We start from the raw sequence: 144,179 nt of genomic DNA, 5'->3' as shown, positions 1-144,179 counted from the left end.
ATTCAATATAAAGGAAATCATATAATTTTCACAAATAGCTTAGTTTGACACTACAGCACATACTAGTGCCTAAACAAGTAGACAAGTCAGTAATAAAGATGTCAGCACAATTCATATGGATAATTCAGCTTCTCAGGCTGAAAAGTTCACTCAAGTAGCCAGAAAGTTAAACCTGTCAAGCTAAACCTATATGTGACTGGAAATATGGAAAAGTGATTAGATCCTGCACAAATATTTGGGTTCCTGAGCACAAAAATTGACACGAAACCCCAAATGACGTGAAAGAAAAATAACGTAAACGTGGTTTGACCCAAATGCGGGAAAACTAGCTAGTCCTGAACCCAAATTTAAGTAGCCTGGTGGTTTAACATGTCTCGCTACTATTCTTATGTTCAGCCAGAACTCTCAGTCTCAAACTCCATTCAAACCCAAAAAGTCAATGAGTATTAGTTTCAGAAGTGCACCCTTAAGTGCAGCCAGGTCAGTATCTGTGGCGGGGCAACCGGGGAAACCTCCCTAGGCCCTAAAGAAAAAGGCCCAGTTATGATAAAGTTTAAGTAATATTTCCGAGCAAGTATTAAGTGATGATATGCAGTGGCTTAGTGGTTACTGATGAATCCCTTCTTGAAGAGCGAGGAATGAATCCCACTAAAAGCTAATGTTTTATTTATTTTTAATTTACCCTTTCCCCCTTTTATTTTCACGGAAATTGGAATTTTCAATTTCCTTTATTCAATGCTAACATTTAGCTCTTGAAAATTCATGTTTTGTTTCCCGTTTTCTTTCCTTTTTTTTAAAAAAACTTTGCTTCCCATTTTCTTATTTAATGCAAAACAAATCCCAGCCAAACATATTTGTACATAAATATACATAATATTAACATATTTATATACTAACAAACTTGGAGATAATATGGAATAAATTGTTTACGGAGTGTAGAAATTAGCCAAATACTTTGTAAGTTTGTATGATTCCTTGAAATTATAAAAAAAAATACAAAAAAAATAAAGCTTTAATTCCATGTTATTATCATACGAATAATACACAGTATAATTTTTTTTTTAAAATCTTACTCTCCGTTTTTCTTACCTAGCTGAGTACAAATCAATATTGGCAGAAACATTAATCTAAAATCTTAAAAGGTCGAAATCCTAACCTTTTTCCCTTAATCAACATCAATAATGTAATAAATCGCTTACAAAGAACAAAAGTTTGTCAAGTACAATTAATTGACAGGAAATTAAATGTTTTTTATTAAATCACATTTTTAGCTTTATAATAATAAGTATTATGCATTAACAAACATTTTATTTTGCCACAACGTAAAATCTTAGGGTCCCTGTTTATTTTTCTCTCTTAGGACTCCAAACTCTCAAAAACGGGCCTGAGTGCAGCAAGTGAAGCATCTATCTTTGTCAGAATCCTACTACTCATACCAAAAGTATGTTGCTGTTTAAAATTTTACCTAAATCAATTAGTACTTAACACCTCCACTGGCTCGAAGATAAAAAGAGAATAAATACATGTTCTCGCTTTTTTGGAAATCATTTTGTTAGGTAAACACATGAATGCATGCATTATTGTGAAACTAGGAAACTGCAGCTACTTCTGCAATGAAATGTCGGTACCACTTCTATCACCAAACATAGGAATATTTTTCTCTTGCTAATTGCAAAAAAAAAAAAAATCTGAAGTCCTATTACTCTATTAGTATAGCTAATGAAAGCCTGTGTTTGGTAACAAGGCTTGAACAGCGTTATCATTTCGTATCAATGTGGTCCTTTATGTGGTGTGAAAGACCAGCTGAGACAATATTGTGAGCTGTCTACTGTGTGTGAAATAGAGTGCTTCAAATGAAACAGGAAGCGCAGATCTGGATCAAACTCTTGGAGCCGTTTACATTAAAAAAAATATATAGCGGCTTCCAAAAAGATGAAGAGGCATAGAGCATAATAGTCTTTAACAAAATGTCATAAGCATAAATGTAATAATTTGACAAGAACACTGCATATTTCAATAAGAGCCATATCATTGGAATTATTCTGACAGAATTACAGCACAACGGTCATGGTCCATGTATAAATATTTAATTACTTTTTCCAGATTGACCTCGAATTTCCAAGACTTCATGACCTATTACTCGAGATTTTATTTTCAAATAAGAAAAATAACAAGTCATGCAGCTGTGAACTTATTCTCTGTGCAGTTTTCAAGACAACTAAGCAAGATTCGTGACAGAGAGGATGTTCAATATCGGTCAGAACTTACGGTTTTTGACCACTCCGGAATTAACTTGAACACTTCATCAAGGTCAAATTTGGATGAATCTGCAAGATTGACAATGTGTAAGCTTCTAAAGAAACAAGCTTGCAAAAGAACCAAAGAAGACAAAAGAAATACTTGCAAACTGGATACAGTATTCATTGAGTTGATGGAAAAAAGGTAGGATCATAATGGGTAAAAAACTTGGGACTAAAAATAACAGGTATAACTGCGGGTAAGAAAAGCAGATGGGCTAATTAAACAAGGTCAGCTGCGAAAAGTGACATAGATCTGGATAACTTTCCTGATTTTCAGTTAAGGAATTCCCTCAATTACTGGTTTTTCATACCAAATTAAAATATAAGAGAGCCCCACAAGTCAATGAAGCACTAATTATGCCTGCTAGTAGCATGAATGTTAATGAGATGTTTGCAAAAAGGAGGGCAAATTTATAAAACCAACAAAAGGGGGTTATGCCCACCAATGCCTCATAGCTCATAGAGTCATAGGTGGTTCTGGAACTCAAGAAGAGGCAAATCAGGTAAAAAAATTAACTCGGTTGAACATCAACTCCTTTTCCAGCCTGGAACACACGACTTTCATAATTTACGTTTTCATAATGACACTATTATAACACTGCCATCAAATGAATGGGAATACCTTCCTTCATGCCTCCAGAACTCTCTTGATGGTCAAAGTTATTGGAGAGGTTGCTGCAATAGGGGAAAATTCCAGGTATAAGAAATACAAGTGTACGTATAACCATAACTATATAACCAACTACAATTGATAATAATATGCCAATTTAAGGTCCATTGATAACTCAATAATAAAGGTCCATGGATAACTTAATCATATGTTTTTTGTAGGTTGAAAACAACTTGAGTAATGCTTTCAACATAACCTAGAGTAACATGTAACCATCCCTTGATTGTATACCTTAGAGAGTCGAGCACCATCCTGATAACCTCAAACTTTGTGTCGTGAACCCTAAGAACTTGGACAAATGCATTGCTGGAAGCTGATCTCATAATCCCATCAGTCGCACAAATAAAGCGAACTAGAACAGGCAAAACTAAAGATGGATCTGCAAAAGAAACATAGTACAGTATTTGAACAACAAAGTCAATCCCTAAGGCCCCACAATCACAATAGACCACAATGCAACCAAAGTTCACGGCAATTCTACTAGTCATGAAACTTAAACCAAATAAGAAATACTCCCTGTCAAAGAATAGTTTGACCACTTTCCTTTTTATTTGTCCCAAATTAGTTTGAACACTTCCTTTTTTTGTCACGGTCCCGCGCCAAATGTTTTTATTATCATTTCTTACTTCATTTTTTGGACCTACTATCACTTTTCACATCCACTTCCCTTAAAAATAACAAGCACATTTACCCGACTATCTTTTCTAATAAAATAACAATAGATAAGACCATTACAACTTATCTCGTAAAACATTGTGCACTGATATGTGTTCGTATTATTCTGGGACAGAGGGAGTACCAAAAAGAGAGAATAAAAAATCACATACCTTAGTTCAGCACTAGATCCTTAAAACAGAATAAACCATTTAGGCCACATTATTGTAAATCTCTAATAAGAAAGGAATTTTGCTTTTTGTCCCTTACTTGAACAAAATCCTTCATTGAATAGTTCAATATATTTCTATTAACAATCTTCCAAAGGATTTATAACAAAAGGAGTTCAGTGCATGTACATTAAGACTTTGGAACTTTATTTTAATATATATCTCAGAGTAGCCTACTCGAGTCATCTACCTCACTTGAACTTTTTGTACCAACCTCAAGTATTGATGCCGGATAAGAAATACTCATCAATGCAAACACTTGAATCCCTGACGCTTTTTGTTGGACCAAAACATTGTCTTGCACTTGAACATGTACTCATCTCAAGCACTAAAAGCCGAACATTAAGACTTAAGCTAATAATAGATATGCTTTGGGATACCCCCCTCCTTTTCCTAGCCCATGGATACAAAATAAAATGACTTGTATCTATTATCAGAAACACAATGCTGAAAGAGTATGGGAGAATCTCCAATTGCATTGAATAAAATCTTACAGTGTTGACAACTATGACAAGTGTAGGGGTAAAAATTGCCCATTCTTCACCCAATGGCACATATATGACCAATCACTTAACCCGGGTAATACCGTAATAGAAAGAATGATGTTATTGATGGAAGTGTCTCTCAAACAATCAGTTTGGTCCGTTATAACAGTTGCATAAAATAGAGGCATTAAATAGGCAATCAGAGTGGGGGTTCAGTCCATATATGAATCAACTTTCATTATCACGCTCCTGATCTCACCCACTGACAGGCCAACAACTGAATATATTGTATGTATACACTTGTACATTCAAACGAAAGGGTATTGTACTTCCCCAGTACCACTTATTAGTAATAAAATGGCAGGAACAGCTATAGGGGCCCTTTCCCACACTTTTTGAGTTTTTGGTAATCAAACAGAAGTTTTCCCAATGCACAATACAATTTAACCCCAATTTGTGCTGCTACACTGCTTTATGCCTAGATGTAATCTTTGATGAGGGGAAATGACTTTAGATTTTGGGTTACAAGAATTATTACTGAATTAAGGCAGTCCCCGTCAATGTACATCTGGCGAATCAGCACTAAAAGAAGTTGCAAACGCCAAAACGCATTGCTGTGGCATAAAATTAGTAAATCAGCCAAATATGATTTTAACAAGCTGCTGTTGCAAACGCCAAAACGCATTGCTGTGGCATAAAATTAGTAAATCAGCCAAATATGATTTTAACAAGCTGCTCCTGCATGGTTTCATCATGTTGCGCAAAGAAGCAAACCCTTCAAATTCAACCAAGATAGCTGGGATTTTATAAAATTAATGCTAACCTATAAGTGGAAGCAAACTCGTAGCCTGGGAACGTATTAAACTATCTTCATCTCTGAGGCAATCCAACAGTTGATTTGCTATCTTTTGCCTAAAACAGAAAATGCTTTTAACAAAAATAAAGTGATGCATAAATTTTCATGATAAAAGGCAACACCACTAAAATATATTGCATACCAGAATGAACTGGAAGTCACTTTTGTTGACTTTGACGACAAGGGGATGAGTTCCGAGATAACATCAGCAGAATTTCTCCTCTGAGATATGCTTCCAGAAGCTAAGCGCTTAAGAATTTCATCCAGGCACCAACCATCCGCACTTCTGGGAATCCATGAACCAAATAAATTGCAACATAGATACGGTAGTGATAGACAAAAATGGGAAGACGGATGATGATACAAATATTAAAAGGGATGTACAGTGTACACTGTTTATTACATTGAGCAAAAGTCAGCAATCAGAATAGTAACAGCTCTGGAAGCACCATCACGCTCATCCAGAAGGCCCAGCAGTGGCAGTAATAATTCCTTACTATCTGGTGGATTATTGAGACTACTTCCAGCTATCTTAAGGATAACAAACCTAAAGATGCAAACTGCCACATGTACCACATCTTCATTTGCACAGTGAAGCTGCACGAAGCAGAGAAGTTAAACTACTTAGCTAACACCATAGAGATTAGAGAGCTAGAAAGAGGGTGTAAACTTGTAGAGTGACATAGTAAAACTTCAGATTAATTTTAAATGTCATACCCAGACAAAAGCTGTGATTAAATTATAGCAAATACAACCAAAATTCAAAGTGGTCATGCACATATGTGGACCAACTTGCAGCACTTCAGTCTTACTCTTAGGGCCTGTTTAGTAGGCGATAATAAATGATGGTAATAACAATGAAATTATATGTAGAAAGTAACGGAAGTCTCATGCCAATGTCCATGGTAGCACATATTTTTTTACCATTACCTGCATACCTTTAATTTAAATTTATAAACGGACCATAAGTGTTTGACAATACATAATAATATCAGTCAAAGTTACCTTAGCACCAATTTTTTTTTTAAAGAAGTTATATTTCCTGCTTCCTATTGAAACGCGATATTATTTAGAATCAACTACTAATATTGACACCAGTATGCCTTCTGACTGGGCAACCATACGGAAATTTTGCATCTCTTTTTTCCGAAAAGTGTTTTTTATCTACCCTTGTCAAAGTGCTGGGTATATGATACAGTCATGCACTGCGAGATCAACTGCGAGATCAAGCAACATGGCTTATTAGAACTCGACAATTATGTAATCTCATTATCTAATCTCCTTCAACATAGATCAGGCATTGAGATTGTACTTTAGACAATAACATTATGTCATAGTTTAGTCGTGTAGTGATACTACTGATATTGATGTTTCCTACCGTAAAGCTACGCAATGAATGAATCATTGGATTTACTTTTCCTCTCCATTGGACTCAACTGTCCACAGAAAACTCCCTACGCAATGCATAAGCGTGGCCTCATTTTGTTTCAGGATGCTTCAAGTTACAAGGTGTTCACTCTGCTGTTAAAGTAACTTTTTTCTGCACCTTCTGGTACCAATCTTCCTTAAAAATTCTGAAGTTATTTCGCTATCTCGTCCATCTCCCCCCTACGCCCCCCTCAAAGACGCCCAAAGCGAAGTTGCATACTTTTTCCTTCATTAGATTTGAAAGAAGTTAGTGGAACTTTAACACAACTACACAACTACACTAGACCTTTCTCAATGATTATTTGCAATAGGGGAAAAAGATGGGCATCTTAGTTGAAGAAAGTAGTTTTTTTTTACAAGGGAAAAAAACCAGGTTAGACCCTCAATGTTAGAGTCCAACCTTCCTTACTTGCATTTTGCTATCTAAGATCTTTGTCATAATTTTCTAGGCTTGAGATAGAATTTTCATGTTGATAGTGTTCACTGGTAATACTCCCTTTAATATAAACCCCTTTAAGGAGTATGCACCAATACTCCCTACCCCCAAAAGTTGTCTTGCTTTATTACTTGCATTGTCGTATGCCTTTATAGGTATTGTGCTAGCGCTTGTTTTATATAGAGCTCCCCAGATTCAACAAAGTCTCTCAAAACAGATACATTCTCGTCGCCAACCTAAGCGCACACAAGCGCCCCGATCAACCTTCGACCCTCGCTCTTGTCACCAATAGGCAAGTGCCCATTATGAATCAAGCACCAGCTCGTGCCTCAAGGCACGAGCCTTGAGATACACTTTTTGCACAGGGCTTGCGCCCATGCCGCCTCTTAAGCAAGAGTGCGCCGCATGATCCAGTGCAAAAACACTCGGACCATGACTCTCGGGGAGGGCCAACCCAGCACATCCTTACGGAGTCTTTTTTATTAAATGTGAGAGAATGTCGGACCCTAACATTTAGTAGTGGAAAGAGAGATATATTAAAATAATAATCCCTCTGCGTATTACTTGTTACACTTTCCTTTTTCATTTGTACCACATTACTTGTTACACTCTCTTTTTTCGTCCGTCTCACATTATTTGTTACACTTCTAAATTAGGAATGACCCACAATTATTATATTGCATCTCTCTTCCCACTATAAAAAGTTTCGTCCCTACACCCTCTCTCATTCAATTAAAAATATACCCCACCAACTCCTATCACATCTACCTTTTCAATAAAATAACAATTGAAAACCAAACAACCACTTATTACCTAAAACTTTGTGCAAAGGTAAATGTGACGAGTAATGTGGGACGGAGGGAGCAGTGGGTTTTTTTCTCAAATTAGAAGTGTAAACAAAATCCGATACAACTGAAAAAGGGAAGTGTAAAAACTAATGTGAGACAAATGAAGTACTTAACAATTAACACACTGATGAAGTACTTAACCATTCACACGAGCAAAATTTCATTGGAAAAGAGGTAGAAGATAATACCAAAAATAATCTCCTTCCTCCATTTTTATTTAGTTGCACCTAAGTGAACTGGATCACAGACCAAGAAGGAGAGAGAAATGTGAAAGGGGTATGTTAACCCATGTGATACTCGATAAAGACCATATAGTACAAAGAGAGAAAGCAAGCCCACTTGAAGAGAGCATTTGTAATAGCAGAAGTAGAAACTTCCCATTTCAAACTTGTTTGCAAGTAATAATATATTTGCTAAAAGGAAAGCGTTGCAACTAAATAAAAAGAGTATATGACAACTTTAAACCTAAACCAACAACTCAATTTATTTTCTTCTTCCTAAGAAAGAGAAAATCCCCCAAAGGAAGACCACATTTTCAGCAGAGGAATCTATAAGGGAACAATTTACAACCAACAGAATAAATAAAAAAACAACTCAACAAGTTGTTCTTTACTTGTTTTCCTAAGTAGTAGGTCAAACATTCTCCTTTCAAGCCAAGAGTTCAACTTTATTGGTAAGGTTGCAAGGATAATCCGTCGTCTACAAATCCAAACAGCACCAAGGAAGGTGAAGGGTGCTAGGAAGAGTTCTACTTCAGCCATAGCTCTGCCTACAACTCAAAGAGGGCTCTTCTGATAAGATAACTAATATTACCAAATCCCTTCAGAAGTACTCTTGGTAACACTGATCAAGACCCTTGTATTGTCCATTGGCAGGGACATCATGATTCCTAGGTAGACCAACGACCTGAACACTTCAAGACGAAGCCTAAAAACTACTAGTATAGAATACTTGTCAATTGCTACATTAACCAGAAAACCTTCTTCAAGACCTTGATGTGATTAATAGCTCCAGAAACAGTATGCTCCATACAGGACACATCACACAACTCCGCGTGCTTTGTCACATGTGTTTGCAAACACACCACCTCACACCACCTCCACTGCCTAAAGCACAACCTAAACAGCCTTCTGTACCATCCCATGCCATGCAGCATTGTGCACAACTTCACTATCATTGTAATGCAACACTTGCAAATGGATAAATTGAAATCCTTGCCACCCCGTAAGAATCTTAAAGGCTCAACTCAGGTCAACAACAACCTTAAAAACCACAAACCGCAAGTTGACTCCCTACTCCCACTAGATTGAGAACTACCAATCTACAGCCAACCTAGATGCTTGGACTCGCCCCTACACCCCGCCGTACCGGTGTCGACACAACACGACGCGGGTGCGAAATCCGGACCGGACTCTTGGGAGAGAAAACGGACTCGCCATTTTTCTGACGTCACAGAGAGACTCCATGGATAGATCTTGGAAACTCGGGGAAGAAGATGAGGCGTTCGGTCGTTCCAAATGTTTTTGGGCCTTTTGGTAACTTAATCTTCATTAAGAGGAATGTGGACCAGAAATTTACAGTTGTATCTTATGTATCTTATAGGCAGTTGTATTTTTCTAAAAAGGTAATTGACAGAATCCCTTTTTTTGACAAGTCCCTATAAAGCAGCCCCACGTTTTGCATAGCTCCATTAAATGAGATGTACTATTTAACTATTTATGGACTGCTTATTTTACCTTTTACTGTGTTTTTTTCCTTTTATTGCAAGACTTTTTTTTAAACTGCAAATTAATTAATATTTTGGACCCTTAAAAAACGAGTCCACGAGTCCATATCCCTATTTTGGACCCTTCGAAAACGAGTCCACAAGTCCTGCAATTTAGAAATTTCAGGATCCGACCTTGGACCCACACCCGAGTCGGACACCCGTACCCTAGTCCGAGCATCCTAGCCGTCAGCTCCCCAATCACCACACCAAGTGCCACTTTAACCAACAATCTTCCATGTTCTAACAATCCACCATAATGTACAATCACAGAGAAATTATCCTCCTCCATAGAACAAAGGTTGAAGCCCTCTCACCCTTCCCTAAATAACCAAAATTCCCATAATCTCTTATGTAATCTCTTTTTTGCCTTTGTCACAGCAAAAAAAAGAGACCAAATTGTTCCTTTCCCGTCAATTAACTCCCTCTAGCAAAGGAAGAACTAAGGGACGTTTGGTTCACACGGGGTAAAGGGAATGGAAATAAGAAAGGGAATGAAGGGGAAAGGAAAGGTAAACCCCAAAATTTCATGGGTTGTTTGTTTACAAAAAAAACAAAGGGAAAGAGAAAAAGAAATCACTGCACTTTGTCTTCTCGACAACCACACACCCACAACTCCACAAGCATTGCACTGCCACAGTGCCACCACCAAGAAAATCCAGATCTGAAAAAACCAAGTCGACTACCCACCCAAAAGCACTAGCTTCTCCGACCGGCGACTTAGAATCCTAACCACAACCAACATCTGTCCATCTTCCCTCTCTTTTCGTTTTTCTCTAAGATCTACTTTTGTGGGTGTGTTTTTCGAAGATGGTGGGTGAGTTTTGGTGCGGTGGGTGGGATTTTCGAAGAGGGTGGGTGGTTTTAGGTGGTGAATAGGTGGTTTTCAGGGCGGTGGGTGGGATTTTCGAAGAGGGTGGGTGGTTTTGGTTGGTGAATAGGTGGTTTTCGGTGGTTTCCAAGGGGTTAAATTGGTTTTTGTTCCGGTGGTGGGTGGTTTTCGGGGGGGGGGGGGGGGGGGGGGGGGGGGTTGGCATGAAAATTTTGGTCGGCGGCTAGGTTTCACGAAGGTAGAGAACTAGATTGCGGCGTCGATGGTGGTGTGGCCGCATGAGGGGCGGTTGCTTGGGGAAAAGGGTTGGTCAAAGCTAGTCAAAGGGGTGGTTAAGGTAGTTGGTTGAAGAAGAGTTTGGGGGTTAGGTTGATACCCTTAGGGGGGTGGGGAATCACGGTAGTTGAATTTGGGGTAATGATGGAGGGAAAGGGAATGATTAAAATGGTCAAACAAACAACAAGAAAGAGAATCATGACAGTTGATTCCTTTTCCCTTTCCTGAATACCCCCAACCAAACGGCCCCTAAGAGTCTCCCAAACCCACTCCTTAGTTCTAACAAAGACACCATTTATTTTTAATTCAATAGTCTACAAGCCTATCTCTGAGAGCGAAGTTGGAAAAATCACAATTGTCTACCTTGACCTCACTGGGTAAGCGCCAGTTGTCCATATCATGCACACAGCTTGGTTGCTGGTTGGGCCGGTCCGATGGCTCTATACATGAATTAGCGGTTTTCTAGCAATTGAAAGCTCTTCCAGAGTCCTAGTAATTTTCATTCCTCTCCATAGTTCTTTTGCTTTTCTCGGTTTAAACAAAAGGTTTTGATGACATAGGCATTGCTGAAAGTAAGGTTGCTGCTGAATACCGTGGTATTCTAGGAAACTTGGGGACTTCAGAGAATTTTTTATCATATTTACTGATGGGAACAATTAAGGGGTTGTAAGAAGGGGGAGTGGCATGACCTCTGCCATCAGAGAAGAGGACAGAGGAAGAACGAGAAAGGGGGGAAAAATAGGAATAAGAGCAATAATTTATTACGTCTAATGTCTAATACCCAATCCTTCCTACCTGACATATACTTCCTCCATTCTATTTTAGATGACACAATTTTTATCACTTTTGTCAATGCAATATTTCAATCATAAATATCTTTATTATTAATGGGTAGAAGTTACAAAAGGTTGATTTTATAAATCTATACAAGGACATGATTATAACAAGATCCCACATGAGTATATTTTTTCTTAAGTATAAATAACAATTGAGAATCAAAGTAGATTACATGAATAGTGTCAAAAACCCAATTGTGTCATCTAAAAAATAATGGAGGAAGTATAAGATAGAGTAAGAGCGAGAAAGGGAAGAAAATATGAATAGGAGCAGCACTTGATAACGCATTACAAATATAAGATAATTACAGAAATGCATCTTACCTGTGATAAAAGAACCCGAGAGATTCGTTGTCCAAACAAAGATGTTGTATTTTCCAGCCTGTTATGGTTCAGACGACCCAATAGAAGGGCCAAACAATTCAAGAAAAACTTTGTTGTCTCTACACGGCTATCTCCGTTCTCCACATGATCCTTTAGATTGTCCTCTGAGTAAAACTGCATTAATCATGTCATGCATAAGGTGTTTGATTTCTCTACAGAAAATTTAGAAGAAAATTACAGATTTCAAAAAGGGAGTTTTAGAAGAAGAAAAAAATTGAAAAAGAAAAAGAATCTCACTGAAAACACAATAGATAATTCTTTGGCCAAATATGCAACTCATTGCCTATCATCAAGATAGTTTTCTGGTAATTTATTTGGAAAGAGACGTTCAAAGCATTATAGAATGACAGAGAATAAAACAGTTGCAGTCCATCCATTGAGGGAACTTCATGCTCCAGGAAAAAAAAAACAGTTGCTTCTATCGCACATCCATCAATCAGAGGAGAAAGCTTCTAGAATTGGAGTCTTGGATATATGCAAGTTCATCTAAGAGTTTGGCCAAATATTTATAGCAATTGGGAGTCTATAAAGACTTGAAATTTTAAAATAAGGGCAATCTAAAAGAATTAAACGAGCACCAATATAAAAAAAAAATCATATGGACAACTGAGCTTGGGAATATCACATGATCGGTCATTAATCATTAACTAAAGAACTTATCACATAACACTACATTAATTGGGAACATTAAAAACAAGTAAAGCTTCCTACTTGTTTAGATTAGTGACTGATGAGTAAATATCAGAATACAATATCCATTTTAAACATTCACACCCGAGTGACCTTCGATATGCGGTAAAATGAAGAAATAATAAACAAACCTCAATTCCAGATAAATACTGCTCTACCAATTCATCATAACGCTGGTAAAACTCGATGTCTTCTAGAAGCGATAGCATACTGTAATGTTTCCAGCAGGAGGAGAGTATTAGCACTCCAGTTGTTTGGAACTGAGAGCCTGTTTACAATTAACACTCAGAAATGGGAACAAATAAAGCAATTATGAAATAGAGAAAATAAAAAACAAGAGGTTTTGAAAGCAAATGTGGTACAGTGGACCTGTCTCATGGCCCGCAAGTCGAGTGCCATCACTCTTTATCTGCTGCAACCATTTAAGAACTTGCCCCAATCCTTTCCCATGTAATGCCTGGCTCTTTTGGCTCCACTGCAAAAAAATGAACAGCATGGCATCAAAACAAAGCATCGAATCATGGGTCCTATCAACAAGAATTTTAGACTTGATGATTGCAGTAACAAATGGTGTTTTAGTAACAGAATATACTGTGACTTTCATGAGATTATGACAACAATAATGTTTGATAAAGGCATCATTCCACAGTTTACTATCAACTAGATGATACTTATATCGGCTATACGTTGAATGCTCCCTTTTATTTTACCAAATTGTATGTCAAGACTCACGTCACCAATACCATAAATAACCAAAGAAACCGATAAAGTTAACGAGTACAAGATTCCTCCCTTTTTCCAAACTGGCACATTTCCAACCTCTCCATGAATGCCCCATTCCTTTTACCAGTAAGAAAGGCACTATAGTTAATAAACTACTTCCTCCGTTCTTTTTTAATTGACACATTTATTTTATCACATTTGCCAATGCAATATTTCAATCATTAATACCTTTACTTATCAATGGGTAAAAAACTATAAAAAGTTCATATTATAAATCTATAAAATGAGACGATTGTAACAAGACTCCCACACGTAGAATGAAATGCGGTATCGGTTGCGGTCACGGGATCAGTCGCGGTTAACGGAACGGTCTTGGTGGTTGCGGATCGGGTCGCGTCGTCGCAGTGGTCGCACGAGATCAATTAGTGAAGAAAAAAAATTAATTAAATAACACTTGTATAAAAAGAGCAAATTAGTGAGGGGATTAGAAAAAAAAAAAAGAGGAAAAGCACGTCCCTGTTATATTCAATAAATAAATAAAAGTGAAAAAAGCCCAAACCCCACTCCCCAGCCCTCGCCTACTTCCCAATTCCCCACCTACCCCAAAGCGATATTTAATAAAAGAAAAAGGCTGACCCAATCCTCACCTACCCCAACTCACTCACCGTATCTAACTCTTACTCTTTCTTCCTCCAAACATCCATGGCGGTCTTCAAAACCATGGGTTGTAATTGTAGTAGTTGTGCCAAGTGCATTAACAAGCAGGCGGTAGGGAAAGGAGGATTCAACTACAAAGAGGCATTAACCAAGTCCATCCTTTTCTTAGAATGTCAAAGATCGGGGAAGTTGCCTCCCGCATCCAAATATCCCCTAGCGCCGTGATTTTGGCCTTGAAGTTGCAATTCACAACTACACTCTTCTACTTCTTCTTTACTTTGAATTCTCCACTTCTTCTCGTTTTCTATGAATAATCAGCCACTTTAAGAGTCGTATCGGTATATCTCGGGCGATTTTTGACCGGGACGGTCCAACTGGGCGAAATATCACTTTTTTAAAAACATCATAAGTTCATAACTCACCAACAGGAAAATCCCAGTTACCTCGAACGAGTTTTTACACCCTGCTCCCACGTTACTATATTTTTTCTTAACTATAAATCACAACTGATACTCAACGTAGATTATATGAATAGTGTCAAAAGTCAAACTGTGTCATCTAAAAAAGAATGGAGGAAATATAAGATATATTGGCATGTAAAGAATAATAGATTAATAGATTATTGGCATTTTGATACTGCAGTTGTACTTCGCCCACATGATTGGCACCCTTTTTTGGACCCCAAAATTTATTAACACATATTTTAGTACAAGTTGCTTAACAAATTATCTGGTGAAAATGAAGGGAGGGAAGGGGGCTATAGTTGAAAATTAGACAGGGAAAAATATAATCCGACCAGAAATGACTCAAAAACAGGCCGGAAATTTTGGCTTTTACCAAAATATTATGACAATCCAGGAAAGGGGTATTATGTTACATACTTACAAATGATACCAAACCCTAACACAATGGAGGTGTGGAACTATCCACAAAGTCTAGCCACCTAGGTACAATTGGAGTATCGCATTCTATAAATGGGGAAATCATGACACCATAATCATGTGTTGCCCACATATGAGAATAAGGAATTTGATGACCAAATCCCTCCTACAAGGTCTTTCCTTTAAATAAATGCTTATTTTTATGATGTCATGGGGAGATTCAAGACTATAGCGAATTTATGCTTTTCTCGAAAGGTTTCAGCCTAAATCATCAAAATTCGGCACCGGGGAATGGGTAATGGGTTGGTCTTTAGGAAGCAGAAATATGAGCGTCAGCAGGTATGCTACCATCCATCAAACAGCTTCACTACCTTGATACACGTAGGCAATACGAAATTTTTTACGAGGTCAAAGGACTTCCAAGACAAAACATTCCAATTTTAACTCGTAACAGGTTATCTACACAAACAATCATCTGAGGAAAGTCTTCCTACCCATAGCTCAAAAAACCCGAATTGCAGCTTAGAGGCAATGTGAAATTTCCTACCCATAAGACCCACAGGCTCCCCATTTAATTAGTTTTTTTGTGAGATTATATCATGATTGGCAACATAGAGTTTGAATAGCCATCCTGTGATTTTACCTCAACAAATTAAATAGGGACAAGTAACTCGAGTTAGATTACAACTGTTACCATCCAAATTTCGAAAACAAGAACTATGAAGTTACTCATTTTTATATTCAAAAGTAATGGCATTTATTCAGATGTCATGTTCAATCAAAAATTTCATCTTTGTTTTCCACATTTTGTTGGAACAATGCAAGCCTTGAGAATAGGAGTTATAAACGTACAGATTGAAGTTTCTCAACAAGAATTATGAGTTGATCCAAATTTTGCCAGAGCAACAATCTTCCATCAATGCTGATGGAGGCTTCAGAAGACATATTCTTTTGCTCCGCCAGCTTCCCTTCGACAATTCTGATTGGCTTATCTGATGAATTAGATTTGTACGCTCCCTTTTCACTTAAATTGCCAGAATCCACTAGTTTTTGGGTCAGTGCTTCAGTGAGGACTAATATACAATCTGCAGCAACTGCTGACAGCCGAGTTGGCAATTCAAACCCATCCTGCAACACACTAAAGGTCGTATAGTTTAGTGTACACAAACTTAAGACAGAACTACACTATTGTTCTACTCAAATACTACCTCCGTTTCAAAATACATGTATCATTTCTCATTTAGGCACTATTCATCAATAACCTTTGACAATCTTTCTTTCACCATTATGTAAGAAAATCCAAAGTCAAGTGAGATCTTGTTAAATGCGTATCAATGTGAGGATTCCTACAATTTTTACTTATACGCATTTAGAGATATTAATGTCCAAAAAAGCATGTTGGAATACGTGCAAAAAGAAATGTTGCATGAATTGTGGAACGGCGGTAGTAATGAAAACAACTGATACCAACAGATTCAACTGAGAACAAAGGACTACAGTTTGATGAAACATAAGTGAGGAAGAGAGGTTAAGTTTCATCTTCAAGAACTTTCACAAAGTAATTACAAGTCCAAAAGGTAAATAATAGCATAGGCACATAAAATGAGGTGGATACAATATGCAAATCGAAAACTGTCATCCTTAAAGATTAAAGGGAAATTGCAAACGCGACAGGCTACACCAATCGCGCTGAACAGATGAGATTTGCAGACTTACTACTTATTAAGTGAGAAATGAATCATAAATCAATTGTGCCACCAGCAGTATTAATGATCCACATAGTGCAAAGGCGAACAACATACCTACCGTTTTTTACCATCCCTGAAAGATGCTCAATACTCGACGAAAGAATCTTCAATAAAGCTTGATAGTTGTATCTTAAACCTGGGATGGAGAATATACATTGACTAAAGTGAGACAAAAATGAATCCACGACATTAAGATAATTATGAATCCATGAGATTCAGATGATTATTAATCTACAAGATTAGCAACTCCTATTATATCTAAATTTACCAATCAATTAGCCTATAACAAGTGAAGTAGTAAACTGATCAGGCCATAAATCTCACAAAAGCAAGAATCACATAATTTTCTCATCTTCCACTAGTTCAGATTTCGTAGAGAAATGTCATTGTGTTTTCTGCACAAGTCCAAGCACTTGATGGGCCCACAATACAATGGCCGCCAATCTTTCCACTTGGTCCCAAAAACAAAATCACATCGCTAACTTCATTTTTAGCTCTCATCTATCAGATTTACTGTCCATGATTATAGTACCCAGCTACTTGTAGCCAATAACACGACATATTCTACACAACTGGGTCGTAAAACTAACTTTTCAGCAACAGGTGAACTTTTCCAAAACAATCCCAGAACTTTGCTTTTTTTTTAAGCGAGTCATATTAGGTCCCCACTCTTGCTATTAATGAATGAGCATCAATTTGACAAGCATATTGAAAAAAATCCAAAATGTTTTGCTACCCAGCCAAAGCAAGTCACTATTCACAAATGAACGCGTGCCACAAAATACTGGAGGATATAAAGGTGTAGCGACACGCATAATCCTTGTACACAGATGGCTAATCATTCCAAGAATCTCATGGCCAACTTCCATCTATGAACTCGTGAAAAAGAAGAGGCATTGAACATACTTTGCATGCTCCTCCGAGAAAATAATAATCAACCAAGCTAAATTGAAGTGTGGATAATTTGACAGAGTAAAAAAATGGAAACTCTCTCCAAAAAAGGTGATTGAATGTAGGCTAGGTCTCTTTCTCCCTTACACCAGCTTTTTGCCATGGCCAAACGCAAGAAGAACTTGAAGCTCGCAGTAAGGGACTTCAATGGGGAAGCATCTTCTCAACTTCAAGTAAAGCCCACAAGACGGATGAATCAAAATCAACAGCTGAATCTCATACCCAGTTTAGAACCCGACGGCACAGCTGCGGCGTCGACTCCTGTTCCGCCGCATCCAAGTAATGGCCCGACCTCACCGAAACAACTTCATCGGGTTAGTCACCGAGCACCGTCTTTGATGGAGGCACTTACAGAGGTGATTGAAAAGGGGAGCTATGGCGGTAAAACAATGGAAAAGATGCAAACACTCATCAAAGGTATAAATCAAGCTCTTGGTTTGTCAGGGACATGTTGGGATTCCTGTAAACCGAAGATTAAACATCAAGCGCAAGGGGTATTGCTCTAACTTTAATTTCGATGGTAAACAGTTGCTCATCTTGAAAGAAATACATAAAATGTCGGAGAAACGGGCAACTTCTATGGTTACGTATGTAGTGGGGAGATGCCTTCGATTGGTGCACCCATCTATACTAATATTTAATAACAGGCACATTTGCAAGAAATTTGGAGTGTCATTTGTTCCTCCTTGCAAACATCTTCACATTTTATTTTTTTTAAACTGCATGTCCCTTTCTTCTCCAATTTCATGTCTCTTCACCACCAAAAAAAATCATACCCCTTCTTCTCCAATTTCAGGTCTGTTCACTACAAAAATAATTCATGACCCTTTACCTCCAATAAAATCTCATGCCCCTTTATCTTTAAATTTTTCTATTAATTTCAAGAAACATACCAAATTATATTTCTATATTCACTGTTTTCTTAGTGAAACACGAAATGAAATATATTTACTCTTTTTTTATGAATTGAATAATTAAACTCACTTTTAAAACAAAACAAAAACCATGCATAGCACGGGATCAATACTAGTTAGATTCATTGATAAAGAATGGAATCACGTCGCTAAACTTTATGTGTTCATAAATGATGACAGTTACTTTGTTATTATACTACTAGTCTCAGTAGTGGATAGAAATGTAATTCTGTTTGCCAAGCCTCGTACTTTTAACTACAGACCCCTTATAGTTAACCCTTGGGATGCAAATTTCAACTTCAATGAGGAGATATTGAGGGTCATTCCCCTTTGGGTTAAACTCCCTAATTTGCCTTTGAATTGTTAGCCGCGATGCGTTGAGTAGAATTGGTAGTTTGATTTGCCTTTATATGCCGATGAATACACTATTAAACAACTTCGAGTATCATTTGCTAGGATCCTAGTTGAGGTGGATGTGACTAAGGACATTCCTAAACATGTTTGTATTATCAAATAGTGGTTTTTAACTGTTTTCCTCCCTACTGTTTGCAATGTAAGGTGGATTGTGCCAGTCTGAAGCAGCAAATACTATGAGGTTCATTGCTGCACAGCAGATTCCAACACAAGCAAAAAGTGGCAGCCTAAGGTTGTAATACAGCCCGTCTCTGGTATTGCACCTGTTGTTGGTGTTGATGCGTTGTGGCTACGCCTATTGCAGTGACGGTGTAGCAAAAGGTGATGGATGGAGAGCGGTAACTAGATGAAACAGAAACACCAAAAATACATCCAAGTGAGGAGCCTTTGGGATTTCAGTTATCTCCTACTAAACACACTAATGATGCAGGGGGAATGTAATATGACAATATTGGAGACTTGTCAGATTTTAAGCAACCCTTTACATGAATATTTGTAGCTGGAATGTAGGGGTCTAAATGATCCTAGTAAAGAAGAGGTTAAAAAATTTGTAAATATAAATAATATCAGCATCATGGCTTTAATTGAAACTAAAGTAAAAGGTGCGCAATAGTACAAAGATAGAAGAAATTTGGTAATTGTTGGCATTGGCAAAGTAACTATGATTTCTCTCTTAAAGGGAGGATTTGGGTGGATTGGAAGCATAGTGATTGTCTGGTATTCTATAAAATGGGAAGTTCCGAGCTTCTTTCACTGCGGTTTAAGGTTTGCATGCTATTGGCACGAGGAGGCCTCTATGGGGTTATCTAGCATCTATTTCTGCAACAACAGCAGAGGCTTGGCTTGTTATGGGGGATTTTAGCTCTGTCTTATACTCTAGGGATAGAATTAAGGGGAATCCAATTCCCGTGCCTGAAACTGGAGACTTTGAGAATTTGATTGATAATACTCACGTGGTTGAACTGAAGTGTTGTGGTCATTTTTTCTCGTGGAGGAATAAGAGCTTAGGAGAATGAAAAATATCTTCTAGAATTGATAGAGCCTTTAGTAACGATCAATGGCATGCCGACTACTATGACACTATTGTTGAATACTTGATTCCAGGTTTTAGATATGAATATATGATTTAGTGTTTAAACAAGGTGGGCGACCTTTCAAGTTCTTCAATTGTATGTTTGATCATGTGGATTTTGAAAAAGTGGTGGTACTGACATGTTTAAAATCTGGCAGAAACTTAAATGTGTGAAGAATAATTTGAAAGCTCTTCATAATAGAGATTTTGCGAGGTTGGATGACACAATTGATGGCATCGGGGATGTTCAGACTCCGCTTGTTGTTCAAAACAACTAACTTACAGTTACAAGGGGTTAGAGAAAGAACATTTAGCTACTTTGAGGAAATTTTTAGTTGTTCAGGAATGCGCTTAAAAACGGAAATCTAGAATCCAATGGCTGACCTTGGAGACTCAAACACAATTTTTCTTCACTGCTATGAAAGAGAGACATGCTTGGAACAATATTAATATTTTGTATGATTCTGTGGCATGGAGTAAAATCTCGACCGAGTCAACCCGTCTCGGCCGATCTAGTTCGGATTTTCAGCCTGCGATAAGATATTTAGCGATTCATCACGGTGTATTCTAAAAATGCGATATTTACCCCGATTCGACCGGTACAGTCGAAAATCGCCTGAGATAAACCGATACAACTCGTGAAGTGAACGATTTTATTTCATAGAAAAGGATGAGAAAAAAAGATACTCCCTCCGTCCCGGAATACTCGATCCGGTTTGACCGGCACAGATTTTAAGGGACTTGAATTGACTTATTTAATTTAATAGGTAGTAGTTGATAGTGGGGTATTATTTTAATGTAGTTAGTGGGAAATGTGTAAAGGGGTGGGGTTGGGGGAGAGTAGGGGTTGAATTTTTAATTATTTTTTGTATGGAGTAGGGGGTAGGTGGGTTAATAGGGGTGGAGTGAGAAATAATATAATATTGTTAGAATATTTCCATTTTTAGAAACAGGTCAAGTATTAAGGGACGGCCCGATAAGGAAAACAGGACAAGTATTCCGGGACGGAGGGAGTAACTAATAGTGGAGAAGAAGTAGAGGTTGCAATGGGAGAAGGAAGGACTCGGGTTATTTTTTAAAAACTTGATAATGTGTTTGGGTAGGTGGGGACTACTGTTTTCTTTTATTGAATAAAACAGGAGGATGCTGGTGAGGGGGGTTGGGGTGGGTGGGAAGTGGGGAGTAGGGATTGCTTTTTCTTATTTATTTATTTAATTTCATAAACTTGGAAAGAGAAAGCATTAATAAAGTGGTTTGTCTATATGTCTCTCTCTTTCTTTTTCTTTTCTTTTTTTTTTAATTCCCTCAGTAATATGCGGAGTACTCTACTAATACGAAATACAAGTTTTTTTATTACTTTTTATTTCCATTACTAATTGATCATGTGCGACCACCGCAACACGATCCACGACGACTGAGATTGCTCCGCTACCGCATCACGGCGACGATACCGCGACCGCGATCGATACCACATTTTCGATCTATGTTCTACGGGCAAGAAGCGGGAGACTGATGTAGAGATTCACAAAGAAATTCGAAATTTTTATAAGGTTTTACTTGGTTTTGCCACCTCTAATCTACAAGGAGTTGATAGTCCTGATTCAACTTGTTACCACCCAAGAAATTGATGCAGCTTTGAAGGGGATTGATGTTGACAAAGCTTTGGGGTTAGACGAGATAACCTGAAATGTAAGTTGCAATTCAGGAATGAATGTTTTCAAAGAAGCATCGTGTTTAAAACAGGTAAATACCACTACTTATACCTTGGTGCCTAAAGTTTTGAATGCTACTAGAATTACTGATTGTAGGCTAATTGCTTGCCGCTAATTCTCACTAGGATGCAGAGAGTGATGTGGACTTGTGGGTGATGTTGTTAATTGCGCTCATGCAGGTTTTCACCTGCAAGGCCATCTTTGATAATATTCTTTTGGCCTCAGAAATCGGAATTGATTAAATGCTATTCTAGGAAAAATTCTATTTTAGGAAAAGTGCTCTTCCTATGAAACACTTGAGGCAAGACGAATCAATATTTCCCTTCCTTTTGCATTGGGAATGGAGTATATGTCTAGGTGTCTTCAAGAAGTTAGTGTGCATTCTCTGTTTCGATTCCACCCAAGTAGGGGATAACCCACATGATGTTTGCTGATGATCTACTCTTTTCAAAGGTTGATAAACCTTCGGTTGATCTATATGGCTTTCTCCAAGTTTTGTGTTGCCTTGGCGTTAGTAACTAACTTAGAAAAGAGTGAAGTCTATATGGCCGGTGTATTTGATCATAAGGGGGAGTTTAGTAGAGGTGGTATGGTCAAAGGCTTTTCCCGTTCAAGTATATTGGTGGTCCTTTAACGAGGAAACTACGATACATTCACGAAAAAACATTAATAGACAAAATTGTTGCTAGGGTGAGAAGTTGGTCGGCTAAGCATCTTTCAAATGTTGGCAGACTCGGTCAGCTCTTTTTGAGATTCAATTATACATGGTATCAAAATTTGTTTATGCCCAAAAAAGTCATGAAGAAAGTGCATCGAAATGGCAGATTTCCTTCCTTTCTCCTTTGGCCAGGTACTAATGCTAGATCTAGGAAGGCTCCTGTTATGTGGGAGCAAACTTTCTTGCCTACAAGTTACGAGGGGTGGAATCTTCACGATCTATGCCTATGGAACAAGGTTGTTGTCACAAAACACTGTTGGGCTCTTTCATTGAAACAGATAGTGGGTGTGTTGGATTCATGCATACTACGTACAAAATAGAGATTTATGGACTATGTCTATACCTAATGGACTTACATGGTCCATGAGGAAGAAATAGCAGTCCATAGACTAGACATATTGTTGACTGCTGGTGAGACTGCTAAAGCCGTTTTTGACTTGTCTTGTGGGAAATTCAGAAACTTGAAACTTAATACCTATTTTAGACCCATCAACGTTCCAATAGAGTGGACGAGGCTTGCTTATAATAGTAAAGTGAGTCCGAAAAGCACATATATCTTATGGCTTGTTGTACAAAACTATTTGCCTACGAATAGTAGATTATATCTTATATAATTATATGTCAACAGGGTACCGAGGATGTACAACATCTCTTTTTCAGTTGCGTTTACGCTTTGAATATATGGAGAATATAAGTGCTCTCATTTACGTTGTGGACAATTTACGGTAAAATGCAAAAAAAATTAATAGCAAGTTGGATGTTTGTAATTCCATAGTTATCAAAATTTTGTTTAATGTATCCGTTAGATGCACTGATGAATTGAAAATGTATATTTTAGGTGGGTTTTTTTGGGGGGACTCTCCAAAGCCTTCCTAGAAGGTGGGGGAGAGTGATTTTTGTTTGCCTACGAGTTTTGGTGTTCGCTATCCGTACAACTCTCAATTTTGGTAATTAATAAAATCTTTACTTCCCAAAAAAATTGGAATGTGGAAAAACATGATCGTGCACTTTGAAATGCTAGACTGAAATTGCATTATAGTCAAATGGCAGTATATTTGTATGTAAAGAAATAACAGACATTCTCCCCGCAAGAGGCCATACAACATATTGAGTCATGTCACTTGTGCCAATATCAAATTTAGTACATGAGTTGGGTTTTATAAATAAGGCAAAAGTAAGCATAGGCAGTGCCTCTAGTTTTTGCCTAACTCTCACACACTAAACTGCTACAAATCAATATTACAAAGGGGGGCACTTTAGGTCATAGTTTTAAAAAGTGCGCTTAAAGCATGGGGCGACTGGGAGCGCAGTTGGGATTGCGTCAGATAATAATACCGTAGCGAGAAACAGGGTGTGCGCGCCTTGTGCGCTTTTGGTGGAAGCGCGCTTCTGTTGAAGCGCACGCTTCTTGTGTACTGGGCGCAGAAGAAGAAAATCAGCAGTCTTGAATCAAATAAATTAACACGTGACCCATTTTTAATGGGTCTTTGTTGTACTTAACGGGCAGAATAGTTAGTTTAGGAGAGAGAAAACCCTAACTGCGAATTTGGGTGGTTTTGGAGAAACCCTAGCTGCGATTTTGGAGTTGTCCAGCCACCTTGCTGCTGGAGAAAGCATCAAGCCAAAGACTCGCCGAAAAATCCCGCATCTTCAGGTTAGTTTAATTGTTCTTTCGATTTCTTTTTTCTTTTCCCCTCTTTTTCGATTTTTCATTCTTCTTCTCTCTCTGTTTTTTCGATTACTCATCTTCACTTATCTTCTCCATCTTCTCTTTTTTCGATTTCTCATCTCTGATCTTCTTCTCTTTACTTTGCTTTTGTGCGTTTATTTTTATTTTTGGGCACTCTGTTTTTTGTGTGTTTCTGGAAGAAGAAGCAGAAGAAAATAAAGGGTTGTGCATTTCTGGAAGAAGAAGAAAAAGAAGGGGTTGTGTTTGAGGGGTTATGGGTTATTGGGTTTCTGCTCTTTTATTTACTTCTTTTATTTTACTGTGTTTTATTCTGCTTTTTTATTCTGTTTTAAATTTTAATTTTATTCTATTTTTAATTCATTTTTAATTCATTTTTTTATAATTTTTCTCTCTACTTTGTTTTTAAACTAATCCCTAGGCAGACAATAACTCTTTTTTTTTCCTTTGTTTTTTTGTATTGGTTTCTAACTTCAGCTATTAATATTAGGATGGCTACCGACGAGGGGGCTCAAGCACACCTTCCTTAGATACCCTAGATCCGGCAAGAAAGTAAGGTAAACCGGAACCTACTAATAAGACCAATTGGCATTGTAACTTTTGTGGTAAAGTAACAAAAGAAAGAGCTCTACGAATGAAACAACATTTGGTAGGAGGTTTTAGACTCTTTGGTTAATTGGTCTTAGACGTATTCCGGTTTGGTGTCTAGTAATGAATTATGCTTCCTTTGTTAATTTATGCATTTATAATATAAGTATCATGTTGTTTTAAGTACAAAATATGTTTTAGAAATGATTTTAAAAGTTTTTGGCACTTATGGTGCGCTTCACCTACGAAAAGCGTGCGCTTTCTCTTTGCGCTTAACCTACAGGGCCCTTGTGCGCTTCGGTGCGCTTCGCGCTTTTTAAAACTAAGCTTTAGGTAGTATCTTTATAAGTAGAAAATGGTATCAAAGAAGTTACTTATACAGATAACATTGATCATATATGTTGAGGTCAACAATCGAGTGTCGACCACTAATTAATATTATGGAGAGGGGCACTTTAGGTAGTATCTTTATAAGTTAGTTATGGGTAGCTCGGGGAATAAGTGAGGGAGTTAGTTAGGGAAAAAATGTTATATATATACAGCACATTAGAGAGATGGATGGGGATGTATCGGTGAATTCAGCAGTAATAGTCATCAATACACATCATATTGTTACTTGTTCTTTCTTAATCGTTCTTCTTCCTCCCTTAATCACCTAATCTGCCATTAATCTTACTGTTTTGGATCATCAAACTATGTCACTTAATAGCAAAAATCTCTTACTTTTTATTCGTTACAGAAAGAGTATGCCAGTGACCTTTAAAATTAAGGACCTCTCAAGGGAGGGGGGGACCTCTTTACAAATGTAGGGATCAGAGTATGATGTCTTCGCATTTCTCTCTATGCAGATGTATCGTTAAGGCTAGTAAGTGGGCGACTATTAAGATATGGTAAGGTACACATCCTAAGATTAAGAAAGGGGCATTTAGTAAGAATAAGGCATACAAGACTCCATACTAAACACTATCAATTCAAGTTCAACTTAAACTCAAATTTAGTTTACATGTTGGTCTCTTATTATATCTATACGATATCAACCTATTCCTTACCATCTCATCTCCATCCTTTGTCCGCCTTTCCTCACCCAGTCTCCCCAGGCTCCACCTTATCCCTTCCTACCTCTGCTTTGGCTTGCTTCCCTTATTTAAATTCGGTTTTTCTCTATCACATAAATCTGTATGCTTTGAGCAGTTGCATATGGTTGCTTGTGGCAATTAGTCTTTACTAAGCACCATCTCCAGTGACTCTCACTCTCTATATAAATCTTTTTTTCATATTTCTTCCTTTCATGTTTCCCTTGTGCCCTCCCCGATCTCTACTTGTGAGACAATTCATCCAAATGCCTATCTCTAACACTGACACTGCATATAACATTCCTAGCTTACTTTATGGTTTTATAGATCAGTGGTCTTCTAAGTAGCCTCGTCATTTTTAAAGCATAGCACACAATACAGAACAGATTTAGAAAATCATAAAAAGAATTTTTTATTCTACTCTATTATACAATTATACATCTAATGATGATTCAATTCAGTAAGACAGTAACTATGACGATATGAACTCACAACGTATTTTTATTGTCAAAAAATAACTTACCATTTTTTGAAAAGCTTGTCATTTTTGTATCATACTTCACAAGAGACCGTACAAGTATACACCACCCAAGTGCAATATAGCGATCTCCCCTTCTTGATATAATATTGACAAGATCCTTTACAAGTGGCGAAAAAAGAGCTTCATCTTGAAAGAGCCAGTTCAAGAGTATCATTGCTTGATTGGGATACTTTGAATCCTTGCACCTCAACAGCTGCACTTGAAATAGGGGAAAGATAAACCAAAGAAGCAATTTAAAATGCCTACAACATGTGTACAGGCTAAATCTTTTGGAACAAGTTTGTTACTAGAACTAACAGGAAGTTTACGCCTCAACCAGGACAAAAGAATCAGATGCATATATGTTCATGCTTGGTCAATTATTGATCACAGGCTCAAAGTATTGCAGCTATCCCAGTCGATATGCCAGAAGAGAAATAAAAATTAATGTGTCAATGGAACCACTTCCTTACTTAACAATAGAACAGTTAACTGGGGAGGTGGAGTACAAGGGAAAATTAGGAAACCACTTGAAAAGAAAAAAAATGGTTTCTCAAGTAAAAGCCTTACACAAGCATCACTCTACTGTCCTACTCTAATCCTTTCCTCACATAGTAATCAAAAATTGAAAGATACAGACACAACATCTCATACTCGCAAAAATAGTCTACAAGTTCCAGTTTTGAACTGCTTTTCCATAACTTTTCCTATTCTTTCCCAAAGCATCCCCTCGGCTAACATAGAGGTAAGGTTGTGTGCACCCTAAACTCTCTGAACATGTCCGGTGACTTGTCCGGCCATTGTTATCATTATCGACTATAAAACTGAATGAAATTTACAACAGTATTCTATTCTATAATAACTATGGTCATCATATGATACCAGTTCCGTCACCCGAACTGAAACAAGAATCAAAATATCCAATCAAGAATAACCAGACAAAGAACAAAATGTAAACAAGTAACACTAGAGATAAAAATGATTATTATAAAAAATAAAAATAAAAAGTTGATTACATTTTCAATCATAGGAATGAGAACTTCGTCCAATGGCCGCTCTTCATCAATAGAATCTCTCACATATTTGTTCAAAACGCGCAGGGATTCATCTAGTGACACTGAATAAAACAAATCAGTAGCCAAATTCATCGAATTGCACAAAAGTTTAAAATATTCACGAGAAAAGTTAATTCATTTTGTAAGTACTACCAGCAAGAGTTGATTTTGGAGCTTCGCCAAGTTTAACAATGGCGTCTTCAAGTTTCTTCGGACGAGAAGTAAGCAGCGTGTTCATTACTCGACCAACCATTGAAGACGTCATTGAATTGGATTCTGATTGCCATAACGCTGGTTCGTCTTCCATTGAAAAACAAACAATAGAAACTAAAGCTTTGAATTTGAAACCCTAATTCCAAACAGTAGGAAACTGAGAGCAATGAAGGGAAATTCCAGAGATTGATTCAGAAGGAAGAGGTCTAAAAAAGAAGTAACCCTCAAAATAATGGCAAAATGGGTCCTATAGCAAAATGTTGAACTTCCTCCTTCTTTCCGTTCCTAAACAGTACTCCCTAGTCCCTCCGTACCTTCGGTTAGGCGATAGAACAATCTAATTCACATGCGGGAAATACATAATTGACGGAATCTATCTATCTATTACTATATACTAAAAGAGACACTAGGAATGACACGTGTCAATTCCTGGTGCGATTTTTTCCGCCAATAATCACTTTCAAAAAAAAAATGTATTTTTTTTATTATTATTCTCTACCTTTTTTTATAAATTATTTATGTATGGAAACAAAATTTTGTTTATAAATTATGGCAATAATAGATACGACGTAATGGTAATTATTCTAAATTGGTAATATTTTAGTCAAATCGCTATATTAATAATGGAAAATATATCACTCGATATTTTGGTCAAATTACCATTTTAACATTTTAAATATGCTTATTAGATAAATAAATTTAAACGAGTATGTTAAAAATGTTATTACTGTATAGTAGTTTGGGAGATTTCAGTTAAATTTTTGTGAAAAAAAATAATCAAAATCTGTGCGTGCACGGGATCTAATCTAGTTCAGGTAAATTATATCATCAATTGGCATAATTGAGTAAACATGATGCGTATATTCCCTGAATGCTCCCTAACCGATCAAGAAAAATTTTAGAACTCCAAGTGTAGGATTATCGGGATCTCACTCTCAGGTGATAGGCAAAATATAATTCTCCCTTGAATTATATGGAACACATGTGAATATGTGTATTGTGATGTATAAATCTATTACTATATACTAAAAGAGACACCAGGAATGACACGTGTCAATTCATGGTGCGATTTTTTCCCGCCAATAATCACTTTCCAAAAAAAAAAGTATTTTTTTTTATAATTATTCTCTACCTTTCTTTATAAACTATTTATGTATGGAAACAAAATTTAGTTTATAAATTATGGCAATAATAGATACGACGTAATGGTAATTATTCTAAATTGGTAATATTTTAGTCAAATCGCTATATTAATAATGGAAAATATATCACTCGATATTTTGGTCAAATTACCATATTAACATTTTAAATATGCATATTAGATAAATAAATTTAAACAAGTATGTTAAAAATGTTATTACTGTATAGTAGTTTGGGAGATATTCAGTTAAATTTTTGTGAAAAGTAATAATCAAAATCCGTGCGTGCACGGGATCTAATCTAGTTCAGGTAAATTATATCATCAATTGGCATAATTGAGTAAACATGATGCGTATATTCCCTGAATGCTCCCTAACCGATCAAGAAAATTTTTAGAACTCCAAATGTAGGATTATCGGGATCTCACTCTCAGGTGATAGGCAAAATATAATTCTCCCTTGAATTATATGGAACACATGTGAATATGTGTATTGTGATGTATAAATAATTTGGCTAAAGGCCCTTGTTTTTAGTGCATCGGAATATTCTAGAATACCATAAAACCTAAGACCATTACGACTTGGAAACTAGAATTAGGGTACAATTAGGAAACGAAGCCAAGACTCCCAATCTAGACCAAACGGCAGGTTAGAGTTTACTTGAGGCCCAAGTAACTTGCATGGCAAGTCACTTGGCGTCTGGGTGCTTCGAGGCGCTTGGCCCAGGCGCACTTGCGTGCTGCACTGACCTGCTTGCTGGTCGGCGTTGCTCACTCGTCCGGGCACTTGCTCGTGTGCTGCCCCATGGGTGTTGGCCTGGCGTTAGCGCTGAGCTGGCTTTGTGTTGGCCCATGCGCTGGCGCTTTGCTGGCGTTCGCTGCTCTTCATGGGCCATGATGCACGCGGCCCTTGGCCCGTGCTTCCGACTAATGGATCGAGTTTCGTGTTTCCGATTCATTTTTCGATTCCGGTAATATTTCTAATTCGAACAATATTTATGTTTCCCGCAATATTTGCGATTCCGCAATATTTCCCATTCGAACAATATTTCCGATTCCAGTAATATTTCTAATTCCAATAATGTTTTCGCTACGAACCATATTTCCGTTTCCCACAATATCTTTGTTTCAGACAAATATTTTTGTCTTTGCCTTTTTATGATTTGTTTAGTTCCTAGCTAGTGAAACCAACATCCTTCATTTTCAAGTATCTATTTACTGAATATTATATTCACCTAAATACTTGATCCGTTCGCATATTATTTGTGTGACCCTATGGGTTCGGTCAAGAGTAAGTCGTGGCATTAATAATATTTATTCTACTTGATCTGAAGCGGTCTCTTTTAGGTTATGAACAATCCAATTGACATGCGGAAAACCATAAATGGTCAGAATCCAAATTAATTGCACATAACCGATTAGCATAATTTAGAATAGATATTATGTGATGCGTTCCTTCCAAAACTGCTCTCGAACCGAACAAGAACAAGTATAGAGCTCCAAAAGTATAGAGCTACAAATCTCACCCCTCCATAGATAGTCCACAACACGTTCGGGTCCGGCTTAGGTTCAACCAATTAGGATATAATCTAAGGTATTATGAACTCGGGATCTCACTTTGAGTGATATGCAAATTGATTGTATGTTCAAATGTATAAAATATGTCACTCTATGGTCAAATTTATAGTGCATGGAGTATTTTAGAATATCATAAAACCTAAGTGTATTAGGATTAGGATACTAGAATTAGGGATGACTTAGGAAACTACTGATTATAGTTAGATTAGAAATCTAATTCTAACCCTAACATAAATTGGTTTACTTATGGCCCAAACAACTTGCATAGCAAGTTTACTTAGCGCACAAGAAACATTAGCTTGCCCAAGCACACGGCCTGCGCTGCCTGGCCTGGCTGCGCACTGCCGCTGCCGTTGGCCTCCTTGCCTGCAGGCTGGCGTTGCACTACTGTGTTGGCCTCGTGGCGCTGGCCCACAGGCGCTGCTCCATGGGTGTTGGCCTTAGCGTTGGCGTTGGGTCGGCTTGTGCTGGCCCACGTGATGGCGCTTTTGCCGACCTTCGTGTTTTCGATTTGTTTTCTAATTCCGGTAATATTTCCGTTTCCGTCAAATTTTCCGATTACGACAATATTTCCATTTTCGGCAATATTTCCGATTCCAACAATATTTCCGTGTTTTGGCAATATTTCTAATTCCGGTAATATTTTCCTTTCCAATAATATTTCCATTTCCGAACAATATTTCCATTTCCGTTGCTATTTCCGTTTATGGTAATATTTTCAATTCCGATAATATTTCCGATACGAACCATATTTCCGTTTTCGACAATATCTTCATTTTAGACAAATATTCTCGTATTTTCCTTTTGATGGTTTGTTTAGCTCTCAATGAAACCAACATCTATTATTTCTGAATGTCCATAATTAGAGTATTTCTGAATATATTATATTCACATAAATACTTGATCCGTTCACGTACTATTTGTGTGACCCTACGGGTTCAGTCAAGAGTAAGATGTGGTACTAATGTTATTAACTCCACTAGAACTGAAGCGGCCTCTAGCTAGGCATTCAGATCATTTGATCTCACTGAATAATTAACTTATTTAATTAATTCTGAACTGCATTTATTAGTCTTAGCATTAAATGCATTAAATGCAAACTTGGACCAAGGGCATTATTTCCTTTAGTCTCCCACTTGTCCTTACGGAAGGACAAGTGTGCCTTTCCTAATTCCGTTGTCGCTTGATGCCTGCTCGTGAACATAAGGTAAGACTGGTCATCCTTATTATGTCCTGATGTATTTATCGGTGTCATAGTTCAACTAATAAAAGAAATAGATAATCATAGCCTATGATTCATATGAGCACGACCATGCATTTTATAGTTTCCACCTCTTCGAGTTGCCTTGTACAACTTTTGGCATCTCATCCCGATTTATGGGAGGATAATCCCAATCTTACGATCTTGAGGTACTTTCTTGAGCATTTCCCAAGTCGGATCATGAAATGAGTTCTGCCTAGCTTATGCTAGATTCTGAAATACCTCAGCTAGTTGTCTAACCACATCAGCTATTCCTTGGTTAGCCATATCCTTTCTCCTGGATGAATAAAAAGACTAACTTTAATGACTGGATTCGACATAGACAACACCAAGGTTACAGTTTCAACAAGCCAATTAATTTACATGCAATAAAGCATCAAAGTAAATTTCGAACATGTGGGAAAAGTGACGCAAACCATGGCCCTTTCCCAACTTGTTCGCATCACATAGCTAAGTGGTATTCAGGTACACCGTAATGCATTTAGAATTTCATTAAAGAATTACGCATATAATCCCTTTGCTTTAATTACTCAAACTCACTTGAATAGAAATAACTTAGAACTTAGAACTTAGAACTTGAAGAATAACGAAAAAAATTAAATACTTTTATTAATTTAATCATCCTTCGAATAACGAATAATTTCTCAACGAAAACCATAAATATCAGCTTTGCTATTTTATTATTTGACATCAAACGAAAGAATTAACTAAAACAATAAAATGCTCAAATACTAGCGGCAACATGCCTATCATCTCTATCTATCCCGTGGATAAAAGACTAGTCTCGAATAAATTAACCAGTGACGGCTAACCGGATACCAAAATCAAAAGCAAAACACCGCAAGTAATGCTGCAACAACCCCATCCTCCGCCCATTTCTTCACCGCCACTTCCATCCAAAATCCCTACACTGTGCAACCCTTTCAACCAATCAAGCTTCGAACAACACTACCGCCATCTCTGCGACCTTCTTCTCTCTTCCACCCGCTCTCGGGCGCTACCGAAAGGCCTCCAAATCCATGCCCGTATCCTCAAACTAGGGTTCCAATCAATCCCTCTTGTTGCTCACCATTTGATCAACTTCTATTCAAAAACTCAGATTCCTACCTTTTCCCGTCGAATTTTCGACGAAACCTCTTTTAAGGTTTGCACTACTTGGACCTCAGTTATCTCTGCTTTTGCACAGAATGAGCTCCCTTGCGTTGCTCTTGAGTTCTTTGCGCGGATGCTGGGAACCGGGTTTCGGCCTGATAACCATACGTACCCAAGTGCGATAAAGGCGTGTGCGATCTTGGGGAGGGTTGATGTGGGGCGGTCGGTTCATGGGGTTGTCGTGAAAACTGGGTATGAGGGGGATTTGTTTATCGGGAGCTCTATGGTGGACATGTATGCGAAATGTGGGGAGATTTGGGATGCACGGAAGGTGTTTGACGAAATGCCTGACAGAAATGTAGTGTCTTGGACTGGGATGATCTTTGGGTATGCTCAGTTGGGGGAAAACGAGGAGGCTCTCAGGTTGTTTAAGCGTGCTGTAGAGGAGGGTGTTGATGTTAATGATTTTACATTCTCGAGTGCGGTTCATGTGTGTGGTAATTCAACACTTTTGGAGTTGGGGAAGCAAATTCATGGCATGTGTTTGAAGAAGAGTTATGATTCATCAGGTTTCGTTGGAAGTGGTTTGATTTCGTTGTACTCTAAGTGTGGGATCATAGAAGGTGCATATCGTGTATTTGATGAAATAAAGACAAGAAATGTTGGATTATGGAATTCTATGTTGATTGCATGTGCTCAACACGCTCATAGTTCAAAGGTGCTGGAATTGTTTCATAGTATGGAAAGTGAAGGAACAAAGCCTAACTTCATCACCTTCTTGTCTTTGCTTTATTCTTGTAGTCATGCTGGATTGGTTAAGGAAGGGAGGTATTATTTTGATCTGATGAAGAAGTATGGAGTCGAAGCAGGGAACCAGCATTATGCCACCTTAGTTGATTTGCTAGGCCGTGCTGGAAAGTTGGAGGAGGCACTTTTAGTTATTAAGGAGATGCCCATTAAACCAACGGAGTCAGTTTGGGGTGCTCTGTTGACTGGCTGTCGACTACACGGGAACACTGAGTTAGCAGCATATGCTGCAGACAAGGTTTTTGAGTTGGATAATGTGGGTTCTGGCCTATATGTGCTATTATGTAATGCCTATGCAGCAGCTGGGAGACTCCAAGATGCAGCCAAAGTGAGGAAGATGTTATGGGATAGAGGTATTAAGAAGGTAACCGGTTTAAGCTGGCTTGAGGAAGGTAACAAGGTTCACACATTTGCTGCTGGGGATAGATCCCACCCGAAATCCCAAGAGATATATAAGAAAATGGAGGAATTGGAGGATGAAATGGAGCGAGCTGGCTATGTTGCTGACACTAGTTTTGTGTTGCAACAGGTAGATGATGATGTCAAGAAACAAACAATTAGGTATCACAGTGAGAGACTAGCAATCGCTTTTGCGTTAATCAGTTTCCCATCTGACAGGCCTATCCGGATTATGAAAAATTTGCGTGTATGTGGTGATTGTCACACTGCAATCAAGTTTATGTCAAAGTGTACTGGAAGAACTATTATTGTGAGAGACAATAACAGATTCCATAGATTTGAACATGGAATATGCTCATGTGGGGACTACTGGTAAATGGTAATTCAATTTTGGCAGCAAACAAAGCAAAATGATATCAAGTTACATGAGCTGCCTAAGCCCCTTGCCGTTGTTGTAGAGATTTTGCTTATGGATTGGTTTTTCTTAACCGTTGGAGAATTTTTCAACAAACATACACCTAAAACAGTTTCAAGGAACAATTGTGGAGTTGTTTCAATTAACTGGTACATAAACCAAGTGCTACTGACCATTGTTGCCAATGTTAAAAGTTTATCTGCAATCAAATATATCGCAAAGTCGATGAATATCTCCGCAAAAATACAAGTTCTTGCAACAAAATAACCAATTCTATAAGTATGTAAAGAAGCTGCAAATTGGGATCTTAGCTGCTATAGCCATTTTGATGAAGTAGCTATTGATCTTCAAGTGAAAAACCCTGATCCTGCAGGCTTTCAACAGTCATTTTGAGACTTGTTTTAAAATGAATATAGTCAAATCTCAAATGCCCAAACTTGGAGTTTTGTCCTTGGCAACCTGGAATGGCAGCCTAAAAGAATCATCATCTGCACACCAGGAGAAACATCTTACTTTCAGGATAGAGCTCTCTCAATATCTTCATAACATCTGAAAAATGGGCTGATAGTTTCAGCTAAAGGGGCCTCAAACTAGGATAATATTTGACATGGACCAACCAAAAGTCATGTTAGGATGAGTATCTGACCCTGCATGAATCGAATGAAAGATATCAGAGAACAAAGCATAGCTAGTATCATTACTACTTCCGTAGCCTAAGAGGAGTGTTAGCACAAGCAAGGCACACAACGAGCATCAGCAACACAAGCACGCAAAACAACAGCAACATAGGCAATGAATAATGTCGACGCTTATTCATGTATATACAGTCAACGTGCATCAATATACTGCCACAAAATTCATGCTGTAGCTCGTTGAATATCTTGTGCTCCCGCAGCTGATCTTACGTGTGCCCGCATTATCACTTCAATCATGACAGAACCCCGCTGTAGCTACTCGACAATAGCAACCGCAGCTCATTTGCGAGCTACCCAAGCATTGAAGAGAGCAGCGCATAGGAGTAGGCAGCATCAGCGATTATAGAACCGTAGCTACGAGTATATTTAGGATTAGTTTTATGCTTTAATTCTTTAATTTAAACACTAGATTTTCTGTTTTTGTTCATCAAATTCGTAGCCTAGTTCCAGAATTTTAGTTCAACTTCTTCATAACTTTTGATTTTCAATTGCAAGATTCATTGATATATTTCTACTATTTTCTGTAATTCTTCTTAATTCTTTAATTGAATGCTAGATTAGTTTATGCTTTGAGTTTATTAATTGATTTTGAATTTGTACAGTGAATTGTTCGTGTCAAAAATAATGATAATTGTAGAATGATTTGTTCATGTCAAAAAAGAAATAAAAAATTGCAGATTGAATTTTCTTTTGGTGATTTTCATGTTTGATTTTGTTTGTTTTACTTCCAGTGTGTGTTGAGATAAGTAAATAGGAAATTAAGTGGTCTTAAGGGGTGGTATTAAGTAGTATTATGTGGTTGGCAGTTTAAGTATTAAGTGGGTGACAATTATAGCATTAACTAGTATTAAGTCGTAATTTAGAAGGTGGACCATGGTGGACATAGAGCATGGTGCACCTTAAGAACACTAGTATATAATTGAAAGAACATCTGGTTACGAGAAAAGAACGTGAGTATTTTTTTTATTTAGGTTTTTAATAAATAGTAAAATAACATATTATTTTTATAACAAAAAAGTGAAATATTATATTGCATGTTCTTTTGCCGTAGTGTCATGTTCTTTTGCTTATGTTCATATGTTCTTTTGCTGCACCATGCTCTATGTGTACCACGGTCCACAGTCCACGAATTGTTATTAAGTGGGGATGGCAGTTTAGAATTGTTGTTTCTAAACGTTAATTAGCTTTTCCATCTTCCTATGCTTCTATTGTACTATATATATATTTGCATATGAATAATATCAACCTCAAGCTTGGAACCTCAAACACATTTTACATGGTATCGGAGCAAGGTTAAGGCAAAACTCACAAACATCAATCGGGCATGGCAGGCGATGAAGAAAAGCCGCCCCCTCCCCCATCAAAAATTGAACCAAATTCCCCATTTTTTCTGCGGTCAGAGTATGAATAATATAAACAATATAATTCATGCGGAAAAACCATAAATCCAGGAATCCAAATTCATTGCCACATAGTCAATTAGCATAACTAGGATACATACAATGTGATGCGTGCCTTCCCTAGCTGCTCCCGAACTGAACAAGAACAAGTTTAGGACTCCAAATGTCGCCCCTCCGTAGATAGTCCACAGCACGTTTGGATCCGCCTTAGATTCAACCAACTAGAATATTCTCTAAGGTTTTATGTGCACTCGGAAAACTTACAATAATGATAGGCAAATATTAAATTCTCTCTTGAACTTAATGTCTTGGAATACTTATTGAATTGCATTATAAATTGTGATCATGAACCACATATTTATAGGGTGGAAATAGAGGAGTTAGAATTCTACTAGGAAACGATTAAATAAATCCATAAGGATTCTAATTAACGAATAACATTAGAATTTTAGGTTTAATCAAATACTAAGTATTTCGGATTTTGTGGGGGGTCGAAAAAGCACGAGGCTAATGCGTGACCTTGTCCCTCGTGGGTGTGACGTTTCTTTTTTTGTCAAATCAAGTGTAATTGGATTTCCTGTGAGTTTACACCCAATTGACTAGTAATATAGGAGTCGCCATTCAGTTTTTAACGATAATGAGAAAAACTGACAAAACCCGGTTATCGTGACATAAAGGGAGTGCAATTATGTTTGACCACGACGGCCGTAGGTTCCCTTGTGATCCCTGGTGTGGGGATCTCTCAACATACACCCGCAAGGTAGAGATTGAGGGTTCGGGGGACTGTAACTACCGAGAGGAGTACTCGCTCTTCGATAACTCCAAAGGCAGGATATCCTTACTAGCTCAGCATAAATAATTGAAGGGACATGCGTTAACTATTAAACTAATCTGAGTTGATTTTAACAATATGCAACATAAAGTACTAGATCGAACGCGATTATCTGATTTAGATTGTTTTAAGGGACCTAGCATGATAATCCAATTTCCCAACATATTATCTTTATTAGGCGTGATAGAACAATCAGATTTAATTAGTTTAACAGTTCATAAAAGGGCGAGGAAAGCAATTAAACCATGGAAAAGGGACACATTACGACGCACCCTTGAGAGGTGCGTCACGGTTCTCAGAAAACTAACCACTTTGACTTTTCTATTTCTCCTTTTATTTAACGAATCTCAAATTATAGGGCAGGATACGTTCTGTTCGATGTTTGGATCGATTGCGACAGAACGCGTGATCAGTTTTGCAGTGTGAGGCTTAGGCTTAGGGGTTTAGAGTCAATACTCAGAATAATAATTGTGTGTTGTGTGTTTCACGTCGAACTTAGGGCCCTATTTATAGAAAAGAGTTCGTGGAAAGATAGAATTGTAGAACTCTAATCCACGAGGAATTAGGAAAGAACACGTCCCATGTAATTTCAGCGCCCAGGGCTGGGCGCCGAAGATTTCGGCGCCCAGAGCCAGGCGTTGAAAATAGGGTCTGGGCCGTTTCTTTGTCAGATTAGGATTCTTAGAATCCGGAGTGTATGAGACTTTAATCGAGTCTTTTAGTGCGTATTAATTTTATGATGGAATGCATCTGGGCCCGTTACGAACTCTAGGCTCGTTAGGATTTTAATTAATACGTAACTCTTATTTTCGAATCGTATTAGGAATAGGATTCTCTCGCAATTTCTATCTCATTTAGGATTTATGTTGGAGTGCAACACCTAATTCTGACAGGTTTCTATCTTTTATGACTTGCCACTTTTAACAACTACCCATTACAGCAGTTACTATTTTTAGCAGGTTTCCATAATAGCAGGTTTCTATAAATAGCAGGTTTCGGGTGAAATGAAAAGGGGATTTGAGATTCGTTATTTTATAGGAGATGCGTTTTCAAGTGGAGATTTATGTTCTCATCATCGAACCTTCCCTTTCAGGAATGGGGACAAAAGTAGGTGTCTACAGTTAGCCCCCACTTTGACTGAGTCTTGGAGTAAGACGATGGTCAAAGTATTAGACGGAGTGCGCCACACAAGTCATGGTGACCTGTTTTTTGCGAGGGTCTCACGAGCCCCCGAGTTATAACATTTGACTTAAGGGTCATCACTTGAAGTGTCGACATATCCCTCACGTGTCATTGGGATTTGTCAACGGCTAGTATAGAAACTCCCTCACTTTGTCATTGGAAGTATCTAAAGAGACGTAGAAACTCCCTCACTTTGTCACTGGGAGTAGCTACAGATGTTTTCGAAATCAAAGCTATAAAGTGTAATTGGGCCTGGCCAAGCCCAACCACGAGGTAAAAATGTTTTTAAAGATTCTCATTTTCATGGCTAGCTAAACGAGAAAACCCCCTTGTTTTTATGGGACGTAAAACGAAGGAAAATCCAGCACATCGTTCTTTTTTGGAAAAACGGAAAACCAATCCTTTTAATTTTTGGAAAAAGGGAAAACCGAAAAAAGTTATCGCTGCAACGACTAAGGACCTGCGCGGTTAGTGACGCAGACCCCGCCCGCTGAAGGTGGGCGAGCCTGTCTGCTGAGGGTGGATGCCCCGTCCGATAGAAGTGGACGAATCTGTTTTGATGTTTTGAAAATAAGGACCTACGCGGTTTGTGACGTAGACCCCGCCGGCTGAAGATGGCGAACCTGTCCGCTAAGGGTGGAAACCCCGTCCGATAGAAGTGGACGAATCTATTTTGAAATTTGTTTGTGCTTTTTGAAAATAAGGACCTACGTGGTTTGTGACGTAGACCCCGCCGACTGAAGATGGCGAGCCCATTTTAAATTTGAAGACTTTATTTTTCGAAAACTGAGGACCTGCGCGGCTAGTGACGCAGACCCCGCCCGTTGAAGGTGGGCGAGCCCATTTTGAGTTTCTTACTTTCTTTTCATTTTGCCTATGTAGAAGGGCTTTTGTGTTTACAACCTGTTGGTGGGTCGCAATATTCGATCCCTGACTAAGTGTGTCCTATAAGTGGGCCCACACTGTGTATATTTCTGTTAACGATACCTTTTTTTTATTTTTTTTAAATACCGTTTTTTTCTTTGAGATTATCCAAACACGGGACTGTGTATAGCGTAGTCCGGGAACATGATTTTAACCTTGCACACTCTTTGTTGGAGTATATATTTTTTCGCGAGCCCCCTAGCAATTGGGCTCATCGGTCATTTTTTGCCAAGAGAGGTACGTAGCTTATAACGTCTTTTAATCATGTCTGGGGTCATGCTCGTATGTGCGAGTGACCTTTATAGTGGTATGCTATTTTGACGAAGTCGTGGAGTGCGACTTCAGTTTCCCGGGCGACAAAGTTTATTTTTCAATAATATTCGGTTTAGCTTGGCCCGGATTAATCTTTTGACAAACAAACATTTTTTATTTTGAGAAACCAACGACTTTAACAATATTTTTTTGGTGTTTCGAAGAATGACCTTGATATTTATTTTGCTCATATTTGTTTTGAAAAGTGTACACATATATTCCTTGAGACGAGTCTAAGTTTTGACCATTCATTTTTTGATACTTGGGTGCTAAAGGTGCTTTTGGGCTTGATCTTAATTGCAATAGGGCCTCGCGTCTAGCGACACGGTTTTAAGTCCTTTCCTGTTCCGCGTTTTTGTGAAATCTGGGCCTTGGGCTGCATTTTCAGCGCCCAAGGGAGGGCGTTAATTATTTTGGCGCCCAGCCGTGGGCGCTGGAAGTCCTCTCCTGGCGAATTTTGGTTTTCGGATTTCTTTACGCGTTTCCGAATGGGATCAGGATGTCACTTGACGTCTTCAACTATATATAGTGGCTAGATACGTCCCTATTTTCTATCACTCTCAATTTCCTTCTCTCTTGTAATTGTTGTGTTTTTAATCACTCCTTGCTTTCGTTATGTCGATTCCTCCTTTCTCACTCCAACAGGCTGTTAGGCGTTGGCTACGAGCCCTTACTCCTACAGAAAAGGCTTTGTTGAAAGAATACCACTTAGAGGCACTTTTAGGCTTACAAAAAATTAATATTGATTATAAATTCCTGCATGCATCCCTAGGCTTTTGGGATTCCGATCATCATGTTTTTGTCTTTCGGGGCAACGAAATATGTCCTTTTCCAGACAAATTTGCCGCGATCCTTGGTTATCCTACTAATGCTACTCCTGCCACTCCTGGCACCATTGAAGAGGGTAAAACAACCATAGGGGCTTTCCTAGGACTAGATGCTAACATGCTTGCTGAGATTGTTGTAGGTGATGAGGTTAATTTGGCAAAGCTTGTAAAACATCATTTTAGACCTAGTAACAATATGACCGAACAAAAATTGAATATTCGAGCCCTTGTATTTTGCTTGTTGAATCATTATTTGCTGTCGAATAACAATGGTGAGTTCGGTGACATAAGGTTGATCCCCTTGATTAGCCAGATGGAAAGTTGCTACTCTATCATACCGTTGGTTGTTGCCGAGACCTTGCTGAGTGCGGATGAGCTGAAGAAGGATGCCAAATATGAATATTTTAAGGGGAGCCCCCTATTACTGCAGGTAATCGATCTTTTCCTTGCGCATCTTTTTTTTTGCATTCTTTTTTACTCGTCCTGCCTGGAGCTGAGTTTCAGCGCCCAGGGCTGGGCGTTAGAATTTTCGGCGCCTGGTCCTGGGCGTTGAAACTGCGCCCCAGGCTTCGTTTGTTTATTTATTATTTTTTGATTTGATCGTACCCGATTTTTGCAGATTTGGCTCATGGAACGACTTAGGCTCTTAGAAATTCCTGCCGATCCTAAACACTATCGCCCTATAGCCTTGGGTAACCGGAAGTGTTTGCACCGAGGCCAGGACGAGGCCGAGTGGGCCTCCTTTTGTACTCATGGTATCTGTTCTATTAAGTGGGTGGTACCGTGGTGGGGTTTGACTACTATGACGGGGGGTTCTGATGTATCGGTTTATGTTTCTTTGTTGAGGCTATCCCGGCCCATTTATATCTTTCCTTACCGAGTCATGCGTCAATACGGCTTAAGGCAGACTATCCCCTTTTCTGATACGGTACCACCTAAAGTAGCGGCCTTTTCACAAGCACGGGTTCAAGCATGGGCTAAGTATTATGATGGTCTCCCGCGTTGGGCCGTAGCTACAAATGGCTTTGTGGGTCTTTCTGAAAACTATAAGTTGTGGATGAGCTCCGATGATAAAGCTGTGAGGACCGAGGCTCGAAATGGGGAGCCGGCTGAGCTTTTGATACCTCGTATTCGAGTTAGATATGAGGGCCGTGATTCTGCCAATCCTCGCACCCATGGTATTAAGACTGTGAAAGCTCGTCCTGATCGAAAGCGAAAGGAAGTTCCTCCCCGTTCCAGTTCTAGGCCTAAGAAGATACCTAACATGAAGGGGTCTGCCATTGCTAAAAGAAATACAAGCTCTCGCGGAGATCGTCGCCGGAATAATGTATGGGTTAGGAAGGCTCAGCCGCCTGTAGAAACAGTGACTAATCTAGTTGATGTTGATAATCCTTCTCCCGCCATTGTCTGTGCCCTTGAGGCTGAGCAGGCTGTAACTGAGAATGTTTCTGAAGTCTTGGCATCTTTGGAAGTTAGCGTCCAGAAGCCGGTTCTTATGGAGATTGATATAGGGGCAGCGCAGAAGACTGTGGGGGTGGATCCTGCGAACCTTGCCCTCTACAAGACTTTATTTGATGATCCGGAAGAACTAGAATAGTGTAGTTCCTGCTAGGGTGTAGGTGCCCCTTGTTTATTCCAGTTGTGTTTGTTTTACTTTTGTTTTCCTTCTTATTATTTTTTAATAAAGGCGTGTTTTATTTTATTTTCATTTTTTGTTTCTCCCTCTTTTTTTATATATGTCTAACACTTTTTGCACAATTTATATATGTTTTTTTTTATCGGACCGAATCCTTGGTAAGGGTTGCCTACGTATCTTGTCAGAATCAGGTCGCGTGTAGTTCTAGCTAGAATAAATTCTAGGATGCCGGGTCTTAATAGATATGCCCTGAGGTGGAAACATATTATTTAATCGGTCAAATGAGTGAAGTATCATTATTTTCGTCTGCTGTTTTTTTTTTGCCGTATTTTTTTTGGTACGCATATCTAGATAATCATGTTTTTTGTACAGCTATTTTTTTGTACAGCTATTTTTTTTGGTACGCATATCTAGATACGTGTTGTACCCCCCAAGTGTTCGTTATTTTTCCGTTATGTGCGGATAAAATGATGAACACTTTCTGGAGAAAAGTTTAGGTAAGCAGAGAGTTTCAACGCCCAGGCTGGGGCGTCAAAGATTTCGGCGCCCAGCCCTGGGCGCTGAAAATGACTTATGGGGGGTCGTTTTTTGACGCTTTGCTTCACATGTTCTTGCATTTATTTCTTTTCTCTTTGTTTTGTGCTTTTACTCGTATTAAAATCAATTTTGAGGCTATTTCGGAGGCTTTTTTGACTGTTAGCGTGAGACACATTTTTGTCCGGATTAATTTTTTCTATTCGTGACTTGAAACAGTTTTTGAGAATGGGGTTAGTGTGTGGAAGATATGAAGATCTTTGTATAGGCTTTTGAGTGGGCTGAGGTGCGTGTTGATGCCGGGGGCGGCGTTTATTTTTATGAGTTTTTTTTTTAGCAACATTTTTATGGTTTCTTTTTCTTTCTTTGGTTTGCATGGGTTAGACCCTTATGCTCTGGTAATATGATAATGTGGTTCTCTTTTTGGGGTTTGATGAATTTCGATGTCACGATTCAAGACCGAGTGGGCCTTGTTTATTGGGCCTAGAGTGGGCCGCCTTTTTGCAAGTACGTTTGGTGCTCTTTTTTTTGTGTGTGTTAGAAATAAAGTTTTTAGGAGGAATATTACGCCTTTATTAATTTGGAAAGTAAGGGAAACACACTTGAAATAAAATTAACCTATATTCTAAGGGGTCTTAGGATCATCTAAAGCCTTTATTTTTTCTACCAATCTAAAGAACTACTAGGTGTTTTTTACTATGGTGCTCTATATGGCTCAAGCCTTGGGTTTAGTCTCGTAAATTTTGGTCCTTCACTGGTACTCATCTTGAATTCTATTCCTTTTGCGTTGACCCACTGATATGTCTTCACCCATCCGTTCTCGATCTCTTCTAGTGTTGATGCAAGAGAGATTAACCGGGTTGGATCGAAACCTTCATCTTGTAAAGCTAGGGTAGTCATCACAGTCTCGTCCTCCATAGGCCTCGATTCGTTAAACAATGTCCATAGAGCCTGGTTGTCCAATATTTCAGCTGTTTTGGTCTTGGTGAGGTGGGGTGCCTCATCCAAGGTGTGGCAGTCATGGAAAATTTCAAATCCGGGTTTTAGCAAGCCATCCTGAACGAAGGGTTCAGGGAAATCACAGCATGGGTGTTCTTCTCCTTCCCGAATGAACATCCCGTTAAGGGTCCTTTGATATGGGGGAAGGAGGGTCGTTTGTTTGGCCTTGTTGAGGCGTAGTCTAGACAGACGGTCAACAATATCTTCCTCCGTTGGTTCATAGCCTAAGCCAAAGGGAGTAGATTTGTTGGGTAAAGGATGGAATGTGCATTCCTTCTTCCTTATGCCCAATGGGGTTCCCGGGAAATAACCTTGAGCTAACAGCATTCTAGGGACAACTCGGGATGCCTGCGGGTCTAGGAATGCTGGATCATAATCTTCGACGAACTGGATTGCTTCATCCATTTGAAACCCATAAAGGTCGTCTGCAGTTTCGGCCGTTCCAACCATAGTACAATTGACGTCGAGGGGAAGGGCGCGGATTTCTAGTATTACCCCGTTATGGTTAAGTTTAACCATTTGGTGCAAGGTAGAAGCCACACCCCCCAAGTCATGGAGCCAAGGTCTCCCCAAGAGGAGGCTGAAAGTGGGCTTGATGTCGATTATTTGAAACTCTGTGGTGTGTGCCACAGGCCCGGTTTGTATGGTAAGGTTGATTTTTCCCAACACAGGCCTTCGAGAGTTATCATAGGCTCGTACCCCTTGCGTGGAGGTTTGGAAGTCATCGTTTCCTAGCCCCAGGCAATGGGCGGTTCGCAATGGGCAAACGTTAACCGCCGAACCGTTATCTACGAGCGCTAGGGGGATGTTTTGTCCTTTGCATCCGACCACTAGATAGAGGGCTTTATTATGAGCACCCCCCTCCTTGGGCAAGTCTTTGTCGGTGAAAACTATGGCCTTTTCTCCAGCCTCTCTCGTGACGTGGCTAACCAATGAGTCAGGTGTGATATCTGTAGGTACCGAGATGAGGTCAAGTGAGCGGATAAGCTTTTCGCGATGTTCCTTTGAAGTACACATGAGGTCCTAGATGGTAATCTCGGCCTTGGTTCTTTTTAGCTGCTTCAAGAGAGGATTTTCAATGACTTCCGCGACGGTGGTGTGCCGTCCATTCTCACGAGTTTGTCTGACTGGGATATCGTCCATAGGAGGTGGGCGAATATCCGATTGATATATCCTTCCGGATCGGGTGAGATTGTCAACTTCAGGTTCCTGAGGGGTGGTGTCAATGAGAGCATACCCGGGCCAAGTTTCAGTAAAGAGGTCCTGGCCCGAGACTTGAGACAGGTAGATATCTTCAGCATCATCATCCCACACACCGCACACTTCTCTCTCGATTCGATCCATAGGGACCACAACGAGTGGTGCACCTTGAGGTGTAATATACACCGTAGGGTCGAAGTTCTCATTTTCTGGTTGGTCGAGAGAGAGGTGACAAGAGCCGAGTGGGCTTTTGTTGTTGTTGGGTTTGCCAACGTTAGGGAGCGTTATCACTTCATCCTCTATCATGTCCTGGATCGTATGTTTTAGGCCCCAGCAGTTTTCAGTGTCATGCCCATTTCCTTGATGGAATTTGCAGTAAGTACCTTCGACCCAATATTTGTTCTTGACAGGAGGGTCACGGGTGGGGCCTATAGGCCTTAACTTTCCTTGATTGGTTAGTCTTTCAAAGGCTTGTACCAAAGTCGACCCGAGTGGGGCAAACTTTCGGTCTCGGACCCATCTTCCAGGGTTTCTTCGGGCGGGAGTCTCCTCTACGGCATGGACTTCTTGGGCTTGGGATGTGTTGCCCCTGTTGTAGGCGTTGCTTTTGTATGTGGGTTTACTTTGTATTGTTTTCGCGAGGTCATCCTCGATCTTTATTCCCACATCATAAACTCTTTTGAAAGTGTCAAGTCCCAGGTACCTAAGGTGTTGTCTGTAAGCCGGGTCCAGGCTGTCAATGAATTTTTTGGACCAATTCTGTTTCGGGAGGCCTATTGATTAGCTGGGCCGCCTGGTCCCTCCATCTAGCAAAGTAGGTTGTGAAACCTTCATTTTTCTTTTGGAAGAGAACTTCCAGCTCGCGCATGGTGACTTGAAAATCCATGTTCAACGAGTATTGCTTGATGAAGACATTGACAAAGTCTTCCCAAGTGGGGAAGAGCTTAGGGTCCTGGTGGTAGTACCATTTGAGCGGCACAGGTTCCAAGGACAAAGGAAAGGCAGGCAAATACATGGACTTGTCCACGCCTTTCAAGTTCATAGCATTCACAAAGCTCAATAGATGATCACAGGGATTGTCCGTGGCTTTAAACTTTGGTAAGTCAGATGAACTAAACTTTTCTGGTAGTTTGCCAGGAAAAGGTTCAGGATCAAGGGAGAGGTACTTGCTCCCCATGGTTTGCTGTAGGACCATTTTTTCAATCCTCTTCTCGTTATCGAGGTCATTTTTGGCTTGTGCAGCCGCTAAAGCTTCGTTTTCCATTTTCAGTTGGCCCATGAGTTGGGTCATTTGGGCCATCTGGTCTCGCAATTCTTCGATGGACATGTTTGAGGGTGCGAATCGAGGTTGGGGAAGCGGAGATCCTTGAAATGAGGGATGACGGACGGAGCTTGGAGTCACTAAACCTGGTGTTGGCGATGTATCTTCGAGACGCACTAACCTTTGATTTCCCGATCGGCACCAAGTGGCAGGACCAGTCCTATGCATAAGATAAGCTAAAGTTTAGGCCCCAAAGTTTCAAGCACTACTTAGTCTAGACTTTGACTCTCTCTATTGGTCTCTTCGCTCTTTCTTTTGTTGGTACACTTTTGGTTCTTTCTTTTGGTCATTCTTTGGATTTTCGAAACACTTGCCCATTGTGACATTCATAGTTATTGGCATGTTCGGTTTTGGTGCCGAGCATTGTCGTCGTAGGAGGCCCTACAATGACTCGAAGAGTTATTTATATATTTTTTAGTCGCTTTAAGAATCGAGTGCTTTTCATACGCCCTTGCAGCAATTTTTTTTTTTACGAATGGTTTTTTTTTTGCTACATATTTTTTGCGCGGGCACTGAGGCTGCTATGCCTGACCAAAAGTCCAGGCAGCAACTTCAGCGCCCAGCGTAGGGCGTGAGAAATTATGGCGCCCAGCCAAGGGCGTTGAAAATGCGTCCCTGACTGGTTCTCGTTTTCTGTTTACGTCTACTTTTTGTTTATGCGACTTTGATTTAGCGTGCTTGCCTAATAACGTCCTTACGCGTTGTGCAGCGTTTGTGGGATTCGTTACAGGCCATCCCGAATGTCGCTTATTTTCGTGGCGATCGTTCGGGTTTGCGGAACACGTGTTTCGGTATAACTCTTTGGCCAATTGGTTTATGAATGTTTGGGCAATTTTTTAAGGTCGTTGGTTTTCTAACATTGTTTGTCACACACAATCACATATTTCGCTACACATAACTAACATTACATCATGAGGCAATAATAATACATCATGTAGTTTATGATAGGCTTCTATGGGTAGTATTTGCGCCTGGCTTGGTACCGCTTCTATCGCAGATCCAACACATGCCCCGGTCGAGGTAGTGCCTTCAACAGACGAATTTCGCCCAAGAGGCCAATCACGATGTAAGCCAAGGGGGCATGCACCAATGAGAGGGACCTAATGGGCGAGCGATTGGGTTTGGGACGGGTGTACTACTAGCGAAAGTGCCGAGTGGACAACATTCAAAGCGTATGAACCCCCCGGTTGGCGATGGGTATCCTTAGTCCCAACTCCCGAGATGAGACATCCAAGGGAGCCAAGATTCGTTATGCGGTTCTGTCAGTTCACATTAATATGCTGATTTTCAGGTCGTCCCAACTTGATGGGGAAATAAACGCAGGGTAGGATTGTTTCACCCTTCGGCTATTTTGATTACCTACAAGCACGAGTATTTCCTTCACTATCCCCAGCGGAGTCGCCACTGTGAGGGGGTCGAAAAATCACGAGGCTAATGCGTGACCTTGTCCCTCGTGGGTGTGACGTTTCTTTTTTGTCAAATCAAGTGTAATTGGATTTCCTGTGAGTTTACACCCAATTGACTAGTAATATAGGAGTCGCCATTCAGTTTTTAACGACAATGAGAAAAACTGACAAAACCCGGTTATCGTGACATAAAGGGAGTGCAATTATGTTTGACCACGACGGCCGTAGGTTCCCTTGTGATCCCTGGTGTGGGGATCTCTCAACATACACCCGCAAGGTAGAGATTGAGGGTTCGGGGGACTGTAACTACCGAGAGGAGTACTCGCTCTTCGATAACTCCAGAGGCAGGATATCCTTACTAGCTCAGCATAAATAATTGAAGGGACATGCGTTAACTATTAAACTAATCTGAGTTGATTTTAACAATATGCAACATATAGTACTAGATCGAACGCGATTATCTGATTTAGATTGTTTTAAGGGACCTAGCATGATAATCCAATTTCCCAACATATTATCTTTATTAGGCGTGATAGAACAATCAGATTTAATTAGTTTAACAGTTCATAAAAGGGCGAGGAAAGCAATTAAACCATGGAAAAGGGACACATTACGACGCACCATTGAGAGGTGCGTCACGGTTCTTAGAAAACTAACCACTTTGACTTTTCTATTTCTCCTTTTATTTAACGAATCTCAAATTATAGGACAGGATACGTTCTGTTCGATGTTTGGATCGATTGCGACAGAACGCGTGATCAGTTTTGCAGCGTGAGGCTTAGGATTAGGGGTTTAGAGTCAATACTCAAAATAATAATTGTGTGTTGTGTGTTTCACGTCGAACTTAGGGCCCTATTTATAGAAAAGAGTTTGTGGAAAGATAGAATTGTAGAACTCTAATCCACGAGGAATTAGGAAAGAACACGTCCCAGGTAATTTCAGCGCCCAGGGCTGGGCGCCGAAGATTTCGGCGCCCAGAGCCAGACGTTGAAAATAGGGTCTGGGCCGTTTCTTTGTCAGATTAGGATTCTTAGAATCCGGAGTGTATGAGACTTTAATCGAGTCTTTTAGTGCGTATTAATTTTATGATGGAATGCATCTGGGCCCGTTACGAACTTTAGGCTCGTTAGGATTTTAATTAATACGTAACTCTTATTTTCGAATCGTATTAGGAATAGGATTCTCTCGCAATTTCTATCTCATTTAGGATTTATGTTGGAGTGCAACACCTAATTCTGACAGGTTTCTATCTTTTATGACTTTCCACTTTTAACAACTACCCATTACGGCAGTTACTATTTTTAGCAAGTTTCCATAAATAGCAGGTTTCTATAAATAGCAGGTTTCGGGTGAAATGAAAAGGGGATTTGAGATTCGTTATTTTATAGGAGATGCGTTGTCAAGTGGAGATTTATGTTCTCATCATCGAACCTTCCCTTTCGGGAATGGGGACAAAAGTAGGTGTCTACAGATTTAACCAAAACATCTAATTTCAATAGAATTAGGAAAACACGATAAGCAAGCAATCCTAACCGGCCTTGGCCGTGTAGCACGCAGCCTCGCAACGCGCAACCCACGAGTGGGCGTTGCAGCTTGGCTCGGCCCATGCGCACTGGGCGTGGGAGAAAGCAGCACGCGGCCCATCTTGTTGGGCGTTGTTGCTCGGCCCATGCTCGCTGATCCGCGCGCGGGCTTGCTTGGCGCTGGGCCTGGCGCTTGCGCTGGGCATTGCGTCTCGTAAGCTCGTTCGTCGATCGTTCGTACATCGCGCTTCCGATTCGTTTTTCGATTCCGAAATTCATTTCCGATTCGAACGAATATTTACGTTTCCGTTAATATTTCCGATTCCGGAAATAATTTCCATTTCTGACAATATTTCCGATTACGGTAATATTTCCGTTTCCGGCAATATTTCCGATTCCGGTAATATTTATATTTCCGACAATATTTTCCGATACGAACCATGTTTCCGTTTCCGGCAACATCTTCGACTTGGATAATATCTATATTTCTGTTATGATCCATATTTCCGTTTCCGGCAATATCATCATTTTCGGAGTATTCTATATTTTTCCTTTTGACATTTCAGCTCCCACTGGAATCGAGATCCGTCATTTCCGAATGTTCATAAATAGAGTATTTAATGAATAATATATACACTTAAATACTTGATCCGTTCACGTACTATTTGTGTGACCCTACGGGTTCAGTCAAGAGTTAGCTGTAGATTAATATTATTAATTCCACTTGAACTGAAGCGGCCTCTAGCTAGGCATTCACCTCACTTGATCTCACTGAATTATTAACTTGTTTAATAATTAATACTGAACCGCATTTATTAGACTTAGCATTGAATGCATACTTGGACCAAGGGCAGTATTTCCTTCAATTTGTGGAGTTCTTGCAAACATGTTTCTTCTTGTGGAGCTCGTTATTCTTTGATAATTGTGGATGATTATTCACGTGCTGTGTGGATATATTTGTTGATTGATAAAACAGAAGAATTTCAAATGTTCATGTCTTTTGTCGCTATGGTTGAAAGGCAATTTTCTCAAACGATTAAAGTTGTTCAAAGTGATAACGGTACTGAATTCAAATGCATGTTTGATTATTTTAATGTCACCGGAATCTTGTTTCAAACCTCATGCGTGGGTACCCCGCAACAAAATGGGAGGGTTGAGAGGAAACACAAACATATCTTAAATGTCGGGAGGGCATTGAGATTTCAAGCAAACTTGCCTATATATTTTTGGGGTGAATGTGTCCTTGCTGCTACGCATTTAATAAATCGTACTCCGTCCCCTTTGTTAAATAATAAAACCCCATTTGAGATTCTTTTTGACAAACCTCCCTCATTTGATGCCATTCGTACCTTCGGGTGCTTGTCCTTTGCCCATAATAAAAAAAACCAACGGAGATAAGTTTGCCAGTCGTAGCAGAAAATGTGTGTTTGTTGGATATCTATTTGGGCAAAAGGGGTGGAAATTATTTGATCTTGATACAAAAGAATTCTTTGTTTCCCGTGATGTAATTTTTTTTTTTGAAGAGGTGTTTCCATTCCAAAGCTCTGATGATTTGAATATTGTGACGGAGAATATTTTTGATACTAATATTGCAATACATAATGATTTCGCTGATTACATATTTGATGAGGATGAAGTCACTATTATTGCTCCAACTCCAATGGCCCAACCAGTTGATCCAACCCATACTTCCTTACCAATTACTCCTTAAGAAAATGATACAAGCCACAACCTAGTCACTGAACCCGTCCAAACGGACCATCTAATTGATGTTGCTACACTTGGGTCAGAAAATCCAAGCCCACATGTTTCTCCTATTAGCACAGACCAAGTCGCCTCTCAGGCCGAAAACTTGTGTCGTGGTGTAAAGTTCCCGTCAGTTAAATTGAGGGATTTTGTGACACATACAATTTTTGCTGAAAGTCCGTCTCCCTCCACTCCGTCTCCATATCACTCCTGAAGTACTCCTTACCCCTTAACACACTACCTTAATTGTGACAATTTTTCTGTAAATTATCAAAGATTGCTTGCAGCTATTATTTCTTGTAAGGATCCAAAATCCTTTAAGGAGGCTATGAAGGATGATGGTTGGAGGAAATCCATGAAGGAGGAAATTCAAGCCTTTGAGGATAATGGGACGTGGACCTTAGAACCTCTTCCTCTAGGTAAACGTGCTTTGGGAAGTCAGTGGGTATACCGGACCAAATATTTTTTAAGCGGTGACATTGAACGACTTAAGTCGCGATTGGTTGTTTTGGGAAACCATCAACAACAAGGAATTGCTTATAATGAAACATTTGCTCATGTTGCAAAAATCACTACCGTTCGTGCTTTTCTTGCTATTGCATCCTCCAAAAATTGGGAGTTTCATCAAATGGAAGTGCACAATGCCTTCTTGCATGGTGATCTTGAAGAGGAAGTTTATATGAAGCTTCCACCTGGATTTGATAGTCCATATTCAAATTTGGTATGTCGACTGGGCGTGTTACTGTGGTGGTGCTCCTCCATTATAATTTGGATTATTAACAGCCATCATTGCCGTTTCAACGTGCCCATCTTGCTTGGATCGTCTGAGTTCCTCTAACAATAATTGTGAGCGAGCACCGCTAAAACTCGGGAGTGGTTTAGCTTGTTGAATCATGGTTGCAATGGTGTCGTACTCGCCTTTTGTTAAACCTGAAATCAATTTCAAAACCATCTTTTCTTCGGAAATAGGGTTATCAACATTAGATAATTGGTTAGAAATAAATTTAATTTTTTTTTTGCTAAGCAAGAGAGAATATATTAATTGAGCAAAACATTACAACTTAGGCTAAACCAAGTGATACAAACCAACTAGGTTGGACTCTATCAACAAGGACTTAGCAACTCACAGCTATACAAGGCACACAAACAAAACGAACAAGGCACAAAGCCCATTACAAGGTTATAAACCAATCATAATCTCTCTTGCTCACAGCTTTTGGCAAAACTACTTGAATTCTGCCCTTAACCAATTGCTTCAAGCTACTCACAGTGTGACTAATAGTGGGGATTTGATTATCCCAGAAGCTTGCATTCCTGCTCTTCCAAATCAGGTACACAGCAGTACCAATAGCAGCAAAAATAACTTGTTTTCTTAACTTAGAAACTCTGCTATGACCAATCTTCCTTACCAACTGATGCAAGGTACCAGCCATAGGAACACCCAACCACTGCTGCATTGTCTGCATAATCTGATAGCTGAACTGACACTGAAAGAAAAGATGGTTGTGATCTTCATCCAGTAACCCACAAATCAAGCATAGAGCAGATTGACTAATCCCAATTCTAGCTAATTTAGCTGTAGTCTGTAGCCTACATTGAGCAGCTAACCAACAGATGAATCTGTGCTTAGGGGTGAGCAATCTATTCCAAGCTAATCTATCCCAATGCAAATAAATAAATTTAATTTGATTGCAATATTCTGTCATATTAGCAAATTGATCAAGTTTGACATTGGTGAGTTGTTCCTCCAAGTAGACTGCCCGGTTAATTTTGTTATGATGGAATATCTCCTCTAACCGTTTCCATAGTTCAAGAGCGGTGGCGCCGTGTTTCATGATGGTGTGAGAAAGGTCTCTAGATACGGTGTCGTATATCCACTGCTTGACAATCGCATCTAGCCTCTTCCATGTTGATGTGTCAATGTCAGTGGGTCGAGGGAGATTGTCATCAATGTGATCAATGATGTTATAAGCGCATACGTGGATTTGGAAGTATTCGACCCATGTTGCGTATTGACCGTCTTCTTGATTAAGCACCATTGGTATAGCATGTTTGATATTGCTGACCGAGAAGGCGGGATGGAACGTGTTTGGAGGAGGAGGACGAGTGACCTCACCATGTAGTTTGGAGACAACATAGCTGGGGGTTTCTGTTTCCACCATATTTGCGTGGGCAGCAAGAGAGATTAAGGCAAAGAAAAGAAGAGGCAGGAAAGAAAGAAAAGAAAAGAAAAAGAAGTTTCTTTATGGCTGTGATACATTTAGAATAGTGTAATTCTCCCTTTCCAGGGAGGTTCTCATTAATGAAACATACATAGTAGTACAATCCTAAATTTATGAGGAAGTACAATCCTAAGAGAACTCTAATTAACATATAATATGTCTTTACATAATATAGGAGATAATATTTACATATTATCTATCAGAAACAACTAATTTTTTTCCTTTACTGTATAAGTTTGTGAACTTTTCAATTTTCTACTAAAGTTTTTATTTTCATTTTCTTGAGTAGGTATTTTTTTACAAAATTTTATGCTCGATTGATGTTATGGAGCATCTTATTTTTTATTTCTTAGTTGCCTTTTGGGGAGTCTGTAGTTGAATTTGAGTAAAATATATGAAGTTTCTGATTTTTATTTTAGACTAGTTGTTGGACCGTGCGCTAGCGCGCACGGTCCCCCACGATATAGAAATTTATCTTGTAAAAATGTTAGGTAAAACACACACACTTACAATTTTATGGTAAGTTCAAGGAAGATGGTAAATGCTAGAATTAAGGTGAGATTTACATAGAAGTAGACAATACGAATCTATAAATACAGTTATAATGTAGGTGTCATTAATAGGTCAAACACACAATAACAAATCAGAAAACATACGCGTATTTCCTAGAAACATCCAATTACAATAACAACGTTAGTATATATAACAATAACAATTTCTTGCTAGCAATGAAACATAACTAAAGTTTGCTAGCAAAACGCATACACATAGCCATTAAACACACAACCACTTTACATGGAGCTTGGCAATGAACATGATGGATAAAAGTAGGAAGAAAATGTGGATGTCATCCTCCAAGACCACTTCCTTGAGTCACCATTGCAAGATATTGCACTTGGAGAGATATGTCGTTGGTCCAACCTCCATCAAACGATGATTGGTGCGTAGAAGCTCATGCACGGGCTCAAATTCTTTTGCATCAGCATGTAATAAAAGGTGATAAGTATATAGTACCCAGAATAACATGAACATATTAAGAAAATATTCGTTGCAGCTTGCCACCACTTTGTTTAATGACTCAATCTCTATTAATTCTAGTTTGATTAGGATACATGTTCCCATTATGAGATTTCCATGTTGAAAAAAAGCAACAGAGGTAAAGCTCCTCAGTTAATTTGGGACATAGTTGTTTCTCTAACTTGGCGCAAAGTTCTTCTGGACATATTAGTTTGAGACAGTTGTTTCCATAACTTGAGTCAAAAAAAAAATTCTAACTTATCTCTCGAATTCCATCTATGTAACCAGCATTCAAAAAGGATGTACCTCTGTGTTTTATCAGGCTATGTTTGCTTCGGAGAAAAACATATTTTTAATTTTATTTTTCAACAAATGTATTTTACAGAAATCTTTTTTCAAACTTCATTTTCCTTTGTTTGGTTTCTTATTTATAAATATTATAAAGGACACAAAGGAAAGGAGCAAGAAAGGAGAAATAAGAGTCAAGTATTGTACATGAAAGTATCGCATTCCTTACCAAATTATGGAAACTTGGAAACTCTTAAAACATCCAAAATAAAAACTATATAAAACTTAAGTTATTTTTTTTACCACTTAACAGACAAAAAATATGATTTTTTTCCAAGAATAGTGTACCTGCTGGTACGGATCAGTAATTATTACTGATTTAGATCAGGAATAGTTATCTATTGGTGCGCATCAGTAGTGGATAGAAATGAAAACTTTTGAAATGACGAGTCCCCACCTGAAATCGCAGCTTCTAACCCACAAGAAACATGACATGATATAGGTAAAAATGTAAAACTAAATAGAAATATACTAGTGGAAAAAACTCTATAGGTGGCCACTTAAAGGTTGCCCTTGTTTAAACAAAGGAAACCTTTGACAAAAAAAAGAAAAAAAAAAGAAAAAGAAACATTTTCATTTTCTCTCCAAACGTTTAAGCGCAACTCTTGGACATTTTCATTGCTAAACCTATGCCAGCGCCAGCTTCTCTTGTTCCCTGTACTACAACATCTCCCCAAAGCCACACACCACTCTCACGTACACTCACCCACCGGCGCCCCTCTTCACCGCCGTCGTCTCTGCTCTGCTCTCGCATAACATCCCGCTGGAGGATGAGATATTCGAAGGTCAGTTCTCCGTTTCTTTTTTCTCAGTTTCTGTATTGTCCTGTTCATTTCGTTTTCATTTGGATCAATTAGCTCTTTTTGTTGGATTATTGGGTTATTTTGCGTATTTGTTTGATCCCTTCAATTTATGTTTTTGTTAATTACAGATTTTAATTGTTGATTTTGGAGAATGTTAGGTTAATGGGGGATGAAACTGTGGGAAAATGTTGAGTGACAATTGCGAGCTAGGGATTTCAATTGCTGTTGCAGTAAATTAGTCAAGCAATCCCCCTAATTTAGGTTTTCGCTTAGGGTCTTTCTAATTGACAGATTAATTGGATTGAGGACTTGAATTTTAGTTTGCACGAAGTATTATGATTGTTGTCTTCAGAACTTTGAAGAAAAATGTACATGTTCATTTTTGGTTTGATTTTTGGTTTGATTCAGTGTGTATCTGATGTTGATATTGCTTCTGTGCTGCTGTCTTGCTATGGTATGTTGATATTGCTTCTGTGCTTCTGTGCTGCTGTCTTGCTATGGTATGTTGCAGGCTGGTATGGTGCTTCTGTGCTGCTGTCTTGCTACGGCTGTTGCTGCTGCTGCTACTCTGCTGTCTTGCTACGGCTGCTGTGATGCTACGTCTGCTACGGCTGCTGCTACTCTGCTGCTACTCTGTTGTCATGCTACGGCTATGCTGCTACGGCTGCTGCTGCTGCTGCTGATACTCTGCTGCTACTCTGCTGCTGGCATATCTGTTTTATCCTTCATTCTTATCTACCTTTCTCTGAGTGTATATGCTTGACTTATTATTGTGTTTTCTATTTCTGCATGATCTTACACCAATTGAAATTGCGGCTAGGGAAGATAATCTTGCAATTGTAGACACCCTCTTTGACTTTACTGCTCCTATTCCTCATATTTTGACCTGGGACGACTTTCATGGAATATACGACTATATCAACTCTCAGGAAGCAAAAGATCAGGTTATTATTATGCAACCTATATTGTACCATTTTATATATTCTCAAAACCAAAAAAAAAAAATTTACTTATGTTAGTTTTTGGGGTTGCATTTGATGGTTTATTGTTACCATGTTCCATAACTTACAGCGGGAACTCCAAGCTGAAATAAAATTCTTAGAAGCAAAAGAAAATGGAGCACAAGCCACCAGAATAAATGATTATATGACTGCAGTTTACTGGTATACAGAGGTAAAAAAATTAAAACTGAACTATAACTTGGCCTTCAATTATGCTGCAATCTGAGTATTGTTAGTATGCTGCAATCTTTTTGATGCTGTAATCTGACTATTACATACACATTTGGTACCAGATTGGGGAACTTTCCCTTGTGCCAAATTGCACAAGACTTAAGTAGTAACAGCTGCTGAATCAGGGTTTGTAGGGTAGCCATGTTTTCTTTATATTTGTTTTGGAGTTGAATGAAGATTTTAGTGCAAATGGTTGTGTACACATTTTTTTCCATACTTGATGGTTTTATAGTTTCTAAGCGGAAGGTATTTAGTTGCTACTATCTGCCGTTTTGCCAAATGTCTTTGCTGTGGGATTGATTTTCATTTTTTCTTTCCAGGTTTGGTTCAGGACAAGCAATTTGTGAAATTACTTGTACTGAACCGTCCCAAGCAATTGAATGCACTCTCCCGCTATATGGTACTCCTCTCCATCCCTTTTGATTCTTTATGTTTGGTACCTCCATTATGACAATCTGCCATCAAAAGAAAAGAGAAAAAGGAGAATTGCTAGTAACAAAAAACGAATTATTAAATGCTTCTATTAATAGGTTTTGGTGTGGCTAATCACTTGTTCGATTGTACTTGAACCTTCTCCTAGCAAAGTGAACTTGTGCAAAATTCTTGTTTTTTCCTTTTAGATAGATCTATATAATACCATGGTTGAGAAGGAGGGTACAGATGGTGAAGCAGAGGCTCTGAAGGCCTGTAAGATCTGGAAAAGGTACATAAAATAGTATATTTATGATGTATTATTAGGCTAGAAATTAGTTTAAAAAAACTATTCGCCTATAATTGGCATGAACCGTCAAAAATGTCATTTTTGGCCAAATATGACCTATCGTAATTGCCATGAAATCTGTCACTTAGTTTCTCTTATAATTTTCATATGTTCTTCATTTTTCTTTGCGCTATCGGAATATTATTGATATCGGAATGCTTCTCATGTGACTTTTATGCGTTAATGTGTGTTGCAAGATACAACTAATGTTAATAACTCATTTGTAGCTCTAAAAATGAGCAAAGCAAAAATAATATCGCAATGAGAAAGTTGACAATGGACCAAAGGCCTGTCACAACTGATCAGTTTCTGATCTGCACAGTTGCAGATCAGCAGTAACAGATCAGCTGCTGAACAGATAAGAAACTGATCAGTTCAGCTGCTGATCTGCTGCTGCTGCTGATCTGCAGCTGAACTGATCAGTTTCTGATCTGTTCAGCAGCTGATCTGCTGCTGCTGATCTGCAACTGAACATATCAGAAACTGATCAGTTCAGCTGCTGATCTGCTGCTGCTGATCTGCAGCTGCTGATCTGCAGCTGAACTGATCAGTTTCTGATCTGTTCAGCAGCTGATCCGCTGCTGCTGATCTGCAACTGAACAGATCATAAACTGATCAGTTCAGCTGCTGATCTGCTGCTGCTGATCTGCAGCTGAACTGATCAGTTTCTGATCTGTTCAGCAGCTGATCTGCTGCTGCTGATCTGCAACTGAACAGATCAGAAACTGATCAGTTCAGCTGTTGATCTGTTGCTGCTGATCTGCAGCTGAACTGATCAGTTTCTGATCTGTTCAAATATTAGATGTTATATTGTTGTCTTTTTATGAAAAGGCTCGGGAATATATGCTCGGGACTATACATGTTAACTATTCGCCTATAATTGGCATGAACCGTCAAAAATGTCATTTTGGGACAAATATGACCTATATCGTCCCAAATGGGCTTATGTGTGCATAAAGAACTTGAAATGAATCTTAGTAAACTCTAACTAAGCATATGAAACATAAAAAAGATTTAGAAAGTGTCATTAGGTTCATTTGTTGGTAGTTGGGATCGAAAATTCCATTTTTGGCTATAAATGACCTATATCGACCTAAATTACCATAGGCGTGCATAACGAACTTGAAATGAGTCTAATAAATATATAAATAATCATATGAATCATGAAAAACATTTAGAATATGGAAATAGGTTAGTTTGTTGGTAGTTGGGATCGAAAATGCCATTTTGGGCCATAAATGACCTATATTGACCCAAATGACCCATAGGCGTGGATAACGAACAAGAAATGAGTCTTATAATCATATAACTAATCATATGAATCATGAAAACGTTTAGAATATGGAAATAGGTTCGTTTGTTGGTAATTGGGATCGAAAATGCCATTTTTGGCCATAAATGACCTATATCGACCCAAATGACCCTTAGGCGTGAATAATGAACTTGAAATGAGTCTTATAATCATATAACTAATCATATAAATCATGAAAAAGGTTTAGAATGTGGATATAAGTTCGTTTGTTGGTAGTTGAGATCGAAAATGCCATTTTTGGCCATAAATGACCTATATCGACCCAAATGACCCTTAGGTGTGCATAACGAACTTGAAATGAGTCTTATAAGTATATGACTAATCATATAAATCATGAAAAATGTTTAGAATATGGAAATAGGTTCGTTTGTTGGTAGTTGGGTTCAAAAATGCCATTTTTGGCCGTAAATGAACTATATCGACCCAAATGATCTATAGGCGTGCATAACGAACTTAAAATGAGTCTTATAAACATATAACTAATCATATGAATCATGAAAAACGTTTAGAATATGGAAATAGGTTTGTTGGTAGTTGGGATTGAAAATGTCATTTTTGACCATAAATGACCTATATCGACCCAAATGACCCTTAGGCGTGCATAACGAACTTGAAATGAGTCTTATAATCATATAACTAATCATATAAATCATGAAAAGGTTTAGAATGTGGATATAAGTTCGTTTGTTGGTAGTTGGGATCGAAAATGCCATTTTTGGCCATAAATGACTTATATCGACCCAAATGACCCTTAGACGTGCATAATGAACTTGAAATGAGTCTTATAATCATATAACTAATCATATAATTCATGAAAAAGCTTTAGAATGTGGATATAAGTTTGTTTGTTAGTAGTTGGGATCGAAAATGCCATTTTTGGCCATAAATGACTTATATCGACCCAAATGACCCTTAGGCGTGCATAATGAATTTGAAATGAGTCTTATAATCATATAACTAATCATATAAATCATGAAAAAGGTTTAGAATGTGGATATAAGTTCGTTTGTTGGTAGTTGGGATCGAAAATGACATTTTTTGCCATAAATGGCCTATATCGACCCAAATGACCCTTAGGCTTGCATAACGAACTTCAAATGAGTTTCATAAACATATAACTAATCATATGAATCATGAAAAAGGGTTAGAATGTGGAAATAGTTTGTTTGTTGGTAGTTGGGATCGAAAATGCCATTTTTGGCCATAAATGACCTATATCGACCCAAATGACCCATAAGCGTGCATAACGAACTTGAAATGAGTCTTATAAACATATAACTAATCATATAAATCATGGAAAAGATTTAAAAAGTGTACTTAGGTTCATTTTTTGATATTTGGGATCGAAAATGCCATTTTTGGCCAATTATGATCTATATCGAGTTAAGTGAGCCTTAGATGTGCATAAAGAACTTGAAATGAATCTTAGTACACTCAGAAAGTTGTTTTCGTGACCAATATAATTTCTGTTTTCGCATATGAAACTTAATTTAATTTATTGGTTTGCTTGTACGTTGTTCTTTTAAAGGTTTTCACAACTCCAAGGGAGGGGCCCTTCACCAAAGAGGAGTTGGATGAAGTTCGAGACAAGTGGGCTACTTACTTCAACGATTGTGAATTACCCTCAGTGTAATAATTAGAGCAAGCTTGTAGTTATTCGTGACTCTTACATTATTTTGTTATTTATCGATTTAATTAATTCCATTTGAATTAATTCGGAAATATTATTGGAAATTTGAAATTTATATCATTTTTGAGGAATGTCAAGATGATGTTTGGTGAAACAGTATTCTATAAATTATAATGCAGAATTTTATATTGCAAAATATCAGGAATTATATTGCAGATTTTTTTTTTTTTTTTAAAAAAAAAAACTCAAAAGTTGCCCTTGTTTGCAACAAGAGCAACTTATGTGCAGCTTATAAGTTGCCCTTGTTTCAAACAAGAGCAACTTATGTGAAGCTTATAAGTTGCCCTTGTATGCGACAAGGGCAACTTATAAGTTTCACATAAGTTTCCCTTGTTGCAAATAAGGGCAACTTATAAGATTATAAGTTGCCCTTGTTAAGGGCAACCTTTGATAATTTCACAAAAGTGACCCCCCCATATGTTGCCCTTGCAATTGGCAACCTATAAGCCTATTTTAAGGGCAACCTATAAGGTTTTTTTCCTCTAGTGATAATTAGAAACCAATAAGCCTTATGTACCATGATTTTGATGAATTGGGATTGTTTGATCATGTATTAAAGTTAATACACGGAGAGTAGGAGCATGTGATCATGCCCTCTTATGCAATGCACATATGCAACTCCCAAGATTCAAATTCACAGTGGTGGAAAATAAACCATTACATTGTTTTGATGCTAGACGTTTTAGCTGTTTCATTTGCTGACTTGCTGCTAAATGATAGATAATGTTTTTGGGTCATTGATTTAGAAAAAGAAACATTGTCTACATTTCTCATTGGAATCCCATGAAAAGGTATCAACAATCCAACCTTCTAACCTATTACAACCTAGTTAACATGCTTGGAAAAACTTAATTGCATTTAATAAGGATTAATATTCATAGGACAAAGAAACTAAGCCAAGTATATTAACCCTTAATCTTTGTTCAAAAGGCTAAAAATCCAAAATAAAAATAAAATTGAGGGATTTGATTCCAAAGAGAGCACAACCTTACCGACTGCCTTAGGATTATGCTTGCATCAAATTCAAGATGATATTTTTTTTCCAGATATTTACCAATTCAAAGCTTCAGGCACACTTTGAAAAGACTTGCTAAGAATATCAATATGAAAGTTCAGCAAATGTTTTTTGTCTCTTTCCAAGGATTAAAAAATTCAGTAAATTTTGACAGAGTACAATAGTAAACTAACCTGATGTTTATCCAAATCTTCCTTTGAGATTGGTGAAAGCAAAAATTCAGCTTTAGATTTGAAGTATGAAAGCTGAATTATAGCTCCAGATATCAAGGCTGAAACCTGAAATTCTAACTTCCTACACTTGGCAGCTAACTCAGAACTCAGAAGACCTTGCCCTCTCCTTTTCCACCTTATGCTCCAAGGAACCAACCAACTTTGACAAGTACGACTTTAAGTTGTGCCTCTTCTCCTTGTTTCTTTGCATCTGTCATCTGAAGCTCTTGATTAACAATATCATGCTTCTTCTTTCTTTTTATTTGTCATGTGAAGTTCTTGATTGACATCATCCTTTGAGCCTGCCGTTGGAGCTAATTGACTTCACCAGGTGTCAGCATCATGTTTCATTTTCAAAAGCTCATTGACATTTTACACTTAACACTACACTCTGCAGACAACTGTCTCCTTTTCGACTGCCTTCTCCAAAAGTCCAATCTTAGCAAGCAGTGATTTGGTCTCAGCATTTACATGTTTAAAATGTTATTTTGTTGCTTCTTGCTCACCTGCCTCCTTCAAGTCTTTCGTAGGTGCAAAAACTGATTTTTCATTGGGGGAGTTCATGTTTCATTATAGCAAGCTCATCTTCCAAAGCCCGACACTTTGCTGAAGACTATGCGTACAATGCCCTCTCCTTGAAGTCTCACTCTCTAGAGAACCCCTGATTCCAGTCAGTAGTGTTTCTCGCTCGTCCTCAATTGGTTTATGCATAGATTCTGCCTCTTCCCTTCTTAATGGCTCGACTCATAGTCAGATTACCTTTATCCCGTGACTTATTAGAAACGGCTTCTTGAATATTCTCATCTTGCTCCTCTCACAAGTCGCAACTGCCTCGAACACCCTTGAGTGCCCCATCATGATGAACTATCCTATCCTCAACTCCTCAAGTGAAATTTTTTTCTTTGTTGCAGTATCAAGCTGCTGATTTAAAGTGACTACCTCTTATCAGCCTTTTCCCAACCTGTAATTCAATAAGTCAAAAATCAGCTGGTTACGACGGTTGGAGAAAAGTTTCCTGTAAGGAATTGATAAAACCTCTCCAAGCAGAAAGGTCTAGGCACAATAATGAGCCACAAGAAGCTAACATGACTGCACAACATTATGGAGGAAAGCAACACATTTCACCTGTAACGTATATTCTGCAACTTTGCTGCTTTACCAATTCCTCCTTTGAACTGATAGTTGAAACATCAGCATATAGTTTCTAGTCAGAATTCTCACACCTGGCATCTTCATCAGCAAGTGCAACTTTTGAGGAGACTTCTGGTGATTCCGTATTTGGGTTGGAGATGCCTTTAATAATGTGGAAAGCTTCATTAGACTCGCATAAATTACACATTCAATTGAATGTAACCAAAAAAACTTGCTTTAGGTACTCCTTCAGTAACAAAGCACATGTGAATTATAATTTATACTCTACACTAAACCTACACCCAAAATCACCAATCTAATCAGGTCCACCCACCATGGTGTGCTTGGCTACATATGAGAACAAAACATGAGAAACTGGTATGCAAATATCAGCATTAGCACAATAAACAAGATAGGATTTATGGATGGAAGAGAGGAAGCATGATCTAGAGACGAATGAGTAAAGGTCAAGGTTAGGTTAGTGTTAGGAAGAATAATTTTAGAGATGAACGAGTAAAGGTGAAGAGAAACTCTATGCTTTTAGATGTGTCAGGACTAATTAACCTATTATTTGGTTGTTAAATGAGAAGCTAATGTACCCACCTGTATATATAATGAAATTTGGATATGGAGGCATGAGTACATAGAGTATGTGGCCTCTTGCTATAATGTATACTCTTCTACACACAACTATTAATGCTTTGTACTGTTTACATTCCACCATTTATAACCAAATTGCCTTGATATCCAACGAAACCTTAATTATTGAACTATAAAAATAGTATGGATGACCAACGTAGAGGTTGCAATGGTTTTTTTGCCATCCCGGATTGACTAACCTACGTAGGATTCGAACCCACATCTTTGCGCATTTGCATAATGCTCTACCAATTGAACTAGTAGGTTAGGTTAGCAGCCTAGCTGGGGAAAGGCTCGCTACATGAAAGCTAGCACCAAAAGACCAAACCTAAAGTTCCTACCATATACTGTATTGAAAGAGAAAAACGCAGGACAAAAATAAAAGCTACTTCTATTACCTTTTTAGTGCATTTCATATAGATTGTAGACTAAGCCTTGAATTTTCAACTTGTAGCAGACAACTCAGGACCTCAGCAACATAGAACAAATGTAAAACCCTTCATTGCAAAGACACCATCATCGTTTATGCAGAACGAAAGAAAAGTCTAAGGAAGTTATTTGAGTGAAGCAGAGGTAGAGACAACGTACTGCATATGCACCTGACTGCGGCAGACTCATATCTAACGTAATATTTGATCAACTATTCAAGATCCTGTTCAACAGATATCAAAAGAAAAACATAGTCATTGCATAAAGAAAACCAGCCAGTTCATCTTCCACAAGAAAAACAATCTATTACGATTTACGAACTATAAAAATAAAATCTATTGTTTAAGGGCTAGCAATTTAGATCGCAAAATCTATAAGTTCCAATATCATACTCTAAAATTTCAAATTATATCATAATAGTTTTTTTGTAACAAAAAGATCGGCAAGAATTCAACATGAACGGATAAATCAAGCATAACCAGCACAATGATACATTGTAAACTACAAAGCTTCAAATCGACTCAACATATAATTTGTATATTACAAATAATTTGTTTTCAAGTATTTTATTTATTCGCGAGAACACATTCGTTACAAAAGGTAATATATCTGTCTACCTTGATTTATTTTATTCACACAAATTAAGATGGTTGTAAAGCTAATATGAGAAACCCATAAAGAATCAGAACCAAACGAAACAGGAAGGAAACAAAAAATCTTAGCACTTGATTCATCCTAGCTAGGTTCAAATCATATCTTAAGGTTCAAATGGAGTACCATCCATATTCTCCCCAGTCCCCAATCCCTCCCACCCCCTCCCCCTCTTTCACTCCCTCTACCCTCCTCTCTCTAACTTTTATCTTGAACTATGTCGTACTCTTTACCCCTCTCTAGAACCCCCTATATCCTTTTTTTAAACAGAAGTTGGGAATGTATGTATTGGTATAATTATTGTTAATCACAAAAATTATGTACAAGGGGATGCAGAGTTGCAAGAAATACCAAGAAGATCATAAATGTGCATGCTTGCCTGAAAAATGTTCAGCACTGCTCCAATTGTAGCAGTAGCACGAGGAATATGCCTTTTATGCATGACAAGCAACTTCAGAACATATTTCCTTATCTCCATAAAGTCATTCTGTAGCAGTAGCTCTCATGCTACTGGCTCGCATGTTAGATTTCCGGTATATTGTTCCCTCTGACAAAACAAAAAAATCGATGCAGCTAGATTATTCTGTTGTAATTTCAATTCTCTTTAAACAATTCAATGAGCCAAAAAGAAAAACACTGTAAGCCCAGTAACATTATATATATATAAAAAAAAGAACAACTTAACCAATAAAATCTGAAAAAATTAAATGTAGAAAATAACATACCCAAAAACAGCTTGGCGGGTACTGCCAGGAAACATGCAGTTGCAGCTCTAACCAGGAACATCAGAAAGCTAATATAAAAGAGGCTGTCTAGATGAGGTTGAGACAAACGCTAAGCGCACGAAATATTTGTAAATGAAAACTAAAAACAGAAAATCACTACAGAGGCAAGAGGCTAATCTGAACAGAACACATAAATGTACGTTGCATTCCCTATAGCCATAGAGAAATCAGTTTAATCTAGGACGACCAATACCCAATAGGAAATGGAACTTTTATAGGACCATCCGACGATGAGCTACTAATATACATTTAGTTAACCTTGATAATGCATCAGTCGTATGACCAACTTGGAGATCTTCCTCGTAGGCAAAGGAATGTCAATAGGAACACGAGCTACTAATAAACATTTAGTTAACCTTGATAATGCATCACTCGTATGACCACCTTGGTGAATCTTCCTTTACAGTCGTTTATGTTATATGTAACAACAAAGGGACCGACCTTTAGGAGGCGAAAACAAACTCCAAAGGCAGAGAGCATAACAAAAGCTAAACCGAAGACAGGAACAATTACGTCAACATACACCTAAATGGCTACTGCATTCCAAAATATCTTTAAAAAGCAGGAAGCAAATAAAAAAACCCAAACACGACACACAAGAGAGACGAATGAGAAAAAGGAGACCCTGGTAAAACTCGGTACAATGCTCAATAGTCAAGAACACAAGACCAGATAACCACCACGAAAACAACAATTAGATTAACCTACGACACTCAGCACATAACCTGCAGAGGCATGGATTGACACCTAACTCAAGCATATGCTGTAGAAAGCAGGAATAAAAACAACATTATAGCATGTATTGTCCATATAAAGGGGCCATTAGTATGATCCAATAAGGAACGGGAGATCATATGCATAGGCATTATGTCCGGGAAGATCAGATTAGTGGTAGATTTTAGAAAGTCAGTTAGATTTTAGATTCAGAAAATCAGTTAGATTTTCAGTACTTTTCCCTGGGCTATTTTACCCTGATCGCTTGTGATCCACATGATGTTTACAGAGAAGAAGAGAAATATATCAGACCAAGATATCACATCATAAAAGAAAAAAATATGTAATGCTCACCGATTTCCTTCTTGGATAACTGTCATTTGCACGGTGCCGCATCAAATGGACATTACTATATATCTAGAAATAACAATACAGAATATGTGAGGCAATCTGATTCATTAAGAGGCAGTAACAAAAGGGTAATATAGTTGATCTAACAATCATATAGCTCAATAAAGTAAAGTGTAACAAAAATATACATGTTAAAGCCATATTTTTAACCAAATCACCACGTGCTTGCTTTTGACTAAGTTAAATTCCAACTAATTATAACATCCACAATTTCAAACATTATAGAAATTAATACAATCAACAATCAAACATCAGGATAATTCAATCAATTTAACAAATAAAAAATCAACAATTACCTTAGCAAATCCCTGACCTGATCTCTTCTTTCGAGGATGTCAACAAATTCACCGGACAGGCAATATAAGAAAACATCATGATCAATTTAATTTAAGCAAGTACATTTTCACAAATAAAATAAAGACAACAGTACAAAATCCCCCAAAATTGAACTATTAACAGCGCAAATTTGTAAGGAAACCCCTTTCCGGTAGCACAATATCCACAATATCTAGGGTCAACAAAATTAACATCAAGTTCCAGTACCATAGATATCATCAGCTCGGAAAAACTCTTACAAAATAAGACTCGACTGAATCCCACCACCATCCAACCAATCAACCACAATCCAATGGACTGAACTTGAGGTACAGTTAGCAAATGACTCATGCAAAAACAACCCAAAAATAGAAAATTGAAAAGGGGTTTTCTAGGGCAATAACAACAATGCCCACAAGGTATTCGACAAAAGTAATGCCCAATTCACTACCCCATAAAACAATTCAACCTCTACCCATATCTCACCAATCCTCATCCAATTGCAATAACAACAAAAACCCTCTTGAATTAGCAACTAAATTCAACCAAACCACACAAAAATCAATACAAACTCACAACATTCATAATTAACAAAGAAGAGGGAGAAGAGATAAACCTGCACCAATGAGAAGAGTGATCTTTCCCAGAGCCATGTCTGGTACAAAACCCCACCGAAAACCCTCCAAATAAACTAACTCCCAATACTGGGAACAAAAAATATAGCTACTTTCTTCCTTTCTTTCCCCTTTTACCAAAAATAAATAAAAACCCAAATCGAAATTAAAAAATATTTTAGAGGAAGACAGAGGAAGGAGGAGATTCGAAAGGAGACTGTACGGGCATACCATCCTGTTCCTCTTCCTGCCACCTCCTCCGCCTGTTTCAGAGAATTTACAAGAAATTTATACCAAAAATGTTGAGAAACAATCATAAATGAGCATTTTTAAAAAAAAAACCACACAAACAAACAAATCCTGTAATAATAACACAATAAAGGTAATGGAAACAGGGATCACTGAAAGAATAGAAAAAGGCAAAACTTGAAATTAAGCTTAAAACGGGAAGATAACATAATCTCATTTAAACCTTATTAGGCCTAATCACAATTACTTTAATTAAATAACATAATTATTGTCAAGCTGAAGAACACAGTCAAGAACACTAACTGGGAAAACATTGAAAATAAAGAGGATTGCCCAATTTGCAGAATACAAACACAATAAAAAACACCAAAAGAGCATTGGTCAATTTGAAGAGCACAATTACAAATACAATCAAGAAAACAAATCGAATAATTCGGGGGATAAGGACTGATATCAGGAATCAAAACAAAGACTTTGGCAACATTGAAGAACAATAAACAAGCAAGCATAAATCAAAACAGGATAATAAGGGCTGATACCAAATTAACGGGAAAAAAGGCACTCACCGAGCAACCGGAGACGGGCGAATCCAAAGAACAGGACCCCTTATTGCAAGCAGGCGAATCCAAAGAACAGGACCCCATATTTGAATCAGGTTCCCTATAATATCTTCGATGTTTATAAGCAAATGAACGCCCACCGCAAGTGGGTCTTGCTTTACAAGCATCAAAGGTATTATTGAAAACCTTGCAACGGAGATGACGAACGGCAGTTGACAAAAAGACATGGGAGATAAGAGGAGAGGGGCAAGGGTTAAGGATCCATAGAAACAGAAGCACCGCCGAGAGTGGGCGAAGAAACCAAAGAAGTTTGAATGAGGAAGAAGGGTGAAGGAATCGGAGGAAAGAGGAAAGAGGAAAGAGGAGCGTGGCAAAAAGGGATGAGATCATGTATAAGGACGTGGCAGTATCTGGAGGGGGAGAGATTGCGCTGCTTGTGATTGTGGTGTTTAGCTCCAAAGTTTGATTTTCGTGTATAATATGAATATCGTCATATTGAGGTGCTGAATTCAAGATGGCAGTGGTCATAATCCTGGTGTTATATTCTGAAGTTGATTATGGCGTTGTTTTATGTAGTTATATTCTACTAGGCTTCTGGATATACAGTATATGTGTTTTACAATTTACAGTTTCCATGTTTAAGGATTAAGGTCGGAATTTAGTGGAATTAAGAAGTTTATGATCCAGAATTCCAGAATGTGTAAATACTTTCAGAACGCTGTTAGATGTATAAATTTAAGCAGATGAGTATAGAAGTTGCCACTCTCTCTGACTGTAAATTTTGGTGGTACATAATTGCAAAGCGTAAGAACTAAGAACTGTACTCCAGTGAGTTAGAACTGTTGTTATTTACTGATGTGGTCAATTTTTGTAGAGTTTTTTAGCTCAGGTGGGTGGGTTGTTAAGTCATGAAGAGAAAATAATACTATTCGTACATATTGTTTTGGTTTGTATTATATTTGTGGGACCCCTGTATCATTTATGTTGGATAAAATGATTACCTAGAAGCTAGAACGGTTAAGATGCTGATTTTCCGATTTAATGATGTATCAATCATAAATATTGGAATGATGAACTTTGGATTGCTTCATGTGAAAGCACCACGGAAGTGCGGAATCATCTATGTTGGGATTGGTGTAGAAATTTGCAAATATATCTTCAATTCTAAACCTATAATATGGATTAAGACTTCCGTTCAAGAAAGAAATTATAATAATAGTCTCATCGAGGCAATGATAATTGGAATTTGGCAACGTGGCTATTAAGGAAGATGTTTAAGGTTCTTTTAGAGTAGGTGTCATATTGTGAATTCTAGACCCATAATATGGGTTCTTCCATTCAAGAAAGAAATTCTTATGGAAGTCTAATTGAGGCAGTATTGGTTTTTCCAAATATATCTTGAATTCTAGATCCTTAAGGATTAAGACTTCCATCAAGAAATAAATTCTGATGGACCCTAAAATGTTGTTTAGCTATTGTTTAATGATCTCTTGGGATACCTGCTTATTTTTGTTTATAACGTTACAAATATTTTTACGTTTGTAAGGTTTGATACATGTGGCAAGGAAAGCTCTAAAAATTGCACATTCTCACCTTTTACTTGGCTTAATATACCAGAGATTGGGTCGGCCTCAAAAAGTTGCTTTAGTATCTATTTTTTTGGTTTTAACTAAACACACGTGGATTTGTTTACTAATTTGTAGAGCTGTCTTTCAGGCAGTGCTTGAATATGAGAAGGCAGCAGAGGTTTCTCTGTTCTGATGAGGAGATTGACAGGCCAGAGTTGTTATCATTGGTCCAACTACATAATGCACAGGTTCATGTTCTAATTTTTTTTACCCTGTTTCACTTCTTCGAATTCAGCTATTCACGGAGATTTGGTACCCAATAGCTTAGCTTTATCTTCTGGGAAGCTACTTTGTTCATTAATTATTGGTAGATCCAGTCAAAGGATGGGAGGATACAATTTAAAACTCACGGACCTGGAAAATACAAACAAGAGTACGTAGGATATAAATGCGTAATAGAAGAAGAGGGGGGGGGGGGGGGGAGCCAGGAGAGAGAATTTTATATTTGATAGATTCACATTTATTCATGTCATGATAATCATAGCTGGTAACTGGTGAAAAAAATCTTAATGAGACCATCTTTCAATAATGAAACTAGGGAGGATGAGAAGGTGTACTTTCTCCATCCAGAACTTGAATTTCTTGCTTCAGTCGATGAAAATAAATATTTGAGACTTGAATATCTGAAATCAAGACGAAGAGGAACCTCGCGGGATTCGAATATATAATATATGTCACCTAAACAACTAATTTAAGGAGAGAGTTCATGGAGCATCTTCTAAGCCTACTTTCACTTCTTTTACCTCAGGCATTTAATTTGTTTTCATGTTCTGGTGATTAAGGGCTAAATCGGAGTTGAATTACCATTATTGTTGCCATATTACATTAAATCATTTGGTTCTTTTATGGCTAATCGTTGAAGAAAAAGTTGTCTCAAGACAACGTTTGCTACCCTGCAGTACAATTTAACTGGTGTGTTGTAACATGATTTTGTGTATTGTATGTCAAAAAGACTTATTTTGAGGGAATAGGCTAAATTGGATTTGTTGTCCCACAACTTTATAGTTTCAGTACATTGTAACTCTTACTCAGAAATGGTTTACTGATTTGTTGTTTTGGTATGTTATTTCATCTATTTCCTACTAGAATCTAGCTAAGCTTCAACTGGTTGGCTCAGTAGAAGTTTACAGTTTCTATATGGGTTTTCTTTGAAGCAAAGATGTGTTAAGACTTTCATCTTTAGTTATTCTGCTGTTGAATATAGCTGGTAGACTGGACCTTGAATTGTTTTGAGTGTATTTCTTCCAAAGATGTTGTTTTGAATGAAGGGGCTGATTTATTTAAAATAAACTCGCCTGTTGTAGTAGAAAATCTGAAAATATGCACATTTCTTTCATTAAAATGTAATTATATAGAGCATGTTTATCTTTCATCCATGCTGCCGGAACTTGCAAGTATTCTGTTCAAATATCTTTCATTACATATTTTACAAAGCTATATTTCCAAGTATTTACATTGAATACTAAGCTATATTTGTGAGTGAATAATAACTTTATCCAGTTAGACACTATTGTTTGATTCCTACGATGCATCTAATGCTCTACTCGTATGAGTTAACCCAAATTAGAATTGAGAATTCCTATTCTTACAGCTTTATGTCAGTTCTAATGTGGTGCTACCCACAGATCTTGTTCCATTTGTGCATGCACTGCTGCATTTGCACAATTGCTGATCTGTATCATAAGCTGCGATTTGTTTTCTTTCCATTTTAGGTCCTTGTGGATATATGTTTGGTCTAATATGGTCAATCTCTGCCAGGTTTGCACATACCAACCCGTTACATTTGGATGTTTTCCAAAGTGTCGTTCATTATGAGGCAGAAGTAGTTGCAATGACAGCTGCACTACTTGGAAGTAAGGAAAAGGCTTCTGGAGGTCAAGTATGTGGAAGCATGACTTCAGGAGGCACCGAGAGTATACTATTGGTTGTCAAATCTTCACGCGATTATATGAGAACCAAGAAGGGAATAAAAAAACCAGAAATGTATGTGTGTATGGCATTTCTTTTGACTTCAAATTTCATAGGGATTTTCTTGGCCTTTCTAATAACTAACCGAAAGTTCCCTTTCTTCTTTTTTCTGCTAAGTGTAGGATTATCCCTGTATCTGCCCACTCAGCATATGACAAAGCTTCCCAGTATTTCAACATTAAACTTTGGCGTCTTCTTGTGATTAGTGAACTTCAGGCTGATGTGAAAGCTAATATGCGATATATTAACAAAAATACCATCATGGTAAGGGTCAATTAGTATAGATAGTTTCTTTCAACAACTGTAATATTCATATTCTAATTCTGCTGAATATCTGCAAGTCTTTTGATTGCCCAGCTCTTGTTAAGCTGCATGTGAAACTTCGAGAAACATATTTATGCATTAACTTGAAAGTACACGTTTTTCCTTCTAGATTGTTGGATCTTATTAGGTTATGATACATATGAATAAACATAAATCATGCGGAAAAACCATAAAGCCAGGAAACATATTATTTACACATAATCATTTAGCATAATTCAGATGCATACACTTTGTAGCGTGCCCTCCCTAGCTGCGCCCGAACCGAACAAGAACAAGTCTTTAGGACTCCAAGTGTCGTCCCTCCGTAGATAGTCCACAACACGTCCGGATCCGCCTTAAGATTGACCAACTAGAATCGCCCTTAAGGTACTATATATTTTCGGCTAATAGGGCAAGAATATGGCTGATTTTTCTACTTAAAAATCTTAGCTTTTTATTGTTTGAATACTTGAAATTATGTCTCATAAATTGTGACCCTAGGCACCTATTTATAGAGTTATGGAAAAGGACTTGGAATCCTATTAGGATACCAATTTGTTTAATTAGAATCTTATTAAAACTCTATTAAACAAATTCTATCTTTATTAGGATTAGGATTTAATCATAGAACAAATTCCATTAGCTTTAGGATTTGTATTGAAACACAAACGTTGCACGAGCACGAGCATCGCACAAACCCGCGCAGGCCTTGCGGCCCACACGAGCTGGCGCTGCTCGCAGCCCACGAGCATCAGCCCGCGCGCGCGCACCATGCCTTGCTGGGCCTGGCGAGGTTTGGCAGCGTGTGTTTGGGCGCTTGGCTTGCTGGGCGTAGGCCTGGCTTTGTGCTGGGCCTTCGTCTAGCAAGTCTCGTCCGATGCTAATTCGTACGACGCGCTTCCGATTAAATTCCCGATTCCGGAATTCATTTCCGATACGAACAATATTTAATATTTCCGTTTCCGGAATTATTTTCCGATTCCGATAATATTTCCGATTCTGACAATATTTCCGTTTCCGGTAATATTTCCGATTCCGGCAATATTTCCATTTCCGATAATATTTTCCGATACGTACCATGTTTCCGTTTCCGGCAACATCTACGACTTGGATAATATTTATATTTCCGATACGATCCATGTTTCCGTTTCCGGCAACATCATCGTTTTCGGAGTATTCATTTCTTGCCTTTGACGATCTCAGCTCCCACTGAAACCAAGATCCGTCGATTCCGAATATCCATAGATGGAGTATTTAATTCCATTAAATACTTGATCCGTTTACGTACTATTTGTGTGACCCTACGGGTTCAGTCAAGAGTAAGCTGTGGATTAATATCATTAATTCCACTTGAACTGAAGCGGCCTCTAGCTAGGCATTCAGCTCACTTGATCTCACTGAATTTATTAACTTGTTAATTAATACTGAACCGCATTTATTAGACTTAACATTAAATGCATACTTGGACCAAGGGAATTATTTCCTTCAGTCTCCCACTTGTCCTTAGGGACAAGTGTGCATTTCCTAATTCCTTTGTCGCTCGATGCTTGCTCTTGAACATAAGGTAAGAGTTTTCATCCTTATTACGTCCAGTGGTGTTTCTTGGTTTCAGAGTTCAACTGATCAAATAAACAGATAATCATAGCCTATGATTCATCCGAGCACGGCCATGAATTTTACAGTTTCTAGCTCTCCGAGTGGCCTTGTACAACTTTCAGCATCTCATCCCGATTTATGGGAGGACAATCCCAATCTTGCGATCTTGAGATTAGACTTCGTTTGATAGGTGATTACCTGAGCGTTGCCTTTATAGCCTCCTTTTACGGTGCGGCGGTTGGTCAACGTCAAAGTAAGCAGTTCTCAAACAAGTAATCTAAAATCACTCATGTATTGAGGATTTAGTGTCTAATAATTTTAATGAAATTTACTTATGACAGATTTTCATCTCTTACAGTAAAGTTTCATAGGTCTGTCCGATACTAGTCTTCCCAAAGTAAGTATCTATGCAAATGATTATGACATTGCCATGTCCACATAGTTCAAGAAACAAAACTACTGTCATCTTGTATTCTAGTCGTCTAACGTTTTCAATGCGTCCATATTTATAGAAAACTCCGGCTAGGGACCATTTTCAACTTTTGACATTCAAGTTCACTTGATAGACATTTCTTAGTCACAGGATTGGTCCTGGCAGTCTATCTTGAATATATCGTCAAATTGAAGGGACTCATCATTTAATACTAAACCAAGATTAAATGGAATATGAAAATTCATTTCATATATGATAAATGTTCAACCCCAACGTTTTACAACCATGGGCCTCAAACCCATCTTTAAAACAGTTCATGGAATTCAAAGCTATGCTTGATTTCCAGTGCTATAATGTGAGTGTTGCTTCTCACTTGTTGTATAGGTTTAGTTATCATGCTTTGCCAATCTTAATATCCTTTTCATCGAATGTTCTTCGAGATATGATGATAAGATCTTTTGAGTATGTTTATTTTGTGATCTAGTCTGTCCAGCTACAAGAGTGGTTCTACGCATTTTTCAATGAAGAATCATCAAGTCAGTAGACATGTGATCTACCTAAGTTCAGTGAAGAACTCTTTAACATAAACAACCCTGTTTTATTGCTTCTTAGGCAATAAGTACTTTTACTTCAACTGTATAGGTTGCTAGTGATGCTTTGGTTGGATTTACTTATCCAAGCAGTCCATAGATGTGTGGAAGACTTTCCATCTGTATCTCAGAACATAGAAATTAATATTTAATTTCCCACGCAACAACTCATGGTCTCCAATCCATGTTCCCATTTCAAAACACGATGCTCTTTAGATCGTCCTTGTCAATGGTTAACTCCAAAGGAATCTTGCTTGATCTTTTGCCAGTGTTTATGGGTGTAGCATCAATATTTAGCATATCTTTATTTCCTTTAATCAAGACTAATCTTATGTACCTTTTCAAGTACCATAAGTTTTCCTTGATCTCAATCTAGTTGATCTTCACTTAGATCAATAGAGATTGGTATATGTTCGTTATACCTAAAGCCATACGATACATTTTTGGCGATCCTCATATTATATCATACATGATAAATTCTTTTGCAGAATTATTCTTAATTGAATTCTATTCATGTAACTTTAGCTCATTCAATTTCAGTAGATACTGAATCCAGCTAAATTCTTTGACATATAATATAGGTTTAAGAACCTTACTTAGATCCTTTGATGTTTAACTTAGTAAATTTTTATACATAGTTCAAACATTCTTTACTTAGATTTATTCACATGGGTCGAATATCTCCAATGGAGTCTTTCGTGTTTGATTTAGTAAATTCCATTACTTAATCCAGAACAATATTATAAGATCTTTGTGAATGGATCTTAATACCCAGTATGCACTAAGTTTCGCCTTGGTCCGTCATTGATGAATAACTTCAAATCTAAGTCATTAGCATTTGAATGTTATTTCACAATAGAGAGATATGTGTGTGATACACATAGGACCAATTAAGTTTTACGTACTCCCACTAAAATTCTTATATATCTATAAGAATCATGTACATTTTATGAAACTAAAATACCTATTAGCTTCACTAAAATACATTTCTAATTCCCAATTGCTTGCTTGAATCTATACTTAGATTTTATAAGCTAGCTTTCCTTTTCAAGCATTTATTTGGATCCACAAATCCTATGACATACCATGCACATAGTTTATTCCAACATTTGATTGAGGAATTCGTTTTTGTCATCCAATTGCCATATGTACCAATATGCAATCATTGCTTGAATTTTAGACTTAAGCATTACGATTACGCATGAGGTTTCAACACAATCTACGCCGTGAATTTGCTTGTAACCTTTAGCAACTAATCTAGCTTTGTGTGTGAACACAATTCTATGTTTGATGGTTTTTATCCTTAAAACCAATTTGCAACCAAATAGGTGTTTAATCTATTTTGCAAATCAACAAAATGTCAATTTTGTAATCAAAACATTGAGTATGTTTTTATGGCCTTTAACCATCTAAAACATTTGAGTCTATATATGGCCTCTAACCATTTAAGGTAATCTAGGTTTCGTCATAGCTTTCTTATAAGTCACAAACTCATTAATCTACATGATAATAGTTTGACTGCAAGTTGTAGGTTTCTTCACTATCTAACAGAAGAATCGCATAGCTTCAGTGACCTGAACTCCATGTTTCTTCACTATCTAATAGAAGAATCTCATAGTTTCAGTGACTTGAACTCTATGCCTACTTGGGTATAGAACATCAAACAATAGAATATCAATAGCCACTTGAAAGTCCTTTGAATATTCTGTTCTCCTTGAAGCACTTGTAAAGTCTTCTAAGAGATGTCTATTCTTTAAAGCCACTTCTAAAGTCCTTAAAGAATAAGTGTTCGGATTTTCTAAAGAACTTCGAAAAGCCTCCAGAATGTCCATTTATGTTTGTTGTTTGCCTCTAAGACTTTTGATGAGCGGCATTTATGTCGCTCTAGGCCTAGGATTTTATAGAATTTTATTAAGCTTTTCGATAGTTTTGCGTAGTTTTGTTGCATTTTTATCCCCTTATTCCATCTTTGTACTTTTCATGTAAGAATGTTAAAAATGATGGAAAATAGCTGAGAATTGCTCGAACAGTGTCCGTGCGATCGCACGGAATTTATGTGCGTTCGCACGGGTCAACAAAGTTGCCTCCAAAGTCAAGCAGGTTCTTGTGCTCGTGCCCCAGAAGTGTGTGTTCGCACAAATTTGGAAAATCGATGCAGGAACTATGAGTGATTTTGTGCTATCGCACCGCAGAGGAGCCCGCTCGCACAGGATTGCGGTGGGATCGCACTGAATTCTTGTGCGAGCACACGAGGATTTTCTGAGATTTAGCCAAGTTACAGCCGTGCGATCGCACGGTTGTTGGGCACGTTCGCACGACACGAAGGAGAAGAATAGTCGCAGGGCCCGTTCGCATTGATGCACAGCACGATCGTACCGATGCGATCGCACCTGGGTCTGCCCGATCGCACGGCTGCGCGGGATCCCCTTTTCGAGTTTAAACTTCTCATTTTTGGGGATTGTATAAATAGAATTTTGTAGCATTGTTTCATTCAGGCTTAGTCAGGCTTAGATAGGCTTAATTAGATTTTCATTACGCAATTCTTAGAATTCTCTCTCTAGAATTAGTTTAGGGCTTAGATTAGAGATTAGGATTAAGGATTCTTAGCCTCAAATTCTTGATTCTAAATTCAATTCAATCATCATTTTCAGATTTGTTTTCTCTTTGCTTTGAGTTTTGTTCTTCAATTTTGTGCTTCAAGTTTGATGCAATTTCTTCATTCCAAGATATAATTCTAATTCTAATTCTTATTTTGATTTTGTTCTTCAATTCTTTAATTGCTATGTTAATTTCGTTTATGCTTGGATTTTATGCTTGAATTCTAGAATTAGTTTGATATTTTGAATTTGCTTGATTTTCCCCCAAATTTTGTGGTTTGAATTTTCTGAATTTTATTGTTTCAATTAGCTTCATTGTTGCAATTAGATTCATGATTAGGATTGATATTAGTTTAATGTTGATGTTAATCATGCTAATTGAGTAGTTTAGTCTAGAGGTTAGGGATGAAGCTTTGGGATTGAATTTGGAGAAGTTTTGGGGAAATTCATGATTGATGTTGTGATTAAATGTGATTAGTGATAGGATTTCCATGACTAGTTGAGTAGTAGTCGCGAATGCTATTCGATTGGATTAGAGTGGAATGTATGATTAGGTTTGGCAAGACATTGTGAGCCTAATTGTGCAAGTGAATGATAGTTCCTATTATATGCTAGTTAGTTTAATCTAGGATTAGGCGAAAGCTCTTCCGTGGATTAGACGCTTAGCGTTCCCTATCCGAGAGGTGGCGGGTTCGTCATTAGTTTTCATTCCCCTACTTGCTATGTCTTTGCATATTCATGATTGTTTGGACCTTGTGCTTCCTTTGATTCGATTTCCATAGCCGATTCCCTAATCCTCTAGAGTTTCTTTATTTGTTTGCATTTCTGCTTTGATTAGTTTAATTCAAAAAACTCAAATTCCTTCCGAACTAGCTTGTGAACGCATAGATTGAATAGTCAAACATATCCATTCCTATGGGACGATCCCTATGCTTGCCGCTATAGCCAATATAGCCGGTAGTTTAGGTGTTTTATAAATTTTGTTTGATTAGGTTGTTTTCTATCAACGACGGAAAATACGACTTATCAAAATGGCGCCGTTGCCGGGGACTGGCATCATTGTTTGATTTTTCATTCTAGTTCGCTAGTCTAGTTCATTTTTCATTTTCTTTTTTTTTTTAAAACCGAAAAAATGGCAAATACTTTTTTTTCTCAAAATGATGAGCCGATTCCGCTTTATGATCTTCTACCTCTCCATGACAATTTCCTAAGCGCTTTGGAATTTGAATATCCAATATCATTGTATGAGAGGCTTCTTTCCATGAAGTATCTTGAAATTCGAGAAGAGAAAAGAATAGATTCTTGTTTGCATTCATTTGAAGTCATGTCCCAACAAGTTGTAAAAGGCTTTTTGGGAATTTCTAACCTATTGCAAGAATCTATTAAGGAAGTTTCATGGAGGAGAGATGAGTTTGAGGCTTCATTTCCACCATTGATGCATGACATTGAGGAGTTGAGTATCGAAGAGTTTGTTCCTACTCGTTCCTCTTTGAGTGAGTGCATCGATGATGGTGATGAAAATCTATTTGCTCCATTTTGCCTCGAAGTGCTTAAGTCGATTCAAATTGAGGAAAAGAGTGAGTGTGCCAACAAAAATATTTTAAAATTGAATGAAGGATCTTATGTTGAGATTTCTTGTGCTTTATGTGATGTGAGTGAAGTTGTTTGTGAATCTCTTGTTCCCACTCCCTTCCCTCATTCCCCATTCCGAAAGAGAAAAGTCAACATTTATCCTTCATTTCCCATTTCTTTTCCCTTTTTGTCAAAACTCCCACCGCTTGAGGATTCTTTTTCCTCCATTGATCCTAATGATTCTCCTTCACTAAAGGAGCATGAAGAAGGGAGTATTTCTTTTATTTTTCATTTTGATTTTTCTTATTTTTGGCTCCCCGCACCTTGTAGGCATAGAGTTGCATTCTACTTTGTGCTTGCATCTCATTTGACTCTTGCCTACTTGTTACTATTAGATATGTTTGCCATTGCATATGAAAAACTATTGCGATATATCGTTGTCGGGGTCTTTACTAGAGGTAAGAAGCGTCAAGCTAATGACGTAAAAAGAGCGCTTCTCGGGAGGCAACCCGTGGGTGTTGGCCATTTGGCCCATGTATACTAATTTTTCTTGATTTTTGAAGTTTTTTGTGGCTCAAGCTTTCTTGATGTGGAAATTTTTGCATTCCTTTGCCATGTCCGGCTATTCTTCTTGGTGAGTTCGTTCGTTATTACGGTTCTTTGCGGGACTTGCTCCCACGTCATCACCGGTAATATCCTTCTAACTCACATGCATTCTTTGGGTTGGGCATCTTTATTGCGGGGCATTGGTTGGATGGGTAGCTGTGCCCCTCCTAGTTTCGTTTTAGGCCTTGAGGACATGGCCTAATTCGAGCTTGGGGGGAGATTCTATTGTTTGCTACTTTGATCTCTGTGTGATAGATTGTTTGATTTTGTGAATATTTTGGATTTTGTGCATATTTCTTGTTTAGTTTGTTTTATTTTCTTTATTTTATTTTTCATTTCTTTCTTTCTTTTTCCTTTTCGATCTTTGTCAAGGCAAGCTTTTCTAGCTTTTTAGGCATTATTCTTGATTTGGGCAAATAAAATTGGAACTTGTAGATTAAAATGCTTTTATTCCTAATTGGTAGATGGTTGCACGGTTTTCAATGTCTTGGGTCGAATTTAGGATTTGGTGTTAAGAAAGTTGGTTGAACTTTGGGTAGCATGCGTCTTGAACCCTTGGCTTGTGGTAAGATGGTGTCGATCTCTCTAGTGACTTGAAACCGGAGAGAGTGGTATTTGCTCCCATGTGAGGTTCATGTTAAAAATAGCCCAAACACATATACATATATTGAGTGGCATGGATCCTTAGAATTGACTTTCTTATCCCCCGAGTTTGACCATTTCCTTCCCGAGACCGCGACCGAACTACTTTAGGGGACGATAGAGGCATTTCTTTCGGCGACTATTTCCCTTTTTAGTTTAGGACTTTATTTTCTATTTCTCTCATATGTTTTTGTTTGCATTTGCCCCCTTGCTAGCCATTTGAGCCTTGACCCTTCATTTCTTATAAGCACATTACAAGCCTATTAGCCTTTGTTTTATTTTCACCCTTAGAAGTGATAGTGAAGCTTTGTGTTATGATGCTTGAGCTTTTGAATGAATATGCAAAGTTGAGGAATGATTGTTATTGGCATGAATGGCAAAGTTTGGGAAGTATGTTGTATATAGTGAATAAATGATGCAAAAGCAAAAATGAGAAATAAAAGTTTTGAAAAAGCCAAAAATAGAGAAAACAAGGCATGAGAAAAGTTTCAATTGAAACACAAAAAAAAGAGAAAATCAAATCAAGAAAAGTGCAAAAAGAGTTGTAGTTTAGAATAGTTGTTGAATAAGCTTGGGGGTACCCCAAATAAGTGGTATGAGTTTGTTATGGTTCGATTGCTTGAGTTGAGTTCATTCATTGCGCTTCACTTTATGTATGAGCACCACATCCAAAATTTGTTCCACACCCTTACCCCTAGCCTACGTTTCACCCTAAAAAGTCCTCTTGACCCTTTTGAGTTGAGTCATTGTCGGTGGAGGGAGGATTTGGTCAAGTTTATGGAATGGGATTGTCATGCTAAGATGTCGGGTAGCCTAATCTTATTTTCCGGCGCCTTCGCGGTGTCTCGAGACGCTATTCTCAAGGGTGGATAGGATCTAGAGATTTGACGTGGTATGCTCGGTTGTAGGGGAATTGATAAGTGCTTACCCTTAGTGCACTTTGCTTGGCATTTGAATCTTTCACTCGATCTAGGACATTGGTTAGCGTGCATTCGTCTATTTAGTTAGTAATATTAGGATTCTTTTGTGCTTGTTCCATAATAAAGGCCCTCATCTTGAGTTTTGTAGTTTCGTTTTTCATTTTCTTTTCCTTCCTGTTCTTTTTCTTTTCTTTTCTTTCTTTTTCTTGTTTGTTTTTCATTTTTAGTTCTTGCCTTGATTCAAATTTTTGGAAGAGTTATGGGTGTTTCTCTTTGGAAACCCTTGCGAGATCCCACTCGCCCTCATGAGCGATTGTGGGGTTCAAAGAGCTTGTTGCATGCGCTTAAATGCAACCGTGATTCCTACGAAAGTGAGTTAGTGTGTATTCTTGTAGATATTATTTTCGTAATTTTGATTTCTAATAAATAAGCTCATTCTCCTCCCCGTTTCTCATTCTAGCTTTGCTAGAGGACAAGCAAAGGGTTAGCTTGGGGGAGTTTGATGAGCGGCATTTATGTCGCTCTAGGCCTAGGATTTTATAGAATTTTATTAAGCTTTTCGATAGTTTTGCGTAGTTTTGTTGAATTTTTATCCCCTTATTCCATCATTGTACTTTTCAGGTAAAAATGTTGAAAATGATGGAAAATAGCTGAGAATTGCTCGAACAGTGTTCGTGCGATCGCACGGAATTTATGTGCGTTCGCACGGGTCAGCAAAGTTGCCTCCAAAGTCAAGCAGGTTCGTGTGCTCGTGCCCCAGAAGTGTGTGTTCGCACAAATTTGGAAAATCGATGAAGGAACTATGAGTGATTTTGTGCGATCGCACCGCAGAGGAGCCCGCTCGCACAGGATTTCGGTGGGCTCGCACTGAATTCTTGTGCGAGCACACGAGGATTTTCTGAGATTTAGCCAAGTTACAGCCGTGCGATCGCACGGTTGTTGGGCACGTTCGCACGGCACGAAGGAGAAGAATCGTCGCAGGGCCCGTTCGCATTGATGCACAACACGATCGCACCGATGCGATCGCACCTGGGTCTGCCCGATCGCACGGCTGCGCGGGATCCCCTTTTCGAGTTTAAACTTCTCATTTTTTGGGGATTGTATAAATAGAATTTTGTAGCATTGTTTCATTCAGGCTTAGTCAGGCTTAATCAGGCTTAGTTAGGCTTAATTAGATTTTCATTACGCAATTCTTAGAATTCTCTCTCTAGAATTAGTCTAGGGATTAGATTAGAGATTAGGATTAAGGATTCTTAGCCTCATATTCTTGATTCTAAATTCAATTCAATCATCATTTTCAGATTTCTTTTCTCTTTGCTTTGAGTTTTGTTCTTCAATTTTGTGCTTCAAGTTTGATGCAATTTCTTCATTCCAAGGTATAATTCTAATTCTTCTTTTGATTTTGTTCTTCAATTCTTTAATTGCTATGTTAATTTCGTTTATGCTTGGATTTTATGCTTGAATTCTAGAATTAGTTTGATATTTTGAATTTGCTTGATTTTTCCCCAATTTTTGTGGTTTGAATTTTCTGAATTTTATTGTTTCAATTAGCTTCATTGTTGCAATTAGATTCATGATTAGGATTGATATTAGTTTAATGTTGATGTTAATCATGCTAATTGAGTAGTTTAGTCTAGAGGTTAGGGATGAAGCTTTGGGATTGAATTTGGAGAAGTTTTGGGGAAATTCATGATTGATGTTGTGATTAAATGTGATTAGTGATAGGATTTCCATGACTAGTTGAGTAGTAGTCGCGAATGCTATTCGATTGGATTAGATTGGAATGTATGATTAGGTTTGGCAAGACATTGTGAGCCTAATTGTGCAAGTGAATGAAAGTTCCTATTATATGCTAGTTAGTTTAATCTAGGATTAAGCGAAAGCTCTTCCGTGGATTAGACGCTTAGCGTTCCCTATCCGAGAGGTGGCGGGTTCGTCATTAGTTTTCATTCCCCTACTTGCTATGTCTTTGCATATTCATGATTGTTTGGACCTTGTGCTTCCTTTGATTCGATTTCCATAGCCGATTCCCGAATCCTTTAGAGTTTCTTTATTTGTTTGCATTTCTAGGTTTGATTAGTTTAATTCAAAAAACTCAAATTCCTTCCGAACTAGCTTGTGAACGCATAGATTGAATAGTCAAACATATCCATTCCTATGGGACGATCCCTATGCTTGCCGCTATAGCCAATATAGCCGGTAGTTTAGGTGTTTTATAAATTTTGTTTGATTAGGTTGTTTTCTATCAACGACGGAAAATACGCCTTATCAACTTTCGAGGTCTATTTTCTCCCACTTGTCATTTTGGAAACGAATCTCCAAATGGACATTATTTCGAGCAAACAAACATTATGTTCTCAAAAATTCGTGGTAGAAACAATACCCTTGTGTCTCATTTGAATAAATCACAATGAAACATATATCTATACTTGGGCCTTAGTTTGTCGAATGACAAACACTAAGCTCCCACTGAGTTTAGCAACTATCTAGATATATATTATGAAAAGATATTATGAAATTACTTTTCAATAGCTTCGACTAGGGATATCAATGGGGCGGGGCGGATGCGGATGTTAGGTTATGATACATATGACATTTACATAAATCATGCGGAAACAACCATTAACCCAGGAAACATATTATTTACACATAATCATTTAGCATAGTTTAGGTGCATACTCTTTGTTGCGTGCCTTCCCTAGCTGCGCCCGAACCGAACAAGAACAAGTCTTTTAGGACTCCAAGTGTCGTCCCTCCGTAGAAAGTCCACAGCACGTCCGGATCCGCCTTAAGATTGACCAACTAGAATCGCCCTTAAGGTACTCAGAAAATTCGGCACTTTTGGGGCAAGATGGGTTTTAATTTTCTCTCAAAAAACTCACTTTTGAATACTTTGAAACTTGTATATAAATTATGACCCCTAGGCCTTTATTTATAGAGTTATGGAAAAGGAATCGTAATCCTAGTAGGATGCGAATTAATTGGAATTAGAATTCTACATGAATTCTACTTAATCAATTTATCCAATAGGAATAGACATTTAATCATACACTGACTCTTGCAGATTCAGGAATCTCGCATGAGCTCAAACTCACACACACACGGCAGCCACAAGGGCTGCCCACGCATGCGAGCAGCAGCCCACGCAGCGCGGCCCACGCATGCGCGGCCTTGTGCGCGCTGGGCTGTGGCGTGCGTGCTTGCTGGGCGATGGCCTGGCTTCGTGCTGGGCCTTCGTCCGGCAGGCCTCGTCCGATGCTAATTCGTACGATACGCTTCCGATTAAATTTCCATTTCCGGAATCTATTTCCGATACGAACAATATTTAATATTTCCGATTCCGGAATTAATTTCCGTTTCGAACAAATATTTAATATTTCCGTTTCCGGAATTATTTTCCGATTCCGGTAATATTTCCGATTCTGACAATATTTCCGTTTCCGGCAATATTTCCGATTCTGGTAATATTTCCATTTCCAACAATATTTTCCGATACGTACCATGTTTCCGTTTCCGGCAACATCTACGACTTGGATAATATTCATATTTCCGATACGATCCATATTTCCGTTTCCGGCAATATCATCGTTTCCGGAGTATTCATTTCTTGCCTGTGACGATCTTAGCTCCCACTGAAACCAAGATCCGTCGGTTCCGAATATTCATAGATGGAGTATTTAATGCCATTAAATACTTGATCCGTTTACGTACTATTTGTGTGACCCTACGGGTTCAGTCAAGAGTAAGCTGTGGATTAATATCATTAATTCCACTTGAACTGAAGCGGCCTCTAGCTAGGCATTCAGCTCACTTGATCTCACTGAATTATTAACTTGTTAATTAATACTGAACCGCATTTATTAGACTTAACATAGAATGCATACTTGGACCAAGGGCATTATTTCCTTCAGTCTCCCACTTGTCCTTAGGGACAAGTGTGCATTTCCTAATTCCTTTGTCGCTCGATGCTTGCTCTTGAACATAAGGTAAGAGTTGTCATCCTTATTATGTCCAGAGGTGTTCCTCGGTTTCAGAGTTCAACTGATCAAATAAACAGATAATCATAGCCTATGATTCATCCGAGCACGGCCATGCATTTCACAGTTTCTAGCTCTCCGAGTGGCCTTGTACAACTTTTAAGCATCTCATCCCGATTTATGGGAGGACAATCCCAATCTTGCGATCTTGAGATTAGACTTCGTTTGATAGGTGATTACCTGAGCGTTGCCTTTATAGCCTCCTTTTACGGTGCGACGGTTGGTCAACGTCAAAGCAACCAGTTCTCAAACAAGTAATCTCAAATCACTCAGGTATTGAGGATTTAGTGTCTAATAATTTAATGAAATTTACTTATGACAGACTTTCATCTCTTACAGTAAAGTTTCATAGGTCTTGTCCGATACTAGTCTTCCCAAAGTAAGTATCTATGCAAATGATTATGACATTGCCATGTCCACATAGTTCAAGAAACAGAACTACTAGTCATCTTGCATTCTAATCGTCTAACGTTTTCTATGCGTCCAATTTTATAGAAAACTCCGATTAGGGACCATTTTCAACCTTTGACATTCAAGTTCACTTGATAGACATTTCTTAGTCACAGGACTGGTCCTGACAGTCTATCTTGAATATATCGTCAAATTTGAAGGGACTCATCATTTAATACTAAACCAAGATTAAATGGAATATGAAAATACATTTCATATATGATAAATGTTCAACCCCAATGTTTTATAACCATGGGCCTCAAACCCATCTTCTAAAACAATTCATGGAATTCAAAGCTATGCTTGATTTCCAGTGCTACAATGTGAGTGTTGCTTCTCACTTGTTGCATAGGTTTAGTTATCATGCTTTGCCAATCTTAACATCCTTTTCATCGAATGTTCTTTGAGATATGATGATAAGATCTTTTCGAGTTTGTTTATTATGTGATCTAGTCTTTCTTACTTCGATGGTGGTTTTACTCATTTTGCAATGAAGAACCATCAAGTTAGCAGACGTTTTTCTTGCTTCAAGAGTGGTTCTACGCATTTTTCAATGAAGAACCATCAAGCCAGCAGATAGGTGATCTACCCAAGTTCAGTGAAGAACTTTAAACAACCCTGTTTTATTGCTTCTTAGGCAATAATTACTTTTACTTCAACTGTATAGGTTGCTAGTGATGCTTTGTTTGGATTTACCTATCCAAGCAGTTCATAGATATGTGGAAGACTCTCCAACTATATCTTAGAACATAGAAATTATTATTTTAATTTCCCACGCAACAACTCATGGTCTCCAATCCATGTTGCCATTTCAAAACACGATGCTCTATAGCTCGTCCTTATCAATGGTTAACTCCAAAGGGTCTTGCTTGATCCTTTGCCAGTGTTTATGCGTGTAGCATCAATATTTAGCATATCTTTATTTCCTTGAATCAAGAACTATTCCTATGTACCTTTTCAAGTACCATAAGTATTCTTGATCTCAATCTAGTTGATCTTTACTTAGATCAATAGAGATTGGTATATGTTCGTCATGGCTAAAGTCATACGATACGTTTTTGGCGATCCTCATATTATATCATACATGATAAATTCTTTTGCAGAATAATTCCCAATTGAATTCTATTCTTGTAACTTTAGCTCATCTAGTTTCAGTAGATACTAAATCAAGCTAAATTCTTTGACATATAATATAGGTTTAAGAATCTTACTTAGATTCTTTGATGTTTAACTTAGTAAATGCTTATACATAGTTCAAACATCCTTTACTTAGATTTATTCACATGGGTCGAATATCTCCAATGGAGACTTTCGTGTTTGTTTTAGTAAATGCCATTACTTAATCCAAAACAATATCATAAGATCTTTGTAAATAGATCTTAATACCCAGTATGTACTAAGTTTCGCCATGGTCCATCATTGATGAATTATTTCAAATCTAAGTCATTAGCATTTGAATGTTATTTCACAATAGAGAGATATGTGTGTGATACACATAGGACCAATTAAGTTTTAAGTACTCCCACTAAACTTCTTATATATCTATAAGAATCATGTATATTTTATGAAACTAAAATACTTATTAGCTTCACTAAAATACAGTTCTAATTCCCAATTGCTTGCTTAAATCTGGACTTAGATTTCATAAGCTAGCTTTCCTTTTCAAGCATTTATTTGGATCCACAAATCCTATGACATACCATGTACATAGTTTATTCCAACATTTGATTGAGGAATACGTTTTGTCATCCAATTGCCATATGTACCAATATGCAATCATTGCTTGAATTATAGACTTAAGCATTACGATTTTGCATGAGGTTTCAACATAATCCATGCCATGAATTTGCTTGTAACCTTTAGCAACTAATCTAGCTTTGTGTGTGAACACAATTCCATGTTTGATGGTTTTTATCCTTAAAACAAACTTGCAACCAATAGGTGTGAAACTATTCTTGCAAATCAACAAAATTTCAATTTTGTCATCAAAACATTGAGTATGTTTTATGGCCTCTAACCATTTAAAACATTTGAGTCTATATATGGCCTCTAACCATTTTAGGGAATCTAGGTTTCGTCATAGCTTTCTTACAAGTCATAAACTCATTAATCTACATGATAATAGTTTGACTGCAAGTTGTAGGTTTCTTCACTATCGAATAGAAGAATCTCATAGTTTCATTGTCCAGAACTCTATGTTTCCTTACTATCTAATAGAAGAATCTCATAGTTCCAGTGACTTGAACTCTATGCCTACTTGGGTATAGAACATCAAACAATAGAATATCAATAGCCACTTGAAAGTCCTTTGAATATTCTGTTCTCCTTGAAGCACTTGTAAAATCTTCTAAGAGATGTCTATTCTTTAAAGCCACTTCTAAAGTCCTTAAAGAATAAGTTCGGATTTTCTGAAGCACTTCGAAAAGCCTCCGGAATGTCCGTTTATGTTTGTTGTTCGCCTCGAAAACTTTCGAGGTCTATTTTCTCCCACTTGTCATTTTGGAAACGAATCTCCAAAAGGACATTATTTCGAGCAAACAAACATTATGTTCTCAAAAATTCGTGGTAGAAACAATACCCTTGTGTCTCATTTGAATAAATCACAATGAAACATATATCTATGCTTGGGCCTTAGTTTGTTGAATAACAAACACTAAGCTCCCACTGAGTTTAGGAACTCTTTAGATATATTATGAAAAGATATTCTGAAATTACTTTTCAATAGCTTTGACGAATTTGGTTTAGTTTGGTGGTAGTTGAGCATTTTGTTTTAGAAATTATAGGAAAAGTCTTTATGATTCATCATTGATCGAATCAAGTACTAATTGACTTCGATCATTCCAACGTAGATATGCCATATCTTATGGACCTAGATTGTGAACACACAATCATTGATGATCATATTTGGTCTCAAGTAATCATGAACATGATCTAACCTAGATCTTTATGATTTCTTGCCAAGTGGATTTTATACTTCTGAATCTTTGAACTAGCCAAACAGATTCAAACTTATATCACATTGAGTAAATAAACCTATATTCACTCAAATCCATGTGAAATAATAAAGTCATAAAATCTTTCTTTAGCTTTGAACTCTATTGTCTAGGCGTTCTAACAATAGTTCACAATTTTTGTTACTTTCAACAAGTAAGACTAGCTTGTCTTAAGTTGATCTAGAAATCAACCAACTTTCAAAAGTCCATTAAAATAGAGTTTTTGAATGTTAACTTGTTGATATGGTCTAAGCAACAATGCCAAAGATTAGTGGAACTCAAATCAAGGGGTTGATTTGAACCTAGTAAAGTTCTTTAAAGAGTTGTTTGTTTTAATCAAGCATATTGACTCAACCAGTAATTGACCATTTCATTCAAATAAACAAACAAACAAGCATTGTTTTTGTTCTTCTGAATGTGAGTCTTTCTGTGTTTGAAGCAGAATTTTAGGTATGCTGATTATGGAACAAAATAGCCATTAAGTTCCAGCCTTTGAAAGGACTTAAAACAAACTAGATGACCCTACAACTAATGTAGCATTGCCATGCTTCATTTCCCACTTGTAGGTCATTAGTGTATCCTAGCTTCCATTGTTTGAGTTATTACCGAAGTAAGAACCTCAAGCGGTATATGATACCAAGGAAGTTTGATTGCTAGGTCACTTCTCTTTAAACATAAATTTATAGGTAGAGACGGAATCGTAAATTCCTTTCATTTGTTCCTTGTTTCCTATTTCTTGTACCCTTTCTTATAGTCTTAAGAATTGAATTCTTTAGTGTTGACTTTTATACTTGTTAGACATGTCCAATGTCACCCAACAAGGTTCTTAACATTTAATTTATGTTGAATATTAAGTTTCAACTAGATGATCTTACCAGAAGCTTCTAAAGTTCTCTAAGCATCGATCTATTCGAATGTCTAGGGACTAGACACATTCGAGAATTAAATGGACAAAGATATTAGGTTGTTAACCATTGGTAAAGCTGAGCGTTTAAGCTCAATGCTTTATGATCTCAAAACTACAGTGTATTTTGAATTCACAAGCACCAATTGGTTTGCCATTCGAATTTGATATTCGAAAACAACCATAAAAGTCGTTATAAGAAACGTACATTTTAAATTGCTCACTTTCTCTCATTTCCGTGAATCGTTCTTGGATTCACTACCAATCGAGGAAATTTACTGTTACCTTTCTAAAAGGATTTATTGCAGTGCAAGATATTTAATTATAAACAATAATTAAAACATACATTGAAGCATGCAAAGTCTAAACATTTATCATGAATAATAACTTGAAATTAAAGCAACCATGCAATTCAAACAAGTTATTAGCATTTTATTCGATTTTATTGTTCCGGCAGGTGTGAATAAAATGATTCCAAGATCCTAAAATCATTGAAGAACTAAGCACAGTTTGTCGACTTAATCCTAGAACATCTTAGGTAAGCAAAAGCCTTTTGCTAATAGTCTAGAAACTATTCTTGGTTGATAGGTACGTCTAAGAACTTATTAGGTAAACCTATCGATTTTGCCACGACATAAAAGGACTCCTTACTTATATCGTTGAGTTTCACCAAAACTAACATGTACTCACAATTATTTGTGTACCTTGCCCCTTTAGGACCAATAAGTAACACCTCGCTGAGCGAAAACTATTACTAGATTGATGTAAAGGATATCCAAGCAAGTGTATATTTTGGCATGGCACCTTTTAACTCAATTTTTAAGTTTGGAACTTAAGGCTCTTACTATGTTGGTTAGATTTTAAGTGAACTAAAATCCTTAATCATGCAACATAATCAAGCTTATGATCTCATGCATTTTAAGACATATTTAAAACAATAAATAACTTAAAACATGCATAAGATATTTGTGATCTAGTATGGCCCGACTTCATCTTGAAGCTTTGACTTCAAAGTCCGTCTTGAAAATCTCCGTGGGAGGCACCATTTTCTTCAAATAGGATAAGCTATAACTAATTACAACTATTTGATGGTACGCAGACCATATTTGAATTGAAAAATAACTTTGGTGCTTTAGACCAATTACATTCAAATTAATGGTACGCAGACCATATTTTCTATCCTATTTGGGCCATACTAGTCACTTCATAACCTGCAAAACAGTACATATACAATATATATACCATTCACCCATTCATCATCATGAATGGCCCACATAGCTGGTTAGTAAAACACATTATGCATCACGTAAACATTTGCAGCAATTAATCAAGGGCACCAATAATCTACCAATTATTCAGTCCTTATTAATTCTAATCAAGTTGTTTTAACCTTAAGGATTTGTAGACCTAATCAAGAGTTTATGACTAAAAAGCGCTCCCACTCAAACCAATAAATTCATATGCTTTACTAATTTTAAACATAAAATTGTATTTCTAGTCTAACCGGAAACATACAAATTTAATTAAAATTTAAAGCTCATATAAATTTACAATTGAATCCAAAATTTAATTTAATTTCAGTCGCATTTAAATTAATTTATGATTTTAATTTTAGTAAAATAATTAGAATAAATGCCATTTATTATAATTATAATATTCAAAATTAAAATCCAAGAAATTAATTCAAATTATTAATTTTAAAATCAATTAAAATTACGTGAACTGAAATTTTCAAATTAAACATTCAAAAACGATCTAATCGAAACGCAAACATCCTACGCGTTGCACGCCCATGGGCTGTACGCACACAGCCATTGCTGGCCATGTGCGCGCAGCCCATGCGCTCGTTGCATAGCTGCTGCTGTCCCATACGCAAGCCTCCGCACAGCGCCCACCGCACGCGAGCTATCGCTCGCAGCGCGCGCGCGTTACCGCGCTCGCTGGTGCGCGAGATCGCTCGCTGGTGCGCGCGAGCCATCGCTCGCTGGGGCGCTGCATCGCTCGCTGGTGCGCGCGAGCCATCGCTCGCTGGCGCGCGAGATCGCTCGCTGCGCGCGCGCGAGCCATCGCTCGCTGGTGCGCGACATCGCTCGCTGGGCGGGCGACGTCGCGCGCTGTGCGCGCGAGTGATGCTGTGCGCAGCGCTCGTGGCACGCGAGCTTGCGCTCGCTGCGCACGAGGTTGCGCGCTGTTGTGCGAGGCAGCGCGCGCTGTGGCGCAGCTCGCTTGCTGCCCACACGCGACTGCCTTGGCTCGCCCCTCGCCCATGCCCATCCGTTCATTGCTCGTGGCACACGACACAAGGCAGGGCTGCTGCCTTGCGCTCGTGCACTACGCCCTTGCTCATTGCATTCGTGCCGCACGGGCGACGAGCTCCCTTGCTCGTCGTCGCATGCCCGCATTATACAACACCCCTTAAGGGTAACACGAAGCGTCCATTGCTTCGTGCGTGCAAGTTATTTGAACGAATCGCATAAAATTTTAAAATTTATATTTAAAATTAATGACAAATTAATAAATATTATTAATTTCATAATTTTAGGGCGAAAAAATCGAAAATTTATTATCCAATTGATTTCCGATTGATATGGATTCAAGTCTAGGTCATAAAAATTTAAAATTTATCGTAATTTACAATTTTTATGGTGGTTTTTAATCATAGGTTTCTAATTAAATTACAATTAATTATGAAAATCAAATTAATTCTAAATTATTCTAATTTTCAACAAATTAATCATAATTACAAATTAGATTGCATAATTAACAAGACTAGGCATTCAAACTTGTTAAACATATGCAGTAGGTCAATCAAAAATTCAAGATTTATCAACAGGAATCGCAAATATTTAATTTAACATCTTAAATTTACGAAATTTTGCATCCGAAAAACTAAAACCTTCGAAAAGTCATAGTTAGGCTTCGAATTTGAGAATTCTGGGTTCGGCAGAAAAATACTATTTTTGTCAAAATTTTAGAATGCCTTTTACATGCGGAATTGACACAAAAATCACTCAATTCGGATGAGTAATGAAGAAACTGCCGAAAAACTGCGTACATATAATTAAATAAACGCAATTTGCAATTAATTAACAATTACGAAAATTAATCACCCCTTTTAATTCTTGCAAATTTGTAATATTTAACCATGTTCATGCAATTTAGATTATGAAAATAATAAGGGGCTCGTGATACCACTGTTAGGTTATGATACATATGACATTTACATAAATCATGCGGAAACAACCATTAACCCAGGAAACATATTATTTACACATAATCATTTAGCATAGTTTAGGTGCATACTCTTTGTTGCGTGCCTTCCCTAGCTGCGCCCGAACCGAACAAGAACAAGTCTTTTAGGACTCCAAGTGTCGTCCCTCCGTAGAAAGTCCACAGCACGTCCGGATCCGCCTTAAGATTGACCAACTAGAATCGCCCTTAAGGTACTCAGAAAATTCGGCACTTTTGGGGCAAGATGGGTTTTAATTTTCTCTCAAAAAACTCACTTTTGAATACTTTGAAACTTGTATATAAATTATGACCCCTAGGCCTTTATTTATAGAGTTATGGAAAAGGAATCGTAATCCTAGTAGGATGCGAATTAATTGGAATTAGAATTCTACATGAATTCTACTTAATCAATTTATCCAATAGGAATAGACATTTAATCATACACTGACTCTTGCAGATTCAGGAATCTCGCATGAGCTCAAACTCACACACACACGGCAGCCACAAGGGCTGCCCACGCATGCGAGCAGCAGCCCACGCAGCGCGGCCCACGCATGCGCGGCCTTGTGCGCGCTGGGCTGTGGCGTGCGTGCTTGCTGGGCGATGGCCTGGCTTCGTGCTGGGCCTTCGTCCGGCAGGCCTCGTCCGATGCTAATTCGTACGATACGCTTCCGATTAAATTTCCATTTCCGGAATCTATTTCCGATACGAACAATATTTAATATTTCCGATTCCGGAATTAATTTCCGTTTCGAACAAATATTTAATATTTCCGTTTCCGGAATTATTTTCCGATTCCGGTAATATTTCCGATTCTGACAATATTTCCGTTTCCGGCAATATTTCCGATTCTGGTAATATTTCCATTTCCAACAATATTTTCCGATACGTACCATGTTTCCGTTTCCGGCAACATCTACGACTTGGATAATATTCATATTTCCGATACGATCCATATTTCCGTTTCCGGCAATATCATCGTTTCCGGAGTATTCATTTCTTGCCTGTGACGATCTTAGCTCCCACTGAAACCAAGATCCGTCGGTTCCGAATATTCATAGATGGAGTATTTAATGCCATTAAATACTTGATCCGTTTACGTACTATTTGTGTGACCCTACGGGTTCAGTCAAGAGTAAGCTGTGGATTAATATCATTAATTCCACTTGAACTGAAGCGGCCTCTAGCTAGGCATTCAGCTCACTTGATCTCACTGAATTATTAACTTGTTAATTAATACTGAACCGCATTTATTAGACTTAACATAGAATGCATACTTGGACCAAGGGCATTATTTCCTTCAGCGGATGTATGCCCCTCCATCCCCACCTAAAATTTTCATCCCCATCCCCGCCCCATCACCCATGGCGGGTACAAAATTCATCCCTATCCCCGCCCCAACGGGTATAAACTAAAATTCATCCCCGCCCCACCACCCAACTGGGTATCCATCCCCATCTTATCCCCGCCCCATACTCGCGCCAATATCCGCCTAATTTTTCTTATTTAGCAAACATTTTTCATATGTACGAAGTAATGAAAGTTAACTTTACAAAAAAAAAACCTTACGACTAAAGAGACATATATAATCGAAAAAATACCCGTAATAACAAAAAACTTAAAATTCTCACCTAAATATGCACATTAATACAAACTCACCCCATCACCCATGGCGGGTATGAAGCGGGGCGAGTGGGGATGGGGGGGGGGCGGGCGGGGATGGGGCGGGTTCAACACAAAATGATCTAGAAATCAATCAACTTTCAAATGTCCATCGAAATAGAGCTTGTGAATGTTAACTTGTTGATATGGTCTAAGCAACAATGCCAAAGATTAGTGGAACTCAAATCAAGAGATTGATTTGAACCTAGTAAAGTTTTTATTGTTAAAGAGTTGTTTGTTTTTAATCAAGCATATTGACTCAAACCGTAAATGACCATTTCATTCAAATAAACAAACAAACAAGCATTGTTTTCGTTCTTCTGAATGTGAGTCTTTCTGTGTTTGAAGCAGAAATTTAGGTATGCTGGTTATGGAACAAAATAGACATTAAGTTCCAGCCTTTGAAGGAACTTAAAACAAACTAGATGACCCTACAACTAATGTAGCATTGCCATGCTTCATTTCCCACTTGTAGGTCATTAGTGTATCCTAGATTCCATTGTTTGAGTTATTACCGAAGTAAGAACCTCAAGCGGTATATGATACCAAGGAAGTTTGATTGCTAGGTCAATGCTCTTTAAACATAAACTTATAGGTAGAAACGGAATTGTAAATTCCTTTCATTTGTTCCTTTGTTTTCTTATTTCTTGTACCCTTTCTAATAGCCTTAAGAATTGAATTCTCTAGTGTTGACTTTTATACTTTGTTTAGACATGTCCAATGTCACTCAACCAAGTTCTTACCATTTTATTTATGTTGAATATTTTATTTCAACTAGATGATCTTACCAGAAGCTTCTAAAGTTCTCTAAGCATCGATCTATTCGAATGTCTAGGGACTAGACTCATTCGAGAATTAAATGGACAAAGATATTAGGTTGTTAACCATTGGTAAAGCTGAGCGTTTAAACTCAATGCTTTATGATCTCAAAACTACATTGTATTTTGAATTCACAAGCACCAATCGGTTTGCCATTCGACTTTGATATTCGAAAACAACCATAAAAGTCACTAAAAGAAACGTACATTTTAAATTGCTCACTTTCTCTCATTTCCGTGAATCGTTCTTGGATCCACTACCAATCGAGGAAATTTACTGTTACCTTTCTAAAAGGATTTACTGCAGTGCAAGATATTTAATTATAAACAATAATTAAAACATACATTGAAGCATGCAAAGTCTGAACATTTATCATGAGTAATAACTTGAAATTAAAGCAATCAAGCAATTTAAACAAGTCATTAGTATTTTATTCAAATTTATTGTTCCGACAGGTGTGAATAAAATGATTCCAAGACCCTAAAACCATTGAAGAATTAAGCACATTATGTATTTAGACTCAATTCTAAAATCTTTTAGGTAAGCAAAAGCCTTTTGCTAATAGTCTAGAAACTACTCTTGGTTAATAGGTACGTCTAAGAGCTTATTAGGTAAACTTATCGAATTTGCCACGACATAAAAGGACTCCTTACTTATATCGTTGAGTTTCACCTTAACTAACATGTACTCACAATTTTTTTTTGTACCTTACCCCTTTAGGATCAATAAGTAACACCTCGCTAAGCGTAAAACTATTACTAGATTGATGTAAAGGTTATCCAAGTAAGTGTTATTTTGGCATGGCACCTTTTAACTCAATTTTTAAGTTTGGAACTTAAGGCTCTAACTATGTTGGTTAGATTTTAAGTGAACTAAAATCCTTAATCATGCAACATAATCAAGCTTCAATCTCATGCATATTTAAGACATATTTAAAAGCAATAAATAACTTAAAGCATGCATAAGATAAATGTGATCTAGTATGGCCCGACTTCATCTTGAAGCTTCAACTTCAAAGTCCGTCTTGAAAATGGATTGGAAACTCCGTCTTGAATTTCACCATGGGAGGCGCCATTTTCTTCAAATAGGATCAGCTATAATTAAACTAATTACAACTATTTGATGGTACGCAGACCATATTTGAATTGAAAAACAAATTTGGTGCTTTAGACCAATTACATTCAAATTAATGGTACGCAGACCATATTTTCTATCCTATTTGGGCCATACTAGTCACTTCATAACCTGCAAAACAGTACATATACAATATATACCATTCATCCATTCATTATCATGAATGGCCCACATAGCTGGTTAGTAAAAACACGTTGTATGCATCACATAAATATTTGCAGAAATTAATCAAGGGCACCAATAATCTACCAATTATTCAGTCCTTATTAATTCTAATCAAGTTGTTTAACCTTAAAGGATTTGTAGACATAATCAAGAGTTTATGACTAAAATTGCTCCTACTTAAACCAATAACTTTATATGCTTTACTAATTTTAAACATAAAAATGTATTTCTAGTCTAACCGGAAACATACAAGTTTAATTAAAATTTAAAGCTCATATAAAATTATAATCGAATCCATTTATTTAATTTATTTTTCAGTTGAATTAAATGAATTTAAATTAATTCAAGGTTTAATTTTAGTAAAATAATTATTATAAATTAAAATTTATAATAATTATAATATTCCAAATTAAAATCCGAGAAAACAATTTAAATTATTAATTTTAAATTAATTAAAATTATTTCCGAACTGAAAATTTCAAATTAAAATTCAAAACGACTCAATCGTAACACGACGAGTACTTAGGCTTGCGCCCAAGCCCCATCGAGTGCACGACTGACCGCACGGCCTTGGCACAATGCAGCAGCAGCTACGCGCAAACGCAGCAAGTGTGAGGGGGTCGAAAAAGCACGAGGCTAATGCGTGACCTCGTCCCTCGTGGGCGTGACGTTGTCGGATCAAGTGTAATTAGATTTCCTGTGAGTTTACACCCAATCGACTAGTAATATAGGAGTCGCCATTCAGTTTTTAACGACAATGAGAAAAACTGACAAAACCCGGTTATCGTGACATAAAGGGAGTGCAATTATGTTCGACCACGACGGCCATAGGTTCCCTTGTGATCCCTGGTGTGGGGATCGCTCAACGTATACCCGCAGGGCAGAGATTGAGAGTTCGGGGGACTGTAACTACCGAGAGGAGTGCTCATCGATAACTCTAGAGGCAGGTTATCCTTACTAGCTCAGCATAAATAATTGAGGGGACATGCGTTAAACTATTAAACTATTCTGAATTGATTTTAGCAATATGAAACACATGATACTAAATCGATCGTGATTATCTTATTTAGATTGATTTAAGGTACCTAGCATGATAATTCAATTGTCCAAGGTATTATCTTATTAGGCGTGATAGATCAATCAAGTTAATAGTTCGACAATTTTATAAAAGGGTGATGAAAGCGATTAAATCATATGAGGGACACATTACAACGCACCCTTGAGAGGTGCGTCACGGTTCTCAGAAAACTAACCACTTGGCTTTGCTATTTCTCCTTTTATTTAACGAATCTCGGGTTTCTAAGCAGTGTTCCAGTATTTGGGCTTAATTCATCAGCTACAAGGGACAGGATGCGTTCTGTTCGACTTTTGGGTCGATTGCGACAGAACGCCGGATCAATTTCGCAGCGTGAGGCTAGGCTTAAGGCTAGAGTCAATACTCAGGTTATGGAATTGTGTGTTGTGTTCACGTCGATTTTAGGGGTCTATTTATAGGAAAAAGTGGCGTAGAAAGATAGATTTTCAGTAATATGAATACGAAACGGATTAGGAAAAGAATCCGTCCCAGGTATTTTCGGCGCCCAGCACTGGGCGCCAAAGAGTTCGGCGCCCAGGGCTGGGCGTTGAAAATAGGATCTGGGCAGAATTCTTTGTCAGATTGGACTCTAGAGTACGGAGTCCATTAAGAGACTTAATCCAAGTTATTTGGTGCGTATCAATTTACGACGGAATTCGTCTGGGCCCTTTACGAACTCTTGGTTCGTTATGAGTTTAATTAATACGTTAACTCTTTTATCGAATTGCGATAGGAATAGAATTCCTTTTACAATTTCTATCTCTTTTAGGATTTATGTTGGAGAACAACACCTAATTCTGACAGGTTTCTATCTTTTTATTCTTACTACTTTTAGCAATTACCTTTTACGGCAGCTACTATTTTTAGCAGGTTTCTATAAATGGAAGCTTTGGCTGAAATGAAAGAGTGATTTGAGATTCGTTATTTTATAGGAGATACGTTGCCAAGTGGAGATTTATGTTCTCATCATCGAACCTTCCCTTTCGGGAATGGAGACAAAAGTAGGTGTCTACAGTTAGCCCCCACTTTGACTGAGTCTCGAGATGAGACGATGGTCAAAGTACTGGACGGAGTGCGTCATACAAGCCATGGTGTATGTGACCTGTTTTGCGAGGGTCTCACGAGCCCCCGAGTGATAACATTTGACTTAAGGGTCATCACTTGAAGTGTTAACACATTCCTCACGTGTCATTGGAATCTGTTAACCAATAGTATAGAAACTCCCTCACTTTGTCATTGGAAGTATCTAAAGATGTATAGAAACTCCCTCACTTTGTCATTGGAAGTATCTACAAATGTTTTCGAAATCAAAGCTATAAAGTGTAACTAGGCCTGGCCAAGCCCAATCACGAGGTAAAAATGTTTTTAAAGATTCTCATTTTCAGGGTTAGCTAAATGAGAAAACCCCCTTGTTTTTATAGGACATAAAACGAAGAAAAAACCAGCACATCGCTCTTTTTTGGAAAAACGGAAAACCAATCCTTTGATTTTTTGAAAAAGGGAAACTATCCTTTGATTTTTGGAAAAGGGAAACCATCTTTTGATTTTTGGAAAAAGATAAACCATCCTTTGATTTTTGGAAAAAGATAAACCATCCTTTGATTTTTGGAAAAGGGAAACCATCCTTTGATTTTTGGAAAAGGGAAACCATCTTTTGATTTTTGGAAAAAGATAAACCAGGAAAAGTTATAACTACAGCGACTAAGGACCTGCGCGGTTAGTGACGCAGACCCCGCCCGCTGAAGGTGGGCGAGCCTGTCCGCTGAGGGTGGACGCCCCGTCCGATAGAAGTGGACGAATCTGTCTTGATGTTTTTGAAAATAAGGACCTACGCGGTTTGTGACGTAGACCCCGCCGGCTGAAGATGGCGAGCCTGTTTTTTTTGTTTTTTGAAGAATTTATTTTCTTTCGAGGGATGCTCGGATTTAGTTACAACCTGAATGTGGGTTGACAACGTGCTTAGACGGACCATTGTCTCGTGGTCATCATCTTTCATGGTTTTGAGCTAGTCTTTACGGCTCAATTTTGCCACTACTTGGGTCCTTGATTAGGGGACTATGTATAAGTATCAACGGCGACCTTTGTCTTGAGGTCGTAATCTGGTTTTATCTTTTGAGATTATCCAAACACGGGACTTCGTACAGCGTAGTTTGGGAATATTGTTTTAACTTTGCATACTCTCTTTTGAAATATATACTTTCTTTCGAGCCCCCAAGCATTCGTGCTTGACGGTCATTTCTTGTCAAAGAGGTTCCTTGGGGATACGCATTTTGTAATGTCCTTGATCGTGTTTGGGGATCGTGCTCGTAAGTGCGAGCGATCTTTGTACTGGTATGCTATTTTGATGAAGTCGTGGAGTGCGACTTTCAGTAAAGAAATTGGCAATTTTCGGGTCGAATGGATACGGCAGGGCCCTATAGAAATCCGGGCTTGTTTTGGGGCCTGGGCTCATTTTCGGCGCCCAGGCCTGGGCGTTAGAAATATTTCACGCCCAAGTGGGGTGTTGAAAATATTGCTTGGGCTGGTCTTTTGATGACACAGTTGGCCTCTCGTTCGCTCGTTTATTTCACTTGGAAATTCTATGTATTCTCTTCTCTTTTGTTTTTCTTTATTTTGAATTTCAGCGCCCAGAGCTGGGCATCGGAATATCTGGCGCCTGGTCCTGGGCGTTGAAAGTGCGTCCCAGGCAGGACTTTCTCGTGATGATTTCTCGAGAAGCCGTAGCCGATTGGTGGACTACGGTGTTTGTCGCTTTGGGGCGATTATTTAAAGGAACTGTTGCTCTTAAGGTGTACAGTTATTGCAATAGTCGGGCGAGTCTATATGGCCCGAGGAATATACCTTGAGGTGTAAGACTTTAATCGCTCTTATATATATACTTTTTTTTTTCTTTTGAACGTGTTCGTGAATGTTCGATACTTAGAATGTATGTGCGAACGAGCGTTCATAGAATGGCCGTTGTGTGCGGTCCATTAATCAGTTCGCTTGAATCATTTTTTTTTGAGCAATGACTGATATTGAATAGTTTTCTTAGAAGCTTGATAGGGTTCAGGCCCATTCATGAAGTGGGCTCAAGCATCGTGCCCTTTTGATCGTTCAAACATTTGCTTTGAGATTTTTTTATTTTGCTATGGTCGTTTCGTAGCTTGGAGCCCCCAAGTATGCATGTTGGGATGCTTCCTTTTGGCGTACGATTTTTGTAGGTTCTTTCGAGAAATATGCCTTGGGGTTCCGCTCGTGTAGGTGCGAGCTATCCCTTCCGTGGTAGGTAATGTTTTGCTACCTTTAATCCTTAATGTAGAAGTCATGTGGCTTGCATTTTGAATTTGGGCGATAAGTAGTATTTTCCTCTTTTACACATGCTCTTGGTCGTGCCTGCATTAGTGCAATATGCCTTACTCTTTTTTTTTAGACTTGTACCGTGGGATGGTTAAACTTATGGTGCGACGTAGGCTTGTGTGGCCTAACAGCGTGTCTTAGATCATTCCTCCAGGTGTTGGGATATCATTATTATTTTTTGCATTGGAGTACTTCATCACGCCTCGTTCAGGTGCTCGAACAAGTTTAGTACCTTCTGCGTGGGTGTGCACGACTTATTACTTCGTTCGATGCGAGGATTCATAGATGTTTTTTTTTTATCCTTGATTTTTCTTTCGCTTTTTCTCTGGAACGACGTAAACTGTGTAACGGGCGCTTGTAGGGCGAGCGTTATGTGCAGTAGTTTAATCGGAGTTTTGGTGACTCGCGATTTTCAGTTACCCTTGTTAGTGGGGTGACTTTATATATTCTAAGTAGCGCTTAGAATTTGGGAGGGGTTGTAGCCATTCTAAGGTTCGTTTTACACGATCAAACCTTAGGATTGTGCCCCTATGACGTGTGTATAGCATTAGCGTCGAGAATTTGCGATAAAATCGTCATTTCGAGCATTTTTAGAGTGTTTTTCTCAAGCCTCCAATTGTAGCTACGGGATTGGCTTGGTGCTATAATGCTTGGCATACGTTTTTATGCATTCATGGTGACATGGATCATGAATAGTTTGAACCAGACTTGTTTAGTGCGAGGTACGTTCGAGTAGTGGTTTGCTACTTCTCTTGTAAATGCCGTATTGTGCGACATTGCCATGGTCAAGGTAGTTACATATTGAAGTGTGCCTTGACCAAAAGCTAGGTGCCTTTCCTTACCCATAATCATATTTAGAAATCTTTTTGACTCACTTGCAACATCGAGATAAACGCATACTTAGCTTAAACCAACGACACTTTATTATATTCGAAGAAGTCTTTGAAAATTATTTGAAATCCGAGTCCTACTGTGTACAATCCGAGGTGTCCTAGGTAAGTTGACTTATAGAAGGGTTTGTACAGGATTACATGAGTGAATCAAAATACTGTTACGATTTTCGGAATGCTGTCTAAGGATTTGCTGGAAGCCAGGGTGTAGGCGTCAAGATATTACTTGTGCCCGTGTGGCACATGCTTTAGGATTTTAGGGCCATCTTTTCCAGAATTGCGGGAATATAAACCGCTTTCAAATTGACTTAGATTTACTTGGTGTATGTTTCGACTAAAGGTCAAGGTATACTTAGTTCTTTCCCTAGCTCTTTCATTTCAATTTTTAGCCCCCAGTTGTTATTATGTCTTCTCATTAATGATGCTTTCAGATTTCGATTTTAGATGCCCGTGTCATATGTTTGAGTAGGGTGAGCCTTGGTTAAGTGCCAAGTCCTATTGACAATGTCTGATTTTTTTCAAAGGGGATTCGCAAGCATTTGAATTACCGTGAACGGATACCCTGAGTTCGAAGAAACGATGGGGCGATGCCGTAGAACAATCCTCTTTATTGCAAGCTTACTGCCTTTACTACTTGTTGGCGATTATGACTGTGTCTAGTGGTGAAAGAAGGTCTGTAAGTGAGTTAGCTCGCTTTAGGGAGGGTTAAGTTGAGTACTTTAGAGGTCATGGACGCTTGCGCTAGCCCCCATTCAATTGAGGCAAAGCGATCTTTTGAGTCTTGGCTAAGTGCCTAGGAGTGTGAGTGCTCCTTCTGGCAAGGGTACGTGCCCTTATTATTTTTCGACGTGTGCTCATTTTGGCATCTTGATGACTTGGATTCTTCCTTTGACTTAAATTTTTCTTTCGATTTGGATTGCAAGTAATTAAATTTCAATAAGGGACTATATTCTTTATTCTTGTTATTCTATAGGCTTTAAGTCAAATTGGTTGGACCGAATCATGGATTGCCTACGTATCCGCCTTAAATAGATTTAATTTGGAATCAGGTCTTGCGTAGTTCTTAGCCAGAAAATGGTTTCTTAGAATGCCGATTTCAAACAAGTACGTTCGAGTGGAATCGTAATGTTTGAAATAGGATGAGATAAGTGAAGTTCATTATTATTTTAATCTGCTGCTTTGCCGTAGGCCAAAAATTTGTTTCATTTTTTAAGTACATGTATTAGCACAAATCTTTTCATGTATTTTTTTTGGTATGTATATCTGAATACGTGTTGTACCCCCCCAAGTGTTTCGTTATTTTTTCGTGTATGTGCGGATAAAATGACGAGCACTTCTGGACAAAATTTGGCAAGCAGAGAGATTCAGCGCCCAGGCTGGGGCGTTAAAGATTCCGGCGCCCAGCTCTGGGCGTTGAAAATGATTCCTTCTTTTCGTTTTGTGCCAAATATTTGCGAATCTTTTTTGTGCGCTAAACGCTTCTTCTTTTTTTAGACAACCTTTAAAGGTGCTTTTGCAAAGTTTTTTTTTATTATTAATTTTTTTTTTACGTTAAGCGTATAATGTACTTTTCATTTGTCTTTTTTTTTTATTTGTGACTCAAGACGGCTTGGAAGATGGGTTGAATGAGATAGGATAATTTGTATAGGTATTAGTCAAGCATGAGGATTGGAAAGGGTAGAAGATCATAGAACTTTATGTAGTTTTTGTGGTATGATTTGGATTGGTTGACTCAATTCTTTTCCTTTGTTTACTTGGGTAAATTTCGCACTTTGGGAGGTACGGGCTAAGTATTTCATGGCTCGCTCTTTTCGCTCTCCCTTTTCTCTTTCTCTTTAAGTATTTCATGGCTCGCTCTTTTCGCTCTCCCTTTTCTCTTTCTCTTTAAGTATTTCACGGCTCGCTCTTTTCGCTCTCCCTTTTCTCTTTCTCTTTTTTTTTTCTTTTTGCTTGGGATTTCTCCCAAACATAAATCCTTCAATTTTTTTTTTATTTGGGCTAAAAGGTAGATGGTTGTGGTCTTTGAGTCACGAGGCGAGACTGAGTGAGCCTCGTTTGGTAGGCCTATAGTGGACCTTTAATTTTAGTAGGCTTAGGGTGGACCTTTAAATTGTCCAACTTTGCAAGCGTATTTAGTCGTTTCTTAAAATGTGCAAATAGCGTAGATTCAAAATGTTGTTTTTACTTTATTGAAATTTAACGAAAGAATTACATCGAAAATAATATTTTTGTTTCTTTTCAGACTCCAGTTTCCGGGATTTAATTGGAAGTTGTGATTTAGACTCGAACTTTCATTAATCTTTCTGATTATAACCCGTGTATGAATACAAGGAGGTGGCCTAGACTCAAAATAATGACGTGGCGTAAGCCTATAACACTTGACCAAGCGACTCTCAGACTTAGGCTAATTGGACCATAACTTTCGTTGGTTGACACTTTAGATTTTAACCCTTGGGTGTTCATTTGTCATGCGCCATTTTGCTTAATGTTGGCAAGGTAGTTGGTTGGGGAGATCGAATTTTCATTTTTGCAAGACTGGAATTATTAGTGCGGCTTCCCTCTTAGTGTGTATTGCTTTACCCCAATGGTAGCCTTATGGCATGCCGATTCGGGTATTTTCATGGTTCGTCATGTTGCATTCATGGAAAATCTTTTAGTCCGTACTTAGGAGTACTTCAAGGAGCGAGTGGCTCGAGAGGACTATGATAGTCGTGACCCAATGTAATCATAAGCCTTGAGGCCATTAATTTTTTTTTGTTTGCCAATGGTATTGACACCTTAGGCTCACTTTGGGGGTTGTGCGACTATGGAGGAATGATTTTCAGAATGTGACTGTTTCCATTTTGCAAATACTTGAATTACATAATATATTCTTTTTATTGGTGAGAGAGAGTATTGAGGCCGTAGATTCTTAGCAAGGGATGACAATTACATATGGGTGCTTATTGATTTAAATGTTAGGAAGGGAGACTCAATATGGTTTAACCTTTTAACTTGCAGAACGACACCAAGCATTAGGACCGATTCTATGGATAAGAAAACTAAGACTTAGGATTTAGATTGTACTTTGGCATAGCCTAGTCTAGACTCGGATTTATTTATTTTTTATTCGAACATTATTTTTCTTTGAAAACTCTATTTGAACATTATTTTTTGAATACTTTGCCCATGTGACATTCAAGGTTATTTTAATTAGCATGCTCGGTTTTGGTGCCGAACATTGGCGTCATAGGAGGCCTAATGACGACGCAAGGAGTTATTTATTTTATAAGTCGTTCTTAGAATTGAGTGCCTTTTTCATACGTCCTCGTAGAAAATTTGTTACGAATTTTTTATTGCTACGTATATTTTGTGCGCGGGTACCGAGGCTGCGGTGCCTGGCCAAAAGGCCAAGCAGCAACTTCAGCGCCCAGCAGGGGCGTTGAAATAATTGGCGCCCAGCCAGGGGCGCTGAAAATGCGTCCCTGACTGGTACTCGTATTCTGTTCGTCTATTTTTTTCGTACATACGACTTAATTTTGCGTGCTTGCCCAATAACGTCCTTTGCGCGTTATGCAGCGTCGTGGGATCCGTTAAAGGCCGTCCTGGGCGTCGGTTATTTTTGTGGCGATCGCCCGGGATCGTGGGACACGTATTTAGGTATAACTCTTTGGCCAATTGGTGTTTATAAATGTTTGGGCTATTTTTTGGGTCGTTGGTTTTCTAGCATTATTTGTCACACACAATCACAACACAATCACATAATTCGCTACACATAACTAGCATTACAACATGAAGCGAGAAATAATATGTCACGTAGTTTATGATAGGCTTCTATGGGTAATATTTGCGCCGGCTTGGTACCTCTTCTATCGTATATCCAACACATGCCCCGGTCGAGGTAGTGCATTCAACAGACGAATTTCGTCCCAAGAGGCCAATCACGATGTAAGCCAAGGGGGCATGCACCAATGAGAGGGACCTTAGTGGGCGAGCGATTGGGTCTGGGACGGGTGTACTACTAGCGAAAAGTGCCGAGTGGACAACATTCGAAGCGTATGCACCCCCCGGTTGGCGATGGGTATCCTTAGTCCCAACTCCCGAGATGAAACATGCCAAGGGAGCCGAGATTCGTTATGCGGTTCTGTCCGTTCACATTAATATGCTGATTTTCAGGTCGTCCCAACTTGATAAGGAAATAAACGCGGAGTAGGATCGTTTCACCCTTCGGCTATTTTGATTACCTACGAGCACGAGTATTTCATTAACGTTCCCCAGTGGAGTCGCCACTGTGAGGGGGTCGAAAAAGCACGAGGCTAATGCGTGACCTCGTCCCTCGTGGGCGTGACATTGTCGGATCAAGTGTAATTAGATTTCTTGTGAGTTTACACCCAATCGACTAGTAATATAGGAGTCGCCATTCATTTTTTAACGACAATGAGAAAAACTGACAAAACCCGGTTATCGTGACATAAAGGGAGTGCAATTATGTTCGACCACGACGGCCATAGGTTCCCTTGTGATCCCTGGTGTGGGGATCGCTCAATGTACACCCGCAGGGTAGAGATTGAGAGTTCGGGGGACTGTAACTACCGAGAGGAGTGCTCATCGATAACTCTAGAGGCAGGTTATCCTTACTAGCTCAGCATAAATAATTGAGGGGACATGCGTTAAACTATTAAACTATTTTGAATTGATTTTAGCAATATGCAACACATGATACTAAATCGATCGTGATTATCTTATTTAGATTGATTTAAGGTACCTAGCATGATAATTCAATTGTCCAAGGTATTATCTTATTAGGCGTGATAGATCAATCAAGTTAATAGTTCGACAATTTTATAAAAGGGTGATGAAAGCGATTAAATCATATGAGGGACACATTACAACGCACCCTTGATAGGTGCGTCACGGTTCTCAGAAAACTAACCACTTGGCTTTGCTATTTATCCTTTTATTTAACGAATCTCGGGTTTCTAAGCAGTGTTCCATTATTTGGGCTTAATTCATCAGCTACAAGGGACAGGATGCGTTCTGTTCGACTTTTGGGTCGATTGCGACAGAACGCCGGATCAATTTCGCAGCGTGAGGCTAGGCTTAAGGCTAGAGTCAATACTCAGGTTATGGAATTGTGTGTTGTGTTCACGTCGGTTTTAGGGGTCTATTTATAGGAAAAAGTGGCGTAGAAAGATAGATTTTCAGGAATATGAATACGAAACGGATTAGGAAAAGAATCCGTCCCAGGTATTTTCGGCGCCCAGCACTGGGCGCCAAAGAGTTCGGTGCCCAGCACTGGGCGCCAAAGAGTTCGGCGCCCAGGGCTGGGCGTTGAAAATAGGATCTGGGCAGAATTCTTTGTCAGATTGGACTCTAGAGTACAGAGTCCATTAAGAGACTTAATCCGAGTTATTTGATGCATATCAATTTACGACGAAATGCGTCTTGGCCCTTTACGAACTCTAGGTTCGTTATGAGTTTAATTAATACGTTAACTCTTTTATCGAATTGCGATAGGAATAGAATTCCTTTTACAATTTCTATCTCTTTTAGGATTTATGTGAAGGAAATAATGCCCTTGGTCCAAGTATGCATTCTATGTTAAGTCTAATAAATGCGGTTCAGTATTAATTAACAAGTTAATAATTCAGTGAGATCAAGTGAGCTGAATGCCTAGCTAGAGGCCGCTTTAGTTCAAGTGGAATTAATGATATTAATCCACAGCTTACTCTTGACTGAACCCGTAGGGTCACACAAATAGTACGTAAACGGATCAAGTATTTAATAGCATTAAATACTCCATCTATGAATATTCGGAACCGACGGATCTTGGTTTCAGTGGGAGCTAAGATCGTCACAGGCAAGGAATGAATACTCCGGAAACGATGATATTGCCGGAAACGGAAATATGGATCGTATCGGAAATATAAATATTATCCAAGTCGTAGATGTTGCCGGAAACGGAAACATGGTACGTGTCGGAAAATATTATCGGAAATGGAAATATTGCCAGAATCGGAAATATTGCCGGAAACGGAAATATTGTCAGAATCGGAAATATTACCGGAATCGGAAAATAATTCCGGAAACGGAAATATTAAATATTTGTTCGAAACGGAAATTAATTCCGGAATCGGAAATATTAAATATTGTTCGTATCGGAAATGAATTCCGGAATCGGAAAATTTAATCGGAAGCGCATCGTACGAATAAGCATCGGACGAGGCCTGCCGGACGAGGCCCAGCACGAAGCCAGGCCATCGCCCAGCAAGCCAAGCGCGCCGCACAAACAGCCACGCCAGGCCCAGCGCAAGGCCAGGCCCAGCAGGCTGCGCGCAGCGCACAGCGCGCACAGCACGCGCAGCGCGCAGCGCGCGCGGGCGCTGAGTGGGCTGCTGCTCGCGCGCACGCATGGGGCCCATCGTGGCTGCCGTGCGTGTGTGTGCAAGTGTTTGTGTTCGTGCACGTTTCCCAAAACATACAGAGTTCGGTTAATGATTAAATTCCTAATTCTATTTGATAAATTAATTAAATTAGAGTTCTTGTAGGATTCTAGGTTTAATTAATTTGTATCTGAATAGGATTTCGATTCCCTTTCCATACCGCTATAAATATGAGGCTAGGGCTCACAATTTATAACACAAGTTTCAAAGTATTCAAAGTGAGTTTTTGAGAGAATAATTCAGTCACACATTTGCCTATAAAGTGCCGAAAATAATAGTACCTTAAGGGCGATTCTAGTTGGTCAATCTTAAGGCGGATCCGGACGTGCTGTGGACTATCTACGGAGGGACGACACTTGGAGTCCTAAAGACTTGTTCTTGTTCGGTTCGGGCGCAGCTAGGGAAGGCACGCAACAAAGAGTATGCATCTAATCTATGCTAAATGATTATGTGTAAATAATATGTTTTCCTGGGTTTATGGTTTTTCCGCATGATTTATGAATTGTCATATGTATCATAACCTAACAGTGGTATCACGAGCCCCTTATTATTTTCATAATCTAAATTGCATGAACATGGTTAAATATTACAAATTTGCAAGAATTAAAAGGGGTGATTAATTTTCGTAATTGTTAATTAATTGCAAATTGCGTTTATTTAATTATACGTACGCAGTTTTTCGGCAGTTTCTTCGTTACTCATCCGAATTGAGTGATTTTTGTGTCAATTCCGCATGTAAAAGGCATTCTAAAATTTTGACAAAAATAGTAATTTTCTGCCGAACCCAGAATTCTCAAATTCGAAGCCTAACTATGACTTTTCGAAGGTTTTAGTTTTTCGAATGCAAAATTTCGTAAATTTAAGATGTTAAATTAAATATTTGCGATTCTTGTTGATAAATCTTGAATTTTTGATTGACCTACTGCATATGTTTAACAAGTTTGAATGCCTAGTCTTGTTAATTATGCAATCTAATTATTAATTATGATTAATTTGTTGAAAATTAGAATAATTTAGAATTAATTTGATTTTCATAATTAATTGTAATTTAATTAGAAACCTATGATTAAAAACCACCATAAAAATTGTAAATTTACGATAAATTTTAAATTTTTATGACCTAGACTTGAATCCATAACAATCGGAAATCAATTGGATAATAAATTTTCGATTTTTTCGCCCTAAAATTATGAAATTAATATTATTTATTAATTTGTCATTAATTTTAAATATAAATTTTAAATTTTTATGCGATTCGTTCATATAACTTGCACGCACGAAGCAATGGACGCTTCGTGTTACCCTTAAGGGGTGTTGTATAATGCGGGCATGCGACGACGAGCAAGGGAGCTCGTCGCCCGTGCGGCACGAATGCAATGAGCAAGGGCGTAGTGCACGAGCACAAGGCAGCAGCCCTGCCTTGTGTCGTGTGCCACGACCAATGGACGAATGGGCATGGGCGTAGGGCGAGCCAAGGCAGTCGCGTGAGGGCAGCAAGCGAGTTGCGCCACAACGCGCGCTGCCTCGCACAAGAGCGCGCAGCCTCGCGCGCAGCGAGCGCAAGCTCGCGTGCCACGAGCGCTGCGCCTAGCATTGCTCGCGCGCACAGCGAGCGATGTCGCCCGCCCAGCGAGCGATGTCGCGCGCCCAGCGAGCGATGTCGCGCGCCCAGCGAGCGATGTCGCGCGCGCACTGCGAGCGATAGCCCGCGTGCGATGAGCGCTGGCGCGTGCAGCGAGCACCAATGCGTGCGGAGGCTTGCGATAGGGATGCAGCAGCTATGCGACGAGCGCATGGGCTGCGCGCGCATGGCCAGCGATGGCTGTGTGCGTGCGGCCCATGGGCGTGCTACGCGTAGGGTGTTTGCGTTACGATTAGATCGTTTTGAATGTTTAATTTGAAAATTTCAGTTCACGTAATTTTAATTAATTTTAAAATTAATAATTTAAATTATTTTCTTGGATTTTAATTTTGAATAATATAATTATAATAAATGTTATTTATTCTAATTATTTTACTAAAATTAAAATCATGAATTTATTTAAATGCGACTGAAATTAAATTAAACTTTTTGGATTCAATTATAAATTTATATGAGCTTTAAATTTTAATTAAATTTGTATGTTTCCGGTTAGACTAGAAATACATTTTTATGTTTAAAATTGGTAAAGCATATGAATTTATTGGTTTAAGTGGGAGCGCTTTTTAGTCATAAACTCTTGATTAGGTCTACAAATCCTTAAGGTTAAAACAACTTGATTAGAATTAATAAGGACTGAAAAATTGGTAGATTATTGGTGCCCTTGATTAATTGCTGCAAATGTTTACGTGATGCATAATGTGTTTTACTAACCAGCTATGTGGGCCATTCATGATAATGAATGGGTGAATGGTATATATTGTATATGTACTGTTTTGCAGGTTATGAAGTGACTAGTATGGCCAAATAGGATAGAAAATATGGTCTGCGTACCATTAATTTGAATGTAATTGGTCTAAAGTACCAAAGTTATTTTTCAATTCAAATATGGTCTGCGAACCATCAAATAGTTGTAATTAGTTATAGCTTATCCTATTTGAAGAAAATGGTGCCTCCCACGGAGATTTTCAAGACGGACTTTGAAGTCAAAGCTTCAAGATGAAGTCGGGCCATACTAGATCACAAATATCTTATGCATGTTTTAAGTTATTTATTGTTTTAAATATGTCTTAAAATGCATGAGATCAAAAGCTTGATTATGTTGCATGATTAAGGATTTTAGTTCACTTAAAATCTAACCAACATAGTAAGAGCCTTAAGTTCCAAACTTAAAAATTGAGTTAAAAGGTGCCATGCCAAAATATACACTTGCTTGGATATCCTTTACATCAATCTAGTAATAGTTTTCGCTCAGCGAGGTGTTACTTATTGGTCCTAAAGGGGCAAGGTACACAAATAATTGTGAGTACATGTTAGTTTTGGTGAAACTCAACGATATAAGTAAGGAGTCCTTTTATGTCGTGGCAAATTCGATAGGTTTACCTAATAAGTTCTTAGACGTACCTATCAACCAAGAATAGTTTCTAGACTATTAGCAAAAGGTTTTTGCTTACCTAAGATGTTCTAGGATTAAGTCGACAAACTGTGCTTAGTTCTTCAATGATTTTAGGATCTTGGAATCATTTTATTCACACCTGCCGGAACACATAAATTGAATAAAATGCTTAATAAACATTGAATTATGCATGTATGCTAGAATTTAAGTTTATTAAGAGAAACTGTGAATGGTTATTTATTTGTTTATTCTTTTCAATTGTAGTTTTTAATATGGCAAACAACAATTCATTCAACATTCGATCAATTCTCGAAAAGGAGAAGTTGAACGGGAAAAACTTCCTTGACTGGCAAAGGAACTTGCAAATAGTTCTTATGCAGGAAGAAAAGGAGTATGTCCTAGATGAGGCGATGCCCGAAGCTGCAGGCGACGGGGTCACTCAGGCAGCCCTCAATCGTTGGATTGATGCCAACAAGGATGTGAAATGTCTAATGCTCGCCACCATGAGTGCGGATCTGCAGAAAACGTTCATCAACTTAGATGCTTTCACAATCATCAGTGAGTTGAAGAACATGTTCCAAGATCTGGCTCGAGTCGAAAGATTCGAGACTCATAGGCAAATTCTTGAGACCAAGCTTAAGAAAGGCGAGCCCGTAAGTCCACATGTTCTCAAAATGATTGGACTCATTGAGAATATGAGTCGGCTGGATCAGCAATTTTCTCAGGAAATGGCTATAGACACCATCCTCCATTCTCTTCATAGCGGGTATGATCAGTTCAAACTGAACTACAGTATGAATAGTCTGGACAAAACGCTCACTGAGCTTCACGGTATGCTGAAGACCGCTGAAAAGACGCTCAAAAGTGATAAGCAGGATGTGCTTATAGTGCGTGGGGGCAAGTTCAAGAAATCTGGAAAGAAGAGGAATGCTAAGAAAGGTGGCAACAAAGCCAGCCCAACTAAGCAAACTGGCGCCAAATCTGCAAAGAGAAAGGTCAGTCAACCCACTTCTGAATCCGAATGCTTCTACTGCAAGAAGAAGGGGCATTGGAAGAGAGATTGCTTGAAGCTAAAGGAAGATCAGAAGAACGGAACAGTCGTTCCATCTTCAGGTATTTTCGTTATAGACTGTATACTTGCTAATTCAACTTCTTGGGTATTAGATACAGGTTGTGGCTCACACTTATGTTCCAATCCACAGGGACTAAGAAGAAGTAGAAAGTTAAGCAAGGGTGAAGTCGACCTACGAGTGGGAAATGGAGCACGGATTGCTGCATTAGCTGTAGGAACTTACTATTTGTCGTTGCCCTCCGGGCTAGTTTTGGAACTGGAAGAATGTTTCCATGTTCCAAGTCTTACTAAAAACATCATTTCAGTTTCTTGCTTAGATGCTAAGGGATTTTCCTTTATAATAAAAGACAATAGTTGTTCGTTTTATTTTAAAGAGATGTTTTATGGATCTGCTAGATTAGTCAATGGACTTTATTTATTAGATCACGACAAACAAGTATATAACATAAATACCAAAAAGGCCAAAAAGGATGATTCAGATCTCACCTATCTGTGGCATTGTCGATTAGGCCATATAAACTTGAAACGCTTAGAAAGACTTCAAAGAGAAGGAATTCTAGAACCATTTGACTTAGAGGATTATGGTAAATGCGAATCATGTTTACTTGGCAAAATGACAAAGCAACCTTTCTCTAAAGTTGGAGAAAGAGCAAATGAACTATTGGGTTTAATCCATACAGATGTATGTGGACCAATGAGTACAAATGCTAGAGGTGGTTTCAGCTACTTTATCACTTTCACTGATGACTTCAGTAGGTATGGTTATGTCTACCTAATGAAGCATAAGTCTGAATCCTTTGACAAATTCAAGGAATTTCAGAGTGAAGTAGAGAATCAATTAGGCAAGAAGATTAAGGCACTGCGGTCTGATAGAGGCGGTGAATATCTGAGCTATGAATTTGATGACCATCTGAAAGAATGTGGAATTCTATCAGAATTGACTCCTCCTGGAACACCACAATGGAACGGTGTGTCGGAACGGAGGAACAGAACCTTGCTAGACATGGTCAGGTCAATGATGGGTCAGGCCAAACTTCCATTAGAATTTTGGGGACATGCACTAAATACAGCTGCACTCACTATAAATAGAGCTCCGTCTAAAGCTGTCGAAAAGACTCCATACGAATTATGGTTTGGAAAGCCTCCAAATGTGTCTTTTCTTAAGATTTGGGGATGTGAAGTATACGTCAAACGATTAATTTCAGACAAACTTCATCCAAAATCTGACAAATGTATCCTTGTGGGCTATCCAAAGGAAACAAAGGGGTATTACTTCTACAATACATCTGAGAACAAAGTGTTTGTTGCTCGAGATGGTGTCTTTTTGGAGAAGGATCACATTTCCAAAATGACAAGTGGGAGAAAAGTAGACCTCGAAGAAATTCGAGTCGAACAACAAACTCTAGAGAATGCTCAAGATGACATTCAGGATGAAACTCAGAGATCTTTAGAAGAATCTGGTGAGAATCATGGTCAATCTAGAAATGTTACCCCGCGTAGATCGCAAAGATATAGATCTCAACCGGAAAGGTACTTAGGTATTTTGACGAACGAGAGCTATGACGTTCTATTACTTGAAAGTGATGAACCTGCGACTTACAAACAAGCTATGACGAGCCCTAGCTCCAAGCAATGGCAAGAAGCCATGCAATCTGAATTAGACTCCATGTCTGAAAACCAAGTATGGGATTTGGTCGATTTGCCAGATGGCTACCAAGCCATTGGAAGCAAATGGGTTTTCAAACTGAAAAAGGACAAGGATGGGAAACTTGAAGTTTTCAAAGCTAGATTGGTTGCAAAAGGTTACAGGCAAGTCCACGGTGTGGATTACGATGAAACCTTTTCACCAGTTGCAATGCTAAAGTCTATTCGAATAATGTTAGCAATCGCTGCATATTACGATTACGAAATATGGCAGATGGATGTCAAAACTGCTTTCTTAAACGGCGTTTTAACAGAAACTGTGTTTATGACACAGCCTGAAGGTTTTGAGGATCCAAAGAATGCTAAAAAGGTATGCAAGCTAAATAAGTCAATCTACGGATTGAAGCAGGCATCCAGGAGCTGGAATATACGTTTTGATGAAGCAGTCAGTGACTTTGGTTTCATCAAGAACGCGGACGAATCTTGTGTATACAAGAAGGTCAGTGGGAGCAAAATTGCTTTCCTAGTATTATATGTCGACGACATATTGCTTATCGGAAATGACATTCCTATGTTGAACTCTGTCAAGATTTGGCTTGGGAAATGTTTTTCGATGAAGGATCTAGGAGAAGCACAGTACATATTGGGCATCAAGATTTACAGAGATAGATCTAAAAAGATGATTGGACTTAGTCAAAGCACTTATATCAATAAGGTGCTTGATAGGTTCAAGATGGCGGACTCCAAGCGAGGCTACCTACCCATGTCTCATGGAATGACTCTAAGCAAGACTCAGTGCCCAAAAACACTTGATGAGCGTAGACGAATGAATGAGATTCCATATGCATCATTGATTGGTTCAATAATGTATGCTATGATATGTACACGCCCGGATGTTGCGTACGCACTCAGTGCTACGAGCAGATACCAGTCAGACCCAGGAGAGGCGCATTGGACTGCTGCCAAGAATATTCTGAAGTACCTGAAAAGGCGCAAAGATGACTTCCTGGTCTATGGTGGAGATGATGAATTAATTGTTAAAGGCTATACGGACGCAAGTTTCCAAACCGACAAAGATGATTTCAGATCACAGTCTGGGTTTGTCTTCTGCCTCAACGGAGGAGCAGTAAGCTGGAAAAGTGCTAAGCAAAGCACCATTGCGGATTCTACAACTGAAGCGGAGTACATTGCTGCACATGAAGCAGCAAAGGAAGCTATATGGCTAAGGAAGTTCATAGGAGAACTTGGTGTAGTCCCCTCCATTAAAGGACCAATAGCCCTGTATTGTGATAATAACGGAGCTATTGCACAGGCAAAAGAGCCTAGACACCACCAGAGAGTCAAGCATGTACTTCGTAGATTTCACCTTCTACGAGAGTTCGTTGAAAGAAAAGAAGTCGAGATAAGCCAAATTGGAACTGATGACAACATATCAGATCCATTAACTAAACCTCTGCCGCAGGCGAAGCACAACTCGCACACTGCAGCTATGGGAATCAAGCATATTGGAGAATGGCTTTGATGTCTCTGTTTAATGTTTTAAAGTTTTAGAGTTTAAATCTTTGTAAAACATTATTGGTTAATCATTCACAATAAATGAAAAGAATTCATTTTTCCATTTAATTTGTGGTTTATTAAATGATGAGTCCCTTCAATTTGACGATATATTCAAGATAGACTGTCAGGACCAGTCCTGTGACTAAGAAATGTCTATCAAGTGAACTTGAATGTCAAAGGTTGAAAATGGTCCCTAATCGGAGTTTTCTATAAAATTGGACGCATAGAAAACGTTAGACGATTAGAATGCAAGATGACTAGTAGTTCTGTTTCTTGAACTATGTGGACATGGCAATGTCATAATCATTTGCATAGATACTTACTTTGGGAAGACTAGTATCGGACAAGACCTATGAAACTTTACTGTAAGAGATGAAAGTCTGTCATAAGTAAATTTCATTAAATTATTAGACACTAAATCCTCAATACCTGAGTGATTTGAGATTACTTGTTTGAGAACTGGTTGCTTTGACGTTGACCAACCGTCGCACCGTAAAAGGAGGCTATAAAGGCAACGCTCAGGTAATCACCTATCAAACGAAGTCTAATCTCAAGATCGCAAGATTGGGATTGTCCTCCCATAAATCGGGATGAGATGCTTAAAAGTTGTACAAGGCCACTCGGAGAGCTAGAAACTGTGAAATGCATGGCCGTGCTCGGATGAATCATAGGCTATGATTATCTGTTTATTTGATCAGTTGAACTCTGAAACCGAGGAACACCTCTGGACATAATAAGGATGACAACTCTTACCTTATGTTCAAGAGCAAGCATCGAGCGACAAAGGAATTAGGAAATGCACACTTGTCCCTAAGGACAAGTGGGAGACTGAAGGAAATAATGCCCTTGGTCCAAGTATGCATTCTATGTTAAGTCTAATAAATGCGGTTCAGTATTAATTAACAAGTTAATAATTCAGTGAGATCAAGTGAGCTGAATGCCTAGCTAGAGGCCGCTTTCGTTCAAGTGGAATTAATGATATTAATCCACAGCTTACTCTTGACTGAATCCGTAGGGTCACACAAATAGTACGTAAACGGATCAAGTATTTAATAGCATTAAATACTCCATCTATGAATATTCGGAACCGACGGATCTTGGTTTCAGTGGGAGCTAAGATCGTCACAGGCAAGGAATGAATACTCCGGAAACGATGATATTGCCGGAAACGGAAATATGGATCGTATCGGAAATATAAATATTATCCAAGTCGTAGATGTTGCCGGAAACGGAAACATGGTACGTGTCGGAAAATATTATCGGAAATGGAAATATTGCCAGAATCGGAAATATTGCCGGAAACGGAAATATTGTCAGAATCGGAAATATTACCGGAATCGAAAAATAATTCCGGAAACGGAAATATTAAATATTTGTTCGAAACGGAAATTAATTCCGGAATCGGAAATATTAAATATTGTTCGTATCGGAAATGAATTCCGGAATCGGAAAATTTAATCGGAAGCGCATCGTACGAATAAGCATCGGACGAGGCCTGCCGGACGAGGCCCAGCACGAAGCCAGGCCATCGCCCAGCAAGCCAAGCGCGCCGCACAAACAGCCACGCCAGGCCCAGCGCAAGGCCAGGCCCAGCAGGCTGCGCGCAGCGCACAGCGCGCACAGCACGCGCAGCGCGCAGCGCGCGCGGGCGCTGAGTGGGCTGCTGCTCGCGCGCACGCATGGGGCCCATCGTGGCTGCCGTGCGTGTGTGTGCAAGTGTTTGTGTTCGTGCACGTTTCCCAAAACATGCAGAGTTCGGTTAATGATTAAATTCCTAATTCTATTTGATAAATTAATTAAATTAGAGTTCTTGTAGGATTCTAGGTTTAATTAATTTGTATCTGAATAGGATTTCGATTCCCTTTCCATACCGCTATAAATATGAGGCTAGGGCTCACAATTTATAACACAAGTTTCAAAGTATTCAAAGTGAGTTTTTGAGAGAAAAATTCAGTCACACATTTGCCTATAAAGTGCCGAAAATAATAGTACCTTAAGGGCGATTCTAGTTGGTCAATCTTAAGGCGGATCCGGACGTGCTGTGGACTATCTACGGAGGGACGACACTTGGAGTCCTAAAGACTTGTTCTTGTTCGGTTCGGGCGCAGCTAGGGAAGGCACGCAACAAAGAGTATGCATCTAATCTATGCTAAATGATTATGTGTAAATAATATGTTTTCCTGGGTTTATGGTTTTTCCGCATGATTTATGAATTGTCATATGTATCATAACCTAACATTATGTTGGAGTGCAACACCTAATTCTGACAGGTTTCTATATTTTTATTCTTACTACTTTTAGCAATTACCTTTTACGGCAGCTACTATTTTTAGCAGCCCTTGCTCGTCGTCGCGTGCCCGCACTATACAACACCCCTTAAGGGTAACACGTAGCTTCCATTGCTTTGTGCGTGCAACATTTATGGGAGTTTTTCATAAAAATTTAAAATTTTTAATTCAAAATTAATGACAAATTAATAAAACATATTAATTTCATAATTTTAGGGCGAAAAATCGAAAATTTATTAATCAATTAATTTCCGATTAACATGGATTCAAATCTAGGTCATAAACATTTAAAATTTAACATAAATTAACAATTTTTATGGTGGTTTTAATCATTGATACCTAATTAAATCATTAATTAATTATGAAATACAAATCAATTCTAAATTATTCGAATTTCAACAAATTAATCATAATTACAAATTAGGTTGTATAATTAACAAGTCTAGGCATTCAAAGTTGTTAAACATATACTGTAGGTCAATAAAAAACTCAAGATTTATCAACAAGAATCGCAAATATTTAATTTAACATCTTAAATTTACAAACTTTTGCGTTCGAAAAACTAAAACCTCCGAAAAGTCATGGTTAGGCTTCGAATTTGGGAATTCTAGGTTCGGCCGAAAAATAGTACTTTTGTCAAAATTTTAGAATGCCTTTAACATGCGGAATTGACACAAAAATCACTCGATTTGGATGAGTAACGAAGAAACTGTCGAAAAACTGCGTACATATAATTAAATAAACGCAATTGTAATTAATTAACAATTACGAAAATTAATCACCCCTTTTAATTATTTGCAAATTTGTAAAATTTAACCATGTCATGCAATTTAGATTATGTAAATAATAAGAGGCTCCTGATACCACTGTTAGGTTATGATACATATGAATAAACATAAATCATGCGGAAAAACCATAAAGCCAGGAAACATATTATTTACACATAATCATTTAGCATAATTCAGATGCATACACTTTGTAGTGTGCCCTCCCTAGTTGCGCCCGAACCGAACAAGAACAAGTCTTTAGGACTCCAAGTGTCGTCCCTCCGTAGATAGTCCACAGCACGTCCGGATCCGCCTTAAGATTGACCAACTAGAATCGCCCTTAAGGTACTATATATTTTCGGCTAATAGGGCAAGAATATGGCTGATTTTTCTACTTAAAAATCTTAGCTTTTTATTGTTTGAATACTTTAAATTGTGTCTCATAAACTGTGACCCTAGGCACCTATTTATAGGGTTATGGAAAAGGACTTGGAATCCTATTAGGATACCAATTTGTTTAATTAGATTCTTATTAAAACTCTATTAAACAAATTCTATCTTTATTAGGATTAGGATTTAATCATAGAAAAATTTCCATTAGCTTTAGGATTTGTATTGAAACACAAACGTTGCACGAGCACGAGCATCGCACAAACCCGCGCAGGCCTTGCGGCCCACACGAGCTGGCGCTGCTCGCAGCCCACGAGCATCAGCCCGCGCGCGCGCCATGCCTTGCTGGGCCTGGCCTTGCGCTGGGCCTGGCGAGGTTTGGCAGCGTGTGTTTGGGCGCTTGGCTTGCTGGGAGTAGGCCTGGCTTCGTGTTGGGTCTTCGTCTAGCAAGTCTCGTCCGATGCTAATTCGTACGACGCGCTTCCGATTAAATTCCCGATTCCGGAATTCATTTCCGATACGAACAATATTTAATATTTTCGATTCCGGAGTTAATTTCCGTTTCGAACAAATATTTAATATTTCCGTTTCCGATAATATTTCCGATTCTGACAATATTTCCGTTTCCGGTAATATTTCCGATTCCGGCAATATTTCCATTTCCGATAATATTTTCCGATACGTACCATGTTTCCGTTTCCGGCAACATCTACGACTTGGATAATATTTATATTTCCGATACGATCCATATTTCCGTTTCCGGCAATATCATCGTTTCCGGAGTATTCATTTCTTGCCTTTGACGATCTCAGCTCCCACTGAAACCAAGATCCGTCGATTCCGAATATCCATAGATGGAGTATTTAATTCCATTAAATACTTGATCCGTTTACGTACTATTTGTGTGACCCTACGGGTTCAGTCAAGAGTAAGCTGTGGATTAATATCATTAATTCCACTTGAACTGAAGCGGCCTCTAGCTAGGCATTCAGCTCACTTGATCTCACTGAATTTATTAACTTGTTAATTAATACTGAACCGCATTTATTAGACTTAACATTAAATGGATACTTGGACCAAGGGCATTATTTCCTTCAGATCTGCACCTGGGTTCCCACATGGCATTATCGATCCCATCGAAGTAAGTAAAGTGTATGTTTTGGGATCCTCAAGATTCAAGCCTTTAAGTAGGTTTTTAATTGATCTCAAATTTTCTTTTTGTAGGAGCTTGGCCAACTAGCGACGAGCTTTGGTGTCTGTTTCCATGTTGATCTTTGTCTTGGTGGCTTTGTTCTGCCTTTTGCACGGAAACTTGGGTATTGGCTTGTATTTTAAGTTATGCTTTCTGTTACTTTCTTATCTGAATATCTTCTATACTTTCTATTTTAAAATGAAATCTTCAATTTTCTATTGTTTTTTTTTTTTTTGTCAATTGTTGAACCACCTGGTTATTTAAGAGTTGATACTGGAGGTTCTGGCATATACCACTTCTCTGTTTCTATCCTTCATTTCTCTTTACTTTTGAACTTATGAGGTGTATTACCTACTGTAAATGTCACCAGCAAGAAGCTCGGCATAGAATGCAACATGTTTGTAATTTTCAGGCGGTGTGGATTAGTTATTCTTGTTTTTAAACTTACTTTTAAGCAGTTACTGAAAATTGTTGGCAACGAACGCCCCTTTACGAATTGCGACTTTGGGCATCAATTGTTTGCCAGTGGCTATATTTTGAAGCTCACAGGTTTACGAATGTCTAATGCCTTTCCAGGTATCCAATTCCACCCTTTATTTCTCTGTCCAAGGAGTTACCTCAATGTTTGTTGATGTACACAAATATGGTTTGTCCCCCAAAGGAACCGTAGTACAGTTCTCTACCGAAATCATGAAAATTAGGAAGGTAGTTTTGATTGTCGCTTCTGTTGGCTTCCTGATACACTTTTTCTTGTTTTTCCTTTGAGTCCCGATTTCTTTTTGATTTAATAGTGCTTAGTCTCTGATATTGTGGAACTTGTTCCCTTGTCTGAGTAGCTTTTCCATTTTAAGTCTCATTTCCCATTTTCCCTTGCTACTCCTTTATTTATAAAAACTTTAGCTGAAGGGTTAATTAACTTATTTTTATTTAAAATTTTGGTCTTTTCTTGCAGAGTTGTACGCAGTCACAAAGTTGGGCAAGGAACTATCACGACTGTTCTCTATGCTATTAGGTCGGTCGTGTTTAATTTCTCTAAACTTAGTCATGTATTTTTTTTATGCCTAGCCATGATTTCTATGTATATAACCTACATTAAGTAATTAACGTTGTTTCTTTAATTTCATGCTTTCAAATACTTTTATAGAGTAATTAGGCTTATGATTTGTATAGTGTTTCGGGAGATACTTTTGGCTTTGAGGCAAAAAGGGATGAGATCATGTTGTTTAGCGCGTCCTGCATACAAACTTGATGGCTTTGTAATGTCATCGTTTCTTTAAAAATTTACTTAATAAAAATGATTTTTTTATTGAAAGTAAATGGTTTTAAATACTCCATCCAATTTTTAATATTAGTCTTTTTTAAATCTTATCACTATTCACAATTGAAGATAATCTTCTACTTTCTTTCGAATATGTGTTTCAAATTAAATATATTCATGTGAAATTTTATTTTGATCGTCTCAGTATGTAGCTTATCAATATCAAATTTTTATATTTCTTTATTGTACGTAAATGGAGATATCTCTTTTAAAATACGAAGGGAGTATGTAAATAGTTTAAGTACAAATATAATATGGCAATTCTGTAAATATATTTAATTTTCAGGGTATCAAAAATTAAAACAATGGTATAAAAAGGAACAATATAATGATATAAAGAACAATGGTATAAAATAAAATAGCAATTGTATAAAATAAAATAACAATGAAAGGTATTAAAAGGTGATCATTGAGGTGTAAAGGTGTAAAATCTATGCCCACTTAGCCGTATAGAGGTGTAGAATCTTGAAATCTAACAAGACCAAGCTTAATGTACATGAAGTTAGATGCTATTAAAGTGGATATAAAGCTGTAGAAGTTCCTTTTTTTTAACAGGAAGGTAACATAACACACTGTGTTCTTAGTAATCTGGGAGATGCATGATTTTATTTTTGTAAGGTGTAAGTTATAGTAGTTACCTAGAAATATAGAAAAGTAACTTTTAAGGACATTGTAGTTGCAATAAAACCATAATTGTAACAACACATGCAACAAGAAGCCTACATTATCTCTCTCAAAGATATGGAACATGTGCCAAAACCTTTACAACTCTCTTAAAGGGGGGTGCATGGATAACCAACCAGAAGTTATAGGAGGATGGAAGCCAAAGACCAAGACTGTCAAAACCGCTAGATGCAAAATGGTGGGACTCGGCTTGAGTGAATAACATAAATTTTGTTTCCAAAGCATATGAAGTAAAAATCTATATTAGATTTTCATAAAGTGTAGCACCCTACAACCTGCTGGATGGATTCTTTTGACTTAGAATCTCATGTAAATTACTTGACACACGAAGATGATTTTGAACACTACATCGATTCAACATTTTTATTAACAATTTCCATTTGAATATACAGTAGATGATAACTTATTGGAAAAGATTCAAATCTGGAACTTGAGAACATCTTATTTAGCTACCAGTTCCACGAACTTACCACAATTGCATTTGAGAAATTCTGATGAGCCTCATCCAGTTTCGTAGCAATTTTCGTCTTATGGGACAATAGTTTCTGCCGAAATGTGTAGTATGCATTTTTCAAAAGGCTCCAGGGAATTTCGCTTAAACCAAATCCAAGTAAAAAGACTCATGTGACAAGTCCAAAAGTATTTGAGTAGGCTATTGCGAAACCAAGAACACCTCCTTTCCTGGTTAAACTCCACAGAAAAAGGCCATCAAGAAGAAGATACAATATACATAGGTCTTTGACAACCCTTAAAAATTTGGTTGTCCTTTGTATAACCAACAACCTATGAAAAAAAAAACGTCAACACAGAGTCCTAGAAGTCTGAAACCCATCCTACACTGCGAAACAATCAACAGTAACAAATACTCACTAAGAATAGTAAACGACTTAAGAAAACACAAAATATCAATATCGATTCACATCAACATAAAATATATAGAATTAGCATGCCAAAACGCACTTAATAGGACATGTACTGTGTATCTTCACCAGCATATTGCACTCATCAAGCACATTACATCGCATCAGTTTGAAGTGAGAATCCTTGATAAGATCAAAGCTCCTCAATGAGGTATTCTTCCCATCCAATGACGACTAGAAGTATCCATTTTTGTATAAAACGTGCATGCACTTAATAGTTAATAGTAATGGGGTTTAATCAATAATTAACCCCGAATGAAATGGTCCATCACCCAGCTACCAAAATCAAACTTAATCACAATAGAATGATGTAATAAATAAATAAATACATGCACACCTTGTGCAGATAACAAACTCCTAAGAGCAGCAGTGAGTAATAAGAAGGCTAAAGTAAGCTCTTTCTTGTATATTTTGTTCGTTTTCTTCTTATCGGGTTTAGGGGTTGATTCTTGATGTTCTTTCAGTTTTATCAGTTCAGAAAGTCCGCTATCGGAAGCACCTCTGAACAATTGTGGTTGATTCATCGCCTTTGTTTCCCTTTCTTCCATGGCTAATAGGTCGGGTTCCGAGGCCCGACCGACTTTTTTGGTAACGATCCACTCATATGAACTACCCAATTGGAATAACCCGGAAATCATGGCATTGAATTTGGTTACGGACATTGTGTTCTCGAATAGTAGGTATGGGACGATGAAGGGGAATGATCCTGGTGCAGGAAGTATGTTTAGGAATGACATGAAAACGGGTATGTAGCAGATGACCCAGATTAGTAGCTCGGCTTCTGGGACGAACATGGTTAAAGGGAGAATGATGCAGAACAATGTGAAGGAATAGAATGGCAGGATCAGTTTTCTTAGAAGAAAGAATAGTAGGATCAGTTTGCTTTTGGATGTTCATCTCGGTACCAGCTATGTATGTACTTAACTTTTGAATGGCATGACATTGTAGGGACAATTCAATTTTCCTTTTCCTTTTTTTTATTGAGTGAAAAAAAAATCTTATCGGCTGTTGATGTCAAGATCAACTTGAGTAGCTGTTTTGTGAGACACGGGACTAAAACTATATAGACGCTCAAATGAGCTGACAAGTTTTAAAGAAGTTGAAGTGTGATTGATTTACATTATGATGCTGCAACTTTATGCAGGTCGTTATGTTGTAATTTGTGGTTATGATGCTGACCAAGCTGAGTTTGAAATCAGGGATCCTGCCAGCTCAAGGTTTTACACCCTTCTTTTAAACTGAGCATCTCATTTAGTGTAATATCATGAAGAGTGAAGACTTGCAAGTCGAGTGGATGGTGTAAAGTAGATTACTAGATTGAATGCTTCGTACAATTAAGTTACGTGGATGATTTAGTTCCTTGGTGGTATGAGTTAGAGGCATATTATTTGGTCAATATTTATTCTCTGCAATGTTCATTCACAACAGATAGTCCATTGAGGATCAAGTTTATCCTACAGCTCAAGTACTTACTTGGCTGTAATACTAGAATCTTTTAGTCTGCATTTCTTCTCATTAGCTTTCATTTCTTTGCTAGGAGTATTATTTTGATGGCCTATTTTGGTTTTTAAAAGAGATTAACCGACTTGGGAATGTGCAGGAAATATCAGAAAATCTCTTCGAAGCATCTAGATGAGGCTCACAAATCCTTTGGTACATATGAGGATCTTTTGTTGGTAATTTCGCAATGGTGTTACTTTTGGGAATTAAGAATTAAGCTGCAGAATTCTAAATAAAAATTGTTTAAGTTGCAGAGTTCTTAGGCAAGATTGAAGGAAGATAGTGAGAAAGAATGGAGTTTCCGATTATGTTATGTTATTAGGGATAATCATTTAGTGTCCTATTTTCTGGGTTGCAATTTAAGCTTCGTAAAGTTCTGAAGCAGGAAAATGAACTAGAGCTTATTAAATAAATGGTAGCACTGCTAGCACATATACTTATTTGGTGATATAATATGAAATATCTCAGCCGAATGGAAGAATTTCTGTTAGTATTACCGTGATCTATGCACTTCTTGTTAGCCTATCTAATACATGGTGTATCAATTAGATGTTTGTTGTATATACGGATATGCAATTTTTTTTATTGTCATGGGGACAGTTAAAGAGTCTGGGTAGTGGGTACGGCCGTACGGGTGTGGGGGGCAGACGAGATATTTTATGGATTTTGGTCTAATTTGGGTTGTCGCAACATTATATAATATTCGAGCGTTGAAGTCCCAATTTTGTGTATCTGAGGTGGAATGCGGAGTCTTGAAAATTTGCGGTGTTTTCTACGGAGTTGTGAGTTTGTATTTGTTAAATCCTTTGAATTCATTTATACCAGGGTAATTTGTCTAGGGTTTATGTTTGTTCATCTTATGTTAGGTTTATGTACAAGATTACTCTCTTTGCACGTTTATCTCGTGGGGTATAAAGAAAGCTACTTATTTTCCATAGTCTTTAGATCTAATGATTTTGACACTAAAATATTGTGCAATTGCTCATTTTATACCTCTTGTGTTACTACTCATCAAGGAGAAACTGGTTGGTGTACATGTAAATTTGATATCTTTTATTTCTTTATGCTTTTGGTTTCATATATCTAATATAAACTGGTTTATAGCCCTGTGTTGCAGCAAATTGACTGTGTTCACAATAATGCTGTGATGGAGCTGATGTGAGGGGTGAGATGTAAGTTGACTGAACTCATCTCTGGCGTTGGAGCTCAAGATCTTGTTCCAATGAGCTTAGGTCTATCTCACAGCTTATTGAGATACAAGTTGAAGTTCAGTCCTGGTAAGGTCAGTGATATCGACCAATTACTCTTTCATGTTTCATATTTCCTGTCTAATCCTGTACCTAATGTTTATGCAGGTAGACACTATGATTATTCAAGCCATCAGATTGTTGGACGATCTTGACAAAGAGCTTAATTCATATGCAATGAAGGTTATAGAATGGTATGGCTAGAATTTTCCCGCACTTGCAAATATTTTACAAGACAATACAGTCTATGCCGTGAATTAGTTCATTTTTTGATAAAAGGTAAGTATTTCATTAATATTAACAGCAAAAATACACTGTACAAGAGTATTCAAAACAAAACTGGCACCAAAGGCCTACCAAAAAAACAAACACACATACTCCCCAATGCATCAGATGCTAAGGCATCATTCCTACAACTCCCTTGCCACCTTCTAGGAAGGGTTCAAGGGGCTAGGTAATCATTTGCAGCATCTAAAGCATGTACATCATGTTTGAAAATGCTATACAACCATTGTTTGTTCTTTCCAGAGGTTTTCTTAGGTAAGATGTTGCAAACCCTCCATTCTGCTTCTTTCCAAGCTACCTGCACTGCCTTGTCATGTCTGGCCACACATCCATTCCAAACAGCATGATTCCTCTATTTCCAGAGCTGATATAACATTGCTGAGACTACACACTGAACCACCTGCTATTTGAACTTGTTCTGAACTGATTTCCGAAGCCAGCAGCTCAAGGCCTGCAGACTGCCTCCAGGAAGATTGAGCTTCAGTTTTGAGCTCATCTGTTGCATACAGGTTTGTGCATATTTGCAGTGAATGAATACATGATCCACTGTCTCAGGGTAGTCTGCACAGAGAGGGCAGTTTGTATCCACATTCAATCCCATTTTCCTTAATATGTCCTTGGTTTGCATCCTTCCCCACATCACTAGCCAACAATGAAAGCTGTGTTTGGGGATGTTAAATCTATTCCAAACCCATAACTAGCTAACAATGAATTAGTTCATGTTGAATCGTGTTAATGTTGTGAAGTTATATTTCTCTGAGATAGACACCTCTTCATAAAGCTTTATAATCATCTTCATATTTCAAATTGTTTTCGGAGTTTTGACGGTCCTAGGATAATTATGTCATATGGTAATAATTCAACTTCTGTCTTTTTTTTGTTACAGATCTTGCCTGATGAGGTTGAGACAGCACTCAAAGAGGCTTCCATGATTTCCATGGGAACTAAAGTCAGCGATCTTGATCTTACAAATATCTCGGAACTCCACAACCAAGTTTTGTCTTTAGCTGAATACCTAGGTCAACTATATGATTATCTGAAAAGCAGAATGAACACAATTGCTCCAAATCTGACTTCTCTTGTTGGTGAGCTTGTTGGTGCTCGTCTTATTGCTCATGGTGGTAGCTTGATAAATCTTGCAAAGCAGCCTGGAAGCACAGTACAAATTCTTGGGGCAGAAAGGGCTCTTTTCAGAGCTTTGAAAATAAAGCATGTAACCCCTAAATATGGGCTTATCTATCAGCACCCTTGATTTGCCAGGTTGCCCCTATAAACTGGTGATCTACCTGATTTTTAAGGTGATTTGCAAGAAATCCTACTCTCAGAAAATAAAATAAGTGGAACCCTAGGTGATTCACTCACCTCAGCTGAAAAAGTCTCACATCAAAGCCTTGAGGTGTTGGATTTGTCCCATAATGTGTTGACCGGGGCAATTCCATCATCACTTGGTAATTTTAGCAGCCTGGAGTTCTTGAATTTGTCCAAGAGCACTTGGACACGCTCAAGCAATGTTAGGGAATTAAGAGAGATGAATGTTCTTGATTTAAGCGAAAAAAAGTTGAATGGGATAGTCTGGCCATCTAATTGAATCTGACAGGTGATTTCACTTCAGTTCTCTTTTCTCGATTTCTAGCAATGTATAAAATAACTGAAGGATAAAAGTTAGGCCGTATGCTTCAAATGCAGTAGCTCGGAGAAAGGCATGAGATTCAGCTTTCGGCCATAAGTCGATGGTTTCAAAACCCAACCAACATCTCCACATAAAACAATTACTCAGTCAAATCCAACTTTGTTATGAATGTAGTTCTAACTCCTAAGTTGTTCAAATGGACAGCTTGCCGTTATTCTTGGAGGGCCACTGGTTGGAAAACTTATGGATCATTACCCCAGAGTACATGCATTTAATTTTCTAAGCTTGGTCCAGGTAATCCTCTTATAATCTTATTTCATTCAATATGTTATTTTTGTATCTCTTTCTCGTCTTTCTAAGATTCACTGCATAACTTGGGCAATTTCCCAGCTGATGTAGGTGACAATGATTATTCATGCTCATCAAGTACGGTATGTTACTGTGTCATCTATTCTACTTTCCCCATAGTTTATTCAACAAAACACCATGGTATGAGTTGTGGAGAAATGAGGGGCTTATCTGCAGAAATTAAGAAACAGTGGTATGTTATCTCTCTCTTTTTTTTTAATTTAATTTTTGTTCTTGAATTTAATGTAATTTTGGGTAAGGATGGTTAGTAATTAGGTTTGTGTTGGCAATTAGGTTGAATTGTGTAAATTAGGTTAAAATGGTCAGGGACTACTCCCACTGGTGGTGACAAACTGACAACTTTCCCATAGATTATTAGGCCTTTCCTTGCAGAAAAAAATTAGTGCAACGTGCTTTGGGTTGAAAGACCCTAGGGTTGAAAGTACATGTTATGTCTACGTAGGTTTTTTTTTTCTTATTGCCAATGCATATGATATTTGTGGAGATCATAGAAGCTCAAGAAAGTGCTTGGAAAAGGTGTATTTTGCCTTTCTGATAAAATCAGTTTGCGTATTTGGTCTCAGCTGTCTACTTTGAACAAGTCTATGTTGATATCCAAAAGCATTCGAGTGTTTGTGTTCTGGCCAACTATTGTGTGTTTTGCAAGTGAATTATAATGTTGCTTTCTTTTTGTAGGCAACAAAACTGGAGCCCAACAGTATGTCTACTCGATATTCTATAGTTGTACACCGTATCAAAGATGCAGAAAGGTCACATAATTCGACTGAACAAGTATCCTTGGCTGGAAATGAGATGGCATCAATACTTAGAGAAGTGATCTTATGTTGATTGATCCTCCAATTGCATGGGCTGGACTTACTATGGTTCACCAAGCTCAGCATGAGATTGCAGCAAGATATGAAAGTGAACATAAGGAATTGATGGAGGTGGAAGAGCATGATATTTGCAGCTTAAAACAGGTAAATTCATAACCAGTTTGGTGATATAAGAGTTTTGATGTGACGGTATGCTGCTCTCTGTTATAATTCTAAGTTAAATAAAAGTATTCCAAGTTGTTCCGTCTTTTTTTAAAAAAAAATCGTCTCGGGATCTATCCCATAAGTTACACCTTTGACCGACCTATAAGGTCTGCTTATATATGGCCGATAATTTGATTTGCTTTCTAACTTTCAAAAACTTTTGAGGTCACTTTAAGATTAACAAATTTATGGCAGCTGAAGTCCTGTAAACCTTGTAATTAGTGTTGCCCTAAACTACTGCACCGCATTTAGTTTTTCAGTAATCGTAATGTTTGATGGATAATTGGGTATAAACAATCATCAATCACAATTCACAACTTCACTAGCCTCGCAACAATAAATACTGTAATGACTAATAACACGCAGGCCTGCTGATAACTTAGAAAATTTCTAAGAAAGTAAAGAATATATCGATCACATCTGCTCTTGAAGAGGCGTGTGAAACCAATAGATATAAGATAAGCAAAAACTACAACCTTTTTCGAATCTTGTTGTTCAATAATTTCTCTAAATTAAATTGGGTAAGATATTTTTCTAACCTTGATGTCCAAGCAAGGGTAAGCTATTTTTTCCACTCTTGAGAATCTTGACCTCAGTTTTAACAAGAAGTTTTTGTAAGCCAAGCTCCTATTGAAGCTGTTTTTGGTGTATTTTTGTCACGGTTTCACTTTACCATTGATTTAAAATTTCGAAGCATACTGAGTTCAAAGATAATTATAGGTTGCAGATTCGCAGAAACATGCAGACATTGCAGCTAATAAAGCAGTCATTGACTATGACATAGAAAATTTAGAGCCACCAATTTTGACAGTTGAAGATGCAGTTGAGAAGTGTAGCTTTTTCGACATCCCTCCTTTTCTATGCCCTAAACCAGTCAGTGAATTTGCCAAGGCAATGGCTGAAGTTGATAAAAAATTCTTTCAGCCGAGGTACCCCTCATGCATTTGATGTCTATTTTAATTTGTGTTTGGTATTTTCACTTCAAAAAATCAAATTCTAATGACTTCTCTTTGGTGATATTTGTAGGTTAGACTCCCATCACAGTACTATTTCTATATGGAGGCTCAAACTGCCTACTATTTTCAGATGAGGATAATTGTATGGTGGTTTATAGTTCTGTTCAAGCTCTCGAATTTACACATTCTGTGGTTGCAAGTTGTCTTGGAGTTCCTGAAAACAACATCCGTGTCATCACAAGACGGGTTGGAGGCGGTTTTGGCGGAAAGGCAATAAGAGCTATTCGTGTGAGTATTCTGTCTGTAAATTTTGTTATTATATCAAAGTTCCCCTACATTTCATTAGAGCATTTGTGTTCTAAATACTTTATCTTGCTTCTTTTACTAACCTGGATGTAGAGGGTTATTTTAGTCTAAAAGTATTTTGATACTCATTTAAATAGATGATCAGAAAATAGTAAGTTGGACTTTTCTCAGATCATGTGTGTAGAATACTGCAGAGTGCAGAATGATAGGTAGGAAGTTGCATATGCTACTCGAATATGTTGTCTTGAAGTTTCAGTAGCTAGAAAGATAGTGAATGCTGAAAGTCACACTTAAAAGGCTCAGATTTTTTAATCTAATTCTGAAAAGTATAAAGCCTGGAATTTCAGTTGCTATTGAAAAATCCGTGTATTACTTCCAGTCTTCCACTTCTATAGATTGCATCAGCTTATAGATTGCATCAGCTTGTAACACAATGTTTTACATCTTATAGATTGCATCAGCTTGTGCACTAGCAGCACACAAGCTTCGTCGTCCTGTGAGGATGTATCTCAATCGCAAGACTGATATGGTAACGACTGGAGAAAGCCATCCAATGAAAATCAGTTATAGTGTGGGATTCAAATTCGATGGGAAGATCACAGCTTTGAATTTTGAGATTTTGATTAATGCTGGTATTTCAGAAGATATTAGCCCAATAATGTCGTCAAACCTAATGATTGCACATAAGAAGTATGATTAGGGTGCTATATCACTTGATTGGAAGTTGTATTTTGAGTTATACTGATTTGATCTATTAATTGTTTACTCTTACTGAAAACGTTTATATCTCTAAAATCCGATTTCCATTGAGCCTAATTGTTACTGTTGTATTCATCCACATTGGCCACACTAATTTTTTGTGCATTAGATAGTAAAAAATTCTAGACACTCTCTTTTCTATACAAATTAATGAGGTTTGTATCATCAAAAGGAAAGTATCCAGCCATCAACACAAAGAATATGACCCCACAGGACAATACATCGGCTGTGGTACCATCATAACCATTATTATTGAGCTGAAATTTAGGAAGTCAACACATGTGTATTTAACAACAATGACATATTAAGTACCACGAGTAGTATATAACCTCAGGAGTAACGTAATTAGGAGTTCCACATGCAGTGTGAAGTAGATCATCTTCCTGCAAAAGGTCGATCTATATTAGATTTCCGCTCCTTATATATGAAGTTTCATAGCCTAATTTGTTTTTTCGTCCGACATTTTGACTCTTCTTCTTTTGTTATATCTGCACAACTAATTGCATTTTAGATTAATGCTTAGGTCTTTTTGTAAGCTTTTCAAGAGTTACGTCGGTACTTATGGTCTGATATACGAGCTATGCATCACTTCTGAAACCTCTCACACTCCTTGGACCCATCATTGATGACATGATTGACGAACAATCTCATTATTTTGGCAACCTCACCTTTGAAGTTTGACTAGGTGGTCTTTAAAGCATTGTCGCTCTCTTGAAGCCATATCTTAACATCATACTTAACCCAACACCATAACAGCCTTGCATGCTGTCATGATATCATGAGCACAAACACATAAATTTCCAACTACCAGATTCTCGAAATGCTGCAGCAAAAGTCATTTGTGTTAATCCTCCCAAGTGCCAAGAGGTTAATTACCAAGTGAAAAAACGAGTATTCTTAGATCTTCTGGTTAAAAGAACGAGAAACTAATAACTTAGAGATCCAACTACTCAATTGTTAAGCATGAACAACCGCTCAACTATTTCGGTATACTAATAAGGTCTGGGATTTACATTGCGTTTTGAAAATTATTTTCCTATATCTTGGGGGACCGTGCGCGCTAACGCACGGGCCAACAACTAGTAAGTACTAAAAAAAAATGGATATAGGTGGGCAAAAATTAATTAAACAAGTGGGATATGTTAGAAAAGTAAAAGTTGGATAAAGGTAGAATTAAAATTGTAGAATAAGGATAATTTTGGGACAATTATTTTACATTATATCATAAATTTCAAATAGGAAGAACAAAAAAAAAATCACCAATTCCAAAACGAGAAGAATTTCCAAGTACTTCACGAGACATCTGAGAGACATCTGATTTATACCCCGACACTTAATTCTAAACGTGATGTCTATAGTCTTAATTAATAATTTAAAAAACATTTAACAAAAAAGGTGAAATTTTTTCATGCTTGACTACAATAAAAACAAGCATAAAATCTACCATCAACTTGCATGTATGAAAGTACATCACGTTTTTCACCAATCCTGTATGCATCGGTCCTGTATTCATCAACGTGATTCCAGACAAACAATTAAAGGCTGAGATATGAATTATGGGAACAACAAAACTTCAAAGAGTGAAACATCTTTCGCTTTCAAATGAAAACGAATCCAACATCTCTAAGCACATTCAAAAGTAGGGATTTCGATACCCCCGAATTCAATTCAATGGGCAACCACACACAACCGATCATCATCCACCATAGTTAAAGGTTTCAGAGTTTGACCTAAAGGAAACCAAATATTCCAAACGGCGCACATAAATAAATAAGGGCAACCAGGGTCACTACATATGAGCAATAATAAGTCAGAATTTATACATAACGCTTAGACAAAGGACAGATCTCGAATTGCAATTACCACTCCTTACGAGTTACCACACGACTACCAACTATCCTCTACCAGTATGAGATTTTCCCCTTCAAATGGATGTTGGGTACTGTTTAGCCTGCTGGCGAACCCTTCTTTTGTATTCTGTCGTATCCTGCATTCATAAAAGCTCTTGATTCATTTTGAACATAAAGGGAATATAAATAAGTTTGACCATAACACTTCAGCCAACAATAATTTATTCCCTCTAATTTAGCAGAAAATCCGTTTCAGGTGCAACAAGCATACTCCTATTCTAAATGTTGTTGTTTTGGTCCGGGCAACCAGGAAAATTTAAAAAAAAAATTACAGTTTGAAACAACTACTCTGTATTGTAGAGGCGGTTGTGGACATGATACCCGGAAACCATACAACTATAAAATCCAATATCAGAGTACACAAACAAGATAAATACACACCTGAATGAAAAGGTGATAACCTTCGGTCTGTGCAGGATCTGCAGCATTAGGCTGATCCAATAAGTCCTGAATACCAACAAGAACCTGCTTCACTGTAATTGCAGGTCTCCAGTCCAAAAATGAGAGAAAATGCAGATTAGAACCTGATAGACTAATAGAAACCAAAGTATCAGCTATCCAAGAATCAAGAATAGCAGTACTCACACAATCTTCATTCAGAATGTACAGGCAAACCGTCCCAGATGGGTAAACATTCAGGTGGAAGAAACCTGGAGGAAACTTGCACTTAGGTGGTTTGCTGGGGTACTCTTCAGAGAAATACATCGTTAACGGATAGTAGCCACTCTCCCAATCAGTCTGTTATAATGAAAGCTCTGATAAGTAAAAAGACACTTATAACAAAATAGCAAGAATGGCTTATCTCAATTCTTCACATCTATATTTTATCCTAGACTATCATCCTTGTTGCTCATTCGCACCATTCATTTATTCATCATTATCATTATTCTTAGACAACTGAACAGTTTTCACATCCATATATTATAAAAGCCAATGACAAGTTTACAAACGGAGAACACATAATTGAGAACTACACTTCACAAGCAGAAGTTTTAGCTAAAAGTGTGTGGTCGTACATGAAGTTAACAAAAAAAAGAATCATGATAGCAGCTTTCCTTAAAGGTCGACTGAGTTACTTCACAATGAGCAGGAGTTAGAAAAGGGGATCAGATGCTTTTGAAATTAACAGAACAGGGAAAACATGACCAAGATAAAACCACTGTTTCTGCGATCAAGATAAAGAGGACATGTCCCAATTCACTACTTGGATTTACAAGAACATAGCGCAAGTATTGAAAGAATGAACATGGCCTTCCTAGGGTATTTCTCCATCACGGGAAAGGCCAATCATAGGCTGGGTAAAAATTGTCTGGCTACTGTTATATTTGACAGGTATTTCAGTATTTGTCCCTAAGAAAGTATACATTTTCCCACATGAGACAGTGAACTTAGAAATATGGCAACTGAAGGAATCTAAAGACTGACCAGTAGGGTAGTGACTAGAGAAAATATCATTCAGAAACTGGCTTAATGAGGTTCCTGCGAGTTTCATACCACTGACTTGCAGGATCGAACATCATAATGCTATGAGAAAGGGGAGTTTAAGCAGGTCTTTATTGAGGTTTAGGTTATCTCTTAACCTAGCTATTGTAGCTCGCCATATGTATTCGATGCCCCTTCTCCATATCTAGATATTGACCATGGTACCCAACTTACATTGTTTACACATGACATGTGGCTTGGTGAATTTCTCATAGTTGGTGCTGATGCACATGCGGAACGCCAGGTATTGGTTGAAGGAGGTTTCCGAAAGAAAAATCCATGACTCCTAAGCTGGATAATATTACCAAGTGATATCATGGTTTCTCCTAAAAGGAATAGATAAAACAACTCAAAATATATATGCCCTTCAGTGCCACCAAGTTTGTTCTTTTTTCTCCTTCATGATTAGAAAATTTATTACGTGCAGGACCAATGCTCCTATGACTTCACAGATACAAGCCAATAAGTTCCTTATTTTTCAAACATAATACAAAAAGTATCTAATGAGAGCAAAAAAGTATATTGCTCCATCTCAACTAGTTGAACGGTTAGATTTTCCAAGCTCATCAATCATCATCTATTCATCCATTTACTACTCATACGTTATGAATTACTTTTTTTTTACAGGAATGTTATGAAATTACATGACCAGACACCAAATATCCTTTTTGTAAATATTATGAACCAAACACAAAATGTAAAGGCCATTGAAACAACACTCAAACCTCACCCCAACATCCACCACATTATACATATACACAAATGCACTATAAAGGGTTGAAATGGACAAAATATATTATTTTGTTTTCTTGAAGGGCACCATGTAATATAAGTAGTTGAAATTATTTCGAAGACAACATATAAAAATCCCTCACAGGCTGACTAACACTGTAATTCCATTAAAGAGAAAAAACAACGTAGATATTCACATGCCTTTCTTCCGTACCTAAATCATAAGAGGAATACATCTAAGCACCCTCAAACTTGTTAAGAGTAACAACACATAAGAATAGGTGCAAAAAGTTCTGAGTTTCTTACCCATGGTATTAATTTTGTGGCCTCTTGAGACCATGCTTGTTGTTGATATGGCCCTTCATAAACTTGTATTTTATCTTGTAGAAATTGGATGTACTCTATGACCTTTAAAGTTCAAACAATTAGTCAACCAATTCCAGAGAAGGTCCCTTGCGAAACCAAAAATGTAAAGAAAATAAAATAACAATACTCGTTACAAAAGGCAAAAGCATGTAAAACGAATTATGCACCTCTAGCAAGAGCGAGGCCTTATCCCTCTTTTGATCATTTGGGGGTATCAACTCTTTCAATATCTGGAACCTGTAGATACATATAATTTGTCAAAATTACAACTGCATATAGAAACTATCCGGGGCCATAATGTAGAACCCGGAAAAGATAACAACCAGACAATGATTTCTGCAACTCGTGTACAAGTTGTATATTGTTCAAAAATAATAAATCACCTTAGAAGACTGTTTCTACATACCCCTAAAAAAACTCTGAAACCCTTGCTAAGGGATAGACTTGAAAGAGGTCGCACACCACATATCAACAGGCTTCTCCTATCTCATTTTCAATATACTAACTTCTAAGCTCGCAACATTCACCTCCCCAATAATTTAAGTTAGACACAACAATAATGACATAGAGGTTAGATGCAACAGAATACTAGTAGAGATGTTATTTCGAAAGGATAAAAGGACTTGTGAGAAGTGACCTTCTATAACTTGTAATGGTACTTCATCCGGGTTTATAGGCTCGGCCTCCAATTCAACAATTCTTTTGTTTCAAATTAGAGTGTAATCATGTTACTTGACTCACATAATGACCACAACTAACTATTTTTTCTTCAAAAGTATTGGCAGCTCTACGATAATTGTAAGGTATTAACTATATGTCAAATACCTTAGCCGATGTTAAGGTCAGTTTCTACTTGTCTATTTGGTTTAGCAATTGCAGGATTTCTATTCATTAAGTTATATCCAAATTGAGTGAAAATTATCATGGTCGACTAATATGCAAGAATGAGAGAATGGTTTCTCACAATTGTCTGGGAATCCATGTCAGGTACTCATCAAAATGCTGCCAAAATACTACGACCATGTTTGTAAGTACAAGAATACCTCGGTGACAAAGTTCTTTGGCGTGCATTGTGTCAAACTCAAAGCAGTGGGTGGTCAGAAGGTACAATCTTTTACCCCAAGTCGAGTTGTTGCAAAAGTTTTGGTTCTGAAAAACTAATTGTTACTTTTCTTTTGGTGGTTAATCAGACACGCTTCGTTTTTATGGGAAATTTGTTTCACTCTGAGTACCGTATTCATAAAAGAATTGATCTAAAAGGATCTTCAGAAAGTCGGTCGATTGATAAGCCGGAAGGTGAAATTGATGAGACTACCACCCTGAAGGACCTAGACTTGAACTTTGTGTTTCGCCTACAGCAATCTTGGTTCCAAGAGCTGATGATGTAAGCTTCATTCAAAATTTTGTTTCAACTGTTCAACACTGGTTTTTGCACTAAATTCACCGTTTACATTTGAAAAAAACGCAGGCAAGTTGATAGAGATTGTGAATTCTTAGAGGAAGAGAGAATTATGGATTATAGTCTGTTGATTGGTCTTCATTTTCGCGAGGATTGTTCTAATAATGAGCGAGGGCTGTCACCTACTGGTACACTATTGACATTTTTACATGTTCTTGTATTTTCAGAACTACTCATACTAATACTTCTACTAACTAAACTGGATTTATGCTCTGTCCAGGTAGAGGAGGAACATATCATGATAAAAGTTCACCTCTGGGGTACGAGATATTTTCGCAGGAGTCAAACTGTATAATGGAAGGAAAGTAAGTCTTCTTGCCCTGTTTTCTTCCTCATGAAATCATGCATTCAGGAATTTTTGGTGCAAATACTGAAACCATAACATCTGTTTCTTTCAATCTGATTTGTACATCACTAGCTTTGTGGCTCTTAGATTACAAGATACGTTGGACTGGGAAAAAATTTGATCCTGTATATTTGCTAAGCCTTGTGTGGCAGTGATTAAACGGTATTGGGCACTGTTCTACGGATTCTTGTCGACTGCGAAAAGAAACTCCTGTTTCTCTAGCTCAAAGTGAATTACTTGCCGCCTAGGTCTAATTGCTTGATTAGTGTACTGGCCCAACGTTTCCATTCCTGATTTGTCTGCATTTCAACCCTTAGTCCTCGACACTGCATTTACTATTTATGTTGTACTGTATGACAGACCATTGGAATGTCTCTGTTCAATTTCATTAATTTTAAGTATGGCTAGATCTTGGTCCCCAGACATAGTAGTTTGCCATAAAGCCTTGAATGAATTGTCTAAAAATGAAAGGAACTTGGTCTATTTGTCATTTTCTTATAATATATATATATATATATATATATATATATATATATATATATATATATATATATATATATATATATATATATATATATATGACCTGTAGGATATGGTCCAAACTTAAATTGAACTGTCAAAGAACACCGGAATGGTTCATAATTTGGTAGTTGACAGGGTGGAAATGTTGTCCGGTGGATCGATATTTCCGCATCAACTTCACTTTCCGAAGCTCTCTCGTCTTTCCGTCTTCATTTTCGCTCTTTCTAATGGTAATCTATTATTCTTGTTCTTCAATTTTGCATTTCTAATTCAATCTACTTCGATCATTATTTGTGATTTCTGCTTGTTTATTTCATCTGATTTTTATTTGCGTTTTGTTGATTTCATTATTTGTGTTATGTTGATTTCATCTGGAACATGCGTTTAATCTTCGTTTACTTTGGGTGAAACTTGTTCTGATTTAGTTACTTTATTGATTGTTGCTTCTAAATTTATGCCTAGGTTCTAATTTATGATTTTAGTTACAAGATGTTTGTGATTCAAAGCTGGTGCTGAACTCCTTGACTTGGATCTTCTCAAGGTAATTTCTCTCTCTTTTACTTATTTTCCGTTTCTTGAATTTAATTTAATTTTGTGTAAGAAATGGTTGGTGATTAGGGTTTTGTTGGTAATTAGGTTTATGTTGGTAATTAGTTTGAATTGTGTAAATTAGGTCAATTTAATTTGGAGTGATTTGGTGGTTTGTTATCAGGACTAACAGGAGGAGAATCAGATTGAGTAGGCAGAGCAGGTGGAACCGAGGGAAGGTTTATGTGAGTATTCGGATGTTCTGCTAATCTGGTATTTATGCTGAATTTGATTGTGTTTTGGACTTTGGTTCAGATATTTTATACTTTATAATTTCTTATGTCATTTAGGGTTAGGGTTTATGCAAGATTCTGGGAATTTTGCGTGTTTTAATTTGTATTTTGTGGATCTTGGAGATGTTTTTTGGTGTTCAATTTGTATTTTGTGCTGTTTATGTTTTCTTAGTTTGGAACCATAATGTAGAAACCCTATTTCTTGAAATCTTTGTTGTTGTTCAATTCGTCTTTCAGGATCATGTTTGTCTTGCTCGGTTCTAATTTCTTGATTTCTTTCCCGCTTAATCAAAGTGTAGTTTCTTTATCATGTGTTTATGATGAAAAATTTTGTTGTCATATGATTTGTATGGCCAGAATCCATGGCCACTTATGTTCATGTTTTCTCTCACAAGCTGCTTGAGCTCAGCTCCAAAAGCCCGTAAGTAGGCTTGAATATTTGGCTTTGTTTTGGTGTTTTTTGAAATCTTATTTAGTGTGTATGAGTTCAATGGAGGAGAAGAACATGTCACTACTCAATTTGAACAGGCAGATGCACGACAAAGTTTTCTATGTTGGAATGAACCAACTGCTAAAGGGGAAGAACGCATTTAATGACTGGCTTACTTCAATTGATTTAGAAGAAAAGATGATTAGAAGCTCGTCGGTGCAGCAAAATATGAAAGTCTTTTGTTGTCCTTAATTTTCTTGTTTTTAATAAATTAGGACACTTTTAGTAGAGTAATCACTTAACAACTATTTTGGGTATTGCAAGTCACTACCAATATCCTGAATTTTTAGTATTGCAACCAAGGTACTTTTGGTGGGGTAATCGCTTATCTTGAAATGCTTGACTTGATAATATCCTGAATTTGGGGGCGCTGTGCTCGATTTCCTTCAATATCATCAACTAGGTGGATGGTATTTTTCTTTAATTTGATGAGTTTCCTGTTAATGGGATTTCTTATGATGAATCTCTCACCATATTTTCCAAATTTTTTGAAGAAAAAATTAGAGGAATTTGGGTTGAGCAAGAGATGTTGTAGTATTTTTTATGAAATGAGAACTACAGAGAGAAAGTCAATGAATGATGGCATCATGGCAGTTTTTGGTTGGTTTTTCAAAGGGAGGTTGCTTCTAACTTGGCTGAATTTAGTTCACCTCATATCATAAAATTATAACATTACTTACTGCTCAGTCTTGTTTGATCTGAACATGGGTATTAGCAGGCGACTCTCGGTTCTTGATTTTTGAGTATCATCTTAGAATCTCTATTACCGGTATTCAATTTAAAGTTTTTGTGGTAGTGTTTTGCTAGAATATAGAAGTAGGTTGTATGTTGGAAGTGTATTTCATATCAGCTTTATCAAGTAGGATATTGCATGATTATGTCTATATGAGGTCTTACACATAAACTTGCTACATGTTTTAGCAGTTCATTCTACAATTTGTGTCTGGTTATGCTTGTTGTTCCTGTCTTTTTCGTAGTAGTTCTCTTCTGCTATCATCCTGTTATTCTCTCCTTGCCTTCCCTGTTAGGAGTGTCTTTTGTCCTGATGTAGTAATTTGTGTTCTTCTTATGTTTTTCTGATTTGAAGGCATATGCAATTGCTGGAATTGATGATAGTTCGGAGAGAAGATACACAGGACATTAAATCTGTTTGAATGGACTGTTGATGGTAGAAGGATTGTTAAACGGACACTTGTCATTCAACACTAAATAGCTGTTAATATGCTCTTATTTGATCCATCAGATTTTAAGCCATGGGAAAGAGCTACCCAACTGTCAGTGAGGACTACCAGAAATCTATTGAAAAGGCCAGGAGAAAGCTCAAGGGTTTGATCGCACAGAAGCAATGTGCTCCTCTTATGCTTCGTCTTGTGTAAGTTGAATTTGTTTGGATGTGGAGGTTGAAATTGAGGGTTTGTTTAGCATCAGTAGAATTTGATTATTCCTTTATTTGTTTATTTCATAGATGGCACTCTGCTGGTACCTTTGATTGTACTTCAAAGACTGGAGGTCCCTTTGGTACAATGAAGCACCAGGCAAAGCTGGCTCATGGGGCTGACAATGGGCTTGATATTGTTGTTAGGCTGTTGGAACCCATCAAGGAAAAATTTCCCGAAATTTCTTATGCTGACTTTTACCAGGTACAGTTTCCAGTTGTCTCGAATCATATTCACTACCTTTCAATCTTGTTTTATTGGCTGGTATTTGATGCTGATTTTTGGCCTGCTTAATTTCTTGTAGCTGGCTGGAGTTGTGGCTGTTGAAGTTACTAGAGGACCTGAAGTTCCCTTCCACCCAAGCAGAGAGGTTTGTGATTTTTTAAGTCTTAGTAGTACATAATTGTATATGCATCTACATTTTGCTGCTACTATGCAAGTATGTAATACAAGTAATAATTAATGTTAGTTATGCTTTTTGACATTACTCATACTTGTATATCTTGCTCCCCTGTGTCCTGATGTTGGATTCCATATTAGCAATGCTAAATTTAGGAAGAATGACTTTTGATTGAATATTTTTGTCACTCCAGGACAAGCCAGGGCCACCCCAGGAAGGACGTCTCCCTGATGCCACTAAGGGTACGCTCTGCTCTGTACTACTGTGTTATGCACTTTCTTAAAGTAGGCTGAGATTCTTAAATGAGTTGTGGAACTGCTGCAGGTTGTGACCATTTAAGAGATGTCTTCATCTAGAATTCTAGAATTCAATGATTATTGCGAATTAGAGTATTAACATTAAATCTAGAATTCAATGATGGTATTGCGAAATGGATTATTACCGGACAAGGGAAGATAAAAGAAAGGATAATGAGAAGCGGGAACAAGTTCATCACGGCTATTAACAGAAAAAATCAATCTGATGGCCTTTCTCATAGGGTTTTCTTGTAAAAGGAAACCTTTATGCATTTTCAGGTAACAAGCTTCATTTTATGTTGTTACTAAGAAATTTAAGGCTCAATTCTCAACTAATTATTAGTCATTTTGATCGGTTGCTAATCAAATCAAGTTAATTAAATTATTTCATCCTATTATATTACACAGGGTATTGGGTGAGACGTACTTGTGCAATACTACATTGTATGCCTATCATTTAATAAATTATAGTTCACCCTGAAAGGTTATTTTAAGGTTGTGTACTACCTAATCAAGGGGACGTGCGCTTTGCTTTAGAAAACTCAGGGGCATTTTGGTCGAAAATAGGCTGAGAGTAGACTTTTTGATTCTTAATCTATTTGATGGAGGAGTCTTTCCTACACGTGGGCTTCTTTCTTTTCCATTTCTCATTGCTCCCCCCTTTAATTTGTCCCTTCAAAGTATGGAGCATCCATTGAATCGGAAAAAATGCAAGGACTATTAGTCTGTTTTTCCTACCTAGCTGATTGTTCTTTTGATTGATTTTGCACTTTGTTTTCTTTTGTAATTTTGTCTCATCTATAAGTGTGAAGTCACAACAACTTCACATACATTAATTGTTATACTTGTTGACATACGGAGTACAGAAAACAGTAGAAGTCCTTGGCTTAAATGACACCCTTCATTAACACGACGCATATTATAGAGGGAAATTGCATTATCCATAAGTACCATAACTAGAAAGAATGTAAAGTACTCCATTTTTAAGAGAATGCTCTTGTAACAGTTTTAAGGAAAGTTCAGTGATAGGAAAGTTCAGTGATAGGTTGTGTGAGATTGCCATTTTTTAGAGATTGCTCTTATATATTCAATTAATGCTTCTGAACTTTAGTTAATTATAATTTGGGTTTACATTATTGCTTTAGATGCCTAGATCTTTTTCTATGTTGTACCACTATTTTATGAATTTCGGATATAATTGTTTCTTGGCATTAAAATGTTCAATTATGATGAGACTTTTGGATGTTTCTGTATAGATTTTTTACACCATTCAGGCATTCCACTTTCTCAATGATCATTCCATACTCGACTTTCATATATACAACTGTTGCTTGTGTTTTGGTTCCTCTATGGATTTGGCCTGCTAATGTGACTATGCAGTTGTTTCTTATTACTTGGTATATATCTGAAATTTTGTTACAACCACCCTAACTGGTATATGCTTTTCTTCACCTACTCAGGTCTCTTGACTGAGGTTTTACACTTTTGCAGAATCTACGCAAGCTTTCTCTGTTGAGATTGGTCAAGTCCTGCCAATTGTATGATTAACTAAGGGATTAGAGGCTTCAAGAATTGATCTCCAGAGTTTCTGCTAGTCAAATGGAAATTTAAAGGTAATTGTTAGTATCTTAATGAAGCATCAATATAGTGGCTAATTGTCACTAAAAACATTAGAAGGGGGTAAAGATCGAATATAAGTATCAGATCTATTTAAATTATTCACATAGTATCAAATTATTCACATAGTATTAAAGTACAAATATCGTGCTCATGATTCCCTTTTCTTAGAAGAGACATGCCAATTCTGCATCAATTCTTTTGGCTGTTGCCTTCCGTATATGTTGGTGTTATGTTTAGTACATGTTCTTGGGACATTGGACAGATACGACACACACGCCTTTGTTTTGTAGGAGTAATTAGTTGACACTACGTCCAATAACAATGGTTAACCTCCAGATGTGCTAAAGAGGTTAGAAACCACATTTGGATGGGTTTGTTTAAGTGTATTTGATAGAAGAAGCATCTATGATATTAGGAAATTGTAACAGAAACATGTCAAATTTATAACCAAACATTACAAGATATGAGTGGTCTATTATTTGGGGAATTTCGGAATAAAAATGTGACCTTTGAGACACAGGGAGAGAACTTTATTATTTGGATCATTGTTTATTGAAAATGGTGGTTTTAAAATTTAAAATTTGGTTTAAAAGGTTAAATCTTGCAATCAAGAATATTAATTACACCCTTCTTTCTTTGATCAGGAAATTGATAACGGCAGCTGGTGAGGATATTCAGCCCCTTGTCTGTGACAATGGAACTGGAATGGTTAAGGAAAAGTTTTCTCCCTTGAATAAATTTTAGGCTTATAGATGTGCTTTCATAAATGGAACCTTTTAGTGTGCTTTTTGGATTTAAGGACAATGATTGTATCATGATTCATGGTATTGGGGGTGAATTTGGACTTCGGAGACAAATTTTATTGGTTTGATTGAATCTATGTGATTCTTTACGGGAAATTCAGGAGTATGACCATTGGTTCTGTCATATGACTCATATTTGTACTTTGGTTGGGGACTCGTAGTAGTGATTATCTGACATAGATGTCTTAAACCATGTTGTCCATTAACCTTTTTACTTCTATTCATAATTCATACCAAGTTCATTGATAACTTTTCAATGTAGGCTGAATTTGCTGGTGATGATGCTCGATCAAATACATATTAGTATCCTGGGAGTTAGTGTCCTGGTTAAAAAACCCAGTGAGTAGAATGCATAGAGTTGAAGTTGGGAGTTGGGCTCCCATATTTTTAGATGTATTCAATTACTTATCCAAGATGTATCTTGGCCATTGTTTCTGAGTGAGGCTCATGTAGTAGCTTCATTGCGCCCAATGGCGGATCCAGAATCAGCAGTGGCATTGTGTTAGCATTTTAGTTTGCAAAATAAGATATTAGGGCAGGCTTGTTACTTTTGATCGGTCTTTTGGTATTGTATTCGTTAAGAATCCTTGTCAGTGCTTCCGTTTAACTGAATGATGCTGACAGATTTTT

At 37.9% G+C, this 144,179-nt stretch overlaps 5 protein-coding genes, 2 long non-coding RNA genes and 1 pseudogene across 19 annotated transcripts in view; 5 read left to right on the top strand and 3 right to left on the bottom strand.

The window, feature by feature from the left end:
* Nucleotides 1-27,922, bottom strand: part of LOC110787010 (uncharacterized) — a 34,900-nt gene extending 6,978 nt beyond the window's left edge. The window contains exons 1-14 of one of the 4 annotated variants that reach the window (XM_056840152.1): nt 27,557-27,922; nt 27,365-27,465; nt 26,352-26,562; nt 16,754-16,835; nt 15,804-16,089; nt 13,060-13,165; nt 12,822-12,958; nt 11,941-12,114; nt 5,599-5,792; nt 5,338-5,478; nt 5,163-5,251; nt 3,202-3,349; nt 2,923-2,975; nt 2,269-2,327 (exon numbers count right to left, since the gene is read on the bottom strand). In XM_056840152.1, the coding sequence (XP_056696130.1) occupies nt 2,269-2,327; nt 2,923-2,975; nt 3,202-3,349; nt 5,163-5,251; nt 5,338-5,478; nt 5,599-5,792; nt 11,941-12,114; nt 12,822-12,958; nt 13,060-13,165; nt 15,804-16,089; nt 16,754-16,835; nt 26,352-26,562; nt 27,365-27,465; nt 27,557-27,710 (1,935 nt within the window). In that variant the 5' untranslated portion in view covers nt 27,711-27,922. Of the gene's footprint in view, nt 1-2,268; nt 2,328-2,922; nt 2,976-3,201; nt 3,350-5,162; nt 5,252-5,337; nt 5,482-5,598; nt 5,793-11,940; nt 12,115-12,821; nt 12,959-13,059; nt 13,166-15,803; nt 16,090-16,753; nt 16,836-26,351; nt 26,568-27,364; nt 27,466-27,556 lie in introns of those variants that run through there. The other 3 variants (XM_056840153.1, XM_056840151.1, XM_056840154.1) reach the window with 3 other exon arrangements.
* Nucleotides 27,923-32,256: 4,334 nt separating this feature from the next.
* Nucleotides 32,257-35,566, top strand: LOC110787002 (putative pentatricopeptide repeat-containing protein At5g52630). The gene has a single exon (XM_021991587.2). It carries the CDS (start codon nt 32,441-32,443, stop codon nt 34,265-34,267), a length of 1,827 nt encoding a protein of 608 aa, XP_021847279.1. The 5' UTR covers nt 32,257-32,440; the 3' UTR covers nt 34,268-35,566.
* Nucleotides 35,567-55,013: 19,447 nt separating this feature from the next.
* Nucleotides 55,014-60,298, top strand: LOC110787003 (uncharacterized). Its single transcript, XR_008930328.1, has 6 exons — nt 55,014-55,215; nt 55,745-56,177; nt 56,305-56,406; nt 56,786-56,865; nt 57,086-57,168; nt 60,066-60,298. It is a non-coding gene; the product is annotated as an uncharacterized lncRNA (long non-coding RNA).
* LOC110787004 (uncharacterized) lies at nt 56,236-63,879 on the bottom strand. Of its 2 annotated transcripts, XR_008930329.1 has the most exons (5): nt 63,813-63,879; nt 63,623-63,721; nt 62,580-62,747; nt 61,416-62,415; nt 56,236-56,920 (listed from the first exon to the last, which is right to left on the bottom strand). It is a non-coding gene; the product is annotated as an uncharacterized lncRNA (long non-coding RNA). The 2 variants fall into 2 exon arrangements; XR_002532992.2 differs by lacking the exon at nt 56,236-56,920 and having other exon boundaries at nt 61,304-62,415.
* Nucleotides 63,880-64,684: 805 nt separating this feature from the next.
* Nucleotides 64,685-68,390, bottom strand: LOC110787005 (uncharacterized). Of its 9 annotated transcripts, XM_056840148.1 has the most exons (6): nt 67,959-68,390; nt 67,375-67,406; nt 67,146-67,274; nt 66,158-66,220; nt 65,030-65,116; nt 64,685-64,851 (listed from the first exon to the last, which is right to left on the bottom strand). In XM_056840148.1, exons 1-4 carry the CDS (start codon nt 68,177-68,179, stop codon nt 66,213-66,215), a joined length of 390 nt encoding a protein of 129 aa, XP_056696126.1. In that variant the 5' UTR covers nt 68,180-68,390; the 3' UTR covers nt 64,685-64,851; nt 65,030-65,116; nt 66,158-66,212. The 9 variants fall into 9 exon arrangements, 5 of the variants coding, with proteins under 5 accessions (XP_056696126.1, XP_056696125.1, XP_056696128.1 ...); XR_008930325.1 differs by having other exon boundaries at nt 66,511-67,406; XM_056840147.1 differs by having other exon boundaries at nt 65,030-66,220.
* Nucleotides 68,391-68,677: 287 nt separating this feature from the next.
* On the top strand, nt 68,678-120,709 carry LOC130469629 (sphingosine-1-phosphate lyase-like). The gene is made up of 10 exons (XM_056839026.1): nt 68,678-68,756; nt 68,827-68,841; nt 69,656-69,768; nt 70,586-70,638; nt 70,735-70,787; nt 71,293-71,563; nt 71,671-71,812; nt 119,906-120,007; nt 120,450-120,578; nt 120,665-120,709. The coding sequence occupies exons 1-10, from the start codon at nt 68,678-68,680 to the stop codon at nt 120,707-120,709; spliced, it is 1,002 nt and encodes a 333-aa protein (XP_056695004.1).
* Nucleotides 120,710-123,431: 2,722 nt separating this feature from the next.
* LOC110787011 (probable nucleolar protein 5-2) lies at nt 123,432-130,902 on the top strand (annotated as a pseudogene).
* A 9,310-nt stretch (nt 130,903-140,212) lies between these two features.
* LOC110786989 (L-ascorbate peroxidase, cytosolic-like) lies at nt 140,213-141,113 on the top strand. The gene is made up of 4 exons (XM_021991571.2): nt 140,213-140,366; nt 140,460-140,634; nt 140,735-140,800; nt 141,024-141,113. Exons 1-4 carry the CDS (start codon nt 140,248-140,250, stop codon nt 141,111-141,113), a joined length of 450 nt encoding a protein of 149 aa, XP_021847263.2. The 5' UTR covers nt 140,213-140,247.
* The last annotated feature ends 3,066 nt before the right edge of the window (nt 141,114-144,179 follow it).

The sequence above is a fragment of the Spinacia oleracea genome, chromosome 3, assembly GCF_020520425.1.
Source record: "Spinacia oleracea cultivar Varoflay chromosome 3, BTI_SOV_V1, whole genome shotgun sequence".
Classification (NCBI taxonomy): Eukaryota; Viridiplantae; Streptophyta; class Magnoliopsida; order Caryophyllales; family Amaranthaceae; genus Spinacia; species Spinacia oleracea.
Note: the sequence above shows the minus strand (reverse complement) of the source record. Positions and strands in the feature narration are given on the sequence as shown.

What these genes read in the sequence shown, in the direction of transcription:
- LOC110787002 (XM_021991587.2), top strand. Translation starts at nt 32,441, where the DNA reads ATGCTGCAACAACCCCATCCTCCGCCCATTTCTTCACCGCCACTTCCA.
- LOC110787005 (XM_056840146.1), bottom strand. Translation starts at nt 68,342, where the DNA reads ATGATCTCATCCCTTTTTGCCACGCTCCTCTTTCCTCTTTCCTCTTTC. An exon ending in CGCCCGTCTCCGGTTGCTCG is followed by an intron (nt 66,221 to 67,958) that starts GTGAGTGCCTTT and finishes TGTTATTTCTAG; the next exon opens with ATATATAGTAATGTCCATTT. An exon ending in GTTATCCAAGAAGGAAATCG is followed by an intron (nt 65,117 to 66,157) that starts GTGAGCATTACA and finishes AACCTCATCTAG; the next exon opens with ACAGCCTCTTTTATATTAGC.
- LOC130469629 (XM_056839026.1), top strand. Translation starts at nt 68,678, where the DNA reads ATGTATAAATTTAAGCAGATGAGTATAGAAGTTGCCACTCTCTCTGAC. An exon ending in GGAATAAAAAAACCAGAAAT is followed by an intron (nt 71,564 to 71,670) that starts GTATGTGTGTAT and finishes TGCTAAGTGTAG; the next exon opens with GATTATCCCTGTATCTGCCC. An exon ending in GGAAACTTGGGTATTGGCTT is followed by an intron (nt 120,008 to 120,449) that starts GTATTTTAAGTT and finishes ATGCCTTTCCAG; the next exon opens with GTATCCAATTCCACCCTTTA.
- LOC110786989 (XM_021991571.2), top strand. Translation starts at nt 140,248, where the DNA reads ATGGGAAAGAGCTACCCAACTGTCAGTGAGGACTACCAGAAATCTATT. An exon ending in CCTCTTATGCTTCGTCTTGT is followed by an intron (nt 140,367 to 140,459) that starts GTAAGTTGAATT and finishes TTTATTTCATAG; the next exon opens with ATGGCACTCTGCTGGTACCT. An exon ending in CTTATGCTGACTTTTACCAG is followed by an intron (nt 140,635 to 140,734) that starts GTACAGTTTCCA and finishes AATTTCTTGTAG; the next exon opens with CTGGCTGGAGTTGTGGCTGT.